Source organism: Clavelina lepadiformis, chromosome 1, assembly GCF_947623445.1.
Source record: "Clavelina lepadiformis chromosome 1, kaClaLepa1.1, whole genome shotgun sequence".
Lineage (NCBI taxonomy): Eukaryota > Metazoa > Chordata > Ascidiacea > Aplousobranchia > Clavelinidae > Clavelina > Clavelina lepadiformis.
In genome coordinates this window covers 4,900,385-5,040,201 of record NC_135240.1, presented here as the reverse complement: position 1 = coordinate 5,040,201, position 139,817 = coordinate 4,900,385, and the positions used below count along the sequence as shown (strand labels likewise).

The following is a 139,817-nucleotide window of genomic DNA, read 5'->3' as shown; positions in this document are numbered from 1 at the left end:
CTTTTCAGTTTACTGCAACAAAAACCGCTTCTGGTGATGATTTGCAAGCGAATACGTTATATGATGTCTATTTATTTGCGGTTAATCCAACAAACTCTTCAGACTACGCATATACAACGCTTGAAGGCGTTGTCACAGGTTCGCATAACACATAACTTTGATACCAGTTTTGTGGAATGAACTTTTTAACCGTTTTTGTTGGAGCCGAATACAATATTTCAATCAACAGATCACAATTAGTTTACCTTTACTTTTCTTTTAGCAGGGGTTAAAGATTGTAAAGAGTTTCTCAAAAACGAAAAAAACGTTGAAACGAAAAAAACGAAAAAAATACTCGCAAACGTTGCAGCATTTTGAGTCCGAATTTTTCTTTAGGACCACCTCCACCAACCGATGTGCAAATAAGCAATGTTGAATCAAGCAGCATCGAAGTCACGTGGCAACATTCGACATCGGGCACGGCTCAGCAAACAACTAATTATGAAGTCACATACGCAACAAATGGTGAAACAATGAGTACTATGCAAACAAACAGCGCAATTGTCAACCATCTCACAATAAGTGGATTGTCGCCGAACAGCTTCTACTCGATAAATGTTGTGGCTTTGACGGATACCGACAACATCCTCAGCGACAAAAGTCCTTCGGTTTCAACCACAACTGGTAGGATAGCGTGTTGTTCTATCAAAGTCATAAATTTGATGACGTACAACGTGATTAAAGCGATCTTGTTGTTCCATCTATCAAGGTGATGACATGAGCGTTTGTCGCATAAATCTTGTCAGTTCATCTGATGGCGCGCAAAATATGTCATTAGGTGTACAACTGTTGGACAGAAATTTTAAATTGATAAGTTCAATGCTAATATCATTTCTGAATCATTTGAAGACCTCTTACTGTCTTTTGTCTTTGGTTCTTGTCTAACTCAAACACAATTTCAGCTCCATCGCAACTGGACCCACCAACGTGCTCTGACGTCACATCGAATTCGATATCTCTAGAATGGGAGGATTCGACCGAGAGTGCGGTGACGTATACTTTGAGCTGGAGTCCTTCGTCCGAGGATGGAAGCAATAAAAAGCCCGGCATCACCACAACGTCGACCACTGTATACGGTCTCAACACAAACACGCAATACTCTTTCATCCTCGCCGTTTTGAATAATGCAGGGGTCGGGATGCCTTCCAATGAAGCTGTGTTTGTTACAAGTAATATAAGATTATTAACTTTAGTGGTTTTGTCCCGATAATTATAGGCGTGCTACTTGATAGTCAAGTTGTCTGGAAGTTTTCTGGAACATAAATGCACAGTTAATAGCAGTTTTTATACCTTTTGTCTCATTCTTTGACTTGTAAAGTAGGCTATACGTGTACAAGCTCTTAGTCAAATTAATTGTTATGTTTATGGTGTTCTCCTAAACCTTGGCCAACAACCTGACGAAACACATTTACATTTTTAGTACCAGGGTCTCCAAACTCACCACGTTTGAGCTTGCCAGGAGCAATGACCACTCAGATTCAAGTGAAGTGGAGTCCACCAATCGGTGGTGACGCTGTCAGTAGTTACGTAATCGATTGGTGGCCGACGTCTGACGTCACTAATGCCGTATCTGCAGCTACAGTTTCGCACGTCAACGGGACTATGTCATACGTGTACGTCATCGAAAATTTAACGCCAGGAAAAAGTTATGACGTCAGCGTGACAGCAGCAAACGCAGCAGGTTTTGGTGAACCTTCCTCCACGTCACGCTTAAGAACTGGTGAGCATCGAGCTTTGAATGATGCTTTGTTGTTCTTATTACAGTTACAAGATCTGAGATAGTGTGTAAGTGCTAGTGATAGCGTAGAAGAGATAGGATACACCATAGATAATTTTTTGGGCTACAAGTACCAATCTGACACCGTAACAAACTTTGGTCTATTTACATCCGGGATTTTTAACTATTTTCTTTCTAGTTCCTGCTCAACCATCAAATGTGATCATGACCCAACAAGAAGCCGAAAAGACGACGAGCTTGCTGGTAACTTGGACAAGGCCCCAAGGAGAAGTTGATAGCTACCTGGTCAAGGTGTATCGTAACAACTCACTGACTCTTTCCACAATAACAAATATGACGTCATTCATCGCGAAGGGTCTTGAACCCGGAGCAGCTTATTCGGCGTCGGTCACTGGCATAAGCGACCAGGTCTCGAGTGAGGAATCGTCGAGATCAAATGAACAAAGAACAAGTAAGATTAAATGAAGCGTCATTGATGTGTTAAATTTTAAGGGGTAACGGTTAATCTATATCCCAAACAACAACAATGACCACAAGCAATATCTTGACTCTTAACAATGCAAAGAATACTTTTGCTGGAGATTCTTACGATCTGACCACCTTGTTTATTTTTTGCAGACCCTCCAAAACCAATTGACGTAAAACTTCAACCAACCAATGAAAATAAAACAAGTCATCTGAACGTCATGTGGAGCATGACAAATTACTCCTACCTCGTATCTTCTTACGAGATTACTCTTTCCTCCTCTTCCCAAATCCTTACCGTCCAACATCCAGCCGGAGAAGGCTCATTTAGCAATTATTTATTTAATGATTTGATTCCTGGTGAAAATTACGTAGCAAGCGTACAAGCTGTTAGTCCTTCCTCTGTACAAGCTCCTGGGACACAAAGTGAAGCAGTAACATCCAACTCGCAGAGAACCGGTCAGATTCTTTTGTTTGTTTTAGCGTTTCTTTAATTCATCCAATGAAAGATGTGAAAAAAATGTTCTTATTTCAACAGTTCCCAAACCTCCAAAGCCTGATGTGGAGGCTACCACCTCCAATACCGTCACGTTATCCTGGACGCAACCTGAGGGCGTTTTTACTCATTATAACATTTTCTACGCTAAAGCTGGTGGGAATATGGCTGGCAGTTCTTTCGTCCAAATCATTGACGGGTATTCAAAATCTTATGTTGTGTCTGGTCTATCATCGAGTTCCGAATACTTCTTCCAGATGAGCTCAGTGTCCGGGAACGATTCAAAGTCAACGGAATCCGAAAAGTCGGATCCTGTGACCGCTGTTACAGGTATGTTGTGACAGCTTTCAACTGTGCTCCATCTACTGCAGTTGTAACTTCTGCAAACTTCTTTTAAGCCTCTATTTAATTTATTAATTCACCGAATATAAACTTACATTTTTCATCTTTTCATTTTTCATTTTTCATTTTTCATTTTTCATTTTTCATTTTTCATTTTTCATTTTTCATTTTTCATTTTTCATTTTTCATTTTTCATTTTTCATTTTTCATTTTTCATTTTTCATTTTTCATTTTTCATTTTTCATTTTTCATTTTTCATTTTTCATTTTTCATTTTTCATTTTTCATTTTTCATTTGTCATTTGTCATCTAAATATTGTCCTAACACACTTTTAGTGTCTAAACATTAACATTCTTATTCAGCTGAGATCATTGGTCAGCCTCAATCGGTCCAGATCACCAGCACAACGTCCACCACTATATCGGTCAGCTGGTCCCAACCAGTCGACTACAATGTCGTCATTTCCGGCTACCGTGTGTCATGCACTTCCTCGGACGACGAACAGACTTCCGTTACCGTTTCTAGTTCCGCCAGATCTGCCACGATAAGTGGTCTCACTTCTAACACTGTTTATTGCATCACAATCGCTGGAACATCCTCACAAGGAGACGGCGCTTATTCAGATTGCGTGAAAGCGATAACAAGTAAGTTGAATAAAGTGTCTGCAGCTTCATGCAAAAATAGGCTTTGTCCTTATGATGTACCTGAATTTTCATCTACTAAAATACTTTTGTCTGTCTTTGTTTATTCAATTAACTATAAAGCACTTGGCAAACCAAAAACCATTACAATGACGAGTGACACCATCTCGACCGCTGATCTTAGTTGGACTTCATCAGAAGGTGGCGGTAGAGCGGCTAATGTGACAAGATATGTTGTATCATGGTCTCCGCCCGATAACGGAGGTTTTGTTGACGTCATACCTTTACCTGGATCTAACACGATGTTTACAAAGCTCAAGGGCCTAAAATCTAGCAGCAATTATTACATCAGCGTTGCGTCACAGAATCACGTTGGAAATGGGGAAACGTCTGAATTTGTAAACATAACCACACGTGAGTTATTTTGTAATTCAAGCTGAAATTGAGCAGTTTATTTATTCAATTTAAAAAATGCAATGAGTTTTGAAGGCTGTATGTAGCGTATCGTTTGACAAATACAAATGATGCTATTATGATAAAAATAACAATTGGCTATTGAATTACCGGTTGAAATAAAATAACCGTGAAGCCCAACAAAGTATTAATTTTTTTATTATAACGTTTATTGACTTCTATAACGTTTAAATAAATAAATATCTTTGTGCGTATCAGTTCCAGGGACGCCGTATGTAACAAGCGTATCAACATCATCATCTTATTCTACCTACATTTATTGGAACAAACCGGACGGCGGTGACGTAATCGATGATTTTCTTGTTGAATATTGGAGAGAAGGCAGCAGTAGCACTTACAGATACACGAAGACTGCAAACCCGGGTACCACGTCTTACAGCTTCTCCTTTTCAACATCATACGGATACGGTTACACTGTGCGGGTTTCTGCGCGCAACAGCGAAGGGACTGGATTCCCATCGCAAAATGTGTCTTTCACTGCAGGTAATTCTAATGCGCGTGTTTGCCCACGAACACGTTTCTAAAAACACTTTGATATCGAGACCCATCTTATGTATCATGACTCGCTTTCCTGATCAAAAACCGAGCTTTCTTTGCTCTTCAGGTTATAGTTTCTTCAGTGAAGTGGCTGCGACTCAAAACTTTGAAAGACCTTCGAAGAAATTAGATATTAATTGGGAAAGTCCTCAGCAAAATCGTGACCAGTTGTTGGTGCGTGTCGACTGATATTTCGTTTCATGGATCATACTTAGCTTAATTTTTCATGCCATATCGCATATAGCACTTTCCTCTTAATCAAGCAAGGATCAATTCAATAACAGAAATGCAATGTTTCCCTTAGGTGCAATACGAAAGCATGCCACGCATGTCAAAGAAGTTTAAAGTTGTCAAGTTCAAGGACAACAGCACCTCGCTTGATGTTGAACCTGGCAACAACTACACCATATCTCTCACCGTGCTGGGAGGAGATTCGCTGAAACTAGAGAAAACGATTCACGTTTCAACAAGTAATCAAGTTGTTAAGTTGAATTAATAATTTCGATATTTTATTTTTTTAAATTGTTTTGCTCATTTTTAAAATTTAGTAATATATCTTTCCGAGCTAATGAACACTGAAAACTGAGTGGTTCTGACACAAACCATTCAGTAAACGTTTTGCAAACCGATTTGTTGTGGTCGAAAACGTAAACATTAAGTTACACATCAATAGTCCGAAAAACAACCAGATGGTCGACATTTCATCTGCCAAAGAGGCATAAAATAGCTACTATATGGTATATCTAGTCGTTGCGGTAATGTTGGTAACGCTTTAAAGTCAAAATGATCTGTTGCAGAAAACATTCAAAGTATGGTTGATTATTTCTCATAGAACCATCTGAGCCTGATTATTCTTTGGAATGTTCTGTGAATGCAATCAAGTTGACGTGGAGTCATCCTGAAGGATTCGTCGAAAACTATTTGGTTCAATATATTTCGGCGGAAAGCATTGAGGTACGTGGTTGTGAAATCATGTTTATTCGATTGCTGTTTTAATCTTGGTTATTGTTGGAGTACTGTTACCTCTTTAACTGGAAAACGTAACACCAGGGTCAGTATAAAAAAGCGGGTTTATTAAAAGCTAAAAACACTAAACAAAAGTGGAGGCAAGCTTGACTGAACTATGTGTACATCGATATACATTAAGTAAAGCAACAAAATGAACTGTTAATGCAACGTAGTCTAAAAAATGAACTGAATAAATAGAAATATTGCCAAATAGAAGGTGTTTGATCATTATCATATCTTCTGCTTACTCTTTTCTTGGGACTTTGTGAAGACATTTTGATACAATTTGCACTTTTCAGTTTCAATTTTTACTTTTATTTGTACGTTTATATACAATTTGTACTTTTCAGACCAAACGTTTGCATAGCACAATGACGTCATTCATCATTAATGACGTTCAAGAAAACACGGATTACGTCATCATGTTGTATTCTATTATTCATGACGTAAATGGAAACGTCGAACGCAGCACAGCTGCCCCGAAGTCATGTAGAACTGTGCAGAACGTCAACAGTGAGTGTGTCGCAAGATTTACTGGACTTTTTTGATAAATGCATGAGCAAGATGTCTATTTTATGCGATATGCTTCGATTCAGCTGCGTTGATGAAGCGTGTCAAATTGTTTACAGAAGCTGCTTCAAGAAAGAGCAGATCTGCCGAAAATTTACAAGGTTAAAATGAAAGTTTGTTATCAAACGTTTCAGATTATTACCGTTTGAATATTATTATTTTGGTTGTTAATCTTTGCTGGTACAAAAACATTATAAAACTAATTAAACATGAATTCAGGACCCAGCTTTGATTCTGCTGAAGACAATCACCCCGCAACCTCTGCCGGTGAGTTTTTAATTAACTGTTTCTTATGCTAATCCCGCATACGTCACAACACTACAATGTTAAAAATATTTTGCATACAAAGTTGTGACAGGAAGGTAAATTTTAAAAATTTGTGGTTAAAAGTTAAGAAATTAAAAGCAGAAGTAACTTTTATAATTAACGACTCACCATGAATACACGACATTGTAGTCTATAGTCATCGATCTTTGCTTTAACATTCAGCACCAAACTCAGTGATGACAGCTTCATTGGTGGTTGGTTCCCTGCTGCTTGTTCTGGCTTTGCTTGGAGGTGCTCTGGTCTATAAGAGAAAGCAAAGGTAGAAAACGTTAAAGATGTTCATTGCCGTAAACTTATTCACAGAATATCATGAAATTATGTTATTTCAGATTCCCGCTTCTTGAAGATTTTCCAGAGTAAACACACGTCATAATTCATGTGCGTTTTTACTTTTCTCTTTAAATTCAGTGTTGATTGACGGCGAGAATTTTAACTTATCGACGTGTTAAATCTTTTCTGATCGTGATGTGCAATAAAGAAGTATTGACATAAAACTTTGTGCTTTCACTAACAGCTACGACCGAGCAAGGATTAATGAGTAAGTGCAATGGCTGTAACTTTGATTTATATTAGCATTTGTACTGGCTTCTTGCACTTCAACAAGCTCACACAGGTTTCTTGACGTAACGCAAACTTATCGCCGGGTCCTTGGTCACTTATTCAGTAACTTATCGGCAGTTGTTATAACGGAAGATTCCGAATCTTTGTTGTACCAGATTTTTTCTTATTCGCGGTGAACCGTGGCACCAGTTTAGCAAAAGAGATCAATTTTATTCCCTTGCCAGCGACTAAACCCTGCTGGACTCCTCAAAGCTTTCAACAATGGCTTTTACATACAGAAGGTGTAAAACTGCTGATAAGGAAACGAAAAGTGCGAATTGTGAGGAAAGCGGTGATGACCAACTAAAACCAAACACACAATAAAAACAATCAGCAATCAATCAATTATTACGTTATCAAATGGATAAATGAGAAATAAATAAATAACATGTGACGTAATAATGTTTTCCCACATGTTGATCACCAATTTGTTTTAAAAGCTATGACTTAAATAAATCCATAAAAATTAAACAAAAGAAAAGAAATAAAGTTGATAAAAAGATTTACAGAAACTCAAATAAATAAAGTACCCGGAAGATAATAATTAATCGGTCATTGCTATTGTGATATCCATGTTTTGTCCGCTATCGTTGCACCAGAATCACGTCACTATTGCTACAGAGTAAAAAATGCGATAGTGGCGTAAAACGTAACATTGATAACGTACAGTTGTTATAATCTATCTACGGGTCATCATGAAATAGGGCAACTCTCCTGGTGCCACCTGACTAAGGTCCAACTGTTTTTATTTCACTTAATTTAGTTATTTTAATTGTCTACCTGTCACTGGTGTCTTTGTCTTGTTGTGTCTTGTTCTATAACTTTTTCAGTGCAGGAGAGCTAACCGACACAGGTGCCTAAGTGTTACACACAACAGCCCACATATAAGCATTTTAAGATGGAGAGCCAATTAACTATACAATGTACAGTTGGCATTCTACATATAACCCTTAAAGTATTGTTTTATACTACGCCTATAACAACTCAATAACGAAACAAATCACCGTGGTGTTTAAGGTATAATAAATGATTTCTTGACTGACGTCGAGATAAAGAAAATACGTTTGTTATAATCTGCGGATCCCGAAAAACGTTTAAGTTAATCAAAAATTCGAGTTAAAGAAAATTTTGGAATTTCATGGGAACTGTGTGGTAAAGTTATCTCAAATTGTTCAGAGTTTTACCACAGGCAAAGTCGAGCTGGCAAACTTTCAAAGTATAATGGTCCTTTGTTATCGGAATGATCTTCCCGTTCATCTACACCGAAATGATTCTTGTTCAAAACAACATTTCTGCGCTTTTTTCTTGATTTGTGTTTAGTACACGTCCATTTTTCAATCGCAATGAATAAAGTGATTTTACCAAACGAAGTAAAATCTGCAAAAACTTTCCTAGTCAGGGGCAATTATAAAAAGGATAAATATAGTCAAGCAATTTCATAAATCTTATAAAGTGCTTAATTGCCATCGATAACTTGCCGAGGTTTGAAGAGGAAAATCTTAAAATAATCTTTTGTTTTACCCCCCTCAAAGATCGTTTCAAGCCTTGATAAACATTTGCTTATGATAAACCTTTTGCGTCTCCGCCTAAAATCCGTCCTTCAACTGTCCTAGTGTTTGTCTTTTCTGTTTGCTTTCGTCCAATCAACGATACAGACTTCACGGTGAAACTCAACTTTCGTCTAATTAAGGATTGGTTGTGTATAAAATTTGCAAACTTTGGAAAAACGTTAGACATTTCAGGGCGATACGCGTAAGGGTTAAAACGGATAGTTTGGAGAAGAAACCGACATTTTCCAAGCGTAAGCGCAGAGAAGTTGCAATATACGTACTTCTATTTTAAACTAACGGCATGCATTTACATTTAGACCGTTTACTTTACACAATACTGTAGAAAACTAAGCATAGTATTTATCAGGAATCTCCAAAGCCGAATGAATAAATGGCAGCTAAAGTTTTGCCAAGTTTGATTTTTCTGTTTCTAACAGAAGTTGTCTTACTTCACGTAAGTTACGTTCATTAATTGCACTGGCAAGGTATTGTTATTGTTGTTCTTTAACCTTTACCTTGTTCATTTCGAACAGTTTGAGCTTCATAATTTCAACTTTTCTGGATAATTGTTTTCCCCAGCAAAGATGTACCTTTGCCAAATTTTGTTTTTTTGCCTGTTTTCAATATCACTTAAAAATTGTTCATCAACTATATGTTTAGTTTTCTTGTAAAGTAAGAAATTACTGATTACTTATAATTTAATTTATAATGATAATAATTGTTAGAATGGTTAATATTACCAGGTTCCGGCTTGAGACAAACAAAAAACTGTTGCCTTGACAAAAATCCGTGATTTTGTTTTAAATCAACATTTTTGAGTTTCATTGCATTAAGTTACATTTGTCGCCATCTTGCAGGCGAAAGTTTATCCTCCCTCTGATCTGGTTCGGACCTCATCGCGATCAACGAGCTTCACTCTTCAATGGACTGAAACGAAAAACACAAATTACAAGATTGTCATTCAGAAGGATTTTGTCCCACCCCCAAAGAGTCCCGGGAAAACCGATGACGTCAAACCTCCGGTTATTATAAAACGTTTTTGTAAACAACGTTGCAAACGTTTAATTTTCAAATGAGTAGTTGTTTAAATACCTGCACATTTGAAATATATGAACTACCTGTATATTTGAAATATATGAACTACTTTTACATTTGAAATATATGTACTACTTGGATTGAACATGTTTGTAACGCTTCAGTTCACAGCAACAAAGAGTGCTTCCGGTGGTGATTTGCAAGCGAACACGATGTACAATATCTATCTGTTTGCCGTAAATCCAAACGATTCTTCAGACTTTACTTATGTGTCTCTTGAGGGTGTGGCAACAGGTATTATTTAGTTTTTAGCACACAAGTTTGTTGTCGGTAATTTTTTCCCAGCAGATTGAACTGAATGAAACAGCTCAACAACATTTTTGAATAAAAGTTGTCAAAATATCCCAAAATTCGTCAAACTCTTATTTACTGTAATGCTGAACATTTGCAAATGCTACGGCTCAAAAATAAATTCTTCGGTTTAGGACCATCTCCACCAACCGATGTGGAAATAAGCTACGTAGGTTCAAGCAGCATTGACGTCATATGGGATCACGCAACGTCCGGCGTGATTGAACAAACAACTGATTATGAGGTCACATACACGTCAAGTGACGAAACAATAACTTCTAAGCAAACGAACACCGCTGCAGTCAAGCATCTCACAATAAGTGGATTGTCGCCGAACAGCTTCTACTCGATAAATGTCGTGGCTTTGACCGATACCGACAATATCTTCAGCGACGAAAGTCCTTCGGTTTCAACTACAACTGGTAAATTAGCGTGTTGTTCTATCAAAGTCATAAATTTGATGACGTACAACGTGATTAAAGCGATCTTGTTTGTTGAACGATTGGTGAAATATATTGCTGTGTTTACCCAATTCTTAGAGACTTAGACAAACCCATATATAATCGATTAGAAAACAATATGTCAGGGTGATGCTAATTAAAATCAATTTATTTCTTTCATGTACTTGGCATGTTTGACTTTGGCCTGTTTTCTTCTTTACGTTCTTTATTTGTTTTATTTTCCTGTTATTTCAGTCGTTTATATTCTTTCTTTATCTATAACTTTATACTTTTTTCAGCTCCGACACAAATCGGCGCCCCAACATGTTCTGACGTCACATCAAATTCGATATCTCTAGAATGGGAGGATTCAAACGAGAGTGCAGTCACGTACACTTTGAGCTGGAGTCCTTCGTCCGAGGATGGAAGCAGCACAAAGACCGGCATCACCACAACGTCGACCACTGTATACGGTCTCAACACGAACACGCAATACTCTTTTATCCTCGTCGTTTTGAATAACGCAGGGATCGGGATGCCTTCCAATGAGGCTGTGTTTGTTACAAGTAAGTGAATAAACCGCAGCATTCTTCTCCTGGACCTAGTATTACGTTACAAAATAGTATTAGATATAGTGTTAAGTCATATCTCTTGTCATCATATTGCCAAAATATCTGGGGCTTTAAGGCACAATTACCAATACCTATAATTACTAATACTTACTTATAAGCTTTTATCGCATTCATAAACCTATTTAAATTAAGAAAATTAAGTGAGTTTTTGTTACGGAGGTAACAAACTTCCAAAACTAATTGGAATCCTCACACTGTCAAAATTTTCTAACCTTGTAGTACCAGGATCCTCCGGTGCTCCAGCCCTGACCCTGTCAGGGGAACCGACCACTCAGATTCAAGCAAGATGGAACACACCAAATGGTGGTGACGCTGTTACCAGTTATCTCGTTGAATGGTGGCCGACGTCTGACGTCACCGACACGACATCAGCTACAGTTTCACACATCAGCGGAAATGCATCATATATTTACGTCATCAAAAATCTGACGCCAGGAAAAAGTTATGACGTCAGCGTGACAGCTAGAAACACAGCTGGAGTTGGAGAACCATCCCCGTCTTCTAGTCTAAGGACTGGTAAGCCGAAAGCCAGTAATAATTAATGTTTCATGGTTTAGTTTTGATTTAAGATTTTTGCTGATGCAATGCGAGGTATATTTCAATTTCACTGAAAAATATATTTATATTTTGACCAACCAACAAATGCTATATTTTTAATCAAGTTCTGAATTTTTTATAGTCTTTCAATTACCGCTTTCTTTCTAGTTCCTGCTCAACCATCAAATGTGATCATGACCCAACAAAATAACGACAAGACCACGAGCTTGGTGGTAACTTGGACCAAACCCCAAGGAGAAGTTGATAGCTACCTGGTCAAGGTTTATCGTAACAACTCACTGACTCTTTCCGCAATAACAAATATGACGTCATTCATCGCGAATGGTCTCGAACCCGGAGCAGCTTATTCGGCGTCGGTCACTGGCATAAGCGACCAGGTGTCGAGTGAGGAATCGTCGAGATCAAACGAACAAAGAACAAGTAAGCTTGAATGAAGCGTCGACATACAGCCTACCTACGTTGTTTATGACGCTGGTTTTTGTACTACATTTAGTTTATCGGCAAATAGCAAACAACTCATCATTGAAGTGCCTAAGATAACAAACACCAGACTTGATGAATACACTTAATGTAGGCTTTTTGTAACTTTACCGCTTTCGTTTTTACAGATCCTCCAAATCCAACTGACGTCAAGCTTCAACCAACCAATGAAAATAAAACAAGTCATCTGAACGTCATTTGGAGCATGCCAAGTTACTCCTACCTTGTATCTTCCTACGAGATTACGGTTTCCTCCTCTTCCCAAAATCTTACCGTCCAACATCCAGCCGGGGAAGCTTCTTCAACCACTTACTTGTTCGAGAATCTTGTTTCCGGAGAAAATTACATAGCGAGCGTGCAAGCTGCTAGTCCCTCGTCCATTCAAGCTCCAGAGACTCGAAGTGACGTCGTGACATCCAATTCACAACGAACGTGTAAGATTTATTTATCTATGTAAGAGATTTTACTTGGTGATGTGAAGTCACTCATATGTAGCATTGAGAATGGATTGTGACTGGAGATAAACAATGAAAAGATTGAAACTGCGTTTTGTATTTTCGACAGTTCCCAAACCTCCAAAGCTTAATGTGGAGGCCACTACCTCTAACACCGTAACGTTATCCTGGACTCCACCAGAGGGCGTTTATACTAGTTACAACATCTTCTACGCTAAAGCTGGTGAAGACATGCCCAGCAATCCATCGCTACAAGTCACAAGCTATTTGGCAACGTCTTATGTTGTGTACGATTTGTCATCGAGTTCTGAATACTTCTTCCAGATGAGCTCAGTGTCCGGGAACGATTCAAAGTCAACTGAATCTGTAAAGTCGGATCCTGTGACCACTGTTACAGGTACAAATTATAATTACACACTGTTTATGTATGACACTGTACAAAATACATTTTCAGGGCTGCTTTAAATTTGAATTAAAAAAGTTGATTTTGCGAAGTGTTTACATTGTTTTACTGTATACAGTAGTTTGATTGATCAATTATCCAATCTAACTTCATTGTCAAAGCAACAGTTTATTCTTATTCAGCTGAGATCATTGGCCAGCCTCAATCGGTCCAGATCACCAGCACAACGTCCACCACCATATCGGTCAGCTGGTCACTACCAACCGACTACAATGTCGTCATTTCCGGCTACCGTGTGTCATGCACTTCTGATGACGAACAAAAGATCGTCACCGTTTCTAGTTCCGCCAGATCTGCCACGATAAGTGGTCTCACTTCTAACACTGTTTATTGCATCACAATCGCTGGAACATCGTCACAAGGAGACGGCGCTTATTCGGATTGCGTAAAAGCGATAACAAGTAAATTGAATCAAGTTATAAACTTTGTTACGGAGAAAACTTCCATGACTTAATTTTTTTATTTTTTATTGAGTATTCCGCTTCATTCTTTCTTTCAATTAATGTGTTTATTTAACTTTTCGTGTTGTTACAACAAAGCGCTTGGCAAACCAAAGACCATCACGATGACGAGCGACACCTTGTCTACTGCTGATCTGAGTTGGACGTCACCGGAAGATGGTGGTAAAGCAGCCAACGTGACAAGATACGTCGTGACGTGGTACCCACCCGATAATGGAGGATTTGTTGACGTCATACCTTTGCCTGGATCTCGCACAGTGTTCACAAAGGTCAAGGGTTTGATGCCAAGCAGTGATTATTACATCAGCGTTGCGTCACAGAATCGTGTTGGAAATGGGGACACGTCTGACTTTGTATACTTAACCACACGTAAGTTTTTACCGACGACTTCGGTAAACATTTACGGTAGTTCTGCTTGCATTGTGCATACACTGCAGTAAGCATGAAGCTTGATATGTTTTAATGGTTACAATATTATTACTGTTAGTTATTAATAGTGATAATGATAAGTAATGATAATAGCAAAAATTATAATAATAATTTGTATATTTGTGTTGTGTCTGGTATTGCCTTTGAAGTTCTTTAATAAAGTTCACTCTTTGGCGTGTTTAGCGGCTGAAAAGAAAATTGTTGTATCAGTGACTCAATTTCATCTGTATTGTATCTAATGATAATAATAATAAGTTATCACGTTTCGAATTTAATACTTGAGATATGGACTTGACTTGAAATGCCCATGAGCTTGGAGCAAATGTTATGCCTGCACAAAACATATAGTTGCCTGCACAAAACATATAGTTGCCTGCACAAAACATATAGTTGCCTGCACAAAACATATAGTTGCCTGCACAAAACATATAGTTGCCTGCACAAAAAAGCAAAACATTACACTTGTAACTATTTTCTACTCTGCTAAATATTAAATTTTAAATGTTTTTGTTGTTTCTGTTTTTGTGTTATAGTTCCCGGTGCCCCACATATAACAAGGATATCAACATCATCATCATCGTATACCTACATTTATTGGAACAAACCAGAGGGCGGTGACGTAATCGATGACTTCCTTATTGAGTTATGGCGAGAAGGCTACAGTAGCACATACAAGTACACGAAAGCGGCAAGTATCGGTACTACCTCGTACAGCTACACCTTCTCAACATATTATGGATATGATTACACTGCGCGAGTTTCTGCGCGGAACAGCAAAGGGACTGGATTCCCATCGCAAAATGTTTCCTTCACTGCAGGTAACTATGAATTGCGCGTCCGACTTATTGAACAACCTGCATCACAATGGAGTAATAAAAATTAATCTTTAAAGTTTTTAAGGCAAGGGATCGTAGGGTAAAAAGATGTTTCTCAAAGTTTCTCAAAGTTTTAAAAGAAGAAGTTTCTCAAAGTTTTTTGTTCTTTTTTGTTCTCTAGGTTACTCTACTTTCAGTGAAACAACAGCAACTCCAAACTTTAAAAATCCTTCAACAAAACTGGATTTAACTTGGAAAATTCCAAATCGCCATGGAGATTTGTTGGTAGGCATTGTTACAATTATACTTTAGCTTGGTAAATTGTAAAGCTGCTTATTTTGCAGGTTTTTTTGTGCAGCTTTTTACAAGTGGATAAAACAAGCATGAAATAATGCAAATACATAAAAAAAAGTTTTTAACATTGTTTCGAAGCGTTCATTATATTTTTAGCAAACGATCTTGCTTGGTATAAAATCTAAGTACTTCAAGGCCAATTTTGGAAATAATATGTCTACCATTTTCTTCTTTGGAAAGTTTCATTGTTGTTTCCGTCAGGTACAATACGAAGGAAAACCAAGCAGCTTGAAAAACCTTAAAGTTGTCAAGTTCACGGACAAGAACACCTCGCTTGATGTTAAACCTGGCAACAACTACACCATCTTTCTCACCGTGCTTGAAGGAGATTCGCCGGAACCGGAGAAAACAATTCACGTTTCAACAAGTAATAAAATAATTTTTGAATTGTATTATTTTGAAAGAGTATTCGTTTAAAAAATATTTCTAAACTTTTTATTTTAACATATGAAATTTATTTTGCAATTTAACGATCACAAAGTTGTTATTTGACACTTTGACATTCAGTGCATGTGGCGCATGTAATTACCCAAAAATAACTTGTTTAAAAACTTGGACTACAATTGAGTTCATCGTCAGATAAACCTCTGGATAAGGCAAAACTTTTTATAAGCTTATTGGTGACGTGGACAAGCTGTAATTCTAAACTATCTACAGTTGTTGTAGTAAAACGTTCAAAAAATGGTTGATTATTTCTCATAGAACCATCTGAGCCTGTTTATTCATTGGAATGTTCCGTGAATGCAATCAAGTTGACGTGGAGTCATCCTGAAGGATTCGTCGAAAATTATTTGGTCCAGTATATTTCGGCGCAAAGCATTGAGGTACACGTGTAAGCTGGTCCTTGTTATCTTTCCATTCTTATGACTTATATCGACAAATTTAAATTGTTTATTCATATTTATTTCTACCATACTGTATATTGCAGTTGCTTGATTTTTAGATTTCTTTGGTAAAAACACCATTTTATGACATTAGACCAAAAAGTTGGATAAGTCAATGACATCATACACTATCGATGACGTTGTTGCGGATACAGATCACGTCATTATGCTGTATGCTATTATTTATGACGTAAACGGAATCGTCGAGCGCAGCACGTCTACTGCGCGGTCCTGCACTACGCTGAAGAATGCCAATGGTGGGTACAATGACGCAATTTACAAGATGTTTGAGTAATAATGAACAATTTGCGGTGTTTTGTTTGTGAAGTTAAAGGCTAAATGTCATTTTAAAACTTATTTCAGTAGATTTAGTTTATTTATTCAAATTGTTTTTGATACGGTTTATGGTAAGATTTTGATCCATTGGTTTTTATAAATAAAGATAATTCTGTTTCCTGCTAAAGATTGATTGTTTCCATGTGTAACTGAAGCACGTTGGTTGTATACTTGCCTGAATTGGTTTGTTGTTATTACTTTTAGAAACTGTATCAAGAAAGAGGAGATCCGCTGAAAGTATTCAATCAGGTATGAATCTTAGTTTGTTTATTTGTTACTTTGCCACCTATTTTTTCATAACTGCAGGAAATTAACAGTAAGTTTTGTTCGCTCCTTGTCATTTCGGGTTATCAGCTGTAATAAACAATGATTTTAAAACTAAAAAAAAACTTTTTAGGGCTCAGCTTAGATTTTGGTGGAAATGATGCACCTGCAAAATCTGCCGGTCAGTTTTTAACCTACTACTCTTTACAAAAGCTCGATCATGCCGATGACGTGGCCTGGTCGTCATAAGAAAATCATCAAATAAATAATTTATAAAATCCATTTGAAATAATAAAAACAAATTTAATTCAGTAGCATAACGGCTTAATATTTATGATGCAAGAAATTGGAAAATACGATCACAGACAAGGTTAAATCTTAGAAATAATTCTAAGTACAAAGACACCGCACTATAGGTGATGATCTTCGCTTTTGTTTTAGCGCCAGGCTCAATCATGATAGCTGGTCTGTTGGTTGGTTCTCTGCTACTCGTCCTAGCTCTACTTGGAAGTACTCTGCTCTACAAGAGAAAACAAGGGTAAGAAAAAGCCGATGCTTGTGAATAAGCGTTAATGGGCAAACCCTTGAACACCGTCGGTTGTAATAAAACTAGCGCAGTAAACGACAACATAACTCAAACATGAAAACGTTGATATATTGTACGATTCGCATAGGTATAGATTATAACTGATTTTATCAAGTCCATGTTTTATCTAATACTTGGTTTTTTGGTCTTCAGAAAGACTTTTTTGACGATAACAACTAGAATTACTCTCTGAGACTTATTATATTTTGAGTAAATCATTACGTCATTCTGTCATTTTTTCAGGTTTTTACATCATGAAGATTTCCCGAATTGAGAACACGTCATAAGTGTATAATCGTCCTTGTTTCACGCTTCAATTTTTTGAATTGATTTTAGCTTTTAATTTAGTTTGGTGATTTAGTTTGGCAATTTTTTGACTTAGCAGACAAATAGTAAAGTTTTGCCCGCAGTATGTACGCATGCTGACCACATATCTTTAACGTGGACGACAATAAATGTTTGCATTTATTTGCAATTGTACTAGATTTTTGCAGTACGTTCGCGCATTGCGTTTACATGTGTTTTCTTATAGGCCATAGCCCAGTGTTTCTCAAACCTTTTTTGCCCAAAGCCTCAGCTTTTCTTTTAAAAAAATTGTTCATCTCACCATCAGTGGCGTATTTAGTATTGCGTTTAAGCCAAATGGCGAACGAACCTTTCTAAAGGCTGAGTCTAACCTTCCAGCATTTGCCCACCTCGCCAAAAAGCACTAAACGCAAATATGGGTTTTATGCCTCAAAAACGACTTTAGAAATCTTCCAAGTTTATTGTAAATCTCACGTTTATTCGCAGAAAAACTAGCTATTTTAATATCATCGTCATTCTAACAAAATACTAGCAAGATCATAGAACCCAAACTAACAAGAATTACGAGCAGTGAGGTTCATTTAACGATGCGATATACACTTCACCACACACACAATGCATGATAAAACAAAGCCTAGAGTATTCAGATTTAAATCAACTGTTTATGTTTGTATGACGTAATAGCAGATAACAAGAGAAGCAAAGAGATCTGAGTTGATCTTAACAACAATCGAGAGCTTTTGTTTGTCCTGCCACAGTTTGTTTTGTGCACACACACGCTATGATGCAGCTGACGCAGTCGATTGTCACGAAGTTGTCGCGCGAAGTTGTGACATTTAACTGAATCAAGCAGCCATAAAAATGTTCGCTGATTTAAGGTTCATCGTTGCATTGTTGGCGACAAACTTGTTTAGTTCAGCTGCTGGTTTTGCTGGGATTGTTCTTACTACAACAGGTAGGTAAGGTGGAAATATGAAACAGAAACCTATTTCCTAAGCGTTTATTCTTGGCATACTAACTGCAGGTGATAGAACAGTTAAACAACTTAAGTTATTATAGCTGGAGCAAGACTTTGATTTATTTTTATACATTTTTATAGCCTGATTTTTTTTTCAGCTCTTCCTTCGCCCTCAGAGTTTAAAGCTTCTTCACCAACCGTAAATACGATCAACTTGTCATGGAATCCACCCAAAGGAAATTTCACGGGATATTACTTCTATTACACCTATGGGAGCAATTCCATGCCAGAAAAACCCTCAATGACTTTCTACGACCCGTCGGCCAGCTCTTTTCTCATGACTGGTCTGAAAGAAAACTGTGAATATATTTTCCAAATCTCCGCGTTTGCCGGATTCCCACCAAAATCTGTCGCTTCCGAGAGATCGAATTTCGCTTTTGAAACGACCGGTAAGTTTCACTGACAAGCACAGACAAAACCAGTTCAAGTGTCAACAAACAAAGGTCGAGCCGCGTTTAGAAACTCGACGATTAGAATAAACATTTGCTGCTGCACTGATGGCAAAATAGCAACGTTGTGTTAAATTTAACGTATCGAGGAATAACTTTGCAGCTCCTGGCCGGTCCTACCCTCTCAACATCATCCAAGCAACCTCGACATCAATTTCATTAGAGTGGCAACCTGTAGATGGAAGCGTGCTATCGGTTACTTACAACCTCTCCTGGACATCAGCATCAACTCAAAGAAGTGGATCTAAATCCGGTATCACTACAACCTCCACCACAGCATACGGTTTAACTCCTGGAACTGAGTATAGCTTTACGATCGCGGCAGCAAACGCCGTAGGTTCTGGAATGTTCTCTGAACAAACAAAATCGATCACGTGTGAGTAAAGACAGAAAGCTTTTACTGATGTTTGATTACTTGAGTTGTTAAACAACAATGTTGCATTCTTATATTGCAGTTCCCAGGCCTCCATTCAACTTGACAGTCACCTCAACTACAGAAAATGCGGTTACTTTGTCTTGGCTTCTTCCAGAAAGCAACTATACCGGATATAACGTCTATTCAACTTTACGCGGTCATCCCATGCCATTGACGGCACGTTTCAAGTCGACCAATACCTCGGCCAAAATCATCCAAGTAACCGGTCTCAAACCAAACTCTGATTACATTTTTCAAATAAGCTCCTTTGCTGGATTACAACCGTCTTTTACAGCTGAATCTGAAAGATCTAATTTTGCGCAAGCCACAACAGGTACCAGAATTATTAGGTGTGCTTGAAATTGATAATTAATATATGTTTATTTCTCCAATTTTCTTTTCCCTTTGCAACGTTTAGTTCCTGAAAAACTGAGCCCACCGCGAGTTATCAACACAACTAAGACGTCGGCTTTCTTGGAGTGGATTGAGGCAGACGGCGAAGTGGTTGCAGTGACGTACTCGCTCTCATGGACATCTAATAATATTAGTAACTCTTCCACGAGAATTACATCACTTTTATACAACGTTGAACATCTCACTGCAGGAACTGAGTATAAATTCACGGTCAGAGCCGAAAATTCTGCAGGTTTAGGAGAAATATCAGAAACAACGATGGCAGTTACAGGTAAAAAATGGTTAAATCTAAATAGGTTGATAATAGTGAGGTAGGGAAGAATAACAAAATACTTTTTTCAGTTCCCGACATTCCATGCAACTTTACAACCCACACAACCACTGAGACAAGCGTCAAACTGTCGTGGTCTTTACCTGATGGACCAGCAAGTGGCTACAACATTTACTACGCCCTCAGCAACCAATCTCTACCAACTAATAAATTGATCAGGATCAACAAAGAGTCTGCTGTCTCGTTCTTGTTGACCGGCCTCGCATCAAATTCAAAATATTTGTTCCAGTTGACTTCGTTTCGTGAAGTTGATTCCGTGTTTGTGGAATCGGAAAGATCCGGTTTTCTTTCTGCCATCACGAGTTAGTATTGAATTTTTCACTTACAACCCGCACAAACTTAAACACTTTAGCGTAAGGTTCTTTTTCACAGTCCCATCAACATTAAAGGAGCCAACAATAACAACCTTGACCACTACATCGATTTCCCTAAAATGGAAGAAAGCGGAAGGGACAGCGATCATTGTGACGTATGAACTAGCATGGAATTCCTCAACGGAGGAAGGGGCCGACAGAAAAAGCGACATTACTTCAACATCGAGCAACGTTACTAACCTTACTCCGGGAACAAGATACTCATTTACGGTGAAAACAAAAAACAGAGCCGGGGTGGGATCTCCTTCCTCTTCAACAGTTTCTTACACATGTAGGTCGAGATATGCATTTAAATTTCTACAAAGTATTTGCTAGATTTCAAGCTAAATTCGATAACATTACCTTTCCGATCGTGCTGGTGTAGACCCCGCACAGCCTTCCAAGCCGCTTCTTTCTCGAGCACTTCACGGAACGATCACCACTTTGTTGGTGAACTGGACCAAGCCCGAAGGAAATGTGGAGAGGTATCGAGTCAAAGTTTATCTCGGTCATATTGTGGCATTTGACGGCGAGACAAATGACGTTTTTATAGTTGCCACTGGCCTGGAGCCAGGTGCAGCTTACGTCGCAACAGTCGCTGCCATCAGTGGAGATGTTCAAAGCTTGGAATCAGAAAAGTCTTCAGCAAATAGAACAAGTAAATACTTGATCTATCTGTTTCAAAATAGAAATAAAAACATGAAACATCTTTATGACATACATGTTTCTATTCCAGGCCCTCCTACACCCACAAACGTTGTATTGAAACTACCACTGACCGGGGACGCCACCACTCATCTCAACGTTACCTGGAAGATGCCAAATATCCCATTTCTCATCAAATCTTACAACGTTACCTTGACATCTTCTCAAGGGTTCCAAGTCACCAAGAAATATTTCGCTAGTTCCAAGTCCCCCACAACATGTTTGGTTGGAAATCTAAAGCCGGGGGAAGTTTACGAAGCAACAATTCAAGCTTTAACTCCCTCAAGCAAAGCTCCTGTAGCGTCAAGCGATCCATCTCTGCCGTCAAACTCTCAAAGCACTGGTTATAGCTCATCACGTTTGCACTATTCATGGCAACTCAGTGTAGTTAAAAAATTAAAAACTTCCAAAGATTTTACAAGTTCGGAGAACACCAGCTGGGAATTGTTGCAAGACTTTGAGTTTAAGTAAATGTCTACTTTTTCCCTTCCCCCTTCCCTTCCCAATTTTAAATAATATTTAATAATAATAATAATAATGAAGCAATTATCAACTCCCATTGTAAATTTGTTTGGTGGTATATTTGCTAAATATTTAAAAAAATTAAAAATTAAAAATTTTGGTTCGTTTAAAAATTTGTTCAGATTTGCAGAAATCAGACCAGCAATGACCGAGAGAAATTTTACTGAAACATTCATCAGATGTCAGGAATCTCATAGAAAATTCTGAAAACAAAGTCCAGAAAAAAATTGACTGAAGCGATTTATCACTGAACTGAGCTCTACAAAATGCTACTAGTTTGTACAGAAATGAAGATCAATGCATAGGCAGAACAAAATCAGATAAATTTACAAATAACCTAAAAAATGTCAAAAAGCCAAAACAAAAAGTCACCAACAATACTAGAAATGCCGAAGCGCAGAAATGCAGCAACAATAGAGATTCAACACAGAAGCGAGCACAGAAAGCTTAAAGACTTCGACCACAAAACAAGTCAAAACATTCAAAGACACATAAACCTGCAAAAGACGGCAACAACGACCATGATATAACAAACACAACAGCAAGCTCCAAAGCTCCAAAGCCAGATGCCTGAATAACATTTTAACTATAACATAGCATCGTTCACAGTCCTGATAAAATCCTTACTCAGGGTTAACAAATCAGGTGAACTTGTCAGCATAGACAACGTTAGATCAGTCTCTATTCTACACAGTTTTTTCTCAAGTCCAATAGATTTCAACCAATGAGCAAACTTATCCCTTACAAAGACACCTATAAATTGATACAAAAAACTGTTTAATACTGCATAGTAATGTAGCTAGTTTATATAAAAATGCAAATTTTACTTTAAATTAACCATAATTTTAAGTGGATATGTCAGAAAAGCGTTAGCATCTTGAAGCATTAGCGTTAGGGATGTGCCACGAGGAAGATTATTCTGGTTCGTGCGAACCCGAATATCCTGAAGGTCGATACGAACGAATCCCGAATCTATTCGTATTAGAAACAAACAATAAAATTTCATCCAAAAGTTGTCAAGTCTTGCTTGTAACATGACGTAATCGATAAACAAGTCGCTTTCTTTCAAAAAAAAAAACAGTGTCTAAAAAACGATTGAAAAAGCAAAATCGTTAGAAAAATGACCTTCATTGTAAGTATTGCTGATTCAGTTTTAGCTTCGTCTGGAAACTAGGTCATCATTTTTTAACAAAGTCATCAAATTTATAAGTAATATTGTATTCGGGTTCGGCATTGTTGGTATTCGTGTTCTCCCGAATCTTCTACAAAGACGATATTCGGCGAACCTATTCGGGTTTGGGTTGGTATCGGCCCATCCCTAGTATATACAATAGTATACACGTGAGTAGCCACCACCACTGACGTGAAACCAAGGTTCAAGAAATCGCGTGCGACTTCCACCGCTGATATGAGAAGCGCGCACTCGCTTCAAGGCGAATTCCTTGAAACAAAATCCGAGCAAAATCTTGCAAACGTCAACATCGTTCTCGAAAACCTGCGGAATGTTCATTCATTGCTACAACCATATTCCTAAATCCTTCGCAATGAAGCGATGAAAATGTTTAAAAATAGTTTAATGGTTGGTTGTGGTTGGTTAAAAAGCCTAACTACAAGCATAACTGCGTTCAAGCATTCACCATGCGATGGACTGATGACATATTTTAATGACGATTTTTAAAATATACATTCTACAACACACGTACTGTGCATGTATTATGTGCGTGGTAGTTAAACGTGGATGAAATTTTAATGAAGATGATACAAATGCACGATAAAGAAATATAAAGTCAGTCTGCATCAAGACCTTTCTTCAGGCAATAATGAGCGCCTTGTGTTTGTTTAAAGTGAAGATGTGCAGCTTTCATTGTAAGTTGTTAAAATATATTTTTATCTTATTGGCGGTGTCGCATTTGGGCAGGTATCAGGGATGCTGTGAGATACTTTGCCATTTGTGACAGATTTTCCCAAAGACAGATCAATGACGTAATCTTTGGGACAGTGACATTGCCAAGCGATGTCGCCAATCTCGTCTTGTGAAAGAATCCGAGGCCAGATGAAGAAATTGGACAAATTTCCGCTGAAATAAAATATGTAGAGATTGGTTAACTTTCCCTAACATTTGTAGGTGAGCCTTTACATAAAAAATGCTTTTAATCATTTAAGATATATAACAAATCTTTTAAAGAGTTTGCAATTTTTGAGATTAAGTTGCTTTGTTCTGTTGTTAATGATTGCTTGTCAATATCGCAACGTTCATTCAATCGGACACATCAAGAGAACTTATTCTACCTTCCGACCAACCGTACTTACTTGAACGCCTGATCCGCATCTAAACCACCTCCGAGAGAATCCTGGTCCTGGCCGAGAAAAAGTCTTCCTCCTGAGCGAGTTGGATTGTGAGCCAATGTGATATTTTCTCTCATGATTCCATCCACTGCCAGTCCTACTGTGTTAGTGTCAGTGGATGCCAAGACACAGATATGACTCTACACCCACACGAACACAAAACCATGTATAAGTTTACAAATCCTGTAAATCGATAAGGTCATAAGGGTTCACCCGTCAAGGTCGCAATTATCACTCCGTTAATTTCCTAAATCACAAACTTGTAGTGAAAACTGATGATATGGTTATTTTAGGATTACTTTTATTTATGGAAATTTGTTCGGTAGGAGCACACTACATCTAATGTTCTGCACAACAAGTAACTCACCTTTAATGGCGATGGTGGTGGCGACCAATAGAAATCTTCCGAATCATCGGAAAGAATTAAGCGTAAGACTCTATTGTGAACCAGAAGAAACACTTCATTGTCCTCCCCAGATACGGCGTAACTGACGATAGCAGTAACCGAAGCGTCAATGTCTGTTTGAGGAATCTCGAACCACATGCACATGGTGAACTCGCGCATGCGCGGAACGTGAAATTGATAATCGACGTAATCTTGAACACTCGGACTTGGAGGAAACTCAAAGGACGATGCTGGACAAAGATCTGGGTAAAAATGAGAATTTGGTAGAAGTATTAATTGTTACAATACTACATAAGTTTCTTTAAATATTTCTTGTATTACTTGTCATATTGAGCATAACACAATCCTTGGAGTACTCAAATTAAGGCATTTTTCAAATAATTATCATTTTAGGGCCAGAAATGCAGAAGACATGGCTGGTCAATGATAAAGGTAAAAAGTTATGATCAATATATAGCACAACAAAAAAGTTTGGAATTAAATATTTTAAGCACTTAAGCTTATTTGTATTCTTCAAATAAACACAATTATATAAAATCAAAACTCCCACCTTCTTCCTGTAACTTAGCATCAATTATTTTCAGCCTGGTCTGCAAAGTCACCGCAAGACCTGAAACACAAAACCGAGCACATTGCTCCATTACAAATCAAAGGTTGATGTTGTCGGCTTTAATAACTGTTTCTTTTTAAGAGTAAATAAAGTAAGCTAAAGTTGCTCAAAAACTTTTATAATTAATATTGTTTATCGGCGTAAAAGCAAATCAGCTGACTTTCTAGAAAGTTATATTACCTTTCAGGTCAAATACTTCCTGCTGAAGATTTGCAATTTGTGCATCCTCATCACACGTGCATTCACCATCTGCGCCGTTTATGCCTGGAGCACCATCAACACCATCTATCCCTGGAGGACCAATTTCACCTTGCGGTCCAGAAACTCCCTGAGGACCTGGAGGACCTTGGATCCCTGGAAGTCCATCGTCACCTGGTAGTCCAGGAGCTGCTGGAAGACCTGGTTGGCCCTGAATTCCAGGTGGGCCAGGAGGACCGATTTTTGATTGGTTGCTAACTCCTCCAGCGCGGATACAGAAGCAGACTTCATCGGTGTGAGCAGAAACCAAACTCACGAGGATAAAAACAATTAAGACCTTAAGCATTTTGAAGCAGAAGAGCTATTTCTAAAAATGCATTGAAAATATTTTACTTTAAAAATTATTTTCTGAAACAATGTTAATTTGAAGCGAATAACTTCGATTTTAGATTATCGTGGAAAGCGTCCGGTTCTTAGACAAGCGGCTTCGATAAGCTTTCGCGTTTTTTTGAAGCAGAAGACCAACCACAGTATATTCCCACAGTCTTTTGCTAACATGAGAGTGTCGTGCGACAACTTTGTACAATGGCAAGTGTTGCGCTGAAGAAATATTCCGCGCTGAAAATACCTGTCCTGCCTTTTGTGTAACTTTTTTAAAGTGAAGATCTGTCTACAACCATGCAAGGTACACAAGTTCCTATTGTAATGCAGAGTTTTTTAGGGGGAAACGAAAAATAAAACTGTTGACATCGCATGAAAAAAAGAACGAGGTTGTCAAATCACCGCAAAGTTAAATGACGTAATGCGTTTGCTAATGTTAAGCTATTCAGCATATGCGACTCATATGCAGTTGTTGGATGGATTGCGCTTTTTGCGTAAAATGAGATTTAACAAAACCGGAATCACCGCAATTGTGGTAAATACTTAGAGGGAAAATGTAAACCGGACAAAGTTTAAACTCTGCGCTGGCTTCATGATGCCAAGACGTAACAAACGCCTTGAAAAAAGCAAGTTACCGTTAAAGCGTTATTATTATTAAAGCAAGTTATTAGTTATCAAGCTTCAAATGAATGGACGAGAATTTATTCGTGTTTAGACAAGTCAATAGAAATCTAAAGTGATGTAATTAATAAATGACCTGATTAACCTTGTACTTTTTTGTCATATAAACCCCATTTAACGAGAACAACAGTTTACTTTTTTCTTACGCTGTAATGTAACTTAATAGCTATTTGGGCGTAAAACATTCTTAAACTGAAGGCATGAATCATTATCATTGTATACTTCGAATACTTGATCGATCCTGTCTTAACCGGTTTAGAAATAGTTGCTTGCCATCTGAAGCTACCTGAGGATCTGCGCTTTTCTACCAATCTTGATTGAATTTAAAGACGTCCCACCTTTTTCGAAAACTTATGACAAGATCGTCAAATTGTGGGACAACTGAAGAAAGGAAATGTTTAATGGCTGCAAATTTCTAAAAGAATAACGGTGCCCATTATAATTATGTGATTATGAGAAATCTTTTGATAACATAACGCGATTTAATAGAGTCTTTTTGAGTTTTCAATGCAAGTTGTTTGATGACCGAATAGTGACTGTCTTATTCTCATAACATGGGATGTAAAACCCGCCGGAGTTCTATCTTATTTCCAGATTTCATAAAACTTAACCCTTTTAACACAAACCACTTCGAAAAAAGTTCCTGGTACATCTTATAGAACAAGTGATTATTAAGTTTGCCATTTCGTGACAACGCATATGTCCGGTCGCATAATCGGGGAAAAAGTGAGTTTTTTATTATCAAGTCTTTTAATTTTTCCTGCTTTTCTTCGAAAGGTAACAAAGTAAATTTAATGCTGGTCGCCTCTCTGTTGTCGATTGGTTTCATTCAATGAAATAGCTTATCGCAGTAAATGTTGTTTATAGTGATACAATAAATATAAACAAACTTACAGATTTTTTAAGATTTGCCGAACAATCAAATGTTAGGCAGCGTTTTTTCTATTCATTGCGAAATGAACGAGTATGAGGTACTTTCCCGACAAGTCAATGCTTCCAACAGTTTTACAATTTCGTCGAATCATTTTTGTATCAACACAAAGTCTTAAATTGAAGAGTAATTGAACCTAAACCCGTGTTCAGTGTAAAAGCAGAACTGCGAGGAATGTTAATTTCATACTTTTCGGTGAAATTCACCTACCGTTTTGATGCATGAATTAAAATAACTCCTTTTGCTAAATAAAGGTATTGCGCAAACAGAAAAAAGAAAGAGTAATTTTTCCTCCAATGCTTTGTCACAGGAAAATCTCAGACAGAATTAAAGATAAATTATTTCGTTTTGACTGAAATGAGCTCTGCGACCTGTCAATTATTTTAAGCTGCTGAATGTGGACCTACTCACGTGACAAGTTTGTTGCTTGCGACTCTTTGTTCGAGTTACGCGTAAAATGGCCGTGACTTAGTCTTGGATCTACGGAAATCTGTCGTCATGCATGGAACATATCCCTTTAAAGTTTATGTCATTTACGAATGGTTTGAAATAACTTCTGTCACTTTAAACTGCTGCAACGAAATTAAAGAAAACCAAATTAATGAAGTTTTTCTTTTGTACAAAACTGACTTTTTTCAAAATGTCGAAGAACAAATTTTAACTACATTATATATTTTAAAACTACTACTGCTACTACTAAAATACTTTAAAATAACGAAAAATGAATTTTAAGCACATTTCTGTAAAACCAAGGTTGAGAAGGTCGCTACTTTTTATGACGTCGATGCGCATAACAAAAGTATTGGAAGAAGTATTCCTTTGTCAACTATATACCTGTTTTCGCCAGAATATTGCTTACCTATAATTGGAATAAAAATGTATGGGTACACATGGAATGCGGCAGAATAAATTATATATTTTGCTCGTAGTTTTCACTCAAACCGCCATCGACAGACGCCAGATATTCTTCATTGCCATTGCCACTTCTTTTAAAATTATGTGTTGACGCCGACTGACCCTTTTTTTAACTGGAAATCCCCGAAAAATTAGTGTTCATTGTTGGCCACAAATACACCATCATTCTGGCAAATACCTGGCAATATCATAGAACTCAAAATATGGAAAGTGTCTCCCGCGTAACCGTGTTATTAAGTATGAGTCGTACGGTTCACTGCACATAAATCAAAGGTAAGCCGTCCAATTATTTACGCCATTGTGCGACGGGGTATTCAGTAAAACTCAAAGTACTGTATCCAAATTCTAATCATTTAGAAGAAAATCATTGACTTTATCTTGAACCACTCAAAACGCGACGCCATACACTTACAATTCTCCTGACAATGATCTGATTTACTGCAAACGATTCTGCTGGAAAATCCAACCCAATGTCTCTGTACTTTTTTATTTATTCATATTAACAAAATAATTCTTTTTATGATAAGTTTATCATCCAACCCTTAAAGCGTTCGCTTTGAGATCGTGCATCATTTCCGGAGAACAATTACGACTGTTGGTAGAGGAAAAAGTTTTTTTGCGTTGCCTGCAAACATATCTACTGTATACTTTCTTCTTTAACTTATATTGCCAAGTCGCCAAGTACAGTTATATTCATAATTATATACAACAGATAAATTCTTCACGCAATGACCCGATGATATATTTTATTGAAGGTTATATGCAATGGGTGATGAGTAAATAAAGCGTCAACTTAAATTTAAGATTTCTGTTCTTGCTACAACATGTACCACGTGCGCGATAGTAAAGTGCACAAGCATTTTGTAATGAATACGATGCAAAACACAATAAAGTAATCAAAGGTTGGGCTAATCCAAGCATATTTATTAATTCTACACAATAACATGGCCTATATATGCGTGTACATGTATATAGCGCAGATATATAGTTCTGCTTTCGAGCTTTTCTCAGCGGCTTTCTCATGGCCGTTTATTTTACCAGCTATGGTGCAGTTGGGCAGATATCAGGCATGCTGTGAGACACTTCGCCATTTGTGACAGATTTTCCCAAAGACAGATCAATGACGTAATCTCTGGGACAGTGACATTGCCACGCGATGTCGCCAATCTCGTCTTGTGAAAGAATCCGAGGCCAGATAAAGAAATTGGTCAAATTTCCGCTGAAATATAAAAGGAAAAAAGCGTTTAAAGATTTTAAATAACCTCCATTAAAGCGACACGTTAAAAATTTAAAGCACTAAACGGTAACAAATCAATCCGACTTAATAGCTTATAGCCTTAGTGATTGATGGTTGCTTGTCGGTTTCCAAACACAAAAGTTCCAAACACACAAACACAAAAGTTCTCATTTGGACAAACAAAAAGAAATTATTTTACTTTCAAAATAAGTGCACTTACTTGAACGCCTGATTCGCATCTAAACCACCTCCGAGAGAATCCTGGTCCTGGCCGAGGAAAAGTCTTCCTCCAGAGCGAGTTGGATTGTGAGCCAATGTGATATTCTCTCTCATGATTCCATCCACTGCCAGCCCTACTACGTTAGTATCACTCGACGCCCAGACACAGATATGACTCTACCGAACAAAGATGTTGTGTTGTACAAATTGTTTTAGTTGACAGCGATATACAGAGGTTAGTAGAGCACGCAACTGAGTGTCTAAATCAAACATTTACGGTGAAAGCCGATAGTGTTGATATTTGCTTTACTTTTCATCTGTGAAAGTCTGCTCCCCATTGCTGCTCCCCATTGCTGCTCCCTCTACTCCATTTAATGTTTTACAGAATAAGCGTCATGTGACTTAACTCACCTTTGCTGGGGATGGCGGTGGGGACCAATAAAAGTCGTCCGAATCATCGGATAGAATTAAGCGTAAGACTCCATTGCGGACCAGAAGAAACACTTCATTGTCCTCCCCAGATACGGCGTAACTGACGATAGCAGTAACTGAAACGTCAAGATCTGCTTGAGGAATCTCGAGCCACATGCACATGGTGAACTCGCGCATGCCCGGAACGTGAAATTGATAATCGACGTAATCTTGAACACTCGGACTTGGAGGAAATTCAAAGGAAGATGCTGGACAGTGATCTGTATGGAAATATGAAGTTGGTAGAAGTATTAGTTGTTACATTACTACAATAAATTCTTTAAATATTTCTCCCCAGTCTAATTGCATTCTTTAAATAAGTTTCATTTTGTTGCCACAAAACTCACCTTCTTCATGTAACCTTGCATCAACTTCATCAAGCCTGCCTTGCAAATCCGACACAATTGCTGAAACATAATACCAAGGATTTATTTTCTCATTAAAATACTAATTGCTCAAAACACAACTCATAGAAACCATTATAAATTACTGTATATCGGTGTAAAAGCAAAATTTGCTGGAAACCTAATTACCTTCCTGGTCAAATATTTGTTGCTGAAGATTTGCAATTTGTGCATCCGCATCGCACGTGCATTCGCCATCTGCACCGCTTATGCCTGGAGCACCATCAACACCATCTATCCCTGGAGGACCAACTTCACCTTGCGGTCCAGAAACTCCCTGAGGACCAGGAGGACCTTGGATCCCTGGAAGTCCATCGTCACCTGGTAGTCCGGGAGCTGCTGGAGGACCTGGAGGGCCTTGGATCCCTGGTGTGCCAGGAGGACCGATTTCTGATTGGTTGCTAACTCCTCCAGCGCGGAGACAGAAGCAGACTTCATCGGTGTGAGCAGAAACCGAACTCACGACGATAAAAACAATTAAGACCTTAAGCATTTTGAAGCAGAAGAGCTATTTTGTGACAAAATAAAGAAAAAACTTTTAATTTGAAGCTTATTGTCTTAATCTTATCTAAATCTTAAATTGAAAAACTTAATTTGAAATCAAAAATGTGTTTGCGTGGGTGTTTTTCGTCGACACCTGGTTGGGGGAAAGAGGCTTATTCAAGTGATTCCATGTAGTCCATAAGACAACCATTTTCAGAATATGTGCAGATTGAGTTAGGGTGACTCATTATAGTTAATAACGGTAACTGCGAAGTCTTGAAAAAATTTATACTTTTCCTCCATATATAGATTTGGTCAACACCACCTTAACTATACTACTGACGTTTTGCAAAATAAACACGTCGGTAAACGACGAATATCTCAAGTTTTTGGACGTGCTCCATCACTCTTTAACACAAGTCACATGTGGTTTATAACTAAAGATTACCTCAAATCGACTATCGAAGGTCAGTGGCCGAACCACTGGAACCCTGGGGCAAATTTAAATTGTTTTGCCCCATTTTCACCACGTAATGTCTATTCTCGCTGAAACAGTGTTTTTACCTGACTTTTGGCTGACATGCGTAGAAGCAAAAATGCCGCCTCATTTCCAACGCTGTGGTTTGAATTACAATTCATAACGGGCCAAGCGTTTTTAAAACTACGTCATAAGTTGGGCTACGCCGCCCAAAATGCGCAAAGCGAACAAATTGTTGGTCTTTACCACGGAAAAACGCTTAAATACCTCAAAATGAGAAAAATTATTCCCATGATTACATGTGAAAAAGCTGCGGCAATTCATAAAGCAGGTTATGCTCTCGCTTATCACAGGTTTTCGAAGGTAACTGATTTATATATTTCATATTGAACATTTTATAGCATTCAAATAGTATGACAGTTCAAAATAGTGAATAATCTCCGGTAACTTAATCGTAGTAGTGGTTATACGTGGCTCAGTAAAACATCATATTTATTTATTTTTCTTTATTTTTGATAAGTGTTGACTTAATAGTCTGTCTTTTCCACGTTCCAAAATTTTATAGTTTTCGCGTTTTTTAATTCGTGTGCCCTCAGAATAGCTTTCTCATCAAAAAAAAACGGACACAGCAGAATGCTACAAGGTGACGTCCTTATAAAAAGTTCAAAGAAGGCGATTGGACATTGCAGAGTCTGATTAGGTGAGCTCTTCACACACCGCGACATACTGAGCCTGGCACGAGCGCGCTCGATTGCTGTGTTCTGCCAAAACTGTTCGCCCTGTTGTGACTTTGCATTTTAACATTTTAGATCGAAACACCGAAATTAACGTTTTTAGTTTTACAGTATTTATACATTTTCCTCGAAATATCTAAATCATACATATCTAAACATATCTAAATCAAAAGTAAAATGTTTGACTCGTTCATGAACTATCTCTGCTGTTTTTACGTATATTCTATCATTTATGTCGGATCGTCAACAGTAAGAGAAGCCCCTGATTTAGGCGATTTTAGTCATTTTAAACAATAATTTGCCAGATTTTATAGCTTATTATGACGCTACCTCTTTTCAACTCAGGTCATGAGTGGTCGTGATCACCGCATACAGTAGCCTCCACTTGTAAGCCTTGATCGGTCATATCTGTAATAACCAGCTTGGTAACAATTGTTAGACCGCTAAAGCTATGGCTGACAGTCTGCCTTTTTGTGCCGAACTTCGCCGCATTTAAAGGCTTCCCGCCTTCTTCAGCAAGCGTCGAAATGCGGATCGAGCGAAAAAAGTTTTATGGTTGCAGATTTTTGGAAACAAATTTACTCGTTCTATTTTTGAAACGACGATAATAAGTAAAGTATCAAACAACAACTAATATGGGCTTAATAAAGAACCATCTTTTAATAAAATGACTGGTGGAACAAAAAGCAAAAGTTTAGGTCTGACCTGGGAAAAATTTGAGCTGATACCTGTACGTAATAACCTTTACGTGATAACTTGTACGTGATAACCTGTATGGAATGGAGCAGTAGAGTAAACATATTTTACATCAAGTTTTCAGCTATTTTTAAGCTCTGGGCTTGTAACTGTTTTTTTATTTTGCAATATTTCCTACATCATTTGAGCTACAGTGTAACGACAGGATAAACTTAAACCAGATTGATTGATTGACTTTTCGAAAAAGTTTAATTATTTGCAGTGTTTTTCTCCGAACGGTTAAGTATTTTGTTGTCATTGTTTGTTTTTCTCCAAAACAAAGTCTCATTTTTTAAGTTATTTCCGAAGATTTGGCATATTCCTCAAAACATACTACTGTATCTTTAGAATAGAACAGAGTCTTGTTGGTACAAATATTGAACTTTACCAGCCTTTAAATCTAATCTAAAAGAAAAAATTTGAGGAAGTTGGGTTTGAAACCTCAACAATTTTGATTTAACCTTTTTGTCTGAGAAATTTCCGCAACTTTCTTCATGCATGGCTTTAAAATAAACCGAATTGGTCATAATGACTGACAAGGCAAAAATACAACAACCAAAAATAAGATACTGTTAAAATAGTTCAAGACCAATGTCGGACAAAATGAAAGGCAAGCGCAATTATAGGCTTACCAGGCATTGAGCGCAACCATGAACTCATTGATCTGCAAACAACAATAAGCGGCCGAGTATTACGTCACATTCTTCACATAATGCTTGAGATTATTTGCAGCGATTTTACATGAAATTGTCTCAACGTAGCCTATTTCTGCATCTACAGAGACCTGCTTTTGGTGTGCGGCATAACTTGAAGTTTGAGTCATTTGTAAATACTTTGGGATAACTTTAGTCAGTTTTGCCTTTTTACTCTTCATCTGGTCGCCAGAAACGTCCGTTGTTCCATGGCTCTACCAGATTGTCATACTCTCAATGGTAGCAGTGCTCTGTATACTAATGTACTCTTCCAACTGGTGAATAGGCTACTCTGCATTTAATTACTAACTTACTATGGTTACTTTACTACTGACTTATTATAATTACTAATTATTTTTACTTGTACACTTCCAGCAAATAATAAACGCTAAACGTATATCTAATACAGTGGAAACAACATAAAATCACATTATAATGTAAAAATATAAACATAATAATAAACCATAAAATACTATGGACCAGACCATCAATTCACGTGACCAGCCTGCAGTCCTTACGGTGACGGCAAACTTAAACTATTTTTGGAGAAAGGTAAGATCAAGTTACAAAGAAATTTTTCTACTTAGGTGTATAAGCGATCGTGCTTTCTGAATCAGAAAGCAAATAGTGCAACCATCCGTTATGAATAACCAACCATTAACATGTATGTCCGTAAAAATTTTTGGAAGCAAAAAAGTTATTTGCAAAATGTACAGTAATGGATTTAATGAAAATTTTTGGATGTTTGACAAAGCTCAAGTTTTAGTCTAGAGTTATGTATGGCCATGAACAAAACCTTCGGCTTATCGTATAAGTTACGCTGATGATCATAGCGTTCATAGAGATTTAACGTGAAGATGAAAGATTTAAAGCTAGCGTGCCATGTACGTAAACTTGAAGTAGACCCAAAATCGGTCAAATATTTTGGCCATAAAAGGAAAGTTGACAAGCAGCAAGATTTAGAAGCAAGCAAGCAGCAAAGCTCACAGGTTGAAGTAACATAAAACTAAAATGTAATCGCACAAGCCTGTTAACCATACCCACTTGTTTATCTGCTTTGTTAAAACCGATTTCAACAGCAAAAGCTATTGATCTGGTATCTAGCAGTGCGTGAGTGCTGCAATAATCAGACCAGAGTTTGCTGAACCGAAGAAACAAAGCTATTTACGCTCTACTGGAAAAGATAAGCACCTTCTATGTTATGAGACCTTACCTTTCAATAGTTTACTTTTTACAAACGTCGTAAGCTATAAAGTAGCCTACATGTAAAATAAAAGCACCACAAATCGAACATAATTGATTATATTCCGTAACAAAAAGTATGTTGAGCTGTTACTGATTCACGACTGATGGTAATTTGCAAGTATTTTATTGGTAAATAACGTGTTTCGAAGCACGGGCATTACTTGACGCGGAGAGACGTCTCAACAGAAAGTCTGTGTGCTTTCCTTTTAAAATTTTTAAATTTCGTTTGACTCGAAATGCGAACAGAGAATAAAGAGAACAAACACAATAATTCTTTAGGCAAATAAACCTATTGCCCTACCACCACCTAGTGGACAGGATGATGAACGCTTCAATGTAATTCAATGCTTCAGCGCAGAATCAAAAATGCTGAAACTTTTCTCTACTTAAACTTCACAAAGTACTCCCGTTAACTCCGATGCTACAAACAATAGGTTTGCCGTTACTTATGTTTGCGTTTTATATATGACGTCATAAGTCGGCTATCACCCCGCTTGTCATATTAAACCGACGTTACATCAATTTTCGCCGATGATTAAGCATAGTTACAGAATATTTTAAAGATTTTTATAGACGTGTTGATAACATAATAACGGTCTTTCATTTCAATTAAGTTTGTATTTCCACTATTTAGGTATCTAAGCATATGGAATTTTATAATTTGGGGTACGCTAGAAATTTTTTAGAAGTAAAGTTGACATAGTAAAATAAGGTTAGAGAAACACTGGTATAAAAGATCAATTAAATTTTGTGCGCTTAAACTCTAAACATTTCTGGAAATTTGAAGTTTAAAAATCTTTGGTCATTATTTTTGTTATTACTGTTTGATGAATATCAAATAATAGCTTCCGAAAACCACATGGTAACATTTCACATCGTTTCTTTTTTGTCCAAAACTGTACAAAGCGGAAGTTAGTACGCTAACATTTGTTCCGCTGTTACTAAACGTTGCCGACATTACTAACGTAAGCATTCATATTGCTTGCTGTTACCTCATGGTATTTGCAAAAGTAAACGAAAAAAACCAAGTTGGTTTGTTTGAATTTGGAGTTTGCCATGAGCTGAAGCAGACGTACAGATTTTCTTTGGACAAATTTAATTTGGTTTTTACGTGCTTAAATATAGGATGTCAATAGAAATAATATAGAATGATAAAGGGTACTTCCCCAATATAACACCATGCCGCTCCTTGCGTGAATGCTGTGGTTTCATCAAAGATTTCTAGAATTTGGCCTACTAAGTTTTTCTTAGTATTCTTTAGTATCATAATTTGTATTCTCGGACTGAGGAATGTCTTTGCACGACTTAAAAACAGCGATGATTCCTCATCGCTTGAGCCCACAGAATTTGTCTTTACGCAACTTATGACGATAGAAGTGTGGGAATGGGGGGGGGGGGGGGGGGGGTAATTGTTTTAGGTTGGCCAAGAGCCGAAGGCTTTAGTCGTTTAAAACTCATTTTCTATTCTATTTTTGACTCCGTTGTTTCTTTAAGTCAGCACAACATTCATAAAGTCTAAATTCTAATATTCCAAAATATTGTCGTAATTATATCAGAAGCAATTTCATATCCATTTTAAAATTCGAATAGAGCTAATCACTTGAATTGAATGATGAATAAAATAGAACGATTAGAACCAAGACTCCGTTTTTATATCGTTATGTTCAGCCAATCTGAGAGAAACATCGTTATTTACATCATGATATATTATGACAAAGAATTAATTAGTTCGTTGTGATATTACCTGTGTGAAGTATTACACAACAACCTTATTCGCCATAAAGACCGCATATACTGGCGGCTAATGTTAGAATATGAGCGAGGACGATTGATGGTTGTGTGATAAATATATCAATTAATGTAATATAAAATTGTGTACGACATAGAATTCTCGTCTATCGAATCAGCGAAGCATAACACTTTGTGACGTAATCGATGCTTCCCCTGTGCGTGCATTTTGATTTATTCAGTCTTTTTGGTTTCTACGTTCAACGCCGCAACATGTCTTTGTGCTGTTGCTGTCACAATGTTCTATCTTGATTTATTCGTTCAATGAAACTTCAATATAGCCAGTTTATACAGTTGTCGAGGTGTACAATTAATTCTAAGATTAAGAGAAGCGAAACAACGACCTGAGACTCATTTATCATCGAGGACAGACAACAATTCTACAGACAAACTTTGTAATTGAAGTGGTCGTCCTTACAGGCTAAGGAACGATAAACAATCATTTCATTACAGTTGATAACTTGTTTTGCTTCTGCTTCCATGATATGAGTTCTCATTTCTTAAACGGCGTCACTATGCTATTAGTTGCTTAATTCTGTCTATGCATATTATTAAATGATAAAGTTCCCATTTTATTTATTATCATACACAAAGGCTTTCACCTTTGGGCAAAGTTTATTTAATGTTACATTGCGCAGTAGTAACAAGTGACAGAGAAAACGTAAAAGATTACATTACAACAGTATATACAGTATTTATATGGCACACCAGTTCAAGCGTGGTAATTCATCTGAATGTCATTAAGGAGAATTTAAGCTTGGTCAGCAATTGAACCGCAAGATCCCCAAAGTAAAAGTCAGCATTTCCAAAACAACCCATGACTTGTGACGTAACGGTCACAACGTATTCCTCACAATATTGCCATCGACGGTTGATCACCTGACCTTAAGTTGTTTTTAAATTGAGCAAAATTCGTAACAAGTAACAAGTGAGAACGAAAAGGGTAAAGGGAAAATTGCAAACATTACAACAATATTTATATGTGACACACCAGTTCAAGCGAGGTAATTTATCTTAACGTCATTAAGGAGAATTTAAGTTTGGTCAACAACTGGATTGTAAAATCCCAAAATAAAATTTCAGCATTTCGAAAACAACTGGTGACGTAACCGTCACAATGTGTCCAAAAGTATTTCATAGTAAGGACTAAAATCTAACATATTCTTCGTCATCGTGATTCTTTACCACAAGTACTATCTAACTTCGAACACCATGGATATATATAACACTCTAAATTTATGACGCTTACAACACTAGAATATTGGGTTAAGTATGTCGGTTTAGGAAATAAATGTTTGAATGACATGACTAACCAAAGACAATATTACTTTCTTAATAATACATTTTATCTAGCTGAAGAACACAATCGTTCACTACAACACCAATTTATCTAAATGATTTCACTTTACATGATTATGATGGATAGGCACACATTTATTAAGCTCTGTCAGACATTAACTGTAAGTCAGGATCATTTTCTAATCGTTGACTCCCATTGACGATTGATCTTCAAAAAAAAGAAAATATAATTCCCTGTGTAGAAAATTTATGAGGGCTCACCGGTGAAATGTGCACAAGATTTTCTAGTATTTTCGGTTTATTTCTAGGACATAGTTTGTATTTTCATAAAGAAAGAAAGTTCTCTCTATGTTTTTTGATAAAAATGGCAAGAAACTTTGTATTTTGAAACTTTGTACTTTGTAACTTTTTATTTTGTGTTGAACAACAACTTTGGTGAGTTCATCTTACATGGGAGCTAGGAGGTGTAATTTTTAACCACAGAGCTATCCATTGATATTTTGATTCAGCATTTTATGATGACTCAGCATCTTTCTATTGTTTTGAAGAAGTTTTAATATTCAGCTCAATGATGATGCGTCAGAAATGTGATTTATTTTAAACAGAGTCTTGTCTTCTGCATGGGATCTACATTTGCATCAAACCAATCAGACAAGAATATTGAAAATCCGATAAGACCTTCTTTGATAGCTGCTAGAACAGAACTTGATGAAACTACAGTCTCTGGTCTGTGGTACATAGATAAGATAAGACGGAGAAATCACAAACATGTTCTAGTCTGAATCCAAACAGTCAGTACACGGTTGACGTTAACTCGTGGATAACTGATATCAATGGAACCGAAGAAACAAGCCTTGTAAAGAAAACTTCGCACGCAACACCAACAGGATGTGGGCAGGCAATGGGCCACTTGTAGTTCATTGCAGGTAAATTTCACAGAAACTAAATTTACCAAATAACTTTTCAAATGGTTTTTCTAACAATCGTTATGTTGATGTGATTGTTTAATATACGTTGTTATGGTTGTTATTGCTCCATTGCAGGAATGGTTGTGGGGAGACTGGAACTTTTATTGCCCTGGATCAAATATCGCAGCACATTCAAAATAAATCTCTGACCAGTGTTTTGGAAATTGTTCGTCAATTAAGGCAAGACCGACCATGTATGGTGGAAAACTATGTAAGTGGATAAACGTTATGTACGGATAATGCATTAATACAATGTTTATTAAATAAATTCTTGTTTTAGAAACAATATCTGCTGTTGTACAAGTCAGTGAAGCATGTTTCAGACAATCCATATGATATCGTCATAAACGACAACAGAGATGAAAATGAAGGCGAGTCTATTACAAGTTTGGTTTTAGACTTAAGCATTCTACTGTGTCTGTGTGAAATCGTCTTATCAATTTCTTGCATTTGTCTGTCTTTTGAATGAAATATTGAGCACGATTCTAGGTTTTTTCACACCAAAGCTTATTTTAAGTCTAATTGTCTTTCAGGTCAAGCTGTGTCAGAATGAGCACATTTCGGAATATGAGAATATGACGTTTGACCGAACTCGAGTGTTCCAATGATATAACAGAATAATATGAATTAGTGAAAACATATGCCTTATATCGATGACCTATTGTTGGTCTGCAATTGTTACTTTTTCTTTAGTTGCACTAATTTAGGCAAATATGCATGTTATTGTAAATACTTGCTTTATGTTTAAGTTATTTGATGAAGTGAGTGACATTTTTCCATATTTGTACAGTGATATAACTTATGTTTCATTTTTGGTTGTATAGAAAATTGCTGTATATATTGTCTGTGAAATCGTTGAATTTTTGTTTACTTTCAACTCATTAACTGGGCAACATAGGCTCCAGAGCCAGGATGTGATCCGAGCAACAATTTCATGTGGCCTGTGCAAACGTGTCAGCGCTAAACTTAGAGTTTTATTAATGCAGTAATGTTGCTGTTTTGGCGCGGTTTAGCATCACCACAGTATATTACTCGGCTAATTTTTGGGCTCTGGTAAGGTGCGTTTATAAAAGACAGAAAGACGTAGTTACTCATACTGACAGTTGTGAACTACTCGATGCGTGCGTACTACCTTGCTACTTGATTGTGGTGATCTCTCAGTAATTTGATCAAGTAACCTTTTTTGCACTTTTTGTGTCTATGTATTCAGATTATTAATAAACTTTCTTTTGCATTTGAGTGTAATGTTCTGGATACTTACGCCACTAGTTAAACGATGCTGCCTTAAGGTGAATACACGTTGAGACGAGACACAAATACTGATCGAGCTTACTAGTCCAATTCATCGATGTACGCAGTGAAACCGTTCAGCCATAAAACTCTTTCTCTGCTGTTCAGTTAAGTAAAACATAGTTGACTTGATGTTCGTTTATATCAATTATAAATGTGGGTTAAAATGTTAAAAATTTTCCTTTCGAAATAGAATGTCCTTTGTCTGTTCCTGCAGCAACATCTGTAGTTTTTTCTGGGGAAAATGTGTACGGAGAAAACTCGCCGTCATTAGGTGAGGGAGTGTCGTAATGCAAGTAATGCAATGATTTTTCCGTTTTGCCACGCTCAGTGCCATATAGTTGGTGTAAAGTTAACGGTTACGGTGAAAGGCAAACTGATTTTAACTGCTTGCATGAAAACTTTTTTCCGTCAAATGGACTTGCTCTTTTAGTTTCTTTTACGGGAAGTCCCCTTAACGAGAACGTGGTCTTCAACAACCTTTCCGATTTTTTTCTTGTTCAGAGCTCCTATTGCACCATTCATCGTAAGCTGGTCATGGGGTCACGCAACCAATAGGTGAAGAAAGGCGGTTGTACTGGGAGAATGGGTATACAAAAGTCGATTTAAGCTATTTATGGTTTAATTGAAGTTAGATTTAAGTTACAATATTACAATGTTAAAGTTAGATTTGCATAAAAACCAGGAAAGTACGATCTGAACTTACAATTTTTCTGGTGGAATAGTGAAAGCCTAGAAACTTGGCTTTTGCGCCAATTTACTGGTCAAAAATTGTCGTTAAGCCACATCTTCAATACTTTAAGTAGCGAGTAACGACTGGCATGGCACAATTTTTGGATTAGATTTGTTGATGTATTTATCCGGGTAATGAAAGCAAAATTTTCAACTGTCCTGTAAGTGTCCTTGATGGTACTTTTTCTTTAATTTCTTATGATGTAATAAACGTGATGCGTACATGCCTATATAATCATTATGTAGTTGCCGCTTATCAGTTCAGCTTATGAGATACAGACGACTATGAACTTGAACTATGCCTCATTGAAAGACATGGCGTTTTCTGATAATGTGATTCATGTGTAGGGAGGCACAAATTTTAGCCTGATTCTGTCAACAGAAGCTTTTTATATGTTTATTATAAAATGATGTGATATAAAAGAGTTCGGTGAGCGCTTTGATAACTCGTGTCTTTTGCACTTTTACCCTCCCAAATGAAGGACCAATGGAAAGGAGTTTCCTCATTGCTCCATTTCCTTAATATTCGATCCCGATTTGAAAGCGCAAAAGAAAATGAGACCCAATAAGTCTTGGGTACCCTGCAACATGGACTCGATAAGTCTCGTACACCCTGCAACATAGACTCGAAAAGTCTCGTACACTCTGCAACATAGCAACCATCCTACTGTGCATTAGATACAGAGTCACATTTACACTTTGTCGGACCCAGTTTACTTCATTCTCGTCTGCTTAGTTCTAATTTTTTTCAACTTATAGTTTTATGGATTTAACTAATTCTGCGTTTAATGACCGTGCTATTTGCAGACTAGTATTAACGTAATCACTTTTGAACAGGTTTTAAGCCATTTCTGCTTTGCCACTTTTTCCTGTTCATTGGCATGTGTTAGTAATAATTGGCTTGATTTTTCGTCCCCAAACAAAAAATGACAATATAAAATCATTGATTAATTGATTCCTTTTGAGTAATGAATAAGAGGTTCTTTAAATGCATCAATAAGCAAAGAATAGCTTTGTGTCTAAGGTCCATTGCAAAATAAAATTGAATTAGAATTTTTAGGGAAAGTTATATTCTGGTCATATCGCATACTCGTATAAACTGCAAGGGTACACATGGTCATGTCTTGGCTGTAGTCTTTGAGAATGAGGCATCTACTGCGAACACATGGCTGCAGTCTTTGTTTTATGTTGCTAGATACTGAGTGTTGTTTGCTGCATTCCCTTATAATATCATTCCTGGTTTGATGATAATGGGACAAAGCGGTGCCAGTTGTTTATGAAAGGCTTCATTGTGGCAAGTTGCAATCAGAACACATTTTTGGTTTGCTTTATGCAATATAACATATGTTTAAATACCAACATTCATGATTCTAAAATCTGGGAAGGAGACACCTAATTTTCATCGTTGGATTGATTTTTGTGTTTTAATATTTTGCAATTAGGTTGAAATTGTTAAGGTTCATGAGAGTAAAATGTCAGGAATATAAATTTTCATAAGAGATTCATGTTTTTGATGACTTCAAGCATGAAAAAGTTTTTATCTGAACCAAACTTGTAAATGAATGTGAGAAACAATATTGATCAAACACAATTTTGAAACTCACAAAAGTGAATGAAGAGTTTAAAATGTTTAAAAGAACAAAATTTCGCAGCATGTATTTTTTAAATCTGTAACTTTTTGTATTTCCTCAGACTTATACAAACTTAGGTAGCTTCTGATGCCGTTTGGGCAAAGTATGTGTCTTAGATCCAAGTGAAATAAATCAGTTGGCAGATCTGTGATACACTTTTGCTCATATTGGATAATTTAACTAATATTAGTTATATGCCATTCAATCTGTTATAGATTTATCTTAAAAGGATAACTACTGTAGAAAATGTCGTTTAAATTACTGGTTAGTGCTGTCATTGCAGTGGTTGTTGGATATTACTGGTTGAATTATGTGAAGCGAGGACCAGTTTATGAAAGTGACAAGAAGTTGAATGGAAAGACCGTTCTTATCACTGGTTGGTACTTAACACTGCTCGATAACTTAGTAGCCAGTTGTCATTATCAAAGTTAAAATGCTCAGGTGGAAACGCTGGGATTGGAAAAGCGACGGCTTTGGAAGTTGCCAGAAGAGGAGCTCGTGTTGTCATCGCATCGAGAAATTTAGAGAAATCAAACAAAGTTAAAGATGAAATTATTAAAGAAAGCGGCAACCGTGATGTATGTGATGTCTGTTATTATCACGGTGGAGTTGAGAATAAATTTTAAGCTTGGCTTGTATTTAGGTTCGAGCCATGCAGCTCGATCTTGGTGACTTTGACTCTGTAAGAAAGTTTGTGAAACAATTTGATGAAAGCGAAAAATATCTCGACTACCTCATCAACAATGCAGGTTCGTAGAGTTAGTTTATTTTGAACTATTTTATTTTTAAATGAATTTACATCATAGGAATATTAACTGTTTCTGGATTTGCCAAGTGTGGAGTGAATAAGATTTTTGCAATCAACCATTTCGGACCGTTCCTCCTCACTGATCTTTTACTCAACAAAATGAAAAGTCAGTCCAAATCTCGCCCAGTTAGGATCATTAACCTGTCTTCAGATATCTATAAGTAAGTTCAACAACATGTTGTTTGGTTCTTGCCTGGAACTTATAAAAAATAAAACAGATGGTTTCTTGATCAGAATGGGTCAACCAACCATGGAGAAAATGTATCAGAATGTCTCTTCAACTTTTGACATGTTCGCTGTTTACGGCGAAAGCAAACTGGCAAACATATTCTTCACTCAACAACTTCAGGAGGATCTGAAAGATTTCCAGATTACCACATACGCTGTACATCCAGGTAATTGAATGGAGTTTGTTTATTTTTCAAAATTATATCTAATAATGCTGGTATAGGCCGCATTGGTGTACCATCGTTCGGAGAGCAGTTATGACGTAAAACATCAGTTTATTGTGTCACTTTCATCCGCTTTTTTGCGTTATCACGTGGTATATTTTCATTGTGTCTCGTGTTTTATTTTTTTGCATCAGAACAAAACACAAAAGCTTAAAGTAACGCGATACGTTATAACGGATCATGACGACGATGTTACTCAGTGTCACGTGAACCATCGCGTCACTTGAGTTACTTGAACCAACTTGGAATCTGACCACGCGTTCAACACGTGATTAGCGAGTGATACTTTGCAGCAACGTGGCTTTGTAGCTCGAGACCACAATGAGAGAAATATTAGCCCAAGAATTTATTAACCCTGTTTGGCTTCTCTGCCTTCACATCTACACACGTTGCCAAAATCAATGAGAGCAAATTGAGGTCAATTTGCAGTAAACGAGAATTGAGGTTATCGTAACAAGAAATGTTTATCAACTGATATTGTCTTGTTTTCTCCCGCGACGTGGTCTTTGTGTGCACTGACACTCATTGTATGACGAACACGATGCCAGAGACGTCGACACTAGGTCAGGTGTCATAAGTTCAATCAATCATTTTATTTTTTCGCCATTGGTACGTTAAGGACGAAAGATTACTGCTGTAATTGAATGGCATGCGCTAATGCACGGGAAAATAAGCGACAAAGCCTAAACCGCTTAAGACGTGCAAGAAAATACTGATGGTATTAATTTTCTAATGGCATCTAGCATGGCCACTAAACCTAAAAACAAGCATGGAAAATTTGATAGTTCCATGTTTAAAACCACTTAATTCAAATTTAAAATAAAGTTCGCCTAATTAGTTTAAGTGTACAACCAACGCTCGATTGTTTGACGGCAAGCTCTCGGACAAGAATGTCGTCAAGAATCCTATAAATTCGGTCTTATTTTAAGCATTTATATTTTAAAACCAACGCAAACTTGATCTTACTTCAAAGGTATGATTGAGAGTGAGCTCGGTGATGGTCTTTCGCCAGCCTTGAAGACTTTCTTTTCGATCGTGGTTCGGCCATTTGTGAGGTACGTAGATTGGGAGTCACATAATTTCTACGTCCTTGCTTGTACGTTCTGGTGTGAATCACCTGATGTATCAGTTACATGCTATCATAGATGGTCTTTCATAATGACACGAAAAGGCCGATAGTTTAGCAAAGAATGATTTTTATCTGTTACCAGAAATGCATTTTATGGGGCGCAAACAACTCTGTATTGCGTGTTGGACGATGATGTGGTGAAATATAGTGGAGACTATTTCACAAATTGCCAACACACAGAACTACAATCTCACGCCGTCAACAAAACTGCCAGACAAGAACTTTGGAACTTCAGTCTAAAGTTGACCGGACAATCCACGAAATAAATCACGGGCCTTGTAGCTATGATTGAGATTTGTCTTTCATTATGCTGAAGGAAGCATCCCATAATATGTGGTAGATAATTGAAGTTGTGTTCTTGTTCTTGTACATCCTTCTATGTGACAACGTTGTTACTTAACATCACAATATGCGTGATGTATTATCTTTGTTGAAGGTATTAATTTCATTCAGGTTTCAACACAAAATTGCACAACATGTGATTTTCAAATTTGTAGTTTAACTAATTTCAATTTATATGCAATTCTAGATTTATCTTAATAAATTAATTGATGTAGAGAATGTTGTTCAAATTATCATTTGGTGTCGACACTGCAGTGGTCGTTTTGTATTCCCAGTTGAACCATGTGAAGCGACAAGTAGTGGAAGGGGAAGACCCTTCCGAGTTCCGATGCCATATAGCTGCCAGCAAAGTTAAAATATTTAGGTGGAAACTCTGTGATTAGAAAAGCGACAACGATAAATGTCGCCAGCAGAGGAGCAGTTGTCATGGCATCAAAAAATCAAACAAATTTAGAAGTTTTGTTCCGTTTCGGTTTTCTAAAAATTTCCGCTCAAGCCAAAGTTAAAAGGTTCAGGTTTAACCCCGGGCCGACATTGTGGGCTGCAGAGTGAGCACTGTTTTGACGTTTTTGTTTTTTAAGCAACACTGGGGGGTGTAAGAGATTTAAGTAAAACAACGAAATAGCTGTTTTGGCTACAAAATGAACTATAGGTCTAAAGATAATTGGGGTGTGAGACACAGTTGCAATAGGTTTAAAGACGTCAAGATAATACGAAGTTAATGACAGAAAACGAGTAGAAAGTGAATTTTGAATATATTTTTGTCTTATTTTTATTATTAAAATCAGGGAGTTTTGCTGTCGAGATCACGTTTGCACGATTTTAGTATTTTAAATTTATCGATATAATTTTATAAATTATCTTACGTCATGAATGACCATCGTTGTCTCATCCTATTTGGGGCAGTTTTCAACAAAGCTCACGCGATTGGAAAAAACAACAATTTGAAACACCAACAAATTTGGTTTTGCGATGGCGTCCATTTTATTGGTTTTTGTTTTCCTGTGTTTGCTGTAATTATCTCTTTTCCGCGATTTACCTGAGGCCTTTTATGACGACATAATCACGCGACGTTCCGCATGACAGAAATTGTTTTGCTATGTCGTTTGGTCTTAAGACTGATTTTACCGCGATGTTGAAATTCATTTTGGACTCGAAGTTAAAACGTTTCTTGGTCGTTCGTATTTTGCTACTCCTACTTCATCACTGCAAGTGCATACGAGGTACTAGGATCACTAGATGCTGGTATTATATCAACATTAAAAGAGCTAGCAGGCCACATGAGACAGGCAGGCTTGCAGTGGGAACTCGCCGTTAGGGGGGTGGGGGGAGGGGGGTTAAGGTAGTCATGTGACTTGCTTGAGAGGTCGTAGCTAAAACACGTGACGTCAGCCACTTTTTCACAAACTTCATGACATGGTCGTATTTTTTGCGCCATTCTTACGTCGTGTTGCAGCTTGTTTAGCGCGAGTCAGGTCTCGGTTGCACGTGACACGCTTCCTGTTTATGTATTGTCACGCACGAGCTATGTTACGTCATAGACAAATTTAAAAACCGTTCGTTTTTACAGTGTGTGGTGTGACCAGTGTTTTTGAAGACCGAAAAAGTCTCTTAAATTTCTCCGACAGTCTCTCAAAGTTTATGCTTCTGCAACTACGTCAGAGAATTAGCAGATATAGTCATCAAAAGTCGTGGTCCATTAAAATTTCTGAGCAGTCGTCAAAGTCAAGTCTAACAAAAACGTTTGGTCTGACTGCTGCTTCAGGCGATATATGTAAGCATTCAGTCTTAGTACACCTGAAGAAGCAAGCTTATGCTTGCGAAAGCTCGTGTAGAAAAATCAAAAACAAAGTTGACCTTCAGAGTGCCAAAGTATACATCTTATTTTTATTTTACTGTAAAGTTTTGGTTAACTCGGTTCAGCCGCCATCAACTTTTCAGCCTGAGTCTAAGACAGATAAACGCATAGCAATGACGACAAAAAGAACTCTTTGTTGCATCACTGTCGCTGTGTTAGGCTACCTTTGGATCAAGTTCGTTAAACAAGGTCCAGTTTACGAGGTCACGAAATCTCTCAACGGCAAAACAGTTCTAATAACAGGTAACTGAATGACGTCATATATGGCGAAGAGCCCACCTTAGATTTTCACGGCAATGTTGAGTAAAAAGAAGATTATTTTGTGATTTAATGGTCAGGGGGAAACACCGGAATAGGGAAAGCAACCGCCATCGAACTCGCCAGAGCCGGGGCCAGGGTTGTGATTGCTTCGAGGAACTTGCCGAGATCGGAGGAAGCGAGGAGAGAAATCATTGAACTGACAGGAAATGACGAAGTGAATATCAGGGAAAACACCCCGTCATCTCTCTTGCTTACGTAGTGTGGGGACGTCATTATACTTTCAGATGTTGATTTACTTTTAGGTCAGGTGCATGTATATTGACTTGGAAGATCTCGATTCTGTTCGTGATTTCGCGAAAGAATTTGACGAAACCGAACAATACCTTGATTATTTGATCAACAATGCGGGTAAGTTAAAGTTCTAATTGTTAATATCGCTACTCTCGTGATATTATTTGTTGATCTAAGTCGATAATACGTTCGGCAGAATCTCTTGTATTTTAGACAGTCTTGAACATGAACGTTATTACTCCACATACGAATCACAATGCATACCAAGAAAGCACATGGCGGTAGCATGGCCAACATAGAAATCTTAACAAGTACTTTATACCTATCAACACTAATGAAGATCATAATAAGCATTGTGACGTGTCGTTGTTTCAGGTGTAATGTCCGTATTTGGCAAAGCGAAATCTGGAATAAACCGGATTTTCGCGATCAACCACCTCGGTCATTTTCTCCTCACCAACCTGCTGCTTGGCAAGATGAAGAAGCAATCCACGGTGCGGCCTGTGCGGATAATAAATCTCACCGCACACTCCTACAAGTTAGTGGAGAAAAACGCGGTTGTGATTTTTTGCCAATACATACCATTAGCTTTTATTACGTCACAGGGTGGGCAATGTTACCAAAGAAACGATGTACAATGACGTCACGAGTTTAGGGGAAATGTTCCAAACAGCAAGTGACAGCAAACTCGCCAATGTCATGTTCAATGTCGCCCTCGACGAAGAATTGAAGAAATTTGACGTCACAACATACGCCGTCCATCCGGGTTTGACTGTGTGCAAATAATTCGTAGTGTTGAGTCATAATAAGTTAATTGTGACGATAAATTAGTATGGTTATGTTTGAAAGATGCATTTTAGTCAGAGTTGTGTAGTTCGCGAGTTTAAGTGACGCCGCTTGTCGTAGTGTAGCAATAAATTAATCTTTATTACGTCAGGAATGATCGACTCTGGGCAAGCGATGGGGCTTCCCCTCTACATTCGAGCTCTCATCAGGTTGCCAGTTTTGCTCTTTACAAGGTAAGCTGCTTTACGCTTCTATGACGTAATTAAAGCAAAATAACCAAATAATTGTTTCGTAGGACTCCTTATTATGGATGTCAGACCACTTTGTATTGTGCCTTGGATGATGACGTCACGAAATATAGCGGGGAATATTTTAGTGATTGCCAGCATGAAGAACTAGAACCACTCGCCCGTGACCAAGATGCTATAAGATTTCTATGGAATGAAAGCTTAAAACTTAGTGGGCTTGTTACGTCATAATAATGTCATTGTATGGAAATAGATCGTGCAATTTCGTATTTTTTCACGTCAAGTTTTCTAAGGTGGATTTTGTTCTGGAAAATGGCTTCCAATTATTGTGATTGGGAATTTATTGGGAATTCTGATATTTGTCAAATCTGTTCTTGCCATTGTCACAACTAATGCGCCGCAATAACCTGGAGGGGAAACAGAACGCATGAACGATAATTATAATTAATTCCTATAACTGCATGTTGTTTAGCATTTATTTCTGCACGTAATCACTTGTTCATGAGCAGTTACTGCAAGTAACTAGGATTTGATGCATTACATGCTATTGGTATTCAATAAAATATATGCACAAATTTATGCAGGACTTTTCTGCCGCTCTGCGTTCCATTTATGTTCCGCCCAATACGTCACACTGATGCCTGGATTTTAAAATTGTTTTAATGGCTGCAGTAGCCCACAGACGGGAAAAATGGGTGTCTTTACCTTTAGAGGTCATTGAAGCGCCGCAGAGCAGATAAAATTGTCGAGGATCGAGAACTTCGAATTCATATCACACATTAAAAAGGATTTTAGACACTATTACGAAAGTATTCTCTTACAACGAACTGTATCAACAATCAGTTCCTGGCAGCTGTCTTTTTCCTCCAAACTTAATAATGAATATTCATCTAAGATTCTAAGTAAACAAGTTGTCGTAGGCTGAATCTGTATTACAAAGAGTGTTTTTTTAAGGTTTGACTTTGGCGACCGTTGACAAATTTTAAGAGACTTCGACTTTTAAAGACTAACTGCTCATTTCCGGCTGTAGTTGAACAAGCATAAATTTGAGAGACCGTTTCGATTTCCAAAAACACTGAATGCAAAAATTTCTTTTGCAATGGAACTGAATTGCAAATTTTTGATCATCATGTTGTTATTTATACGTGACAGTGACAGATACTACAGCATTGCTTTTGCAGAATTCATGAACAATGCTCAGGTAAATCGCCTCATCTTATTTGCAAAGATAAGTATTAGCTGAGTCAATAGATTCAATTTGGAACTGCAATTTTCAATTTCATTTCATTAATTTATTAAGTAGAAGATGTTTAGAAGATGGAATTATTTTGATACGAAGTAGGGTGCTTCCCTAACTCGGCACCCATGTATTTTCTTTTGACTTTCCTGGAAGATTCAGGGTCGTACTGCAAATTTATATCAAGTATTAAAGTGACAACGAACATTTTATGTGGACTTCTCTCAGCGTATTTATCTATTTCGCACAAAGCAAGCTTTGCAACAAGGTATTTTTTTTGTTATATTGCAACAACTTACGGGAAAAATTGTTTTTGCAAAACAATTTTGTCTTTATTTACAAAAATTGTTTTGTACTGTTTTTCTAGCAACTGTTTGAAATTTGTTACCCTTTTCTTTTCATTTGACCTATGCATAGACATCTTTCCATATCAAGGACGGAATAATAATATCATCAAATGATCATTAGAAGAAGTTTTCAAAAGGCTTAAACAATTCCATCATAGCAATAATTCTGTATCATTATACAAACATTATATCATTTCTATACCCCCTCAATATATTATTTTTAAAAGTTCCTGACTTCGTGAAAGTCTTCATTGTAAGCCAGAATGTGGACTCATCATACTTATCATACTTACCTGGACTTAATGTGGACCAGCCCATTAGGGTATGGAGATAAAATAGAGGTTTTCAACGTATTGTAAATATTAAAGTGCCTTTGACTGCACTGTACAGAGCGATTCCCCAGTTGTATTTCATTGCAGGTGAATGTTACTCGATTTTATTTTCCATCATAAATTTATATTTCAACTGGTTAATGCTCTAAAAATCTCAGAGTTGTTTATTTGGCTTGTTTTTGTTTCAGAGTATTTGTTTATTTTGTTATTTATTATACTTATATAACAAAGGTGAGCAAACCGCGGGTCGGATGCTGCGACATGTTTTTTATGGCTCTTCTAGCTGAATAGTAATATCCATTACTGCTCATTATCCATGCATTGTTTACCGTATATTTGTATTGATGCTACTGATTTTGCGGCTCGTTGGTGTTTGCAGTTTTCCACAATTGACTCATTGTACAAGTTTGCCCACCCCTTAACTCACAACAGAGCAATATTGTCTAACCATTACAAATACATTGTCGGACGGGGACGAAATATGTTGATATAAGACTCAACTATTGCTACACAAATATCTGTGTCTGAAAATTGCCCTCACAGCTAGTATAGCCAGTAACACATCACTTGATGTTGCCAGAGCGCAATTGACATAGCATTCTACGCCACACTTGGCCATATAAAAGTTTTTCTTTGCAGGAATGGTTGTGGAGAAACTGGTATATTTATAGCTCTTGATCAAATATTGCAACAAATTGAAAACAGTTCTTTTATCGGTATTTCTGAAGTTGTCCATCATCTCAGACATGACAGAACATGTTTGGTGGAAAACTATGTGAGTGAATAAATAGTTTTTCAGGCAGTTTCTTTTCAAGTTGTGTAGAATCAGTCCTCACTAGTTTTTATAAATTAATCGATTAACTACAATTACTACTTCGAGAATTACTAGAACTAAGTGCTATACTAATAATAACTTAATTACGTTTTAGAAACAATATTTGCTGCTGTATAAGGCTGTTGAATTCTATTTCAACCACCTATATGTTGACGTATTACCCAGAAGTAACCATGAGAGGGTAGTCCTGATGAGTGACGATTAAGTTACAACATCAAAACCATTATGTCATGTTTTTGTCTGCGTTCTATGGTCACGTCGTTAATCACGATGTTTTAAGATTTATTTGAGGGGTTTCGATTTAACAATGCAAAGATGAGTTTACTTTATTAAACTGCGAAGATCTTTGCATTCTTGTTTAGAACAAGCGATCTGTCACTCAATACCAGAATACGGACATTATGAGAATGCCGCAGTTGGTAACTTTGGTGATGACTGCTTAGCTTACTAAAGCGGCGTTTAAAAATGAATTCACGTCATAATAATTTACTATTTAGACAACATTTGCTTTGATTAAGAACATTTGTTTTTGTTCCTTCCTCGTTGGAATTTCCCAAAGTTTGTTCCAAATAAAGAAGTTGTGTCAGTTGTGTACATTGCGTGTTTTAAGATTTCTTAAACTATAGTGGTCAATGAGACAACCATTGAGTGAAAATAACTAGTGATACGAGAAGAGCGAATCATTCCTTGCTAACACTTACAACCTGCAAAATATTAGTTTTATAAATCTCCAACAAAATTTCCTTTTATTCCAAGCGATTCAATTCAACATGCATATTCCCATTGGATATTCAAATTTCAAAACAGTAAAAAAGAACAGAACTGCATTGTAGTGGTGCTTGCTTCGAATGAGCTTTCTTTAGCCGAGCGGTATGAAATTTCATCTGATGACGTCTGAATTTAGCTCTTTGACTATATAGCATGTATTTATGTCGCAAAATGTAGGAAAACCAAGCTAAGAGATAGGCAACATATAACATATAACAACATATAACTTATAGATAACATATATATCATGTTACAATCTCCCCCCCCCCCCCAAAAAAAACGGTCTCGGAGATTTGAAGCAAGTGTGCAAATTAGATGAATTTGGGAACCATGTGAAAAGGGCAATTAAAGTAAAAAATAACCACTTGGTGTGCGAAGATGTTAATGTTATATAGTAATGTATATATTTCTATAGTAATGTGCTATCTACATGACAAATCATTACTTTGTAAAGAAACTTCATTAAATACGAGTATGTTGGGTTCAAGGTTTTGCTAAAAATAGCTGTAAATTCAGTTTTGCGTTTTTTAATAATCAAGTATTTATTTATTTTACAATCTCAGAAAATTTGTTTTGTAAACGAGTCCTGTTTTCTTTATCAAGCGGTAAAAGGTTTGCGCGAGCGACATGACTTCGTGCGCGAGAAAAACTACATCGTCAGATCCGTTGCTTCTTGCTACAATGAAATTTTATTTCAAGTTACTTAAATAAATGACGTTGTATGAAGTCACAAATCATTCTAAGATAAGCCAATAACTTGCTATGCGATTAAGAATAAAATATGGAACCGCAGGTAAAGCAGTTTACCTTCTGACAACAAACCACGATCAATCATTAACTCCTACCCTGGGCAAATGCTCATCTCCCAGCATTTGTTTCTAAATTTATTGTCATTCACAAACAGCAATATATTTAGTATGAAGCAGCGGTTGTAGGTTGACACACTGTAGGAAATATGAAAAGTACTAAATTTTGAAAACAGAAGACAGTTTAAGTGAAGTTAGTTTAGCAAAGTTACACCATGCAGTTGCAGAAATTATGACATATAGCTGTTCCAACAGATATGATGCTTGATTGTTAAAACGTATTTCTCTTGTGTATCTGTTGCGTGATAGTTTGAATAAATTTATCACAATTTGGTAATCATGCTCAAAAGATTTTTCGGCCTGTTAATGCTGTGTATGATGTATTCGGTAAGTTTGTTTTACGTCATATGCAAATATAAAGTTATATGATTCATTCAAACGTTATATTTATTCAGATTTATATTTATAAATATAAAGTTATATGATCAATTGAAATCGCATTTCAACAATTTCAAAGAAACTTGAATCCTTTGTTTTTCTAAAATTCATCTGAAGCTGTATGCTCTGATTGCTTCATAACTTTATTTGATTTCCAATTAACAAAGTCTTACTTTCTCTGCTAAGCTTGCCATGCCTGGTGGTAGTAGTGGATCCACAAATAATCCAGCAACAGAAACAACGACTACAGATGCTGTGACAGACCTTGGAGTGACTACAGCTGCTTCAACAACAAACACAACAATTCCTGGTAAAGTAAATTGAGCTTCAATAGCACGAAAAATGTTACAGTTTTAGCTTGTCGACTTATGAACGAAATTAGCAATTGCGCTCTGATAAATAGATAAATCGCACAGATCCTTGTAATTTCTGATAACAAGAAAATTGCCCGAATTATTATATATTTACTTTGTTCTTAAAATGTTACAATTTTTTCGTTGCTTTATGGCAATGGCAGGGCTGTATTAATATTTTGGGATGACCTAAAGCCAAAGGCTGTAATCGTTCTTTTTAGAATTCTTTTGTCTATTTTACTTTTGACTCCATTGTTTATGCTGTCTCTTATTGTTTCTTTACGTCAGCACAACCTTCATGAGGTATAAATTGTATTTCTAATGTACTTGCCTTTAAATTACATTAGAAGCAATTTCATATACCATTTAGAATCGGAATAGAGCTAATGACTTGAATTGAATGATGAATCCGATTTGAACCAAGACTCAGTTTTTATATCGGTTATATTCAGCCACTCAGAGAAAGACACCGCTATAGGTCACAAGATACATGTCCCAAAGTGTTTCATTGTAACGATTAAAAATCTAACATATTATACTTCATCGAGATTCTTTACCACAAGTAGGCCTACCATCTAAATTCGTAACACTTTAAATATATGACGCTTACAACACTAGAATACTTTGTCAAGTATGTCGGTTTCGGAATTAAATGTTTGAATGACCTGACTAACCAAAGACAGTAATAGCCTACTTTCTTAATAATATGCACAATTTTACCTAGCTAGAGCACACACAATCGCTTACTAAAACGCCAATTATCTAAATTATTACAATGCACTATTACAATCGCCATAGCCTTAACTCGGGATAAAACCTGTTTTTTTAAGGTTTACCCTGCAGTGAAGTACAAAAAATATTTAATTTAGAACCGGAATGGCTTTTGGCTTATTTGATAACGCTAATTTAGAAATAATGGCCGCTACCTCCGTCGTATACAAGCGCTGAATGTAGGAGTTTTCTTTTAAACACATTGCGATACGATTAACTCACTTAATTCAAAGACCAACCACCAAGATGATTTATATGATGATGATTTTACATTGTGAAGGCAGAACTATTGCAATCGCCATAATTAGTTAGTAATCATTAACAATCGCAAATTCACTACACAATTTTCGGTAATAACTGCTTAAACATTAAATATTAATTATCAATAAATTTATTATCTGGTTGTATGTTTCAACGTTCAAATGATACGATGACGCGATTTATGTCATTTCTATGTCAAGTGTTCATTACGAAAAAATCTTTGCGCTGGCTTTTTTGTCTGTTTCACAGTCGAACTAAATACTAAGGAAAGGAAAAGATCATGTTTGTGGTTGAAACCCAAATAAAGTAATAAACCACATTGTTGACTCAAATTCTTTTGAGCTAGTGGTGAAAAATCGTAGCTCAGATACCACAATCGCATCTTTTGTTTTGCGCAGCAGTATAAGCTACATGGTATGTGTATGCAGTAGCTTAGACTTAGAAGCAATATGCCAAGAGAGATGTGTTGTGATAGGCTATATGTGCTATGGATATGTGATATGAGAGATATGTATCGTGTAACTAAATAACACTGCATAGTGTAACACGGGATCATCATGCTCGGCTCAAAATTTTTTAAGCCGGTTGCCCCAAATCGTGGCTCAGAGACTGCAACCACTGATGTCATGATGTGACATCCAGATTCTAGTACTGCAGTGCACAATCACGTACATAATGCAATAGTATGATAGACTCCGGGTACCTAATGTGTGATGCCATTTGGTCATGCACTTTGCACTAAACCCATATTTTACCGCGGTGCATTCCGTGCAATGCCATAGATCAGTTTTGTGTGCATTACGAATATGCCAAATACGTTAACGCCAACGACCATTTCTAAACAACGCATTTTCTTCTAAACAAGACAAATACAGAAGAGCATAGTTGCCATGGTTACGCCAAGATGTGGATTCACTCACGTAAAATGTACCCTGAATTTGTTGGTATATTTTATATGTATGAGGGAACCAGTATGTGAAAAATATATTGTTGTTACATCTAATTCTAATTGTTTAGCTCCTAGTGCACCAAGTGACTTATCAGTTCAAACAACTTCAACAACCGCAAACTTGACATGGATAGCCCCTGATGGTGATGTCACTGGTTATTTTATTTATTATGGACTTGTCTCTGATGATGAGTTGGTTAAAGTCAATGAAGTTCCCAGCCCTTCAACAAACTACAAAGTGGATTGCTTGGTATCAAATTCAGCTTACAAATTTGCTGTCTCATCTCAATTTGCTGATGCTGAATCAGAACGATCTGATGTGATAAAAGCAAATACAAGTATGGCAGAGTTTTATCAATATTATTTCAGTTTTTTATAGTTTTTACTTTTATGTTGAATTATTTTCACAGCATTGACGAAACCGACTGAAATAGACGTAGAAATCAAATCTTTATCTAATGTTGAAATACAATGGACTCCGATAGATGTTGGTGGGGGTGTCATGAAAGTGGAAAATTATATCATATTTTGGTCATCGATATTTGGCAAAGAAAATACTTCTGTAAATACTACGTATTGCTCAGTTTATACTTGCACATTCTACATCACTGCTGATTGGCAACCAAACACAGAATATGAAGTACAAGTTGCAGCAGAAAGCTCAGCTTCAGTGCTTGGAGATGTTTCTGATGCTGTTTATAGGACTACAGGTATTGTATTTTATCATTTACTTTCTGCCGTTTATACTCCTATCACACTAGTCACTAATCAAGTCTTTGTAACATTTTTAAAACTTTAATTGGTTTTCCTCAAATCATCTGCCAGTGAAGGAACATAATAAAAACTCTCGTTTGTCCAATTTTTTACAAAAGTTTAATTTTGATTTAGTAAATTAATTGACGCAATAGTTTTTTGCTTATCAGTTAGCAGACCAAGTTACAAGGTCGCTCAAACCTGAATTGGAACTGACTTAGGCAGATTGTAAAAAGGAAAAATCATTTACGAAACTAGCCAGGTATATCTTAGCACTGCCAAGATCCTTCCAATTTGATGTTTTGAGGGGCTGTTTGAACATATTGTAAATAACTTTACTTTCCACATGATTTGCCAGATCACAAAATTTTCTTTTATTTGTATAACCTTTATCGTTTTTTAAGAACTAGTATAGTGTGAAAAAATCATTATTGTTTATTCCATGCGTATTAAAATTTCTATAGATATATCATTACATATATAGATATTATCATTACATATATAGATATATTCATTATAGATATATCATTACAATGTGTTCTATCTAAAATTGTTCAGTCATTAGACTTACACTTTAAAAGCTTGACTAAAAGCTGCTCATTTGTCGTATGACAGCATATTTAGCACAGATATGTTCAAAATTTTATATCATTTTTTATCTTTAGCTTTTGGTCCACCATCTAATGTCACAGTTGCCAGTAGCACTTTATCAACAATGAATATAATTTGGAATTCACCTGACATTGGTGGAGGTGCCAGAGTAATAGAATACTATCAAATTGTGTTGGATCCTGTTGATGAAAATGGACAAAAGTCTTTCTCAACCAGTGATGATACAACTCATATCGAAATTTCAAATTTATCTCCAAACACTCAGTATAGTTCCACTGTATCAGCTTCAGTAGTTATTGATGACAAAGTAGGTGCTGGTGCTCCATCTGAAAAGGCTTTTGGTTGGACAGGTAATTTAAATACTACACCTGTGGGTTCAGATACATAATCAGTTGGTTTGTGCACATCGGTTATTAAAATTTTAAAGTGTAGCAAACCAAAAGCTGCTAGGTCTTGCACCCTATTGCTTTGCAAGTAAAGCAACTACTTTTTTGGTGAATCAAATAAATTGTGGAAGTTGCAAAATCCTATTTGTATATTCGCAACATGTCATGTATTCAACATGACAAATGTGTCATGCGGCTGTTATAAATATTATTTAACTGTTAAGGATGTCCAATAAAATATGTAGTGAGTAAAGAAAACAGTAGTGTACTGAGTAATTTATAACTTAATAATGCAATATAACTTCCCTAAGCTGCTTTCGGCGAAGTCACCAGTTTACCTAAGTTTTCGCGTATTGCTTATTCCTGGCTGGGATCCTATTGACTCTTATTATCAAGTTGATTTTACCATTTGTCTATTTTTGTTGCTATAATGAACAAAATAATTTGTTTAAGTCAGACGTCTTAACATTTTGCCAGCGCAGAGTGCAAAGTTTGAATTTACTATAATTTTACAATTGTTTTACCTAGCTGTCTATGTTGCTTGCTGATGTAACATAACTCTTATCTACATCACAGTGTGCAATTATATACCCACTATTTTGTCACTTTAATATTTCTACATAACAGACAACTCTTTTTGCAAAGGCAAAAAATCAAAGATCCCAAACTTTTTAATGTTGCATTTGAAAAAATGAACACTGCATTATTTGGCAACAATCCAAAAATACTTCCTGTTTGCGTAAACTCTTTATCAGACGTTTAGATTTCACACAAATAAGGAGACTTTCACAAAAACATTTAGCTTTCACAAAAATATTCTATTATGTGTAGACCTATGTGTATTAACATGTTATAGACTGCAACATGTATGCACTAATTGTACTTCATACTGTAGGTCTGTGCTTATTTTTTTTTGTAAGAAAGAATGTATTTTATAAAAGTGTAAAAAGAAATTAAAAAGTATAAACGCTTGTTCAACACCAAAAAAATGTCATGGTAGACATAAAATGCTTTTCCCTTGGCAAATTCTTTGATGACTGAATTGATGAATGAATTTTGCGCTAAAATATTCCGTCTGTTTATCTTTATTGCATATAGAATAGTTAAATGATTTGAATCCCACCACTGTTTGGTGCTATATTAGACGCCATCATTATAATGCCACATGTTATTTCATACAACGATGGTTGTATATCTGCTGTTATTGTTGCTTTGTTATGTGCTCTTTATTATATATGTTTGTTTAAAAATTTGCAAAGTCTTGTTGTAGTAAAAGTTAAACAGTTTTTGTTAAAATATACTCCACTAAATTATTTTTATGTTGGAATACGGTTTATTTTGATTTGTCAAAACATCTTTGGTATCATATTTTTTTAGTTCCTGGAAGTCCAGGTAATGTCAGCATTGAGTATGGAGAAGTTAACACAACTGAGGTTAATAATAATTAAATGCAATTGTTTATTACTAATTTAGGCTAAAGGCTTTGCTTGTTTATGCTAATATTTCCCATAATAGTTTATGGTTTTTTCAGTGCACCTTTAATTTGCACAACATCGACTGTATAATGTTCTCTTATGTTATTTCCACATTTATTAAGCATGTGCTTAACATGCAAACTGGAAGAAATTCATTAATGTTATTTACACTTGTAGTAACTTTTTAAGGCAAACTGGGCACTGACTTACAAATAGGTGTCATGCGACCAAGGACTAATGGTTTGTTTGAACTAAATACAATTAAAGTATTTGAAACAGGTGGAAGTTAAATTTGTTAAGCCTCAGAATGGTGCAACACAATATGAATCCAGATTTATAGCAGCTAGTGGAGTTGAGAAAAGATTTTCATCGACAAATTCTCCAATCGAAGCTTTTAACTTAAAACCAGGAGAGACATACGATGTCTATGTGAGAGCTAACAACTCAGCAGGATATGGATTGGATTCTGAATCAAAAAAAATCACTATGGGTAACATTTTTTGATGTAATTTTTGCTTTTAAAATGCTACTACCTAATAACCTACTATTGTGGTTAGTTCATCGATAACATTAACTTGAAGTTTGTGGCATCAGATAAACACATTTGTTCTTTGTTTACATGTTTCACTTTTCACTTTTTTTGGCTTGTAATCTAATATTGTTATTGAGGTGTTTTGCTATGCTTACAACATGGTCAATAAGACTTTTATAATCTAAATAACAATGTCAATGTTGTTATTTTTTCAGTGCCGTTACCGGTTGTTGATTTAAAAGTTGAAAATGTCACAGATAATTTTGTTTCCATTTCGTGGAATATTTCTCAAGATGACTTTAAATTTGATAGTCAGGTAAATGTTATATACCCACTGGTACATATGTTTAACACTATTTATATATGTTTAACACTATTTTATGCAACTGAATAGTCATTAGTGACTTGAATTGTTTGGTAAGTAGTTTTGTATGCATTCACAGATCATCAAGACCTTTTGTAAATGGTATTTGAGTGTATTTAAGGTAGATATAACATCTAAAACAAGCTGGCCTGTATATATGTAAAACAAACGTACAGTTAAAGTGAGCAGCAACTGCTACAAAAAGTTAAACTTAAATCAAAGAATAGTTGTTAGTAAGTATATTGGAGAAAGAACTCATCAATACTATGTAGTTGCAAATTTGCCACAATTTTTGACAGTAAATGTGGCAATTATGCAGTAGTTTCACAAAGTCCATAATTGTGCTCAATGGCTGGTGTTGGAGCCAAGTATGGAAACGTGTAGTAGTGAGTGATAGGTTAGTGGTAGTACTATAGTAACAAGTTTGGATGGAGTATGAGTTCGAAAGTAGGTTGCAAGTGGTGTTTATTTTTAACATAAAGACAGGTGACAGTACATTTGCTATTGAAATATTCATGTCTGTGGCAATTACTATTACTATCTGTCTTCCTCAGTATAAATGCACCAACTGTAAATTGCGATAAGTTTAAAACAAGGTATTCCTGTTACACCCGAATAAACTGTAGTGGCATTTGAGCCACTACCAATACCAATATATCATTCGTGGGAAAGTATTCGCCAGTTGTTTATTGAAATGTTGTTTGTTGATGAAACTGCAATTGTCGCTTAATATTTGGAAACTTTCTCTAAATAACTTTATGTGAAAGCGCCGTTTAGTACGTTGCCAGGTGATTTCATAGCATCCGAGTTTTAACTGTAAATAATCCCCTTGCCCAAACGCTTATTTTATCGTTCGCGCATTCTGAAATATTTGTGTATATTGTGTTTCCGTTCACATCGCTTCGCTTTATAAACTCGAGCTAATATGCGAGTAACCGCGCAGACAGAGATATTGAATCGTACGAACGTATTACGTTAGTCGTGTTAAATATAATCTGTTAGACTTGTGTTAAATGGTAAATGCTAAGTTTGTGATTGTGTAATATTAATCGGAACCTGTACAGTTCCTACAATAAAGGATTGCTTCTGATAAACTGTATCTGTTAATCGTAAGAGCTTGCGGTTAGTAGACATAAGGTTAGAGAATTCTAACCGCACGCAACCACGGAGTCAGATCATTGATTCGGCAGGTAAATTAAGACCGAATAGTATAAGTTAAGACTGATAAACAATGCAATCCTCTGCAAAACTATACTTATTTTTTATTGTCTACGAGAGACATCCGCACTTGAACCAAACTCCACTGTCATGCATGTAAGATTTCACATTGTCCTGTCATAATTGCCAGGTGTCATGTTTAGCAGAAATATGCATTATTTTGCCACATATTTTTTGACAAAAATTGCTTTACCACAAAGCATTATTGAAAAGGTTTTTGTTTACCGACAAATTCTTAAGTTTCAGGTTAACTTGGTTGAACACTTACTTGGCTATTTGTTGAAATTGCTTAAACACTCTAGGTTGTCCAGTACACCTTCAGAAACAATTCCAAACAAGATGTCATTGATAACAACACATTTTCACACAAGATTGAAAATTTAGCATCTGGTGCAGAATATCTTATAGAGGTGTTCACTAAAAGCAACAATGTCAGAAGTGAGCCAAGAGTTGTCGTCGAAGTCACAGGTAGTTTGCTTCTTGTACCAACATATTTTTTATAAAGAAGATTGCATTTTAATAGTTACTGGCATACTTTGTGTTATTGTGTTAAGATATTCTCAGATCAATCCATTGTTTTTGCAAAAAAGATACTACAAATAGAAAAAACAATAATTAAGCCTCGCTAATAGTGCATTGTGTAATAATGGTAATAGTGCTCAAAATACGTTTAGATGTAGTTTTGTGAAGTGAATCCTTTAACACTTCTAACATAACTGGTTCTTTATTTCTTTGAATAACATTTGCAAATTTTTTATGATGCTCTTATTATTATTTTACTGCATAGCCAATATTTTTTTTAATTTTAAACTTGCTTGGTGTCGTTGGGCTTAAAGCATTATCACAGTGCAGCCATTTTTATGCGTGACGCGACACCTGATCGAAAGACACTTTATCGAACGACACTTAATCGAACGACAGTTTATCGAAAGATACTTAATCGAACGACAGCTGATCGAAACGACACCTGATCGAAACGACAGTTGATCGAACGACACTTTATCGAACCGACAGTTGATCAAACGACACTTTATCGAACCGACAGCTGATCAAAGCGACAGTTGATCGAATCGACTGTTGCTTCTCCCGCACACAGTCATAGCAAAACGTGGCGTACCGTTGCAATGTTTGCTGTAGAAAATTAAAATTTGGTGACTTTTCATAAAAAATGTTCAGCTATCTGTCCATGTTTGTTTGATAAAGTTGGATTTTGTAATTTTTGAGATATTGTGATATTTATATAATTTTGCTCTCTTTCCGCATTGAAGCGTATTACTCATTTACGCACCAATAACTTGACTAACTATTCTCTTTCGTTCTCTTCTCACAGCGGGGGCGCGGCGTAACAAGAAGAGTTTCTAGAAATGTGTCACTTTTAGAAATACCTAATTTACACTAAATTCACTTTCTTTAGTTTTACAATTATGATGTATACAGGAAGCCAGATGATGTTTCTACTAACCTGTAAAAATCTCATCAGTCTACGACGCATAGTTTTCTAGTAATTAATGATTGCAAATGTGTGTGCGGGGTTGGCCACACCTAGTTTTTTTAGTAAACTCGCGAGCCTGGTTAGGATAGGGTTAAAAGATCCACAATTTATCGAAACAACTGACGATATTCACTGTTAAAAGAACGACAATTTATTAAAAGAACCACAATTTATCGAAACAACTGACGATGTGCACTGTTAAAAGAACGACAACTGACGAAGTGCACATTTCAATCGCATTCATTTAATTACAAGTTGTGTGCAATTGCTCGAAGATAACTTTTTATGTCAATATTCGTTGAGTCATAATTTTCGACTATGCTCTTCAGCCGTTGGTTGACAGCGTCGTAGCGCTTCTTCCGAGGTGGGCCAGCAATTCCAGCACTCCATTGCTCAATAAACATTTCGTTGGAACCTTGTTCCTGATTAATTTTTTTGACGAGTCTGCGAAGCGTCGGATGGGATATTGAGACACGCTTGCTGAACGCATTGTGCCATCCTTCAATGCTATTATTCGTTCGTGGAAGGTCATCTTGAACCCGGTGGAAGACATTCCAACACCGGATAGGAAATAGAGGTTGACGACGATTCCTGCGACACAAACGTCCAATCCAAGTAGTTTCGAAATATTCAATGTATTCAGACAAGTGCTGCTCATCGTCGTCACTGAACGTGGCCAGGAAGTCCTCGAACCGTTGTACAACAAGAATTGAAAAAGCTGGGATAAAGACCACTTTCAAGAAGCTACTTTGTGTAAAAGTCAGGCAGCGATATGCCCCTTGCTATGAAATTTTGCCTTCAATTCCTTACTCTTTGTATCTATAACGACTAGTCTAGTCTACTGTACAGACAATCTCGTACTTAGTACGAGATACTGGTCTACCGCCTTCGCACCAGTTTTATGGCGTAACAATAGACTACTACGACGTACTTATGGCGTAACAATACCACAATGTTTTCAAACAGAGCTAACACTGCAGTTTAAAACTCAATAAGAAACGGCGGGCCGTATTCTTGTGATAACTTATTAATATGTTTCGGGCTGGCCGCCATGCGAAATCGTCAACTTTATGATACAAATATAAAATATAGATAAAAAATATAAATCGTCAACTTTATGATACAAATCTAAAATATAGATATAAAATATAAATCGTCAACTTTATGATATATACATCACAATTCATTAATGCCCACCATTACAAAAACTGCACATCACAATGGCTTATTGTTTCAATGTTTGAGAAACACGCAAAAATCTTGCTTGAACTGTCGGTTCGATAAAGTGTCGTTCGATCAACTGTCGGTTTGATCAAATGTCGGTTCGATAAAGTGTCGTTCGATCAGCTGTCGGTTCGATTAAGTGTCGTTCGATCAACTGTCGGCTCGATTAACTGTCGTTCGATAAAGTGTCTTTCGATCATCTGTCGTTTCGATCAGCTGTCGTTCGATAAAGTGTCTTTCGATAAGGTGTCATAGTACCATTTTTATGTGCAGTGAATTTTTTGACACTTTTAACATAACTGTTGAATGTTAGCTTGAATGAGATTTGCATTTTAATTTTAGAACTACTTGGTGTTTTGGGACTCAGAGCAGAGACACAGACCACAACCAGCATTGAAATTGCATGGGAAGCACCACCAGCAAGATTAAACTTTGATAACTACTCCATCACATATGATCCCTCCGACACAGACTTCACAGCAATTATGTGAGTGAGGATAAAAACAAAGCATAGCGTAACCAAAATTACAGTTTATTTTGCTTTCATATTATTGACTGCTAGAATATATATAAAATAGAGCAAGCTACTATTTTTGTAACAAAAGCCTTGGAATAATTTAATGTTGTAGTTTGTTAACAAGTGTTATTCATGCAGTGTTCCCGCTCCAGCAAGTTCTACCAATATCACTGGACTAAATCCTGGAACCCTTTATAAAGTATCTATCACATGCATTGGAATTGTGGAGAGTGACACAGTGGTTAAATATTTACCTACAAGTGAGATGACAAGAAATGGTTTTTGTTTGCAGATATATCTCACATTTTGAACTTTACTGCTTTCTAAATATGCACTTTACTCTGTGAACCAGATGTAAATGTGGCACCAAGAACACTTAGACATTTGGTTTATAAAATTTTAGCATAATATCTTGGTCAAACACAAGATATGTCCAATCTCTTCGACATTAATACCACAAGCTTTGTTATCGATAGGTCCTTACCCAGTTGAACAACTCGAAGCTTCTGCCACATCATCAAACTCTGTTACTGTCACGTGGGAAGAACCGGCACAGGGAGGTTTTTATGGCTTTGAAGTTTATGCTGTGAATGGTTCCAATCTCATTCAAAACATAACAGTCGATACAAACACCACAATGACAACAGAACTTGATAATCTATCACCTGGCACCAAGTACGATGTGTGCAGTGAAGTTGTTTTCTATGGAGTGAGAAGCCGTCCTGTTTGCCAAGAAGATACTCCTACAAGTACTTTTAGTTTTGAATTTGTTTTTTGCTTTAACATTTGTGTGAAAAGTTTGTCAGTGATTAAGATATGAATTATAGTTTTGCTGATTACTGATTCAGTTAATTCAATGGCAATAGAATATTAATCATAAGCATTTCTCATACCAACACTACGATAGTAGTACAGAAATATCTTAATGTCGTCTGTTTAATTAGTTACATAAATATGGTAACATGTTTTCAGATCCAGCTCCAGTAACCAACCTAACTGTTCCTCATGTGGCTGAAGAAAATGTTGTTGATATCAGCTGGAGTAAACCATCAATTGGTTCGATTGACTACTACGCAGTTTCATTTGAGAACAGCAAAGGAGACATTGAGGAGGCAGCTACGTCTAAGTTGTCATATTCATTCAATGCTGAATATGGTGAAAAGTACGATGTCCGAGTCCTTTCTGTTTTTGCAAATCTTAACAGCACAGAAGAGCCGGCAACAACTGTTATAAGTATGAAAGTGTTTTTATGATGGTTTTGTAAGCTTATGATCTTAATACAGCCTAGACAAAATATGAAAATACATGTATCAGACTATCAGTATATCACAACAGATAATTCAATCTGTCATTGCAGCATATTGTTTACTTATCACTAATGCTTGTTCAATTTCAAACTTGAAATATCAACGTCAGTGTACTGGTGATAGAAGTATTTTGATATAAAGTACTTGTATAATATAACGACTAATTTGTCTAACCCCATCCCATATCTGATTGTTATAGTTTGTATATAGTTATAGTTTATGCTCCTAGTTGCGTTGGTATTCACATAACACTTCTGCCCATGCAGTTTATTACCAACACAACCAACGTTAATTTGTTTTAGGTCCCCTGGCAGCTGATAATGTAAATTCCTATCCTAGCAGCACTACAGTGTTGACAGTGAGTTGGACACATCCATCAGGGACTGTTGGTGAATATGAAGTTTATGCTGAACTAAACGGTACCCTCATTGGGGACAACACAACTGTTGCTGGCGATGCTCAAACTGCGGCCATACCAGGCTTACATCCTGGAACATATTACAATGTTTTTGTAAAGTCGTTTTCATTTAATGTGGAAGGACCAGCTGCAAACATCACTCAGGTTCCAACAGGTGATGAGCCAAATTTTAACTGAATGTAATTGCTTATGTGGATAAATGGAGGTGTTGTATAAAAAATATTATTTTATGTTTTCATTTTTAATCTTAATTTTTTGCTAAAACGTTGTTTTGACTCCTTTTGAGCTGTAAATTAAAAACTTGCTTTACTGATCCCAGCAGGTGATGAAGATATTTTAAACTGAAAATAAACATTGTCATGTGAAGTAGTGTCTGTAATGATGTTTAAAAGTTACTGATTTAATATTTTTATGCTCCAGTTCCCAACCCACCGATGTCACTCGATGTTAATGATACTTTCCCTGGAAATGTTACATCAATATCTTGGTCTCCTCCTAATACTGGTTCAGCAGAATATTACATCATAACTTACTCAGACGTTCAAACCTCAAATGTCTTCGAAAACGAAACAAGTGTCAAAACGTCCTATGAATTAACTGTTGAGTATGGAAGCAAGTACACAATAGAAGTGTTCTCTGTCTTTGGTGGATATAAGAATGCTGAAGCAGTTAATGGTGTCACAACCACTTGTAAGTTTTATCACTAACTAACAATATGGGCCAACCAGTTTAACCACAATTGTGCATCAGTGACCTCAAAGCATCTGTAGACTTTGTAGTCATTTTGTTATTGGTAGATCCTGACTCTGTCAAAGAACTCAAGATCAATCAAAATAAGAATTCACCGTCTACTACATTAGACTTAGCATGGATAAAACCATCAGGAAATGGAGATGTAATACAAGTAAGTTGGTTTCTTGCTGATTTTCACTATCAGTGAATTAGTAATTGAAGGTAGTTTTCATATTGCTTCTATATCTAGAAGAAGACATAATAAAAGAATTGTTAAAATATTTTACTGCTCAAGTACTGGCAGCTACTATGATTCAGCATTTTTGTCAAAGATTGAATATTCCGACTACCGGTCAAGTGCGACAGAAACAGCAAACTTTAATGACACTGGTTCCACAGTTTCCGTAGAACCCGGCTACAATTACACAGCAAATGTTAAAGTGATCAGTAATAACTTGCAAAGTGAGACTCAGTCTGTGCAAGTAAATTCAAGTGAGTGCGATATATTTCTGAAGTATTTACTTAGAAAACATTGGCCAGTATAATTGTCCCCATGTTTTAGGTTTCCGTGCCACGTTTTGTGATATGGCTTTGTATTTTCTCATTAATTTTTAGAACCTAATCAGCCACAATATGTTGTCATTGTTGGAGTAAACAACCTCATACTCTCATGGGAGTTCCCCAACGGCAATTATGAAGGTTTCATCGCTACATGTGAAGGCCAAAGGTTCTACGTAGATAAGACAGAGAAATCACACACATGTTCTGGACTGAACCCAAACAGTCAGTACACGGTTGACGTTAACTCGTGGATAACTGATATCAATGGAGCTGAAGAAACAAGCCTTGTAAAGGAAACTTCGCACGCAACTGGCTCTGCTTGTAAGTTAATTCATGCTTAATGGCAGATTTAGCAAGCATTAGGAAGTAGCTCTAATCTGCTCGTATCATTTCAAATGCTCGCCACATTTAAATCGTATTTGCTTGCTGCTTATGCTTGAGCATGGGGGTTGAAGTTTGTGTAATAATTAAAATTTTTGCGCGATTTTGTTTTCCGTATAAATAAACAGGTTGCTATAAAAATTTCTATTGAAATCTTTCGACACATTTAGCTCCAGCGCCTGCAAATTCATCGGTGGAACTGTCAACCAATGGAAAGCAGACACCTAATGCCATCACATTCTTGTTGCCTGAAGGCACATTTACTGATAAGAATGGACCGATTGAGTATTACGCTGTCTATATCACCTTAGCAGACAATACAGGTAATGTTTTCTTTGTTTAAGGTTTATGTTTGTTTTCTGTCAATGTATGATGCTTCTGTTTGTGTTTGCATGTTCTATATCAGTGCATGCTATAGTTCATTGCTGCTTTTAGGAAGATTTATCATCTATCTTTAACCGCTTTAAAAATCTTATACCCTCCTACTACTACTTGTAGATAAAACAACATCAGGACCAGATCTTACCAGAAGAGATTCTTGTCAGAATCTTGGCGGAGAAACAAAGGAATGTGTTTCGCTCTGGTATGACGTGCGTGAGCTGGATACAAATTCTAGAAGGAAAAGAAGCTTTGATGATCCTGCCCCAAACCCTCCAATATCGGTTAGAATTAAGCAACAAACACAAAATCGCCAGCAACATGTAAAGTACATTGGCGCCAGATAAGTTACATGACAGCCTTTCAACTGATCATATATTTTAGTTTATAATCGGAAATGGAAGTGAAAGTACCTCGCCATGGAACGAATCTTTCATCAATTATAAACTTCAACCAAATACAGACTATCAAGTGTCTGTGGCTGCAAAGACCAGCAATGACGAAATGACTGCCATGAACTGGTCTGTTGTAATTCCAACAAGTAAGTAAATAGGGAAAGCATTTAACTCGGTTTGTTTGTTAAAAACATGTTTTGCTCTGTAGGTCAACGTTTTTTATTTTTTTAAATATTCCTGTTTCAACAGTAACTGTATGCTTTGTTTTTTTTTCATGACATTTAATCGACCCTGAATTCAGCTTCAAACGGTGAGTGATCGACTGATCGTTTGAGTTGCTTTCTAAGCAGAGATGTTACGAACCCTACTAATTTTTCTGCACCTTCCACATTATACAGGTATATCTGGCGGTGCTATTGCCGGGATAGTTATCGGCGCCATAGTCGCTGCTGCCCTAGTTATTGGTGGAGTTTATTTCTATATGAGACGGAAAAAGACGTAAGCTTATTACTGGCAATTGGTTTTATGTGTTATTATTTTTAAATTTTAATTGGTACTTTGAGTAAAGAGTCGAAGTTGCTATATTTAATTCTGGTTTGTCTTTTTAAACCTTTTTCCATCACTTTTATGTTCATCGCTTTTTTCCAGATCAAAAGAACCCAGTCACCCTGGACACACCTTCACCTTGGACAATCCAAAGTAAGTTCAGCTCCTTTATATTCATGTTGCAAACGTTTAAGACAGCAACGCTAACAACCCTCCTAAATCTTTGTTTCTTTTGTTAGGACAATCAAGACGTAAGTAAACCCGGCTTGAGAATGTTTATGTTTTGACGCATCTGATGTTATCGATGTCACTGACACTTGCAGTAGCATCAAGTGTAAAGATTTTGTCGAATTCATGGACAACAACCCCAACTCCAAACTGCGGGCGCAGTATCAGGTACAGAAGTCATCGTTCGTACTTTTAACTCTGGTAACTCCTTAAATAAACGACTGTTATTATTCAGGATGATTTGGTCGACGTCGGACGCGAGCAACGAACTGAAGCGGCAAGTTTGGGCGATAATAAGCCGAAGAATCGCTACAAGAATATTCTGCCATGTAAGCAAGTATTTTGAAACTGTTATTTAACCAGAACTTGAAGTCATGGCTATAACTGGTGGTGTCTGAACGCACGTTCGGACTTCGGACAGTCATTCTCAGTTTTTTAGGCAGACATTGACGCTAGACGCTAGACGCTAGACATTGCGATCACGTTTAAAAATTTTAAAACGTTGTTTCTCGTTTGTGTGTGGTTGACGAATTTGACAATACTTCTCATGCATGCGCTAAACTTCTAAAGAAAGTAAACACGTCTTTGCCTTCGCTGTTGTTTGCGTTACATTATAGCATAAGTGTTATGAATATTATTGTATGATTAATATTTCACTGTATAACGTGCTGTCGTCCTTTGCACAGTGTAAATTTTGTTTGCAGATGACAACACCATTGTGAAGCTTTCTGGCAGCAACCTTCCAAACAGTGATTACATCAACGCAAACTACATGCCGGTTGGTGCAAAGCTAAAGTGACATACATGTCTAAACTTTCTTATATTGAATGTATGTTAGAGATGTCGATAGGACATTGCACGTCGTACTTAACCTTCCATCTCCTCTGTCATTTCCAGGGGTACAGAGGCAAGAAAGAATTCATAGCAACCCAAGGACCCCTACCAAATACAGCGAATGACTTCTGGAGAATGATTTGGGAACAAAATTCCCGGATAATCGTCATGATCACGCAGACTACAGAGGGAGGTGAGATTCGGCGTAAAATGTCAACATGAAGCGCAGCCTGTGTTTGTCTCTATCGGTTATTTAATTCTCCTCTGTGGTCATTATTTTATCATTTTTGCAATTTGATTACGATATTATGACATCATTATTTGCGATTTATTATTTGCATTTTCTTGTGTTTGCTTTAACCCGACTTTATTACGAATGTGTTTATGGATGACGTAGGCAAAGTTAAGTGCCATCCATACTGGCCATTTGACAACCAACCCATGAAGGCGGGACTTGTGACGGTCCAGATGAAATCTGAGTTTGAGTTGGCTGACTGGACAATCAGGGACTTTCAACTTAGCGTGGTCAGTAACCGATGAATGATGTCATGATGACATCGTTTAAAAGCTGAACCATTTAATGAACCATTTAATTTAATAACCGAGATGCTGTTGCTCACACGAAATATTTGCATCGAAATTCGACAATGACCTCACGTTAATATTGTCTTGTAACACAGTTTCACACGTGCACTGGGTTCTGTTCGATACACACAATGCTGTACAGCTCGTATTTTGTATCAGTACTTGAGTCCTGACAGCGGAGTTCGAATTCGAACGTTATTTAAACAATCGTGTCAATATTTATTGTCTAACAACGCAGCGTAAAGAGACGCGAGATATAACTCACTACCAATATACAGCCTGGCCCGACCACGGTGTGCCCGACACAGCGGAAAATCTTGTTAATTTCGTTCGTAAAGTCCGGGAAGCGATCGACAAGGAAGACGACAAATTTGGACCGACCACCGTACACTGCAGGTGGGCTCGGATTTATATATTGAGGCCCAATTTTGCTCGGAAAATAACAAAATTTTGAAAACTATGAAACTGGCAAACTTTATCCCGAAGTTGAAACGAAACAAATTAAATGACCGCCATGTTTCATAATTGTTGACGATTTAAGTTGATTCAAATTTTTCCAGTGCTGGTGTGGGACGTACAGGAACCTTCATAGCACTGGATCGTTTGCTTCAACACATGAAAGATCACGACTATGTCGATATATTCTCAATAGTTCGTGAGATGCGGGAAAGCAGAATGTACATGGTACAAACAGAGGTGGGGCTTCCTGTATATTTTGACGTCATTGACTTGGTTGCCTTCATCTCTCGGATGTCGTTTTATTCTGGATCTTGATTTATGCCTCTAAGCAGATACATAAAATTATTTGGCAAAAGTTTTCGATTTCACGGCGATCTGGGACGCACTCCCAAGAATTTGATTAAAAGAGTTTCCACTTATCACATCTCGGCTCTTGTCAAACAGGGTCAGTACATTCTAATCCACCAAATGGTGAGGAACCTGATCAAGCGAGCAAGCAACGACAATGAACATGTCTACGAGAATACCAGGGCAGCAACGTCGGAATCGGTTTCTCAAAACATGACGCTCCATGGAGCAAACAACTCATCATTCAGGTTATAGAGGTGAGGTAGTTACGAGCTTCAGCTAATCTTTAACATCTTACTTTAGCCTGGTGTTGGGTCGAAAACTGATTTTGTGAAACTTGTTTTAGACATGAAAGTTTGCCAGACTCGAAGGCTATTTTCTTCACACCCAGTAACACGGATGAATAAGGTTTAGTGTAGATTATGCAAACATCTGAGTTCGGGTTTTATCGCTTGTGGGTGTTCATTTTGAATTCTTTTTCATTTTTGCTGGAATTCTGTTTCTTTTTGTCTCCTGCAAACGTAGATCGTCAATATAAAATGTCGTCATTGCACCCACAGTAATTTTCAGAATGTCTTTATCTACTGCCCTTTAAATTATCATGAAAATTTATCAACTTCAAACATTGTTTGTTCTTGAATCAATCAATGATCGTAGCTTGGCCGTTAATTTTTTTATCCGACATCGCCATGGCAAGTTTTTGATGTGCTTTATTGGTCGTCATCGCTTGTACGTGGTATCATAAACATTCCGGAATGCTTTATTCTTGTGACATAGTTGCTTGGAGCCAGATGTGTTGACATACGTCGTTAAAAATTATCACATTACCGGGAATAACTGACATCACAAGCCCCTTTGGCAAACAGTAAGTAATTTGATCGTTCACTACTTTCATTTTGGACATACCGCAGTGTTTGCCCATCGTGTCGTCAGCAGTACAAGTTTGAGCTGTTTTTCGTGCATTTTCCTTGTATTGCATTTATCATTTGTTACTTTCAGCTTTAATTGTAACGAGTCTGCAAGTGGATTATGTAATTTTTTTTATCAAAATTTCAAGCATTTTATTTGTTAAAAAATGGATTTCTTATTTCAACTGAGCCAACGTTTGTAAATGCTCTGAATAATGGAGAATGTAAAGAAAAAAATATCACAGTGTAGTTGCTGCTTTGATTTGATTTGTTGAAATCAAATTACTGTTTTTGGGTATCTTCACTGATCAAACTTAATAGCGCCACCTGACATTTATGATCGTATCGTGCGACTATCGCTTGTAGGCGCTGATAGGATAAATACCGAAAACACACGTGTTTGCATACGTTCTCTTTGATTCTGATAGAATTGTGTACATTTGAGAAGTTATCGTTTTACTTCCGCCACGTTTTTACAAGGTTGTTGGTCAAATGTCATTGAGCACATAAGCAACGATGCTTCCCTGAGAGCTGTATATCTCACCATCAGTCTCCTTTATTCCATCATCACGGTGGATTGTGACGTAAAACACTTCGTCACATGACGACGTGGTTCCGCATCCGGAGTGATTGCATTCATCTCATGAATTGGTGTCGCGCAGAAGATTCGACAATTGTTTGACAAACAATTCAATACTTCACTTTCTGATTGTAAAGTTCTCAATTAATGCAAAAGATTTGTGTCGGAAGGTGCTTTTATGGACAGATAACGAAGAGCGTTGTTTTTATTCTACCCGTGCTCGAGTGAATGTTTTTAAAATTTAGAAGAGCAGAGATTGGTTACGTGACTATAAGTGGGGAGAGTTTATCTATTTATCCTCAAATTTTGTAATCGTTATGATTAATTGTCAGGTGTCATTTACGGCTTTAATTAACGTATCGTTTTAACAATTAGTTAGTTATCATAACGGCTTCTATATTCAACTAAATCTACCTGTGGTTTTATTCAATTGTGGGATCGTCTTATTTGTTCGCGTTTATTTCTTTGATACATTAATGTGGTCACTCATATAAACTGCAAAAGCTCTTTAGTGCTACCTAACGACTATGTGTGATTTATGAAGCAATCGCTTCGTGACGCTAAAGGAGATAATGCCGGAAACATTGGTGATTTAACGAAAGCGGTCGAATCATTTTGTTCTTTAGTGCCAACACAACATCTGAGTTCAAACTAACGCTTCCATCATAGCGAAAACCTACAAATAATTAAATTATTTGCACGAAAGCACTTGTCAAAAATAATTGACTTCGAAGAAGTGAACATGCTTCGCGAATCTCATCATTTTCCTCGCCATACCAATAATCACGATGTCTTGTAATGTTGTCATAAAATATAACGTAATACCAGGGCGCTATCTTACTTCCAGCATTGCAACTTTTTGTTCGTGAATTGGCCGTTGTATAATCAGCTTTGTCACTACGACTAAAAATAATCTACTATTTCCGCTTTACAACGTTTTTGACTAATGGAAAGAATTTCGTGCAAAGGACACAACTTAAAAGCATTGAAATGTCGATATATCGTCAACGCAGTAGGAGTAGTTTTCTTGATAGGTCACGGAAAATGACTAAGACAAATCACGTAGCAACTCTTTTGTCTCTCTCGTGACTTATTTCCTAAATATGGAACTAAAACTGGCAACATTTGCAAGAAAATGTCTTTAACCAAAATATGGTTTAAAATATTTTACAAACTGGGGAAAACATCCATTGATAAAAGTTTTTTATCGACTTTGCCATACCACGGAAAAATGAGCTGCAAAATGTTTTGGTGAAGCGCGTTTAAATGTTCACGTCATAGCTTTTTACAATTTAACTACCGATTATTTTTATCACTGTTTGTGCTCCGATTCTTGACACGTGGCCCAGCTCAAGTTCATGATTTGAAACGATCCCTTTACAGGGCGGCGGACTTCCAAACCCTGACTCCTCCAAAGTAAGATCTTCACTTCAGATTGGTTTGTTCATGTCTTGTTGTTTCCGTCTTATCAGTCACATCTTGTGTTGTTTTATTATTCATCTTCCATGTTTGACAAAATAATTTGGCTGAAACAAGAAAAATATCCTTCTAGTTATGAATGTGGCGTCCATAGTTTTTTACCGGTATTAATTTTCCCTATTGCTGCCATTGTATTTAGCAACGTTGTTGTGTTGGAACCAAACTAGCTTCAATAGTATAAAGAAGGGTGGCAGAATAGGCTAAGTACTTCAAGGGTTAACTTCAAATTATTAACACGAGTTTTCGCAAGTTTGAGCTTGCTTCGTCACATGCGGTTATAAGATATCTATCTATGAGTGATCCCTTTGTTTAAAGCAACTGTGGTTTAAGCTGACAACCGGGACTTACAAGTGGTCGTTTTGCATCTTTTTCTTTCTTCTGTAAAGATATACCACCCCTGCAAGCAAGCCAATCAGAACGCAGCAAACTAACACGACGGTTATTGGCACAACTGGATTGCTGCCTGAAATAGAACGAACGTGACGTCACAAGAAGTAAATTGCATTGCATTAATATGACTAAGGCATTTTTCTCCTATTTTGGAAATTAAATTAACAAGCGTATCCTTCATTTGGCGTTATTGGAGTCAATATTAACTACAGCCCATGTTTTGTTTTTTTTCTGACTTGGTTTTGCTAATATTCTTTCTCTCGCTCCATTAGGCGATGGAGTTGATTTCAGAGAATTGCTTAAAGTGTTCTGAGGAGGATTTGTCTGTTTGATCGATGAAGTTGAAGCCTCTGTTCGACACTGGATGGCTGGGATACTCGTTTCCATGATTTCGTCGATTGACTCTAGAAATGAGAATGTAATGATTTTTACCTAAAACAAAAAGTCCTATTTTGCGTTATGTCCACTTTTTAATCCTATAGTTTTTCAAAATTGTTTATCTGGTACCTACTTGTAGTGACCACTATCGGGTCCGACGAATCTCCGTCACCGGCTGAGCTCCGTGCGGCCAGAGTTACGGAATATGACGTGTTTGGCGACAAACCGCCAATCGTTGCAGCGTTGGCGTCGAATATCACTTTTAAGCCTTTGTGATGTTCATGGTCCCAGGATATGACGTATGCGATTATGTTTGTGGCGCCGCCACCTGCGTCTGGTGCCGACCATCTGACAGCAATATTTGAAGACGTAACGCTGGTTAAAATGGGGCTTGGTGGCTTGCCAAAGACTGAAAAGCAAATCAACGTCGTAAATTCTCAATAGTTTTCTTTCTGCTGCGAATTTGTATGGGTTTCCATTCACTTCACTGCCTGCATCAAACTGGACAATTGACATTTAAATTTTGCCAAAGTTTGTTATTGTTTTGCGTCAAAATTTGTCTTATAACGACATTACCGTAGAAAAGTTAAACAGAGCTTGATTTTGTCAATTCAATGTTTAATTCGAAAGGTCGCCCAAGTTATTTGTGCTGAATGTTCGTTATAAAATCGAAAAATCTCCTGGCTCAAAAGCAACGTGAAGAAAAGTTGAAAGTAATTGGTTGAAGAGCGACCATAATCCTGTGAAAAGGTTTGCACGAAAACCTTGTTGGGTTTCAATTATTTCCGCTGAGTGAAAGTTCCTTTGAAATTCGTTTCTATAAATGTTGACGATTCGTCAACTCGCTGTGGGTTGTTTTGCGGAAACTGCTCGGTTGGTTGCAGTCGCGTTTTCTGTTTGTCACGTTTTTAACATTTATGCGCAAAATATTCAACCTTACCTAAGAGAAATCGTTTTCAACTTTTTACTCCATTGCTATCCACAGACATGAAACTTAAATGAGCATTCATGAATACAGGGGAAACAAGCGGTCCAAATTCGATTAAGAAAACCGCGTGATTGATTGATGATTGATTTTACGTCATTACCTGTTGTGACTGTGATCGAGGAACTGTCGTCTGTGCGAACTCCACGTCTTATCTGACCGTACACTTTGACGCTGTAGTTTGTATTCGCCGTCACATTCCTCACGTCAAGGTAACTAACGCGATTTGCGGTTGATTTGCGCCGGGTTTGGCCGTCACTTGCGCCGTAGATGACAGAATATCTTCTGACGTTATGATACCCAGGCCCCAGGTTTCGATGGCGCCAGGAGACCCTGAACTGCGTTGACTTCGTCCTTGTTACTCGAACATCAACTGGTGCTGATGGAGCTGAAAATAAAACTTCTCATCAAATTTGTAAAGTTGCAAGAACTTTGTACACCCAGTTGGCCATATGACGCACATGATTACCATCGTGAGAGTAATTTATGAGCAAAAAACTTTATGAACACGCGTTTAAACAAAGCAATATCACCTGTTGTGAGTCTGTTGAAGACGGTTCTGTTGAAGTCACTAGAGTTGGTTGGATTGATCGCAAAAAGGAAAATGTTGTGATTTGTGTTTGGTCTGATCGCGCCTCCAACCGTTGTTTGATTAACCCGGAACTGCACGGAAGCGGGTTTATTATGATGTCATAAGTTTGTTTACTATTTTTTATTACATGCTGTATTATATTACCAAATGTGTGTTTACTAACATATAAAGTCGTAATTAACTAGAAATCGATTCACAGGAATTAGCTAATAGTTAAAAGTTAAATTATTATCACAGATAAGATGCAGCACTCACCGGTGGCAGCACATCAGTTGTGTTCGGAGGCCTGTTGATGTTTCTGCTTGTTGTCGACAGGTATTCAACGACGGCTATTTTGTAGTTGACGTCATCAACTACGTCCCAAACCATCGTGAATTCTGTGGAAAGAATCCCGGACCTTGTTAACCCGGTGGGTGGTCGCACTATTGCCACCTGTGAAAGATTTGAACGAGTTTAATTTGAACTTAGTTGGTGATAACTTTGTGTCAAATTAGTCATGGAATTGTTGCCTAAGCTATTCAGCCCATTGAATTCTCTTAGTATAAAACAATTATTTTATTATAGTCCAGCCACCATGTTGTAGTCTACTATAAAATTTTGTTTCTGTTAAATATTTCGCTTACAGCAAAATTTGTATAAAGTAGGAAGTAAAGAACAGCTTGTTGCGTCATAATCTCCTGTGATTTAATCCGACAAAATAAAGTTCAGGTTGAGACAACTCTGATCTCCGCTTTCTCCTCACATTTGTCTTCTTCAACTTTAATATTAAGATGTTTTTTCGAAACAGCGATAACTTAACTCACTTACAACCAAATGACTTCAAAGAGCTCGACACGTTTAACGCTTTTCTTGTCTCTCCTGATTGATTGACTTTTTGCTCAAACACTCTCACCCAGTGACGTATGTTCAAAACAAAACCTGTCACGTCATCACGTGATTGTAGTGGTCCACAGGAAAGTTGTAATTGCGATTCAAAGAAGGTTTCGAGTAACCTATGATCACTGCAACCAACGTATAATCATCATTATGAAACAACCGATTTTCATGTAGTTATATAATTTTTTGTGACCGCCCTCAAATTACATAAAAAGCATTTACATCGATATGACATTTTCTAGGACATCTTATATCGCACAATACGATGGCATTAATTGCAAATTATGAAAAGTTTAATGCTGTTTGATACAGAACTCAAATACGAGTTAATGTAAAATTGATGCATTTCCAAATTGATGATGTTTCACGATCTATTGTATTCAGCTGTGAAGTGAGTGAACGGACGAACAAAAAGCTGCTTTTTCAAACTGATTGTTCAAGCAACAGATCCGTTTTTGAACAGGTTTGTAGTGATTGAAGTCTTAATCTATTTAATGATTGTGATGACTTTTACCGGTACTTACTTTCACCAGCTTTTTGTTAACTCCTTCTTGTAGAATTCAAAGTTTGAAGAAGCGTTAAACTGGTATAGGTGTTACAAGCCTAATAATTGTGTTAATAGTCAACTAATTCAGGTGATACTTGATTTACGTAATAATTTTTTTTGTGCAGAATGGAAGCGATGGATGATCGAATGTGTTCGCTTGGGATATTTTTATATTTGATATGTTCTCAATATTTATAATTTCTTACTCTTTCTTAACAAGCACTTGTGTCACGGGATTATTTTATGCACTCGTTTTATAGCCACCATATCGTTTGTTCGCACCACTCCTATATTTTAATCTAGTTAAATGTGTGGGTCAGCTCTTATTTTTATTCGCGTTGTGTCTTTTGTATGCATGCTTGTCCGGTTTTAGGTTTGCTCACGTGATGCTGTGTTTTACTTATTTATTTGTACACGTGTTTTTAGTCGATCTTTTGTGACGTCTCACATCGCGACCCCTAGGGCCTAATTGGTGTTTAGCGTCCCACGTTGATTCTCTGATTGCGTGGAATTTGTTTTGGTGTGGTGTTGCGCTCGGGTGGAGAGTGGTGGTTAGTTACGTTTGGGTTTTATAGCAAGAAGATGATTGTTTTTTACCTAAGAAAATGCTATTAAAAGTTATTAAAGCAAACAGAGCTAATTGACTAGCTGTCGAGCGGGAAGGTTCCTGGTAGAGAAAAAGTTTGGTTACAATTGGCGAGCGCGCCAGGATCCCGCAGTCAATGAAAATAATCGACTAAACTTGTGGAAGTTTCGCGATGTCCAGCATCTATTTCGCTATTCCTCCACCAAAATATGAGCCCAACGAAGATTTCCGAAGCTTTTTCAAACGCTTCGACGTTTATTGTACGACTATTGAAGCGAATCCTGCTTTAAAGAAACATCTTCTGATTAACAGCTTCGATGAAGATTTAATCTGGGACGTACGAGGCAGGGACTTGTCGCTTTTCGACTTAGAGTACGATGAATTGGTGAGAAGAGGTACAAAAGCGAGGCAACCCATTTGTTCTACTGAAAATGGCGATTATCGAGTATCGAATGGGACTCAATTCTCGGCCGAAACAGCAAAACCTTCGTTTGCTTCCGCTGTACAAAAGCGTTGTTGTGCGAAAGAAGCTGAAAGTCTGAGAGAAACAGCGAGAGAGGCCCGGTGTTGTGTGTTAGCATGCGATTTGCAACATGAAGAAACTACGGGAGAATTTTTGACCAACCGCATTTATGGTCAAGATGACTGCAAGTCGCGCACTGATGAGACAGCAGCTGATCAAGTGGTGCCGGTACCGATTTGTGATGTTCCCGTTGCGGTCGGTAAGAGGAATGCTGATGCCGGCAAAGATGGATTGGTGGTCGCCAAAGAAAAGGCGTCTGTTTGCCGCACCGATAACTTGTCTAGCAGGAGAGATCTGGTACGATTGGTCACAAGTTTAAATACTGTGATGTCAGAGCCATTAATGAATGAAACGATGAAGGGCCCTCAGTTCAATCAAAACAGAGTGACAAATGGCATTTCTCCAGCCAGCAAGCAGCTCCTTTGGGGTGTAATTTTGTCCTGGTACAATCACGAAGGAAACCTTTCAAGTGATTTAGGTGCAGTGAAATCATCAGCGACACCAAGGAAGAAATATTCACCAAGCAAGACAATCGATTTTGGTTATATTGTGCTCATCAACAACGGAGCGCCAGACGATTGACAAACAGCTTACGAACGATGGTCATTTACCGTCTAACTTTCCGGGACGGAAAGAATGCGCGATGGGGGAGATGTCACGAGAATATCCTTACGCACTTGTTTTAAGAAACACTGCATTTTAATGTTATATAATCCCATTGTTAAGACACTAGTTTGGGTTGTAGTTTGTTGTTGTGTAGTAATATTTTACCGTTGTGGCACTTGTGACCGTTATCGTTTTTAGGAAATTGTAGTTCTATATACACGTGCACGTTTTTCTTTGTTCCCTACAACTCTTCCCCGAAGCATGTCACGCTACCCGCAAATCCTTTTTCCTCGTTGATTGATGATGGTGAATGATACGATAGTTTGGTGACCAATAGTTGGGTCAGTTACGTTTGGGTTTTATAGCGGTAAGATGGATGTTTTTACCTAAGAGATACGCCATTAAATGTTAATAAAGAAAACAGAGCTAATTGACTAGCTGTAAAGCGGGAAGTTCCTGGCTGAGAAAAAGTTTGGTTACACTTGCACAAATGAATGTTTATTTTTTATTTATTGCTTGGACGACTCAATTGTATAATTTGTTTTCATGAGTAATTGTGGGTAAAACTTTTAGTTTTGTATTTACTGTAAATTAACGACTACGCTAAATATCTTCAAAAATTAAAATAAAAGTCCTTTCAGTTGCAATAGTAAGTAGATCACAAGTAATAACTTATCTATGCTCATTCTTAATGCCAGGTAAAACTTATTTTTAAGGCTGCGATTATTTACTACATTCGCTGAGATAAAGCGAGATAATAAAGCACAAAACGCGCAGTCTTATGATTTATTACGATACGTATAATTATGTTAATTACGTTACGTATGTTACGTTAATAATTTATTTTACAAGCCTAATTTAAAATTCACAAAACATGCTTTTAAACTACGTGATTAAATTAGTACTAATTAGTATTATAACAACTCACTCTATGATGAAGCAAGGAATTGAAGGATTATTAACCCTTGGATATTTGATTGTTAATTAAATTTGTGTATTAAATATTTGCTTTGAGTCAGCTGCCGACAAACTAAGCCAACATGACTGTTTCACTGCAATTACATTTGCGCTGCACTTAAATTATATAATTATATATATAATTAAGTATTTTCTTGATTGTGATTTACGTAAAGCAGTTTTAGACGGGTTTTTAATCGCGTGCGTAGCCTACTGATTACAACATGCATTTGCAACTAAATAGGCAAAATAGTAAGTGTTTATTGTGAAATGTTTTCTGATTTGTTTTAAGCTTCGCCTAACATGTTCTGTAGCCAAGCGAAATTGTGCGTTGAATTGTTACCGGCTCACAACGACAATCCAGCTGGGAATAATTGGTGCGGGCGTGATCAGTGCAATGTGTCCGCAGTCAACTTTCAAGCAAAGCCTAAACTCCAGGCTCAGTCTGATTGAACAGATCTACAAGTGTTCGCGTTTTCGTGTTCCAATTAACTCGTTGGCAACACTAGTTTGGCATCTGCAGTTAATTTTGCCAACATTTGACTATCTAGGTGCAGTTAACTTCGCAACATAGAACTTGCTGAGCCCATTGCTGTGTGTTTGATCACTGCATTTCGATTATTCACCGTGAGCGTACGAGATGATTTTTAATGAGAAAAAACAACTTTATTGCTGAATACCGCCTTAAAAGCAAACACTGTAAATCACTATAAGTTCATTTCACAATCAGCATTCTCTTTTCTGCTTGCTTTTATAAACGTTATTTTCATTGGCACTTACCATTGTGTTCCATATCATGTTATAGTCTGCTGTGTATCGTAGAAATCAAAAGTAATCATTGCACTTTAGATAATCATAAACTGTGACGCATGTTATTATGATAAAGCACTTACATCTTATACTGATGTTTCCTACTCGCCAAGTTTTCTATTCGCTTTATGTAATTGGTAGTTGGTTTAAATTTTAATCATCACTCGCTGTATTTCTTTTAATTTAAATGGAATTTATCGTGTCATTGTGTTTTTTTGTTGACAATATTTAAATTATGTTAAAGGCGTTGGAAAGTAATGCAAAATTTTCTGATAATGGTATCGCAACAACTCTTGAACAGTTCACCAATCATCAGTTGGTAAACGGAAGCAAGGGTCGCTCACGGCTGACCAAAGGTTTTCCTTTTCGCTCGAATCATTTAATTGCGGGTCTTATGATATGTATTTCCACACAACAGAGCATCCCTTATACAGTAAAAGTAAAGTCACATTTGCAGTAGTTATGCGTGATTCTTCCAACTGAGTTGTGAAATGCTACTCCGGTACCCTTGCGCTTTTTATAATATTTCTGTGGCTAATAGCAAATGCTGGAAATTTTAAATAGCGTATACACTCGGGGTTCGGGTATTTTTGACTTTTTCGTGACCCTTGTAAGATGCATATACACAAGAAACCTACACTTCGCCATATCAAAGCTTTCCGCAGCAACAGTCGTTCAGGTCGTTGCATGTGATTCGGTAGTTGAGGTTATTCAAAGTCATCAAACATAGGCTACTTATATTTAAGTAATATTAATTCTACTTTAATATGTAGCAACGTTGTACTGTCACGGACTTTGTTCCCACATGTTGTTACTTATCATCGTATTTTCGTTTGAAGCGAGCGTTTTTACCAATCAGCACCGTGTACGCGTTTGTTGAACTATTTTAATCACGTGTTTTGGCACCTTGGTTGTATATAAAGATTGTGCGATTTTAGTAGAGGTGAGTCTGAGTCGGCGTCTGGCTGAGACCAATAAATTGTGGCTTTTCGAGGATCGTCGGTTTGGTTTATTAGCGTTATAACGCTACTCAGTTTCACAGTGGAAAGTGACTCACAGTTATTGGTGTCGCGGTTCACCGTAAGCGTGAAATTAAAACCTGGCTAACTGAGCGAGAAAAAAAATCGTTACAATTGGCGAGCGCGCCAGGATTTCACAACCGCCAAAAGGGTTAGCAGTCGTGTGAATGTTATGGATCCAATCTTCGTCCTTCCACGGCCGTTCTATAAAGCGGGAGACGACTTACGACGATTTCTGTATTTGTTCCACTCCTATTGTCGTCTAACCAAGCTTTCCGACGAAGCGAAGAAACCGTTCTTCTTGGCTTCGATTCAAGAAATGTTTCTCCAAAGGTTAAGCTACTTACCTGTTGCTGAGATGTCTTTAGAAGACGTTGTTTATCAGTTCGAGCTGATTGTCGACTATCCAGAAGCTCTGTATAGAATGCGGAAATCGTTTTTCAACAGACGACAACTACGAGACGAGTCCGCATGTGACTATGTAAAGAAAGTAAACACTCTGGGTAGAAGGGCCTACCCAACAGACGAACGTCTTCGAAAGGACTTAATGTTTCTGTGTGTGATGAAGGGCTTAAGGGATCCACAAATGGTCACGTCTCTTCCAGAAACCGTCTTCGAAGAGAAACATTTTGACTATCTTTATTGCTTCATCACTAACCCCCAGAAAGCTGTAGAAGCTGAAGAAGTTTTATCACTGGGGGTGGGCCAGGAAGATGACAGCGGTACCGATGGAGAGTGCAGTCGCACAGATGTTTCCGATGATGGACAGAATGAAGCCGATGAGAGCTTGCCTACTTCAGTTCTCAACAATCAAGCGACCGACCTGTCGGAAGGGGCCCTCAAAAAGTCGATGCCGACGCCTGTTACCGATGAAGCGCATACATATTCCGCTTTACTAGTGTTTTGGGGAGCACGAACACGTGTTAGAGTTCTCGGATTTTTAGGTAATAGAGCACTTTTTGTCGTTTTTATGTTTTTAGCTTGCATCGTATACACAAGTCACCGTGATTTAATTCACATACCTTGGGACAGGGGAAAAGTTTCGCCCGGGTGGTCTCAAGTGTAGGATGGGGGGTGTGTCACGGACTTTGTTCCCACATGTTGTTACTTATCATCGTATTTTCGTTTGAAGCGAGCGTTTTTACCAATCAGCACCGTGTACGCGTTTGTTGAACTATTTTAATCACGTGTTTTGGCACCTTGGTTGTATATAAAGATTGTGCGATTTTAGTAGAGGTGAGTCTGAGTCGGCGTCTGGCTGAGACCAATAAAATGTGGCTTTTCGAGGATCGTCGGTTTGGTTTATTAGCGTTATAACGCTACTCAGTTTCACAGTGGAAAGTGACTCACAGTTATTGGTGTCGCGGTTCACCGTAAGCGTGAAATTAAAACCTGGCTAACTGAGCGAGAAAAAAAATCGTTACAGTACAACGGCTTACAATTGGGTACGAGCTTATTATATGATATTTCATAATATAATAAAAAAAGATACGTTATGTAGATACAGCATCCTGTTGTGCTATTCCCAGTGATGGAAACAAGTCTTAATGTTAGTGACACAAGTTAAGTCATTAACATGGAAAGGTCAAGTCGAGTTATTTTACTAACATTCCCAAATCAAGTCAATAAATTTTATCAAGTCCAAGTCTTGACACATGCCAAGTTACAAACAAGTCACTACTTACGATTTAGTTTTCGTTTTAGGTCGATCATAAACGGTTTTCTGGCCACTCGTAACGTAAGTATTAGCATAAAAGCTGACTTCAACCATTTACGACGCTTTCGCATATTGAATAGAAAGTATTGCGTAGTGATGGTTGAGTAAAAGCTTTCACAAGATAAAAACCGAATCCATTATGATTTGAAATAATTCGTTTTGTGACTCGAGTCAAGTCAACTGAAGTTTCCACGTTGACACGTCGAGTGACGTCGAGTGACGTCGAGTGACGTCGAGTGACGTCGAGTGACGTCGAGTCAAGTCGAGTCAAGTCGAGTCAAGTCGAGTCAAGTCGAGTCAAGTCGAGTCAAGTCGAGTCAAGTCGAGTCAAGTCGAGTCAAGTCGAGTCAAGTCGAGTCAAGTCGAGTCAAGTCGAGTCAAGTCGAGTCAAGTCGAGTCAAGTCGAGTCAAGTCGAGTCAAGTCGAGTCAAGTCGAGTCAAGTCGAGTCAAGTCGAGTCAAGTCGAGTCAAGTCGAGTCAAGTCGAGTCAAGTCGAGTCAAGTCGAGTCAAGTCGAGTCAAGTCGAGTCAAGTCGAGTCAAGTCGAGTCAAGTCGAGTCAAGTCGAGTCAAGTCGAGTCAAGTCGAGTCAAGTCGAGTCAAGTCGAGTCAAGTCGAGTCAAGTCGAGTCAAGTCGAGTCAAGTCGAGTCAAGTCGAGTCAAGTCGAGTCAAGTCGAGTCAAGTCGAGTCAAGTCGAGTCAAGTCGAGTCAAGTCGAGTCAAGTCGAGTCAAGTCGAGTCAAGTCGAGTCAAGTCGAGTCAAGTCGAGTCAAGTCGAGTCAAGTCGAGTCAAGTCGAGTCAAGTCGAGTCAAGTCGAGTCAAGTCGAGTCAAGTCGAGTCAAGTCGAGTCAAGTCGAGTCAAGTCGAGTCAAGTCGAGTCAAGTCGAGTCAAGTCGAGTCAAGTCGAGTCAAGTCGAGTCAAGTCGAGTCAAGTCGAGTCAAGTCGAGTCAAGTCGAGTCAAGTCGAGTCAAGTCGAGTCAAGTCGAGTCAAGTCGAGTCAAGTCGAGTCAAGTCGAGTCAAGTCGAGTCAAGTCGAGTCAAGTCGAGTCAAGTCGAGTCAAGTCGAGTCAAGTCGAGTCAAGTCGAGTCAAGTCGAGTCAAGTCGAGTCAAGTCGAGTCAAGTCGAGTCAAGTCGAGTCAAGTCGTGTCAAGTCGAGTCAAGTCGAGTCAAGTCGAGTCTTTGTAGCACTGAAACACAAGTCAAGTGTTTCCAAAAACCCGATTTGAGTCAGACTCAAGTGAAATTATTGACTCGAGATTTTCCATCCCTGGCTCTACCGGGTCCACAACTGAGACTAACTTGAATGTATGTTATTGGCCGACAACGCTATGCTCCAAAGCAGAAGAGGCGTTTGTATGACTTCTAAAAAAGACAACTGTTACTACGAAATAGGCCTACGAGCTGTGAAAAATAAAAAAATGATAACGTTTTTTGAAAAATAAACATGGTGACCTTGTGGACTAGACAGCGAAGAATGCAACTGATTTATAAGAGGAGAAAGTGCCCGGGGGAAGGCAAAATTCGGAATTCACACGACATTCATCTATGGGGAATTGTGGTGGATGGATTGCTTTTAGGTTGGTCTAAGCCAAGGCTAATAGTCTTTCTGTTTGACTCCGAGATAATTGTCTTTGACTCCGTTGTTTACTGTCTCTATAATGTTTCTTCAAATCAACACTAACTTCACAAAGTCTAATTGTTATATTGTCCGAATAGGTTGTATCGAATTAGAAACATTTACACCATGTTTCCATATTTAAACAAAGCTATAACTCGAATTCATTAATAATTCCAATTCCGAATAATTCAGCAATACTTCGATTCAACAGAACAGAAAATAGCCAACATTCGAGAGTTTAGAAGAGTTTTCTAAGAGAGCGATTTAAACGAAACATTAGCTTTTATATTCGCCGTATTGACCAATGAGCGAATGCCAAGCTAGTTTCTACTATCACACGTATACATGTGTCCATGTTACATTCTAAGCTTTTATCACAAAGAATTAAAATCGATTTACATCGGGTACAGAAAACCACTTGACACACTTAACTACGTCACATGTCGATTTGGAACTACGATTGAATAAAAATTACTAGGAACAATACATTTGAATATTTTATAGAACTTGTTATACTGTGTTATCACGATCGCCACACATCCAACAACATCCAGAATGTGGCCGACTTTGCTTAAATTTTGGATATTCAATGCTAGAATAAAGATTAATGATTAATAGTGAATCATTTTTTGAAGCGAGATTCATATCTGCAGGCCAGACCTATCATCATGTTTATCTAACCAGAAGTGATTTAAGGAATTGTTTAATTTAATTGTTTTACTTAAACGTACTTTCTGTCGTGTGCTGAAAACGTTTTTATTATATATTATTACTATAGAAATAAACCTTACAAAGTTTGAAAACAGCGTTTTAAATATGTCTGTTTTTTAAATATAAGAAGATTATTCATGTTTCTGTTTTTGATGGAAAGTAGGAACACCTTGATACACTAAACCAGTTTCAACCCTAACTAAAACCTAATAAATATTTTATTGTTTACGTATTGGGGAATCTCCCAGCTTTGAGATACATAAAACATTCGAAGTCTTCCAAAGATTCTTCAGTAGAGCTTAGCCTAGGACTAGTTGGTTGCGTTGTTTGCCGTGGCGAGAATTTTCCTTTGCGGCCACGGTGTATTAGGGCCATAGATTTTTGTAATGGTGAAAATTTATTTTTGATAATAGGACATTTTTAAACAAATAACAACTTTGTAGTTAGACTCAGTGATAAAGTTCCATAAGAAAAATAACTTGCAAACTTACAAACTAGAAAGTAGGTCTATAGTAAATTGGCTGTTTTACGTCGCAACACCTCAAAAATTCTCAGCTCAGTAGCACCCAGTCATGTATCTCATTCAGGTGAAAACCATGTTTGATCTTTGATGGTCAAAGTGTTTTGCCCAACAAAAAATGTAGAAAATGCTAGTTTAAGAATTGTTAATAAAACTGGTAGGCCTATATCCATCAATATGTCAAAATGAAGTGCAGAGAGGAAAATGTTTATGAAGTCTTACTATTTTCGGTGTATTATTATGCAAACCTGAGCAGGTCTTGTCAGTTTGCAACATTTTTTGAATGGTTGCACATTTTACAACACTAGTTTCAATTTCTGCTTTTTTTAAGACTTTTATCCCTTGTTTTTTTTGTCATTTTTGCCAGGTCTAGGGAATTGGAAGTTTTCTGTTCTTCCCTAAGTTGAAAATAAAATACCTTACAAAGCATTGAAGCTGTGGCTACTATTAACATACCACATGCTGTCTAGTGTCTATGTTTTATGTTTACCGGTAAATGGAATTTGTTTCTGAGAATTATTTGTTTTCCTGCCGATTTGTCCATAAACTACGAAGAACCATGTTTTTCCAGTTAGCTGTTTGCCTGTTGTATGTGACCATGGTTGTAAGTAATTTTTCGTAACATTAGTACGTTTTCTGTATAAACTGCTATTTACAAGAAAAGATAATAGCTTTATATGAGGCAATCATAGTAAAAAACAGAACAACACAAAACATCACATACTGGTTGTTTAATTGGAGACGCTGAAAGTAGTTGTAATGACAATGCTGTTTACCGTCACCATTTTCTAGTGCACCTTAACTCCTTTTGTTAATATTCTACAGTGTGAAGTCCACATTTTTTGAGGCTTAAAAGAAATTTTGGAGGCTGCCACACTTGCAACTGTATTGTTGTATTTCATTTAAAACCTTTCCACCTTGCTTTCATTCAATTAGGGATGTGTTATGAGGAAAATTGTGCACTTTTGTACAAACTGGAACATCATACTGACATGAGCAAATCTTGAGTCTATTCGCAACACACTTCAGAATATGATAATAAAAAATCTATTTACATAACTACAAAATGATAAAACAAATTGCCTTGAAGACAAACTGCCAAACAACAAATTCCCTTGATTACTAAAACAAATTTCTTTGATGCGATTGCAATTAAATTTTTAAAAATGTTGATATGTTTTGTTTGAGAACTTATTTGGTATTCTTTATTTTGGGGAATGCTGTCTTGGGCCAACAAATTCAAAAGTCATATTTAACCAAAGTCAAGAAATCTATATGTGACATCGGTTTAAGGTTTGCTGGAGTTGGTAATAATATTTACTTGAATCTTTATTGCCAATAATATTTTTAAATATTCTATTTTAGTTTGAGTTCATATTGGCTCATTCCGTTCAGTTTTCATTATTTCGTATTTTTTCATAAACACGTTTATACAATGCTGTTTGTAGAATTAATATCAGTGTGTTTTGTTTGTATGAACAATTATTTGCAAGGTATATAATAAACTAGCATACCATGTAAATTACAATGTAAATATTAAAATAGCACTGAATGCCATATATACTGAAGTGTTAATTCCTTGTGTTAATATAAAGACCATTTTTCTTGTAGTTTAAAGATGGTTTAAAAGTTTAAAAGACTTCTAACTTCACTTTTGCATTTTATTTTAAATTTATGACTGCTTGCTTGTCTTTCAATAATTCTGTGTTGTATTTCCAACATGGCTATGTTTACAGAATGCTGCAGTTAATGCACCAACAGGATTTGACAGAACTTCGATTCGCTCAACTTCTTTCACTCTCACATGGACAGAGGAAGCTGACTTGGATTATCAAGTCACCGTACAACTTAGTGGTCGTTCATATCCTGCCTCACCATCCGGTGCCACAGTATCACCTGGAGTGAGTGATTTCTGATTATGATCACGATTTTTTTGTCGTTTTTGATGTTATGTCGATTCAACAAATATTTTCTAAATAACAATAGGTACTCAGCTGGTGTTTATTTTTTCAGGTCACTGTAACTCAGACCACATCTGGTGATGCGATTCAACCAGATACCAACTATGATGTTTTTCTGTTTGCTGTTAGTCATAGCGCTTCTTCAGATTTTGCATTTTTGAAGAGCCTTACAACAGGTTTGACTCTTAACGCAATACAAAAAAACAAACAAGGAAAACTGGGATCACGTCAATTGACCGTGAACAAATTCACCGGCGACAATTGGTCGTGGTCAACTGACCGGCAACAAATTGGCCGGCGACACAAATCAACCGCTACGCATTTTATTTTTATTTTTTACGCAAATTAGCATTGTTGTTTATTCAAATTATATGATTTAAGTGATAATATGATTTAAGGTCAGTTGGTTCTAGGTAAATTTACGTCACGGTCAGTTGTTCTCCGGTCAGTTGTCCCCGGTGAGTTTGTTCGCGGTCAATTTCCCACGATTAATTGTCGTGGAACCAGGAAAACTACATGCTGTTCATTTTCGGAAAATATTGGCCTACTTTATAAGGTTTATGTTTAAATGAATGAGCACTATATAAAACCATTTGTTTTGTAAACGTTGAAATCATAAGATAATAAGCTGTTTCTGGTAACAACCTTATTCATCTCTGAATCTTTGAAGTTCTACTATTTTTGCTTTATATTTTTTGTTAAACGCAAGAGAATTTTGATATTTTTGTTGAAGTTATAAAAATGATATAAGACATTGTTCAGTCTTTTATTTTGTTATTTTGCAGCAGTGTATGATCTGGAACCCAGACATGTATTTGTTTAGCAAATTTTTTGTTTTTTACTTACATGTCTGTTTTCCTTTTGTGCATTGCCTAATGCATTTCCTTTCTAACGATCTTTCAATTTTTTGATCTTCCAATCAAACTAAAACAAGGCTTATTTTGAAAAATTTTAGTTAAAGTAGAGTTTTTTGTCAAGTTCAAGGGCATACTTTTTGCTCATTATCTTGAAATTAGTGAGTGGTAGATTAACTAACAGGTTTTGGATAGACAGTTATCCCACAGGTAGGTGATTAATCACAGTTGATGTTTATTTTCAGCATAGAAATGTCACAGATGATGACATGGTACATGTGGCTGTGAAGCATTTTTTTTCTTTATGGAAATTACCATTTATGAAGTAGGCTAGCGACAACAGCCAAGACTAAACTCAAGAAGCTGTAGCATAGTGTAGTCTGATACAAGAAATTGTCATAAATACATGAATGCTTCACTAGAATATATACAGTACTCTTACCTGTGACAGTTTTATGCTGAAAATAAACGTCACCTGCAATTAATTAGTTATCTAATGAGTTGTGTTCAATCCAAAAGATTTAACCATCTTATTATTACTGTCATATTTGATTCAAATGCCAACTAAAGATAAAGTTGTAATCACTGTCACCCGTATCATACTTTTAGCAATGATTTACCATACATTTTCAACAATAACTGCGTAAATTTCCTTGAAAGGTTAACTTAATTTTATTTGGACTTGACTCCTTACTCTCAGTAAAGTTTCTGTTTAATGCAACTTTCTTACAGCATCAGCGGCACCAACCATCTCAGGCTTTATAGATGTGGGAACCAACCAATTTACTTTTCGTTGGGATTACACAAATCCTGCTGCTGACTTCCAACAAGCCACACAGTATCGAGTAACTTACTCTGGTGGTGGATCAAAGCAAACTGAATCTGTTGCAAACATCAACACAAAAATGTTGCGAATCACTGAATTGACATCTAACACTGATTACTCCGTCACTGTCCTGGCTTGGAAGAATGATGTGATATCCACTGATGATAGCGCATCATCACCTGTAGCAAGTAAGTATTAACGTTATTATTAACTTAGTTATAACAACTAATGGCCAGCACCTGATGAAAGTGTGTATTATATTATTTCTGTTTAAGTTGTTTGAAATGTAAACATAGTTTTTCATTAGCTTCATTCAAGTTAAAAGTTTCAATCAACTTTTAAATTAGTTTTTTTAGTTATTAAAGATGTGATTCACACAGTGATAACGTTATTTTAAGTTTTGGTCATACAGAAAGGACAGTTTTTGCTGTAAAATCATTTTTGCAAAATTAATAACATGTTTGTGTCATATTTGATATCATCACATTTTCATGATCATAAATTTGTTATATACGATATAGCAAATTTACTATGTATAATATACGAGTATATGTAGTTATTTACATCATCGGTCACCGCAGTGTCGGTATTTTCAAAATAGCTAGAATAATTTAATCAAAATCACTTGTTTATGCATCTGTGTATGACTGGGTATATACATAACTTATACATTCTCATATAACTTTTGTTTATTTAAGTAATATTCTCTTGGTTTTGGTTTCAGCTTTTGACAAACCTACTGGATTATCTGCTACAACCGTAACAACGACATCGATTGAGATAAGTTGGAGTGCTCCCGATACAACTGATGGTGGCTCTGCATCCATTGCTGGTTATGTTGTTTCATGGACACCTACCGGCAGTGGTGGTTCTAGTACAATGGATGTTACGGGCACATCTGCCACTATTGACAACTTGCAAGCAAACACTGATTACAGCATAACTGTTGCTGCCAAGAGTGCAAATAATGGAGTTGGAGAGTTATCTGATGCTCTGCCTGCAACAAGTAAGCTGTAGTAGAATATTGAAAAGGTAGCTGTGCAGCAAAACAGTGATTTATAAAAAATTAAGCAATCTTACAACCTTTTTGCTTTACTTTGTTTTTTTAATTCATCTCAATGATCAAAACACTGATCAGTATAAAACATCTTTTGTTTTATTTCTTCATGTATCTTCATTATTTCTTCATGTTATCACATTCTTAAACGATAACATTCATTGCCACATTTTACTCAGTCACGCTAAAACAGATAAAATTAAAGCTACTACGTAGTTTGCTATTTTATATTTGCACAATATTGTTTAAATAGCTCTTGACAAGCCTACTCGATTATCTGCTACAACCGTGACATCGACATCGATTGAGATAAGTTGGAGTGCTCCTGATACAACTGGTGGTGGTTCTGCATCTATTGCTGCTTATGTTGTTTCATGGACACCTGCCAGCAGTGGTGGTTCTAGTACAATGGATGTTACTGGCACATCTGCCACTATTGACAACTTGCAAGCAAACACTGATTACAGCATAACTGTTACTGCTAAGAGTACAAATGGTGGAGTTGGAACATTATCTGATGCTTTATCTGCAACAACAGGTAAATGATAATGCACTAATAATTATGCATAAGACTGCACTCGATTCATAGAATATACTATTTTACTTCAACTTGATTTGATTAACAGCTGTCAAGCATTGTTTTTCAAATATCTCGTATTCTTTTCGAGCTATTTGTTGTTACTAGTAATTTTCAAAATTACGCATAAATTAAAACTAATATTTTGGGAGAGATGCAGTTTAGTACGGTGGCAATTTAATACAACAAGACCAAAACTAGGATTGCTTGCTTGATTATTTACATGGCTTTATCAATTTAAAGAACTTTGCATGCTTATACAGTAGACTTTGCTTATTATGACCACCTTAAGACTAGACCATTTTGGTCAAAATATCTAAATGATCACAATACCGAAACTGTTACAGTACTGTTTAATCACACCAGGATCGATATAGTTGACGCAAAATGACAAAAAACACAGGATTCATCATTAATTTAATTAACATTAAATAGCAACGATAAAGTGAGCGTCAGTAGGTGAATAGGTGAGAATACATGCTGCACAATTGTCACTGTCAAATTGCATAATTGACATGAAAAATTGATACAAAATCTGAAAAAGACAGAAAAAGTGGTCGTTATATCCAAAGACTGGTCGTAGTAAACCAGAATTTTATACGGCAAAATTCAAGACCAGAATTGTCATATAAAACAGATGATCATATTATCCATGGCAATAATAAGTGGATTCTACTGTAATATCAAAACTTGTTTTTGTAAAACTATTAATTGCTTAACAACATATGTTAAATACCACGAGGTTGCTAAAAGCAGAAAAAGTGCAGGTAAATACATAATTTTATTTAGGCTTACTAGTTTCGAACTTATGTCTTTGGAATTATGCCTTTGGACTTATATCTTCAGACTTTGCTTATGTCCTTCATCAGAGTGAATGTTTGAAGGAAGGCATAAAATAAATTATAACAGTGTACAAAGGTTTTGTCCGGAAGTAAATGAGTTAAGAGTAAACCAACCGAGAAGTTCACTAACTTCAACCTCTTACTATTTGTCACACTAAAAAATACCTTTTTAACTTGCAGTTCCCTCAAAAGTAAACCAGCCAAGCAACAGCTCAGATGCCACAACAAGCAAAATATATTTGATGTGGGATGCAGTGAGTGGGACTTCCCCTTCACTCACTTATGTTTTGAGTTGGACCTCGTCAGGACCGTCTGGGTCTACGACTAATCTAACAACAACTTCTGCAACCATCAGTGGTTTAACTGCGAGCACAAGATACAGTTTCACAGTGACAGCAGTGAATGATGGGGGAAGCGCAGATCCATCCGAATCATCCATGTTCTCTACTCGTGAGTTTGTAGAAGCTTGTTTGGACTTGTTTATTGACTTAATTATTGGGAACTGTTTTGACGTTGAGTAAATTTTTTGAATATTAATAATAATGAAAATACAGTCAGACTGTGTTTATCCGAATCCCGAAACACCGGAATCCTCGCCATTCGACAAAAAACTGCTACAAACAGATATTTTCCCTTTAATTCGGAAAGCTTGCTGTTTGATTCTGATGTTATCTATTGATGAATATATTTTATATATTGCATTTTCGCAATTGCAATTTCTGCTTTTTTTTCCATTAAACCTGAAGAAGCAAGCTTATGTTTGCGAAAGCTCACATAGAAAAATCAAAAGCAAAGTTAACCTTCAGAATGCCAATCTATATCTTGCTTTTTTTACTGTATGTTATATAATCATACCTCATTTTTCCTTCTAGTCACTTCATGTTTTGTTTTAGTCATTGACCAATTTTTTAACTTTTTTACTTGAATTATTCAGTTTGCACGCATTTAGATCTTACAGTTCTTTTGAATATAGATTTTTTTCATGTCTTAATGTAGGTGCACTCTAAATGTGTGGTTTCACAACATAGATACGTTGTTGGCCGTTACTCAGTGTTAGACTGTTAATTTATTTTTCCAGTTCCCAATCAACCTGATTCACCAACCTTATCTCGACCTTTTACAAATTCCACAACTCAACTAAATGTTGAATGGAATAAACCATCTGGTGGTTATGATATTGTGGATTATGTGGTGGATTGGTGGCTTTCATCTTCCGATGGTTCCATGACATCATCAGGTATAGTGACTGGTGCAACCATATCATCATACACAATTGAAGGATTGACACCAGGAGAGACTTATGATGTCACTGTGAAAGCTCGTAACTCTGCTAGTGCTGGTCAATCATCATCAAGCGCACATTACACAACAAGTGGGTTATGTATTGAGTGTTTTAATATTTTTGGTCGCCTGGATGTGTAAATACATTTAAGATTATTCATAGAAGCGCAGGAGTAACGAATATTTGACTTGTCATTTTCTGACAATTGCTTTAGACAATTATGTAAACCTCTTGCCATTTTACTCTTATCATGTTGTTCATGCATGAATGGTATCTGTTGACAGTTTATTAATTGTGTTATTGCCTATGGCTGCTACTTTACCCAACTCAAATTTAGATCTTTTGCTGAACCATGAGATGAGATATGGTAGTATTTGTATTTATAGGCCATGGGAGACCATTAATGATACAAAAGACAATCCATTGTGGTTGTACATACGTAAAACGTTTCCAAGCAAATATTTGTTTTGTGAAATGCTTTGCTTTGTGTAGTTTCTGAGCAAACTTTCACTTCATTTGCAAACTTACTAGTTTTTTGTATCAACCAATAAAGATCAGTGTTCTGTTCATCCAGCTTTGCTATTAGTAATATTAATTTTGCTATACTTGCAATCCTTCAATCTTTGTCATTACATGAATCACAGAATATATACTGCTGACACATACTGTTATTCTGCCTTGCATTTTTTGTACATAATATTATATACATTAAGACACTTACCTTTTGCTTTACCGAATGGTATTTAGCTTTGTGTAATGTATATTTTACATGATTAGTTACTATTGTTTTGCCATATCTAAGTGAAGTTAAAACTTTATCAGTAAGACAAAGTTTAGTAGAACAGACTTTTTAGGTTTCAGGTATTTCTGCACTTTTTATTTTACTTCAGATCCAAATCCAGTGAGTTATATTGCCATTGAACAAAGTGCAAATGAACCAGACAAAATACTTGTCCTGACATGGGAGACTCCAAGTGGAAATGGAGATAATATAACGGTATTAATGTTGAATAGGATGTTATTTTGGATAAAATACGTGCTAATGCAATGTTATAAATAATAAATTACTTGGTTTTCATCTTTTATTTCAAATACAAAATTAGGAAATATAAATTGATGCAGTGTATTTATATGCTGGTATACTTTCAGTTATTCGTCCGCATTTATAGATTCAATACCAGAGTCTCACAGAGCACACAATGAATACAAAATCTGTTGAGTTTGAAATTTCACAATCTTCCTTATCTGTTGTTCCTGGCAACAACTACACGGTGACTGTGACTGTCCATAGCAAAGGATATGAAAGTACACCTGAGAGCATTGATACTAATTCAAGTTGGTGATTTTATTTATTTTAAAATAGAAATTTTGTTTAAGCTCTTCCCAAAAGGAAATTTGCTACGGAGTGTTAAAGATTGTTTAATTTTAACTTTTGTATTTGACAACGCATAAAACACTTGGTTGCAAATTTTGAGTTTTAATTTTGCTAAAACGTTTTTGCTAGAGCAAGTTTAAAACCATTTTCATCAAACAATTCTGTTAATATTTATTGGTTTTGTATTAAGAACCTGCTGAGCCTACTTTTAATGTAAAAGCATTCACCAATGAACTGCATATCAACTGGGCTGTTCCTGAGGGTTATTATGAAGGATTAACTGTATATTTTAACAACAGTGTAAGCATACTGTGTTTATATTACTTACTTTAAAAGATGTTCTGTACATAACTTTGCAGTCTTTCATAACTTTATTTATATTTGCTACTTGCTAAGCAACATTTGCGTCACAGAATGTAATTTACTATCAACTAAAACATTTATTAAGTAAAGCTGCCTTAACTGTATCAGACCACAACAACATTATCATTCACAAAGAATGATCATAGAAATAAAAGTTATATATTTTCGATAGTGCTGGTTTGTTGATTTCGTCACTTTTAAATAGCTTAGGTGGTTCCTCATTTGTTTTGCAGGAAATTAAGGTTGACAATAGTGGCCCATATATACTTACTGGCTTGAAGCCTTACACAGATTATGAGGTTGAGATGTATGCATGGATAACAAACTCCACTGGACAACTGGAAAGAAGCACATCATCTCCAGGAACATATAAAACTTTACCAGGGTGTATGTAGTTACAATTCTGTTTTAATGTGCTAATGAGAAGCAGTTTATTGCATAAGTTCGTAAGAGTTCGGAATTAATTAAACTTTATTAAAAATTTTACATTAAGCTTCATGTTTTCAGCTCCTCCTTCTCCTGTTTTCAACTCATCACTTAGTGACAACGCTGAGTCATCAGTGAACACCATCATATTTGTGTTACCTCCAAAAACTTTCAGTGAAGATAATGGACCTATTCAATACTATGCAGTCTATCTTGCTTTTGGTGGTAAACATTTCCTTGGGGTGTTTTTGTGAAGTATTTCTAATTTGTTAATTTTGAAGTTGTTTTGTACTTTCTAGTTTTCCTCATTTATACTTAACTGGTCCTTGGTATTTTATGCTAAACATAGTGAATTGTTAACAATATTTATGCAAAGATCCCTCAAATCCAACTCCAAATGTTACAAATATGAGAACTTGTGAAAGTCTTACATCAGGTGATGAATGTGTCACACTTTGGACTGATGGTCAAGGCAACCTTGTCCAGGGAAATGCCCGGCAAAAGACAAAAAGAAGTGTTTTGACTCGTCAAACTGGATCAATTGAGGTTCTCTGCTGGTTGAAGTCAAAAAAGTGAAATCATTTGTTATAAATGTTAAAGCTGTAAAATTTTTTTGACAGTAACCTCAAGTTTTCTTCTATTCAGTTTACTATTGGAGATGGTTCAGTTACTTTATCACCATGGAATGTAGAATACCTAAACTATCCTCTTCAACCTGATACTGGTTATCGTGTAGCTGTGGCTGCTAAGACTGGATATGAACAAATGACTGCAACAGAATTTTATCCAACGATCATGACAGGTGAATCTTTGATAATTTATATAGTCATTCAATCTTTATTACAACTAATTACTAATTTAACACTCTGCCTTACTTTTGCTATTTAATAATTTATATTTTGTTTATTTTACTATTCACTTTGCTTCATGTACTTATTGGACAGATTCAACAGGTATGTTAATTTGAAATTGTTCAATAGGTTTTGTGGTAACTGATATTGTATTGCAATTTTAATTTGTTTACATAGTAGTATTAGTTATGAAATATATTAACAAAGTATTGATTAAATATTAACCAGCAGAAGTAAAGTAAATTCAACATGCAAATTAACAATATTCTAGAATAAATGTTTAGAGCCTAAAACGTTTTGGATTCATATTTTGTGCAAATTAATTTTTTATCAGGTACTGGTTCAGATTCATACATTATAAATATATTGTATGTTGTATTAGTGTATTATATATTTACAACATTGTAAATAGAATTTTATTAATATTCACCAATTGAACTAAAAACATATTCAATGTGCAACCCAACGACGTTTTAGAAAAACCGGCTGAATCCTGAAATGTGTTTAGGTTGTTTGTTTGCGACTTATGTTTTGTTTTTTAGGTGGTGGTTCTGGTCCTAATACTGGTTTAATCGTGGGACTGGTTTTTGCTGCTCTTATTGCTGTTATTGCCATAGTAGGTGGAATATACTACTACAGGAGGCGTACTTTTCATAAAAAAGGAAGATCGTAAGTGTATTGGCAATTTTTTGACACAGCTCTTTGTGTCTGGTAACTTAATATTGTAGATCAATTTTAATTTAAATTGTTTTAAAGACTTTATATTGTTGCAGTAGTGTAATGAGTTGATATTTATGTGCTTTTGCCCTAAATTTAAAATGAGGTTACTCTTTTCACAGATATGGCTCAAACAACAACAGCATAGAAATTTCCCACAATGCCTCTCCAGCAAGGAGCTCCAGGACTTATAACACCAACACCAGCATAACGTAAGATTGTTTTCTGGAAAATAAACTTATTTGAGATTAAAATCGTTTTTGTGTGTTTGTTAAACATTGTAATATCCAGTAAATTAATTAATTATTTATAATAAGTTTACTTCAATTCCATTTATTAGTTAGTTTAAATCATTTAACATCATAACTTATTCTTTGTAACTTACCATTTTCATGTTATTTTGCAGGAAAAGTGATTGCTCAAGGTTTGCAAGTTTACATTAATTGTTTATAATAAGATTTTATTTGCCAAGGAACACATGCTACGGTCTCCTTTGTCTTAATAATATACAATTTTGTAATTGTGTTAGTGTTCAACTGTTTTCTTTACATAAAATGTTGATAATTTTTAAGAACACTCTTAACATATAGATTGTTTATGCAGGTCGATTCCAACATCACAGTTTGATGACTACATGATAAAGACGAGAGAAAATTCTTACAATCGCCTCACAGAAGAATATGAGGTAGATGGTGACATACATTGGACAGATTTTATGTTCTCATGAATTATGATTGTTTTATCAGTTTGCTTGTAGTTCTGGTTTATATGACATCATAAAAGTTGCTTTAAATAGAGTTTTAATACTTTCATTTCTCTACTTCATTACTTTCAACCTCATGTCTTTTATGTTTCTATCTCTTACCTCACATCATGGCTCTTATGATTGAACTTTGATGTCAAGCTTTACACAAGCTTGCAAAAATATTTCGAATTTTACATTTCTATGATTTTTATTGCTTTTTGCAGGAACTAAAGGACGTTGGTGTTGATCAATCAACATCTGAAGCCATTAAATCTGAAAATTACACAAAGAACCGATACAAGAAGAACATATTACCATGTTAGTATGAACATAATTGTATAGATGTGGTGTTATTTGAATTGTGGCTAAAAATGTTTTGTTTGTAAAAATCACTAAAAAAATTTTGCTTACCGCATCAAATCATGTTATCTGTTTGATGATTTTTATGTAAACGAGGTTTTTCTTCATTCTACGTATCACACACAATATCACACAAGAAAGCACAGAATAAAATAGTTGCCCTAATGTAATTAGTTTTACGCTTTTTTGACGTTATGTAACTAGTTTTGTAAATTGCAGATGACGTCACTCGAGTTAAACTTGATATGGTTGGAGATGAACCAGGAACAGATTTCATCCACGCCAACTATATTCCAGTGAGTAAAATTTGCTTCACATTAATAATTAATAAATTGAAAGCAAATAAATGATTATTTTAAACATGGGCAGGGCTACAACAAGGAAAAAGAGTTCATTGCAAGCCAAGGTCCACTTCCAACAACTAAAGAAGATTTCTGGAGAATGATCTGGGAACAAAACTCAAGAACTATCGTCATGTTAACTCAGATTGTTGAAGGAGGTCTGTGGTTTAAAATGTAAATGTGTATGCCACAAAATGATGGTAAAATAAATTGATGTTTGAACAGTTTTTCACGTCATTGGTCTTGTTTTTGCAGAAAGAGTAAAATGCGACCATTACTGGCCATACAATAACGAGCCTGTTGTGATGGCTGGAATTGCAGTGAAGCTTGTTGTGGAATCAACCTCTAAAGACTGGGTTTACAGAGAATTTATGTTGTCAAGGGTATTGTAAATTATTTTATTTGCAAATTAGAATGGTGTTTTCTATCAAGTGTAACTACCGATTGTAACTTATATATACAAGTGGTTGCAGGAAAATAATTTACAGATTATGGCATCATCACTGAAACAATGATGTTTATAGATCGATCAGTAATTGAAAACTCGCAAGGTTAACATAAATACCAACTAAGCTGATGACGATTTTATAGTATGGATGCATTAATGGCGTGGATAGCACAACATGATTGAATGAATGACACAGTTTATTAAGTTTAGTGTTTAGTGCATTAAGTTTAGTGTTAACAAGGAGCTTATTAAAATTTATGTCAACACCTTAAACCATGTCAAACGTCAAAATTGTTTTAACTGGAAACTTCAGTGAGAATGTTGTTGGCTCATAGGCATCAACGGTCTTTGTTATTTTGAAATCATGTTAAACAATGATTCATTATGACATCATAGCAAACTGTAGACAGCCGTCGTCTTTGTGCATCTACAATAGCTTTAAAATTTAATTGCTGCAATGGCTTGAAGAAAACGTCAGGGCTGTGCCAGTGTATTCACGGATGTTTTTCGCCGATATAGCTCCAATCAGTTACAAGAGATTGAATAATGATTAACCAAAATATGACCCTAGTGACCTAGTCTATACTATTGCTACTTGGTTCGTTTCTCTTAGTCATCATCTTAACCGGTCCTTGCGCAGTGCCTTTTTTATAACTTTTATAGACGTTATATACTTTATGTACTTTATTTATACTTATATTATACTTTATATACTTATACTTTATGGATGCATTTTTTGTGCATTTTCTATTTTAGTTTTTTTTTCAACTGTTTCACCAAATAGTCACGATCACCGTTATTGCCTTGCCCAAGGGCTTTACATTGATAGCGCAGTGCTGCCGAGAGTTGAACACAGTTTGCGTTATTTCAATTGAGTCCACTTTACACACTAAAGTGTAGAAATATTTTGATGGTTTATATTGTTTATATAAGATCTTGTATCTTTCATTTCAAAGGACACCGAGCAGAGACTTGTCACTCAGTTCCATTACACAGCTTGGCCTGACCACGGTGTTCCAGAAACAGCTGAGAACCTTGTCAAGTTTGTGAGATATTTCCAGAGACAAGTTTCCCGCGAAACAAGAGATTGTGGACCAATGACAGTTCACTGCAGGTTAATATGACGTCATGCACGTCTTATCCTTTTGCGTATGTTAATACGTATTCGTAATAAGTGTTTTCCAACTAATGTTGTCGATATCTTTCCAGTGCTGGTGTGGGACGTACAGGGACCTTCATAGCAATGGATCGTTTGCTTCAACACATGAAAGATCATGACTATGTTGATATATTTGGCATCGTTCATGAGATGAGAAGACATAGGATGTCTATGGTGCAGACCGATGTAAGACTATTAAACTAGCTCAGTGCTCTTCAACCTTTTTGTCAACGCGGAACCCCTCTTGTACTTTCGCGTTTGTCACGGAACCCCACTAACAAAAGTTTAGAAATTACGAATTGCTTGGTCAGAAAATAAAATATTTCGTTATTACACTGTTACACTTCAAAAAATAATTAGACATTTCAAAACATAAACAGTTATTACAAAAGTTATAAAGTCAGACATTTAATGACTCTGTTGTTGTTGCTTTTCTTTTACAATCTTCTTAAATCGAGGCTCGACGTTGCTTAATGCAATTCTCATACAACGGCAACATCCTATGACAGTGATGCAACAATAACGTTCTTGTTAACAGCAAGTGACGTAACAATTATATCAATGTTTTATTCGGTTGTTGACTGCACTCAACTTCTTGTTTAACAAACTGGCCTACTTGGAGTATGAATGCGGTGCAGTGATCTAAAAAAAATCGGAATGACGCATCACAATGCTGAAGCAAGAAATCAATTTCCCTAAATAAACGAGGAACCCTTAAAACTCACGGAACCCCTGTTGAAGAGCACTGAACTAGCTGTATCACCACGTACTATTTTAAGTGATTCGGTAGTTGTTTTAAATTTGTGTTTTGCAATGTTGTATTGCTGGTTAGCATTTGTACAATTTTAGCGTGCTTCGTCTTTGATATCGTGTTTTGTATTACTTTGTTGAATTTTGTACCGACGGTTGTGTACTAGTTAAAGCCATTCGCCACAACTATGTTGACGACAAAATGGTGTTGTTATTTTTTTACTTCTTTCGCAGAAACAATACATCCTGCTTCATGAGATGGTGCAAGACGTCATCAATGAAGTTTATGACACAACAGATGAAGTTCCAGTTTATGAGAACACAGTGCAATCACCAATCTATGAAAATGCAACATTTAGTGGCCTCCATGGATAAATTCATTCATCCAGATGTTTTATTAAGTCTTTGACGTAATTGCTTGTCATTTCACTTGTTATATCATCATATTAAGTGTTATACGTGCTTGTATTCATTATAGATAGACTGTATCTATATGTGCTGCATATTTTGCACATGCAGATACAATGCAGGTAGATTTAACTTCGCAACATAGAATTTACTGAGCCCAGTGCTTTGTGGTTGATCACTGCATTTAGTTTAATGATCTAGAGTTTACGAGATGAATTTCATTTCTGAATACCGCCTTATAAGTACACACAGTAAATCGCCATAAATTTATTTTACAGCTCACATTCTCTTTTCTTCTCGCTTTTGTAAAAGTTATTTTCATTGGCACTTACCATTGTGTTCCATATCATGTTGTAGTTTGCTGTGTATCGTAGAAATCAAAAACTAATCATTGCACTTTATATCGATAAACTGTGACGCATGTTGTTATAATAAAGCACTTGCATAGAAAAATACTAATGTTTTCTGCTCGTAATGTTTTGTATTCGCTTTATGTAATTGGTAATTGCTTTAACTTTTGATCCTCACTCGCTGTATTTCTTTTAATTTAAATGGAATTTATCGTGTCATTGTGTTTTTGTTAACAACAAATATGTTAATGTTGTTGGAAAGTTATGCAAAATTTTCGGATAACGGTATCGTAACAACTCTGGAACAGTTCACCAATCATCAGTATCAATAAATGGAAGCAATGGTCGCTCATGGCTGACCAAAAGTTTTCCTTTTAGCACAAATCATTTAATTGCGAGTCTTATGGAATCTATCTCCACAGCAGAGAACATATAGTACAGTCAAATTTGCAGTAGTTATGCGTAATTTTTCCAACTGCTGGTTGGATATAATTTTCTTTATATTTTAAACAGGCGCTGTGAAATGCTTCTCCGGTACCCTTGCACTTGTGCCCTGACTACTCCGGTACCCTTGCATTTATGTGGCGGATAGCAAATAGCGGTAAATTTTAAATAGCGTATACACTCAGGCCTCTAGGTTCGGGTATTTTTGACCTTTTCGTGACTCTTATATCCTTGCATATACACAAGAAACCTACACTTTGCCATATCAAAGCTTTCCGCTACAACAGTTGCTCAGTTTGTTGCATGTAATTTGGTAGTTTCTTAATTAAATCAACAATTAGGTAAATAAATTTCTCACTTTCATAAGAATTCTTCCATGTGAGTACTTTGCAAGACGTTGTCGTGGTTTATTCGTACAGCTATGTAGTGCTGAAATATAAGAAAATCAATGCATTTTATGATGAAATTTGGCAGCCGTTGTTGTGGCAAAGTTATGTCATTGAATCATGGAACTTGAAAATAAGATGTTTTGTGCGCGCAGTGTTATCAATTTCAATTGCTTTTTGGGCGACTAAATATTGTGTTTTTAGTTTAACTTTTAGCTAATATGCCATTCACTTAAGTCTTAAATTTGATTGAGGTTTGAGATTTATGGCTTCCAGTATTTATGAATTTTATTCAGTATGTTCTCAAACCGTACTGTCAAAATTATCAAATAATTTTATAATAGTTGAGTAATTTTAACGTATCACAGTTTTTATTGCATCTGTAAGTTCCTATATAGCTGAGGGTATAAGTTGAAAACGGTTGTTATGATCTATTATAATCTTAATCTTCGGACTGAGGTCTTCGCACGATACAAACTCAGCGACAAATTTTGTTTTTCATTTCAAATTAAATTTAGATTAGAAAATTTAGTGTTTGAACAGGGTTTTTCCCTCCTCCGATATCGGATATAAAACCGCTGTTACAGCATTTTGTGACTTTTGTCTTTGGTTAGAACACTGGAACAGGATGGTTATCATTTTGTTCACAAACGGTTGGATGTTTAAGTTGTAATGACGCAAAAGTTGTGAATATTACGTCAGTTGTGATAGTTGTTTAATCTATGGGGAGATCTTTCAGTTTGTTGCTTGTAAACGTTTTTCTCAAATTAACAGGGGTGGATAGTCATAGCAGGCTATAGCCTAGTGATCTTATTCTTAGATTAATTACTGTTCCGAATTGGTGTAGTAAACACTGCAGTTCTCTTTTAGCTTTAGTTGAAGTCAATATTGTTAGGCTAATTACCAGTTCTGTACGTCTGTGACGTCACCATTTTATTGGTGCATAATTCTCAACATTCTTCACTTAACGGTTTAGTGAATACAAATGAATTTTAATTCATTCTTTTTTGAAACCATTTTTCTTGTATCTTCTAAATAAACGGGCGGGGCAGTGCCAGAGTTCATTTCGTGCATTTGGTTAATTTCGCTGTCGAAAATAGTGAAAATAGAAAAAGAGCACAGTGTCTCCTTTTTTGTTTTTTAGAAATCATATTTGGCACAGTATGTTATTGGCGTATTCGAATTGTACACCAAGCTGAATTTCAGCATTGCACAAGCACACATTGCACAAATTACGCATTGGGGGCGCTTTTCTGTCAATTCTGCAGTGAACAAAAAGTACACAAAGTAATTTTAAGTTTTACGATTCCCAGCAATAAAAGATAAAAATTAAATTAAAGAAATTAATTTTATTTAAAATTAAATAAAAGATTCCCAGTGATAAAAGATAAATAAAAGATAAATCCTGCGAAGAAGAAGTAAAAGCGTTGAAGCGTACAAGGTATTTTTGGTCTCTGAATAGAAGCGTGGGTTGAAATTTTACTTCTGACTCCATGTAGTGTTTCACCGGTACTATGCTTTATTCAAAACCCCGTAAATTGTTCATAACGCCAGTTATAAGAGATCTTGATTGAAAGCAGCGCCCTAAGTCCCTGGGTCACACACTTAAAACAACTCAAGCTTAACGTAAATAGAAATCAAAGAAACACAATAAACACACAAAACACATATCCAACACAATATACTATAGATGAGAATTTAAATTGAAATACTTACAAAACAAACAAGCTGAGTTAAGTGGCTAAAACAAAGGATTTCTTGATTGTTATTACATAAAACAGCGTCTGTCATCAAGGAATACTAGTCATGTCAGGTCATAATATTTTACTGCTATTACACTTGCATCATGTTTTTACAAATTAGCCAAAGAGTTTTGTCAAACTCTAGGCCTCAAAAAAATTTGTAGTTTTGCAAAGATGTTAACAAAGTGATGAGTGTTGTTAGTTTAAAAAATAATTACTTCCAAAGATGAAGCTCACCCCATTATTATTGTATGTCTTTGTCGTGTTGAGAAATGTGGTAAGTATGCTTCTGGATTAAAAGCTATGCATTAGTATTATTTCTAGCAATTACAATACAGTAAGCTTTAATAAAGAATGCCCTGTTAATAAAAAGTAAACACGTAAATGTTTGATCTAAATTGAGGGTCAGTCAGTTTGTGAAATGAGATATTTGATAAACTGTTAAACATCAATTAACCTATTGATTTAATTGTATTTATTTCTAATTTTGATTAAGTTAACTTTTTATGGTAAATAATGTTTAATGTCTCAACTTATTACATTGTATGTTTGTTGCTTGAAATATGTAGAATGCATTGGATCCACCAGCAAATGTAACTTGGACTGAAGCTCGTTCAACTTTCTTTGTGGTTACATGGGCAGTTGTTGAGGATGTATCATACAAATTTTTTGTGAAGCTTAACGATGAGAGTGGACCTCCTTCAACTCCACCAGATAATGCTGTAGATACAACGTCACCGGTAATATTCTATAAAATAATAACATTTATATAGCACTTTTATTCGATGAGAAAATACAAATTTTTAAGGGGCTTAACTATCAACAAAAACATTTAAAACAACATAGACAGAGCAATGTGTAAATAGATGTAGGCTTAGTGTGAGTTATAAAAGTTTACAAATAATAAAAATAGCAGGTTGGAATATAGAATTAGAATTATTTAGAACTATTTCAGAATATACTTAAAGGCAACAATAAAACATGAACAACTAAGGAAAGTTTGGAGCAGATAATGGAAAATTACCGTAAAAAATGTGTTTGCTTCATGAGTTTTAATTGTACATTATTTAACGTCAACGCAGAAGCTTTTTAATCAATACAACTGTAATAACCCAGCTGTGTAATGTAATTTTGTGATAATCAACTTTTGTGAAGTTTTCCTGTAATTTGATTTTGAGGCAATCTAATCTCTCAGCTAATGAAGGTACCGGTAGTAAGTAAAATGTACTGTTGATCATGATTATGTCAACTTTTGTGAATTGTTGTTTGCAGTACAACGTTACTCACACCTCATCCGGTGACAGCATAAGACCTTACACATTATACAGCTTTCATGTCTATGCCCTAAAAGGGGGCCAAAATTTTCATGCAGATTTTAATGGACTATCTACAGGTACATTTTCAAATACACTTGAACAACTATTTTATTGCCCATTTTTACAAGCTTCAAGATCAAAGATTCTAATTCTCATGCAAATTTTAATAGATCATAATTATCTACAGATATATCATTAAATACACTTGAACAACTATTTCACTATTTCCCATTTTTACAAGACGAACAAGATCCAAAATTCTTCTTTATCATCATTTCTTAGCCAGAGTCCAGAAGAAGAACTGTGTTTACCTGTTAAACTAGTTAATTGTTTTGATACCATTTCCTTAATAGTAGATGTATTTTTCGTTTTTCTAAATGCTACAAATTATGTAGTTCAAACCACTTTAAATATACTGTATTACTGAAAACCATGTTGAGATGTAAAACAACTGGTTTGCTGGCACATAAACCAGCAAAAATAAAATTTTTCTCTGAGACTTTTATGGGCACTATACTTTAGGCCAGGGTTTCTCAAACTTTTTTGCTCTGCGATCCCATTTCACAAATGAAATTTCTATGTGACCACTTGATGGGTAGCCTACACGTTAATGATACATGTTAATCCAAACAATAAACATCCCACCACAAATATCAAGTGGTATTTGTTATGGCGAAATCATACAAATGCACACAATCCATGAAATTAACTGTACAGTAATGAAAGAAGTGCATGATGGGAACAGTAAAGCTAATAAAAAATTTACAAAAAACATAATTTAAGTTATATAAGTTGAGTTTGTTTCACGACCCCAAAATTACATTTTGCTACTACAATTGGGGCTGTGGCTCGCAGTTTGAGAAGCTCAGCTTCAAGCTGTACCATTGCTTTTGAATTTGTATATGTGTGAGTAGTATTTATTTTGATTTGTGAATTATGTGATTTGACTTTACTTTGTTTTATTTCTAATCTACTTTACAGCTCCACCAGCTCCCACTGACATCACAATAACATCTGATAGCTCAAGTCAGTTGACTGTTTCATGGGTTCACGACACTTCAACTCCTAATGAGTGTATAGGTGACAGATGTCATATTGTGAATCGGTATCAAGTAACTTACTCTGATGGAGCAACATCCAATGATGCATTTGCTGACTTAAGAACTGGCACTAAACACACACTTCCTATAACTGGCCTGACTTCTAATACAGCATATAGTGTCAATGTATTTGCTATGACATCGAGGGAAGGAAAGTACAGTGATGCGAGTGAGACAGAAAATGCAGACACAGGTTTGTTCCATGATCGATTGTTATTATCAATTACTTAAAGGTATGTGCATTATTTGTCACCCATGGTCCCATCTACTTGGTGTTACCACAACCTTGTGGTGTATTTTCCTTTTACTGATGTACTTTTTGTAAGTTATATTTGTTTAATTGACAAACTTTGTTTTCTATGTTACCTTATATTATTGAATTGTTTTTTACATGAATTCAATTAATGTTTTAGTCCCTTTGCAAGTTTCTCAAACAAGAAATAGTTCAAATCCAGCTGTCAGCTCCATCACACTACAATGGACAGCTGTTAGTGGGCATTCCCCTTCTTTAAGATACAATGTGGAGTGGAATCCATCTGGAGCTACAGGATCTAACATCAGTGTTGCGGAAACTGCTGCAACCATTGATGGTTTAACTGCGAGCACAAGATACAGTTTCACAGTGACAGCAGTGAATGATGGAGGAAGTGCAGATCCATCCGAATCATCCATGTTCTCTACCCGTGAGTTTGTAGAAGCTTGTTTGGACATGTTTATTGAATTATTTATTGTGAACTCTTTTGACTTTGAGTAATTATTTGATTATTAATAGCATTGCAAATACAGTCAGACTTTCTTTATTCGAACCCCGAAACACCATCTGACATAAAACTGCTATAAACAGATTTTTTCCTTTTTATTCGGAAAGCTTGCTGTTTGACTCCGATGCAGCAATTTAGAAACAAATATGCTAAATTAACAGAAAAAACACTCACTAATCTAAACTACAACATGTATTGCATTTTCGCAGTACACCTGAAGCTTATGTTTGCAAAAGCTTGTGTAGAAAAATCAAAAAAAAAGTTTTTGAAGTCAGCAAGCGGTGTATTAAGAATGTATCTTATCTATGTACCTTTCAATGTATCATCAGACTGAAGCTCAATTATTTCATGTTGAAACTTACTAGGAACAACAGTTGCAGTCATATTGAAAGAATTTGCTAAAATATCCAACTCTATTTGCAAAATGACATTTACAAGCTAGTTAGGTCCATGCAGCTTCAGATGGAGCTCGGAATAATGCTTACTGATGTCAACCATCATAAATCATATAGTATATATATTTAATATAATAACGTTATATATTACCATAAATCGAACTTTACATTAAACGTTATCCTTCAGTGTTTTTTCAATATCATCTCCCATTTCCCAAATCCGATCTGAGACAGTTCTTCTTGACAGACTAACTTTTTGATACAATGTAACTTTGCCTGGCGCTAACAACTTCGCAGCTTTAACAAGACATTCTCCGAATTCTCCTGGCTTCAGGTTCTTTGCAATTAAGTTGTTAGTTATTTCATAACTCGATTGAATGACATGGTTATCGGTTGCGCAGTACTTACTTTTGCAAAGTAGTTTGCCGTGCTTTTAACTCTCTTTTAAGAACATTAATCTTATCCTGCTGAGCCTGCTTTGTTAAATTTTTCCTATTTCCATGGCAGGAGTCATAATGACGCTCCAGATTTTATTTTTCTTTGCTGCTACATGTTTGCCACAAACATACAGGTTTGTCAATTATTTCAACAAAGATGCAGATACAAAGCTAATAGAAATAACGAAAATACAGAAGTTTTGTCCGTTCTTTTTCGAAAACTCTACCCTCATCACCAATATTTCCCAGAGCATATTTTCCAATAATAAATTTTAAGATAAATAAATAAAAAAATAATAAAATAATAAATAACTAATAATTTTCCAATAAATTTTAAATATAAACAATATAAGGATCTAACAATGTGCTCTGTAAAAGAATCAAATTTGTACTGTAAACTAATAGCCTTAAAATCACTTTACAACTAACACCACATGGTAAATGATTTGTTACTGCAAGCAGAGACTATTGAACGGCTGTTAGGTCACAAATATAGCGTCGTCATATGTGACGTAACAGCCATATTTGACGTCATTATAAAGTTTAATGGGGGAAGGTTGAATACAAAAGGCCAATAATGTCAAAGTAATCTCAAAGGAATATTTGTACATAAACATTTAATATTTTTGATGCTATGTTGTTACTTTAACAAAATTCTGACGCGGACTACACTAAATAGGCGAGCGGGCCGCTGGTCCCCCACCCCTGTTATAGTCACTTCACGGTTTGTTTTAGGTCCAGTCATTGACTAAATTTTTTAATTTCTATGACTTTTTAACTTGAACTATTCAGTTTTCATGCATTTGGATCTTACAGTTATCTAGAAAACTGATTTTTTTGTATCTTAATCTAGTTGCTTTCTAAATGTGTGTGTTCACACCGAACATACGTTGTTGGTTGTTACTCAGTGTTAGACTGTTAATTTATTTTCCAGTTCCCAATCAAACTAATTTACCAAGCTTAACTCGATCTTCTACAAATTCCACAACTCAAATAAATGTTGAATGGAATAAACCACCTGGTGGTGATGATATTGTGGATTATGTGGTGGACTGGTGGCTTTCATCTTTCGATGGTTCCATGACATCATCAGGTATAGTGACTGGTGCAACCACCTCATCATACACAATTGAAGGATTGACACCAGGAGAGACTTATGATGTCACAGTGAAAGCTCGTAACTCTGCTGGTGCTGGTCAACCATCATCAAGCGCAAGGCACACAACAAGTAAGTTTGCCAATAAAATAAACATATTTGTTATAGTTCTGTAGTGTCTTTGTATCTTTGGTTGCTTGGAAATATGAAGTATTGGTGAAAAACACTTCAAGTTTCAACACTTTAAATGGTCGATTAAAGTTAAAAAACAAATATACGATGTTCATTTTTCTATATTTATTTTTTTGAAATTACTAACAGCAATCATTAGGAAAAATGTCATTTTACTGTAATCATTTATTCATGTATTTATCATTTTCATGGCATAAGGTGGATTATTGCTTAATGTATTTTAACGATATGTGACGTCTAATATTTTCTGATTGATTTTAATGCTTTGAATGTCGGCATGCTCACTTCTTTTAGCAAACAAAACACTTTGTCTTGTGCTTAACCCCATTTATGGAGCATGTTTGCTTTAGTCAGGAAGGGTAAACAAATGATGAAAGCACTGGTCCATGATATTTCTATGAATTCAAGAACCCTTTTGTGATTTGTTATCGTCTTGGCAAATACTTGTTTATTTTAGATTTGTTGGGCAAACTTTCACTTCTTTTCTACAAATTGTGTTTGTTCCCAGTTTATATTTAGCATGGTAGTGGAGCAATTACTTCTTTTTTATTTTTGATGATTATGTGTTAACTCAGAAGCTTTGATGTGTTTTCAGCAAAGAGTTTGTTTAAAAATTTTCCTCAATTGTTTATCCTAATCCATCTTTACTCAATTACATTAATTTGCCACACTTATTACCATTGTCTTTGAAACAAGAATCGCATAATTTGTATTGGTAGATCCCGATTTCATAAAAAACCTCTCAGTTAAACGAAACTCAACTCAACCAGATAAACTACTTGTCCTGTCATGGGAGACTCCAAGTGGCACTGGAGATAATATAACGGTAATAATGCCAAATCACTCGTTACCATGTCATTATGAATCATGCATTGTCATAAATTATTGTAGTTGTTTTTAAGTGTAACATCGATACGGTATATATTTGTTTGTTACAATTTTTGTAGTTATTTAGCTTAAGTAAAAGGCTTACTTTCATACTAAATTTAATTTACAGATTAAATACCAGAGTCTCACAGAGCACACAATGAATACAACATCTGTTGAGTTTGAAATTTCCCAAACTTCATTATCTGTTGTTCCTGGCAACAACTACACAGTGACTGTGACTGTACGTAGCAAAGGATATGAAAGCACACCTGAGAGCATTGATACTAATTCAAGTCGGTGAACCTTTAATTTTAATCTTAAGTAAAGCATCTAAATATAAATTCAAATAACATTCAAAGTAAAAATATTGTAAAATAATATTGTAAAATATTCAAGTCGATGATTTTTATTTTGACATAAACTAATAAATATCTTTTAGAAGCATTTTAGGATATGAGTTGTGTGCTACAATAACTTTGTTCTTTTATGTATAACTTTTGCTTAACGTATTGAAAAAAGTTACACGCAAACTGGCTAGTCGATAACATATAGGGTTATTAAAAGTTTTTCTTAGATTTTAGCATAAGCTACTGCAATTCAACCAGAGTTGGGCAGTCGGTACTTTGAAAGTACCGTCGGTAATGGTACCGGTACTTGGCAAAAAATTTACCGACGTTTCCGGTATTCGGTTTGATTTAAAAAAAGTAGTTCGGTACTTTGTTGGTACTCAGTACCGGTACTTTTTTAGTAAAAGAAGCTGCTGCAAATGCAATGTTTGCCGCAATTATGCTCCCGGTAAAGGTTACTCCAGGTCAAAACATATGTGGCGTTAATCACTTGACTTAATTTTACTTGACATTTCTAGATTGAAAAAGATCAACAAATGCTAAAATTAGTATTAAGGATTAATTAACATGTATTTTTAAAATATACTTATTAAAATTTTGAAATGATCACGTGAAAACTATCGAGTACCGGGATCGACTGAAATTTTTTGAAAAAAGTAATTTGGTGTAAAATTTGGTATTTTTTTCAAAAGTACCGACGATACCGGTATTGTACCGAAAAAGTATCGCGTATCGCGCAGTAATTTAGTACTATAGTACCACGGTAATGCCCACCTATGAATTTAACATTAATTTCATCCCAATTGGCTTACCTAATTATTTTGTGTAATATTACGCTTGCATGGATACCTTCCATGCTTTCGTTATCTATCTCTTTAGTTGTACAGAATATTGCAGTTTATGAATTTTATTTGTTAATTTTTTAAACAATGTGTAAGCTTGTACTACTTACATCAATAATGTTGTAAACAATGTCTTGTTGGTTATGGAATGACGCAATATATTTTCTGGCATTTGTATGAAGAACCTTCAGAACCAAGTTTTGTTGTGGATGTTTTCACCAATGAACTACAGGTCAATTGGACTTCACCTGATGGTCATTATGAAGGATTAGCCATATACTTTAACAACACTGTAAGCATATTTTATTTATATACAGTTCATACAAATAACTATACAAACTGAAATATATTTCAACAACACTGTAAGCATACTTTATTTATACACCGTTCAATAAATGTTTTAAATGTAGTTTTGGAGACTTTCATAACTTAATTCAGATTTGCTGCAAAATTGGCTGTTGCCACTAATCGTTACAAAGATTGTTGGCAGATACGTTTGAAAGACAGAAAGCAATTTACAATTGAAAAAGAATCAAGTTTTAGTTAATCAAAACCAAACAGCATCACTGTTTAAAGCAGTGGTTCTCAACCTGTGGTACATGTACCACTAGCGGTCCGCGAGAGCTTTTTAAGTGGTACCGCGTACCGCTGAACATGATTTTCGATGTTCTGTGAGTAATGTGTTGCCCCGGATAGACAAGCTTGTGCAGAAGAAACAGTTGCATCTATCAAGTTAAATTGTGTTTTCTTGCTATTCATTGGTGTTATGGTATAGTAATAACGGTAATAACTATAAATACCGGTACATTTGAGTAAAATAAGTCATTCAGGAGCCAGGTGGTACGCAGTGTAGTAAAAAAACGAATGAGTGGTATGCGATCCCAAAAAGTTTGAGAAACACTGGTTTAAAGGAAAAAATAATCATAGCAATACGAAGTTTAAGGTTTTCAACAATTCCAGTTTGCTTCGCTGCCTTCACTTTTAAATGATTTCTTTTTTTCACTTTTGTAGGAAATTGCAGTGAGAGATAGTGGCTCATACACTTTGAAAGATCTCAAGCCCTACACAGATTATGGCGTAGAGATGTATTCATGGATAACAAATGTGACCGGAAGCGTCGAAAGAAGTAGATTATCTTCAGCAACATATAAAACTTTGCCGGGAGGTGTGTTGTGTTGTATTTGATCAACATAACAGACAGAGAGCATTTTTGTGCATTACTTTGTAAACGATTCGAATTATGTGGAGTTTAAGTCAAATTCATCTTGCTTTCTTCCATGTCATGTTTTCAGCTCCACCCCAGCCTATTTTCAACTCATCACTTAGTGATAATGCTGAGTCATCAACCAATACTATTACATTTGTGTTACCTCCAAACACTTTCAGTGAAGAAAATGGACCTATTCAATACTATGCAGTCTATCTTGCTTTTGGTGGTAAGCATAGAAAGTTTTGACAAAAGTGTTTATTTGTCTCCTAGTATGTTTACAGTATTTTTGCATGCTGTCATCTGTTATTTTTGACAATTTAAGATATATGTCTTGTTTTATGCTGCTTAACGTTTTAACCTACAACTACTAAATATAACAACTTTTTCTGCAAAGATTCGCCAAATCCAACTCCAAATGTTACAAATATGAGAACTTGTGAAAGCCTTGCAACAGGAGATGAATGTGTCACACTTTGGACTGATGATCAAGGCAACCTTGTCCAGGGAAATGTTCCTCAAAAGACAAAAAGAAGTGTTTTGACTCGTCAAACTGGATCAATTCAGGTTTTTATGATGGTTGAAAATAAAATCGTTTGTTATAAGATAAAAAAGAACTGTCACAAAGTTGTCAAGAAACTAAATATTAAATTAAACTAAATCATTAACGATTATTTAATATTTTAATTATTAAATTTTTTTGTCTAGTTTATCATTGGAGATGGTTCAGTTACACTGTCTCCATGGAACCACACCTATTTCAACTATCCTCTCCAACCTAATACTGGCTATCGTGTAGCTGTGGCTGCTAACACTGGAAATGAAGAAATGACTGCAACCGAATTTTATCCAACAATCACAACAGGTGATTCTGGGACAATTTATGTATTCATTAGATGATACTTATTAAGTTTTCACTATCAGTATGTGACCATAAAGCTCATTGTTGAGTAAGTATTTTAGAGATGTCAAAATAATGGAGCTGTATTGCACTTTATTTAGGCTCTTTCTTGAAAATTTCATACTTTTATATCATATTGTCCACAGCTGTATGTTAAAGCTTTAATTTACTTTATGCTAATTTATAATTTGTTTATGTTTTGACTTACTTTGAAACGTCAAACATCCGTTTGACAAATTCCACAGGTATGTTACCAGGAATTTTGTTTAATAGGTTTTGTGGTTATTGACATCGCATTGCATTTTAGTTTATCAACATGTAATTTATCGATAGATATTTATTAATATTATTATGAAAAATTTCAGGACTTTTAAATAACTATTGCAAAATAAACTGAACGTTTGGTAATGCATGAATTCACTTGCAAGCTGACAAAAGATCAGAATAAAATCCTACAGTCAGAAAAAAATAATACTTGTCGTACATTGTGCAAGTTGACTTTTCATTTACTAGGTCTTGTTTCTGATCAAACTGGCTTGATTGTTGGACTAGTATTTGCTGCTATTATCCTTGTAGCTGCCATATTTGGTGGATTGTGCTACTACAGGAGACAGACTTTTAATAAGAAAGAAAGATTGTAAGCGCTTGGAAGTTTTTTTGAAGTGTTGCTTATAAATTACTATGGATCGTATATAATGTTTTTTTCTTCACAGATATGTCAGTTCAAACACCAACACAACTGAAACTCCCCAAAGTGTCTCTACAGTAAGGAGCTCCAGCATTTATAACACAAATATAATGTAAGTTAGTTACTGGTAAAAATTTACTTGGGTTTGTAATGTTTGTAGCTGGTTTTGTGCTTACTGGACATCTTTACTTTGTTATCGTAACCATTTTTATGTTATTTTGCAGGGAAAGTGATGGTTCAAGGTTTGCTCATTTAGTTTAATGACAATATTAATGATATAATTGATTTTGATTATTGTTGTTTTTTGTTCCATGAAACATTTCATTGAGTTTGATTTGCTTTTAAAAGTTTGTATTCTTGTATTTGTATCATTATTTAACAGTTTCTGTTTCATAACAGTTCGGTAATTTTAAAGACAACCAAATGTAAAAAATTGTTTTTAGGTCGATTCCAATATCAAATTTCGATGATTACATGACAAAAATGAGAGAAAATTTTTATACTCGACTCGCAAAAGATTATGAGGTAGAAGATCATCTTTGCTGCAATTGATGCAAGCTTTTAAGTTTTTTACCATATAAAACAACGATTCTTTGTCGATTTGTTTGCTATTTTAAATTATTTAATTAATTAATTAACTTTATTGCTTACATGTTACAGGAACTAAAGGACGTTGGTGTTGATCAATCAACATCTGAAGCCATCAAGCCAGAAAATTATACAAAGAACCGATACAAGAAGAACATATTGCCATGTTAGTATATAATAAGTTGAACAAGATGTGTTAATACATTTCTGCTGTTTGTGGAATGTTGGCATTTGGGGGGAATGTTTGAATGTGTCGATGGATCTCTCATGAGTTTTTACCTTAATATCTCAAGTTATGACCTTATGATGATGATGAGATTGCCTTGTTTACATGGCCACTTTTCTTAGCATTTTGTCTTTCCTATCTTCGTGCACGAGATCTTCTCTGCCAAAACAGCAACATGGTTTCTAGATAACAACAAAAACAATTCCGAATAAAACATTGCAAGAAACAATTACCCTTAATTACTTCTTTATAAGCTGTATGGACCATTTAAAGCTAATTTTTTAAATATTAGATGACATCACTCGAGTTAAACTTGAGATGATTGGAGATGAACCAGGAACAGATTTCATCCACGCCAACTATATTCCAGTGAGTAAAATGTGCTTAAAATTGATGATAATTTAAAAGCGAATATATGCTTATGTTAATCTATTTTAGGGCTACAACGAAGAAAAAGAGTTCATTGCAACCCAAGGTCCACTTCCAACAACTAAAGAAGATTTCTGGAGAATGATCTGGGAACAAAACTCAAGAACTATCGTCATGTTAACTCAGATTGTTGAAGGAGGTCTGTGGTTTAAAATGTAAATGTGTATGTCACAAAATGATGATAAAATAAGTTGATGTTTGAACAGTTTTTCACGTCATTCATCTTGTTTTTGCAGAAAGAGTAAAATGCGACCATTACTGGCCATACAATAACGAGCCTGTTGTGATGGCTGGAATTGCAGTGAAAATTGTTGTGGAATCAACCTCCAAAGACTGGGTTTGCAGAGAAATTATGTTGTCAAAGGTAATCTAAGTTAGCAATTTAGTTTATGAAAAATTCTGTTTATAAATAAATTAATTATCCACTACCAGCTTTACCTAGTTGGCTGCAGACTCACTGACGCTGTACTTAAATTATCACAAGTTGACAACATGAAGTTACCAAGCTGATGGTGACGTCACGATTTTAAAAACACTTTTACGACAACGATCAAACATTAAAAAACTTGCATGTTTACCACCAACACCAACTGGGTTAACCTAAAATGCATATGAGTGCATATACTGAATAGATGTTACGACTAGATGTTACATTTAAATACCATTTAGTTTTATCCCAGGTTAATGTTTATTAAAATGCTTCTACAAATTATAATTTAAATAATGTAGATGTAAATAATGTAGATTGAATAATTATTTAATCAAATTAATTCATATAATCGACCTTTGCTGTTTTTTTCTTGTTTGTCTTGAACTTGTTTTGTTACTACCAACAAATTGTATTTTCTTCAGCATATCATCAAATAATAGATGAGGTGGATGATGAGCATAAATACGCCATTCTTGTTGTTGCATTTGCTGACTAGTGCTGTACTTCATAGTTTAATAAAACAAATGATACTTATTGTATTTTTCCATTTCAAAGGACTCCGAGCAGAGACTTGTCACGCAGTTCCATTACACAGCTTGGCCTGACCATGGTGTTCCAGATACAGCAGAGAATCTTGTCAAGTTCGTGAGATATTTCCAGAGACAAGTTTCCCGCGAAACAAGAGATTGTGGACCAATCACAGTTCATTGCAGGTGAATATGACGTCACACATCTCGTATTCTATTGCGTCATGTTTAATAAGTCTGTTAGGAATTATTTTTCATACATTCTATTGTGTGTTTGCCGAGTTTCAATTAATAAAATCCATTACTTAATTTACTCTTTTGTAACATGTTTTTGTCTCACATCGATTTTATTGATTTCTTCCAGTGCTGGTGTGGGACGTACAGGAACCTTCATAGCAATGGATCGTTTGCTTCAACACATGAAAGATCACGACTATGTCGATATATTCAGCATCGTGCATGAGATGAGAATGTGCAGGGTGGCCATGGTCCAGACTGATGTAAGATTCTTAAACTAGAAATAACTAGTCCGTATTTAGTGATTTTACAAGTATTTCAACCTGTTTGATGCATGTTTTCAGAAAACGTTTGAATCTGTAAAATGCATGTGCGATGCTTGTCATCATTGTTTTGCAGATTATTATACTCCCAATAAAGCGTTTTGGTTAAAACCATTTACCATATTTTTGTTATCTTGTCGTTACCTTTTCCATGTTTCCTCAGAAACAATATATCTTGCTTCATGAGATGGTGCAGGAAGTTGTCAATGAAGTTTATGACGTAACAGATGAAGCTGCAGTTTATGAGAACATAATGCAATCACCAATTTATGAAAATGCAGCATTTAGTGGCCTTCATGGATAATTTTGTATTCATTTTCATTTAATAAACATATTGTATGTACTTGTTCTGCGTGCACTTGTTCTGCACATAGTAGATATACACGTTACCTAGATGTATCGGTAAATGGCACACATACATTTCTTGTAGTATATTTGTTTGTATATGCATATATGTGCTTGCGTTATCATATATTTGTAGTTTGTAACACTGGATTTACTGAGCTCATTGATGTATGTTTATTATTACAGTTGGTTTGATAATGTGAGCTTTTTGCCGGTATTTGTAGTTAAAAACAGTTTTGTCGCTGAACTTTGCTTGGTAATCCATAATTAATTTTACCGCATAGAGACAAACAATGATCCGAAACGTCATGAATTTTGGTTAACTATTGTTTTTGTTTCTTTTGTAACAATTTTTTTTCTCATCACTTAGCATTATGTTACAGTCCACTGTGTGTTGTAGAAACAAAAACTTAGTCATTGCACTTTATAACAATGATGATTTATGATGCATATTGCTATATTAGTACCAATTGCTTTAAAGCACTTATTGTTTAAAAATACCATCGCTTTTTCTCGTAATGTTCTATACAATCTATCACTGTCTACATTTGCTACCTGATGTTTCTACCTGAACTCTATGATGGTTCAGTTTTTTTAATTTTTGTTTGAACTGGTCAGGACGAATATGTCATAGCTCGTTGGGTGTTTCGAGTTGCATGTGTTGCCATTTAACACTAGCTTAGATATGAACGGGCACCTACCACATGTATGTCAGAATTTATTGTTTTTACGAAAAGCGCTTTTCTGGCTGTGTTCAAAGGTTCAATAAATCTCTGTGAAAACGGTTTAATATCGTGATGTATATCCTAGGACCGAGGAAAGTATTTGCACGGCTCCAACTTCTCCCTTGTTTTCGCGGGATTTTCTATCTCACAGTCCTATCCATTCCCTAAAGGAGTCCCCGCCGCCTTAACGGAAAAGCGACTGTGAGATGAGTAAGCTGCATAGTTTTTTTAGCTCATAATCCTTGATCGTTTAAAAGCTTTTGATGCAAAAAATCATAAGATTAACTAAAAATTGTTACGTCTCTTATGAACCTTAGAGTGTGCGTTTGCATTCGTCTACAGCTCACACAATGTTAAATGATTGCTTAATGTTAAAAATGGTAGCGATTAACCGTTGTTAAAAATGCACGTTTTAGTTCTTGGTAGGAAACGTTAGAGCCCTAAGAAGCCACTGGAGGTTTTAAAAATAAAACCTGTGTTAATATACATTTAACCAGTTTCATTCACTTCACTGCGCAGATATCACGATTATATTCATAAAAGCCATTTTACATCGCTGTCAAAACAGATGATGCCACAAACTTTACGGAAATAAACGATAAAACACGTATTAAGTAGATTAACGTTAATCGACATCGTAATAGTTATCACTTAATATTTTGATCATTGAACCTGACAAAGTTTTAACATAAACTCAACTGCGGAAAATCAAGACTTTTGGTTGAGAATCTGAAGAGGTTCAAGCTTGCTGTGAAACTTTCAGTAAAAGATGATATCAAGCCAAATTAATGATGACGTCACAAAATGCGTAACAGCGCCGGAAATTCTCCAAGCTCACAACAGCAATACAACACGTAATTTGTCCATATACATATACAAATCCATATACACATACAGTGTGGAAAGCTGCACATTTCTTTCTGATCACTACCGCGCATTCTATCATTAGAGCATACTACAGAACTCAACGGTTGCTTTGTTAAGCTGACTCCATTGGGAGTTGGCGTCTTTTTTTCACAATGTACTTATGCAAAAATTAAATACTTATACACTCAAATAAAAAACGTTTTATTTTAATTACACAAACACATGATAAATTAATAAGTTTAACTAAATCTGAAATAAAAGTTTCGTAGTAGGGTACTACCCTACTATGGTTCTTTAAAATGGGGCACAAAAAATTGTTTGCTTACTCTATGGGTGCAGCGTAGAGCCTAATAACTTAGTAGGGGTTGGTGAATGGTAAAATGGGATTTCAAAGATTAGCTATTGTTCTACGGCTGTCAACCGAGCAACGGATAAATTAGCAATCGTTGACAGGCTTATTAAATATTTGAAAATATTTCTCTGCTGTAAAAGCACTGACCTATAATATTTCTTGAGTCTGTATTGGTTCGCTATTTTTCATCAAAGAGGACCTTGTTAGTTATGTTTAAATAAAGAGTTGACTGAGGAGAATGAGCATCTTTGACATGTTTTTTAAAGTATAGGCCTAGTATAGTTATGATATCTTGTTGCAAAGTTGTCATTGTAACCCCCACGCAAATTAAAGGTTCTTTTGTAGTACTTGTTGAGCCTATTTACCGTTTTAATTTAGGTTCACTAAAAATACTTTAAAGAGAAGTTTTTGCGGTTACGGATATTGATATTAATTGGGATTGGGTTAATTTTGCTTACAGCGATCCAGTACAATTCTAGGCTGACACTCGTAGCTATAGGTTTATCAACTGATTTATCTGTGGGCCAGATAAATTTTTGTCTGTTCTTATCAAACTTCGGTCTATAGTTACGGCAGAATGGATGAAGTCAGCCTTGATCTCTAGTCGCGCTTCGACAATTGTAAGCATATTTCACAGAATTGCCTTTGACATTTTCTCTGCTATGATAATGTCCTTACCATTTCACTCAGCTTAATTTGGTTTCAGATGCTTTTATTCTTGTAGCATTGTTTAATTGTTTACCTTTCATAACAGTTCGGTAATTTTAAAGACAATCAAATGTAGGGATTTGTTTTTAGGTCGATTCCAATAACAAAGTTCGACGATTACATGAGAAAGATCAGCGAAAATTTTTATACTTACCTTGCAGAAGATTATGAGGTAGAAGATCATCTTTGATATAATCACTGAAAGCTTTTATGACCATATAAAACAACGACTATCTGTCCATTTGTTTGCTATTTCGGTTGGTATCGTTAATTAACTTTATTGCTTACTTGTTCCAGGAGCTAAAGGACGTGGATGTAGAACAATCAACAACTGCAGCCATCAAGCCAGAAAATTATACCAAGAACCGATACAAAAAGAACATATTGCCGTGTTAATAAGCTGAACAAGATGTGTTAATGCATTTCAGCTGCTCGTGGAATGTTGGCATTTGGCTGAAAATTGAAATGTGTTGATGTGTCTCTCATGATTTTTCAGCTTGGTATCTCGCCTTTTGACTATCTTTACAGCAGGAACGTCACACATACATGACCACTTACCATACCATTTGCCTTTACTAGAGAAGCAATAAGGTGGCAAGAAAGTGACAATCAATGAACAGTACGAAACAACTTCTGATCTCGAAGCATCAAGAACAAATTACAAAATATAGTTTAGTAAAAGCTACAAAATGTCACCCATTAGATTAACTTGGCCGTCGGTGCAGTCCCAATGTAGGCGAACGGTGCTTTTTTAATCGAAAAAACTTGCCCTATGCCTGTTGGTAACGAGAACAGAAAAAAATAGAGATCTTTTGTCAAGATTCTCCGGATTATTATTGAGACTTTATAATGCGTTGAAGATTCAACCAAGAAAATGAAAACGGCATTTAAAAAGGACATTGTAGCTGCATTGTATAGAGACTGGCACACACATGGATATTGCGAACTGTTATGATTGTTACTTTGCCAACAAATAATGTGTTTTGTTGCTTTATGAAGTGTGTTTCGCTTGTGTGAGTTCAAGTAATCAGCGTGCGTAATAACATGGTTAATTGTTTGATGATCGTTTTTTATTGTAACGTGTTTTACAGAGATGCTCTACAATTATTAAGTTGATAGTACAGAGTTTGTGCTATAACAGTTTTGTGTCATAATTAACTGCTTATGTTTTTAATAAATAACATAATCAACTTTCATATGAAACTCAAATATAAACTGGTTTGTGATACGTTCACAACACAACATACACTGTAGCTAACCTTGATAAAGCAGTAGCTAATTAACCTTGGTATCAAAAAATACGCAATAATCAAAAAGGTTTTGGATGTTAGCGCAAGGGAACTAAGTAGCTTTAATTCGACGTTGATGATTATCTCTGAGACGGTGCTACACGAAAGCTGCCACAATAAGGAATGTTGTTACGTTATATGGATGTTATTTTTGGCAGTTATTACGCTAATAGGTATTTCACTAATAGATATTTCTTCGTGTTAATTCTCTCAAAAACGTTAGGTGTGTCCAAGGACCTTGCTTTTCAGAGGAAAAAAAACCAGCGAACAGTAAAATATAGAGCGGCAGCCAGTTAATATGTGACACGTAATAATGACTGTAAGTGATGGTGTAAGTGAACCGTGTTCAGGTTTCTAACTGCCACACACCTGTGTAAACGGGTAGGTTATACAACGAACGACATTATATACAGGATGTTTCCAGAACTTACAAAAACTTGCAAAATTATGTTAGTCAATCAATTCAAATATTACAAAATAACATTTTATGTCCAACGCTTTTTTATATTTAGCTGGAAAATGAGTCGGTCGGGACCAATTGGTCGCGGTCTATCACAGAATGACGTGAGCAAATATTTGCCACCATTAATATTTAAGATGCCGCTTAAAGATGAAAGGTTTAAAAAAGGTTAAACGCGGCAATCATTAAACCTTCGGCTTCCTTCAACGTACAAGTTTCAAACGTTAGAACAGTTCATCTTGTTAAAGGTTGGACTTCAACCGCAAGGAAGCAAACTATGTATGTTACGACCGTCGCTATTTGTTTAAAGCGACGGCTGACGTTTAACAATTTATTACAATGAAATCGCATTCACCAATTACTTGATACAATATTTGAAGCTCAAACACAATATTTGATGCTCACAAAGAATTCATTGTGAGCTTTCAAAAAAAATTAAAGTTTATCTTATTATCGAAAAAGAATTTTTTGGGCGGCCAGGAAAGTTTCATTGTTGTTGTTCGTCTTAAAAGTGTCAGTATTGATGTTTTGCGAATTAGTGGTGTGTCGAGTTTCCTGGAAGTGTCATGACCGAAAAGATGATTTTTAGTTATTATGGATTTTTTCTCTTGAACCTATGGGCATTGACAGGGTTGGCGGTATGTATGGCATTGTACTTCAGATCTAGGTTGCTCTTGGTTGAATTTGTTGTAAATTTTAAGCACTAAATAACTTTCTTTCATTACAAAAGTCGCGCGGCTATATTGTAAAGCATTAGATAAGTCATTAACATGTTGGTTCAAATTTGTGTGTTTAGTCTCCATACAAGCATAACATTTGTGGATGATATTATACAAGTTTGCATTAAGGCTCAAACTTTTTTCGTAGCCTGGTACCAGTATTAATGTAACACGTATTGAATTTTTAATTTCATTTCAGAATGCCGTTCCAGCTCCGACTGGTTTGGATAGAATTGAGATTCGTTGCACTTCATTTACGATGATTTGGAATGAAGCGGACAACACTAATTACAAAATTGAAGTTAGAGATACTCCTCATGATATAGATGACAGAGTCCCCCCTACTTCTCCACCGGCTACTGGTTACGTTTCAACTCCTGTGAGTTATGTAATAAAGATTACGCTATACTTTATTTGTATTCCTCTATAATGCTGATATCAGAAGACGTTGATGTTGAATCTTTGCTAAATGTCGCAGAATTTTATATTATGAAGCAATAAAAAAGCTTAAAGTGGCGTCGACGTCAATATATATCTCTTGTTGCAGTGTAACACGAACTCAACCACAGCGGGAATTTCAGTTCAGTCTGATTCGGTTTACGATATTTACTTGTTTGCGATAAATCCTTCAAATCCATCAGATTACAACACAGCGTCATTCCTTGAACTAACGACGAGTAAAACATTATTTTTCATGTTTTCCAATTTTATTATTTTATTTATTTTTTAGTAAGTAATTTTTTATTTTTGTTTACTTTCATTCATACAGCTTTATATATTTCAACTTTATATTGTATTTTATAACACGCTGGGAAAAATTAAAGTATAGTCAAGAAAAATACTTAGTTGGTTTGTTTCTTGTTTATTGTTTACTTGACTAGTTATTTTATGCATTTTGGTTAACAAATTACAGTGCCTCCGGCCCCTTCCAACGTACAAGTCTCAGATATTGAAACAAACCAGTTTGTCGTAAGTTGGACACATTCCAACCCTAACCCTAACCCTGAGGGGGAGTGCTTTTGCCATCTTGCTGTTGCATACCAAGTTACTTACACATCAAACATTGGGACTAGCTCCATGAAGCAAACTCCTGGACTTCAGCAAACTTTAATTGTTGACGACGTAACAACAAATACTGATTACGTAATCACGGTTGTTTCCTGGAAAGATGACGCAAGATTCAGTGACAACAGTAGTGTTGCCACAACAACTACGAGTAAGTATTTTCTAAAAGATGAGACGAGTTTTATTGACGAGACATTCTTTGTACAGCTGAAGTTTAAACAGTTTTCGTGCATTTTATCATAAAACTAATATTTTCAAAAAAAATTATTTATTTCTCTTCGTTAAATATACTTTCAAAGCAGCGAATTAGTTACCATTGAACTCTATTGATGTTTTCAATCAGTTCCATCAAAGCCAACTGCCCCCACCAACAGTTCAAGCGCAACAACGACCTCCATTTCACTTCAGTGGGATCCAGTGCCGGGAACATCGACTTCACTCACTTACACAGTAGCTTGGCTTCCGGCAGATTCAGCCGAATCTAAAACAGGAATAACCGACAGAACTACAACTATATATGAGCTCACACCTTCAACTGAGTATGTGTTTACTGTGACGGCTGTCAATGATGGCGGGATTGGGGTGACATCAGACTCAGCTACATATAGTACAGGTAAACTTTCTATCTAAATTTAAAAAGTTCACAAAAACACGGCTTAAAATCATATTTTGCTGAATGCTGTGTGTAGGTTGTCAAAATGTTTTGTTTACTTGAACAAAGCTATAAGACAGTTTAAGCTTTTTTTGTAATTGAGCGGCTGCAAATCATAAAGCTGCCATTTAAGCACATACCAGTTACTTGTAAATCATACTCTTTTTAACTGTAATAAAGTTATTTAGTTGGCTCATAAACCTGTCATTGTTTCATCTCTCGCACATTGCTCTTTACACTTTTAACAGTCCCAGACATGGTACCAGCTCCCATACTTAACTCATCAACAAACCTCGCTACAATGATCGATGTTTCCTGGAATAAACCGGTTGGCGGTGATGATGTCACAGACTACTTGCTCGAATGGTGGCTTTCAAATAGCGAAGACGTCAATTCTGATACAGAGATTCACTTGCATGAAATCGATTCCTACAATTACGTCATAGACAGATTGACTCCCGGAAAAAGATATGATGTAAAAATATCGGCTCGCAACTCAGCTGGTACTGGTCAATCATCTCCGGTGACATCATATACGACAGGCCAGTTCTTATGTTTTGTTCAAGCTCTGACAAAGTTTACCTTGTTTAGTGTTGTCAATAACTAGGTGCTAACCAGACTAAGCTAAGTTGCAGGACAGAAATTGAGGGTAGGTATAGCTTACCTATGCCAAAGTGTAGTTGCATAGCAAACCGTAACATAGGCTTAGCATGAGCTAAACGAAGTTGTGACCATAACATCTTAAGATGAATCTCGAATTATCTTAATGAAATTCTCCAAATTCAGCTCCTGGAAAGTCCAATCCTCCCACAAATACATCTTCCTCCACGACAACATCCATCAGTATTGCTTGGGATCCTGTAGATGGAGCTACATCTTATACCGTGGCTTGGTCTCCGCATTCAGACGACGGATCATTTCACAAGGCTGATGTTAGAGACCTTGATACTACAGTGGATGGCTTGACACCAAACACGTTGTACGTCATCACATTGTCTGCCGTTAACAGTGGTGGCTCTGGTGCATCATCTAACGGTGCAACCTTTTCTACAGGTACAGCGAATTTGAAGTTAAGTTAGACACCATTAGAAACCTAATGTTTTTGGTGTTGTTTTTTAACGATTCCACCTATTATGGTACACTTGCAACATTCAAAACAAAGCAAATGAAACCAACTACTTGAGTAGTTATTTAAATACTTTAAATTGCTTGCTCAGTGCCTCAATACGTCGGACTTCCAAGTGTCAGCGCACCAAGTGAAGACTCAGGAAGCAGATCAACAACGATGACTGTTCATTGGAGTAAACCGAACGGCGGTGATGATGTCATTGATTACGTAGTAGAATGGTGGCTTTCATCAGAAAACAATTCGATTTCAACGTATCATGTCGAGCCGCATTTGAGCGGAGTCGAGCAGTACAACTCTTCGATTGAGAGTTTGACACCAGGAGAGAGATATGATGTAAGAGTTAGAGCTCGTAATTCAGCTGGGACCGGTCAGACTTTATCAAATGCTTATCATAGAACAGGTTTGTTTGAAATGAGTATATAGTTAAAAATTTATCTTCGTTGTATTGACAAAATATTCTCATAAATTTACTTTTAGATCCTGCAACTCCCTTTCATCCCATTTTAACGCAACCAGTAGACGATGATAGAACAACAAGACTGCTTATAAGTTGGTCTGTACCTGAAGGAAAGTTGGATTCGTATGAAGTGAATTTATACGTTGAAGACGTTCCAGTCTTTACCCACACAACGAGCTACAAATCAGTGCTTGCTGACAGTCTTATACCCGGAGAAATGTACCGAGCAAGTGTGACTGCCATCAGCGAAGGGTTGTTTGGTGCTGCATCTGATATGTCTAATGTGCAAAGGACAGGTGGAGTATATTTAATAATATAGGTATATTTTGCTGTTCCCATACAGCTACATGAATGCTTGAATTGAAATAGGTTAAAACGTTATAAAAACGCTTATGGTGTAATTATCTCTGTATACTCGATTCCAACGTTGGAGTAAAAGGCAAAAGTAGAAAAAGCAATTCAAAAATTCAAAGTGCTGTGTTGGAAAGTTACAGATGTGTTGCGTTGTTAAAAAACAACTTTTAATTTTTTAGACCCTCCAACTCCAATGAAAGTTTCTTTAATTCAGCCTTCCAGTGGTGATATTACCAAGCAACTTGAGGTGACATGGGGAATGCCAGTCACACCATTCCAAGTTACTTATTACATTATAACTTTGAAACCGTTCGCTGGATTGGATGTTACAATCCAGTATTCATCAGATGATGCAACCCCAGTCAGTTATTTAGTCGATAATCTAATTCCTGGTGAGAGTTACTCAGCCACAGTGCAAGCGGTCAGTCCTTCAGATGGTGCATCAGCCACTTTTAGCGAGACATCAGCAACGTCGTTTAACCAAAGAACAGGTATAACGCTTATTCTATTTCTATCTTGCGATCATAGCAGTTCTTGAAATAATATAAAAGTGTTTTTTTGATAGTTATACTTAGTCTTTTCGCTTTCTATGATCATATCAACTTACACTATGCATATTATATTTTATCGTTAACAATTGCTTAACTCTTCGGAAAACTTTGAAACCTTATCAATAGCTCCTGCTCCTGTAACCAACTTGGCCGTTTCTCAGAATATAAATAAACCAGAGTACCAGCTGGAACTGAATTGGTTATCACCAGCCGGTGTTGGAAACGTTGTCATGGTATGGTTGTAATGATCTGACCAAGAATTCCAAAATGTTTCATTAAAATTAACCTTACTTGTGGTGTTTGTTTCAGATTCAGTACCATGGAACACCAAATACAATGAATAAAAGCGCAGATGTAAACTTTTTTGACACTTTTCTGTCAGTCAACGTTATACCTGGCAATAACTATACATTTACTGTTATTGTTCAAAGTGGAGAGATGTTGAGTGAACCTGTAATGGAGACAATAAATTCAAGTATGTTCCGAATTGTTGTGTATAGTTTTTCCAGAAAATGATCTTTGCAAAATAAGAACCGTTACAATTATTCTAAAACGTTATGGATAAATAGGCATTGTACATGCGAGCCTTAAATGCATGTTAGTTATAATTTGTTACAGAACCAGCTTGGCCTAAAATGGCCGCAGAATCAGAAATATATGAACTTACTCTTAATTGGGATTTACCAGATGGCAACATTGAAGAATATCTTTTGGAAATTTTGTCAGGAAACTTTATGGTATTTTTTTCATTTGCAAATTAATTGGTTTTTTGTTTTACCCTTAATAATATTTTTATCTGTTGGTGAGCTTATTCAAATTTATAAATTTAAATTTTGTTTACATTTCATTTACGAACAATAAGAAATGTTGTGAATATGAAGTATGTAGCAAAATGACGAAAAATTATAAATACACATATCGTCATGTAACTGCAGCATATATATATATATATATGTAATAACATAAAGCTCATTTATGGTCATACGCGTATAACAATAAAACTATAATGTACAGTAGTTATAGAATTATGAATTTTCATTGTTACAACATATTGTCTAAAGTTATAATAAAAATAACAAAATATACGACAGAAATAAAATGCATGTAAATATATTATTTAGAATGTTGAACTGCCAGTCCATTCAACGTCATATAAGATGAAAAAACTTTCACCAGAAACAAACTACACAATGATCTTGTATTCCTGGATAACTAATATAAATGGTGACATTGAGAAAAGTGCTTCAATGCCAACAACTTACCAAACTTTGCGTAAGTTGGCGATATCTACCTAACCATGATTATAACCCAGTCTATCTTTAGCATTACGTTATAATAGCTGCCCTTACACTTATTCATCTTTCTTATTGGCAGCTTCTGACAAACCAACTTCTATAATGGTTACCAGCACAACGTCTGCAACTATATCAGTAAGTTGGTCACCTCCAGCACCTGGTAGCATTCGTGCTGCCATTGTTGGTTATTTGGTGTCATGGTCACCACCCCATGGTTGTGGTTCAAACATGGTGGATTCCACTTCAACTCAAATTACAGGGTTAATGTCAAATACTGTGTACAAGGTAACTATTTCTACTCAGTATGAGGAAAAGGTGGGAGATTTTGAGAAAACAGCGACTATCACTTGTGAGTATGCACCTAAATTATTGTCAAATCTTTATTAAAAAAGCTTTTTCGCAGAAGATAAATACCTTACAATAGATTTCAACATTCTATTTTGGCTTACAAGGTTTTGCTCCACCTACCACTGTTACAACAACTGACAGTACTGCTTCTACCATTGATGTAAGTTGGACCACTCCAGACGTTGGAGGTGGCGCCACCAAATGTGAGGGATATTTTGTGTCTTGGTCGCCCGCGCATAATGCTGGATACAAAGAAGTTGCGATGAATAGCACCTTGTATACGAAGATAGCCGGGTTGCAATCAAACATGAGATACAACATCTTAGTATCAGCGCAAAGCAGAGCTGGGAATGGTATGCCATCTAGCCCGACCCTCGGAATAACAGGTAATATATCTACGTTTATCTGATTTTATTAAGAGTAAATTAACAAAAATAATGACTTAAACTAACATTGCTAAACAAAGACGATGTATAAATGTATTTAAGTTTGAAATTGTCTTGCTCCTTTCAATTATTTTCAAGCGCTTTTATTCAGCTCCAGGATCTCCCAGGAAACTAAAAGTAAAGAAAGCTGATGAAGTTTACGATCCCGCCTCAACCATTCAAGTTGAATGGAACAAACCAGATGGTGGAGATGACATCGACAACTATCTAGTTGAATGGTGGCCGTCGTTCAATCAATCTTTTGTTTCTTTTGCATCAGTAATACATTCCAATGACGATAATGTACACAAGTGCATAATCATTGACCTGACAGGCGAAACAACATACAAGGTTCAAATCAAAGCTCAAAACTCAGCTGGCACTGGATTACCGTCCGTTATTTTGTCTTATAAAACAGGCAAGATGTTTGTTGTAATTTCTAAATTTTTAATTCTGAATTAAATATTATTTGTTATCTGTATTTCTTGGATTTTTTTCAATTTTTCACTGTTTTTCAGAGGGAAATGCCACTTTCATTACAAAATCAAGAATTTGTAAGTTATAAAAATATAACTCGTTGTATAAACTACTTTCGAAAATTCTTGCAGAATTTCCTGTAATTCGTCAGCATTGTTTGGTATTAATAAAAATATTTTTGCTTTTAAAGCTCGAAGTGCTTCACAATTTGTCCCATTTGAAGATAAATCCCAACATGGTTCGTATTTTTGTTGGATTTTGTGCATTTTTTCATCTAATATGCAATATATATATTCTGTTTATTATTATCTGAATTAGGCTACTATGTAAATAAGAAATGTACGATAATCTCATTATATCCATGAAATTGCTGCTTTTAGGAGATATTTTGCACGCAAGTAGCGAACAACAAAAACATCTTATTGGTTAGTGAGTTTGTTAGTAATGGACTTATAAAAAGTAGAGCTAGGCTACTGACTAAAATCTTTGTTAGAAAATTTGTTTTAAAATGTTTCATTTATAATCAGTTTCCTTTTGGTCTCTAATATTTTCCAAAATTGTAACTTTTCTGCAGGGTTCGCAATGATCGGAGTCATAATATGTGCTGCGATTGTGATAATTTTTGTCGGTGCTCACTATCGCCAACAGCAGAAGGAGGCAAGAATTCTTTCTTTTGATTCATTTTATTTATTTTGTAAAAGAAATCAAAGAAGCATTAAAGTGGCTTACTTCTAACTTTACTTCTTTTTTGCAGAAATAAATAAAATGCAAAAATGTGGGATATTTCCATCTCGAAACTTATAACTTTTAATCTGTAATAATAAAAAGTTGCAGAAATAATTGTAAATGTTTTTAATTTTTGTTTGTTTCCATGCACGAATTAAATAAGCTAAATTGTTTTTCTGTGTTGTTGTTAAATTGTTTCTACAATTCTGTACAAAAGTTTTAATTTTTTGCTTTGTGGTATGGAAATGAATTCAGGTAATTACTAATTAATTCTGAAAATGACAATTACATTTGATTTTTTAACCAGCTATGAATAAAAGATATTTTTGAATCGTCTTTAATCACATTTTTTAGAAGTTTATCATTTTATTTTAAGCAACTTGTTTGATGTTTGTTAGGGTTCATATGCCAATAGTTTAGGCAGTTTGCGCCTATTTATGTGTTGTGATTAATTACTATTGATATCACATTAATCAAATACTTGTAAAAGTTAGTCCAACATATTCAGTTGTTGTCACTCGGACGATAAAGAATTCAAACTAAAAGCTTTGATTTATTTAACCGGCAAAATTGGTTCAGAATTTACTATTTATTTCAAGTTGCACTTAGGATATGCATGACCTGACCTGACCTGATCTGATCATTTCCAGCCACATATTTTCAATAGACCAGATGTTAAACAACAACCACCTTTAAGATACAGTAGCTATCTTCTAACCAAGCAGTGATTGAGGTCGTACCACCAGCTGGTTAGTTCCATTCAACCAACCAACTTCTCTTGTTGTTCCAGTTTTAGCCGCTCGCACCAATTACAGCAAATGGAGTCAGGAACCATTGTATCATATGATTTATTTTTCGCTATTGATGGGGGTGGGAAATTAATATTAATAAACCAAATTTTAACAAACTGATACCAGCATAGTACAATTTGGGTAAAATTGCTTTCCAATTTTGGCAAACGTTGAGAACCGGAAAAAATTTCTATAAGTTAAACTGTAATTAACTTCAACTTCAACTTTTAAGCAATGTTTTCGCCTTTGAAATGAATTTATTTTTCATAACCAATCAAGAACGTAGATTTCCTCTAATTCTCAACATCAAAATAGAAAACAGTGCAGCCTACATTGCGTTAATATATCTGTAATAAAATGAAACACAGGCCGAGCAGCAACATAAACTATGTACTATGTTTCTATAATAACATTGCTACCTTCATCAGAACTCAGACTCGTAAAGCATCAACTGGTGAGCTTTGCCTCGTGGCAATACCAGCGATTATCCACCATACGTTTGGTTAATTCGATTCGCATTGTAAGTATTCGCTTTGACTCTCAAAGCCTGTATCAGTGCCGATGTTAGTAGCCTATGTCTTTCATTACCCATATAGACGTACATACTGTATACATAATGTCAACCCATTACAAGGTCGGCGTGACGTGTTGGCAGAAGCCAGATTTCGTAGGCTAGTATTAGCGCGTGATCATTTCATCTTGGATGTTGTACCAACAAGAGACTGAGCGATGAGCAATCAGCTTAAGGTGAGTTGTATGAGGTAAGCTCCTGGCATGTTGTTGGCGCACTCTCTTGGAGTAATTACATTCTGTTCTTGGCCACAGTCGCACCCCATTGACCCCATTGACCAATTTCTTTACCTTTGTAGATGTGCAGACTTAATTTGCCTGCTGAATTAATGATCTGACTCCGTGGTTGCGTGCGGTTAGAATTCTCTAACCTCTTGTCAGCCGAAAGCTCTAACGTTATTACAGATACAGTTTATCAGAAACGGTCCTTTTATTGTAGGAACTGTACAGGTTCCGAATATTACACACAAACTTAGTAATCACCGTTTAAAACAGATCTAAAGAATTACAATCAACACGACTAACGTAATACGTTCGTACGACTCTGTATCTCTCGTCTGCGCTTATACTCGCGTCGAAGTTCGGGCTTATATCAGCGTGGAGCGGTGTGAGCGGAAATATCTGGCGTAAAATACACGAACATTTCAGAACGTGCGAACGATAAAAATAAGCGTTGGCGATGGGGATTACATTCAGTTAAAACTAGCGCGTTATGAAATCACCTGGTAACGTACTAAACGGCTTTTTCACATGAAGTTATTTAGAGCAAGTTTCCAAATATCAAACGACAATTGCAGTGGTATCAATAAACAAAACTTCAATCAATAACTGGCAAACACTTTCCCAAGAATGATATAATGGTATTATAAAAAGGCCATCCGGCCGCTACACCTTCTTGTCAGTTAAGTCACATTGATTACTTTGCATCATAATTCATTGATATTTCATTCATTTAGGCCTACTCATTCTTTTTACATCACATATATATATATGCAGTGTATATATGTGGATATATATATATGTATGTTCTTGATCCACCACTGCGGCTAACTGGGACCCTGAAAATGACGGTAATGAACATTAGAGGTAAACAGTGTTTCCATTTAAAAATACATACTTTAATAAGATAGAAATATAGTCTGGAATTCATCAATTTTTTCTTGTTGATTGATCTCGGTTGATCAGATTTAAAAACGTGTGCTTAAATGTTATCTTCCATTGGTTTATTTCCTGTTTAATAAATTGCATGTTTCTACTTCCTTGGTTTATTTCTGCACGTTTTGTTTCCTGTTTATTCACTTTTAAATTACATCATTATTTCAAATCTGTTTTGGTAGTAGCCTACTGTGCAGTATATTATGTATTTGTTTCTGCTTATAATGCAAATGCATTTATGTACTAGTAACGATAGTTGTTAAATAAATATGAGTTAAACGAGCCTTATGCAACAATTAACCGCACAGCAGTTTAGTCCGACCGATAAAATTACTTTCACATAGCGCATAAAGTTTAATATTGACAATGTTTGTTTTGGATTTTAAGTTTGGTTATCTGCGATAACAAATTTGTATCCTAAAGTCAATCCAAAATAAATTATGTATTTTTTTAAGGAAACAATGTTTACCGCCATTGTCATTACCATTACCATTGTCATTTTCTAGCGCACCGACCAACTTGGTATTATTTTATTGGCAAATAACATGTGCCGAAGTACAGGTATAACTTGACACCGAGAGACGTCTTAAAAGAGCGTCTGTTTGCCTTCTTGTCAAAAAGACGACTGACTCAAAATGCGAACAGAGAATAAAGAGAAAAAACACTAAATATTTGGGCAAAAATATGTGGTGTCCTGCCGCTTCCTAGCGGACATGATTGTGAACGTTACACTTTCGATTGTGAACGTTACACTTTTGTAACGTAGACGCCGATCTCTTTCTGCGGAATTGCAACTAGGAATAGCGCAAGATTTCAAAAAGAGTTAGGTAGGTTTCTTTTCGGAGTCAAACTGGGTCGCTTTTGCTTCTGACAACAAGCAAAAAACTCGTTCTAGCCGTCTTTCACGATAAAAAGACAATTTTTCAGAGACGGCCACAAGAACTAGGTAAAACTTTGATCGCTTACGTTGTATTACATTATACACCAAGTGCATGGGACGTCAACTTTTTAAAATATTATATCAATGTTTTAAAAGAAAAAGAAAATATTTTGACGCCCTTGATAAAAAAGTTAAGCTCTTTCGAGATTTACGCATTGTTTAAACACTAGCGAATTATTATGTCGGTGAAGCAAACATGACACTATCTTTAATTTTAGTAGACCCAACTTAGATTATTATTAATTACCGATTTGCTCATTTACTTGTTAGTTGTTAATGTAAAATCTTTGTTAGTTATCATTTTCTTACAAGGGGGTTACCCTACTCCGATGTTCAATAAAACGATAGCAGAAACAGAAGAAGTTTTGTTGCCGCATTTGACAGTTGAGATAACGCCATAAATTGATTTGCTGACATTTATCTTCGGGCTGAGGGACGTCTAAAAGCGCGACTGAAACTCAGCACTGATTTCTCATTGCTCGAGCCAGTCTAGCTGCGTTTTGAAATTGATGTATTTTTAAAAGTTTTTCTTGTTGTTCTAGTTCTGAAAACTGCTCGTTCTGTTGTAGATTTTCACATCTAACTCGAAGAACTGTGTTATATCAATTTTTACTTATTTGCTTGTTATACATGAGCTTTGCCGTAAGTGAATTTTCGTAACAGTGGTTAGTACTGTATGTTTTTCTTCTTATGAACTGTTGTTCGCAAGGCAGTAGACTAGCTTAGCATGCATAGAAAAAAGCAAAAAGCTTACGAGATGAACTTCATTGCTGAATACCGCCTTATAAGCAAACACAGTGAATCACCATAAATTCATTTTACAGTTCACCTTCTTTTTTCTTCTTGCTTTTATAAACGTTATTTTCATTGGCACTTACCATTGTGTTCCATATCATGTTGTAGTCTGCTGTGTATCGTAGAAATCAAAAGTAATCATTGCACTTTATAATCATAAACTGTGACGCATGTTGTTATAATAAAGCACTTGCATCGAAAAATTTTAAGTACTAAACTTTTTTATATGCAAAGTTCTCTTCAAGTAATTGGAGATTGTTCATATTTTGATCCTCACTCGCTGCAGGCCTATATCTTTTAGTTTAAACGTAATTTGTTGTCATTGTGTTTTTGTTGACAATAATTATGTTAACTGTGCGGGAAAGTTAAACAAAGTTGTCTGATAACGGTATCGTAATATTTATCTTTGATCGTTCTGCGAAAATTTGTTGTGCAACTTTAACTTGGCAACGATTTCTCATCGCTCGAGCCCAGGTTGCCGAAGTCATCAAACATACATATTTAAATCATGTTCCTTAAGCGTCGATATGTATGCCAACATTGTAAAATGGCTAGCAATGGATATGAGCTTATTTCATAACACTTAAATAATATTTCATGACAAAATATGTCAACGATACAATACGTAGAGAAAGATGTTACCTTATATCTGCACATTGTTACACAAATATGGTCTTTTGTTGTGTTGTTTTTGGTCAACAATTGAGGCTAACTTGAATTTATTTTATTCATGTAGAACCAAAGCGAAGAAATATGCTCGGTTAAAGCAGTGGCTTCCAAACTTTTTGTTCATCGGTACCCCTTGGTCCGCGTATACCCCTAACATTTTTGCATCAGTGCTTCAATAGTTTCATTTGTCGACAAATGCGCACTTTAGTAGAATAATTGTTACGGCATCAATGGTTGGTATTGTGTTCTGGAATCATAAATTTGCTGCTTGTTTGAAAACATTGAATCCTTGCCGCTTGCAACTGCAACTTTGAAAGGTGCCACAAACGCAAAGGATAGGCAGTTGAAAATTACCCTAATAGTTGAGTGCGTTGCCCTATGCCTACTTCACATTTCCAATATTCCAACCTTGGAAAGATATTGAAACTAAAATATGTAAAACTTATACCTCATTCAAATTTAGTCAATTACGCGCTCGCCAATAAAAAGTTAGATAAGAATATCTTAATGACATAAGACTTAATTTAGCCTACCTCTGGAAAATTACAAATTTAATTCAATTTCAATTACCAAATATATTTCTTTCAATACCAAATCAATTTTGACCCTTATTAAATTATAATAGAAGTTTAATTCTTGCGCACCAAATGTTTTTGCAATGGGGAATTACCCAGCTTTGAGATACATTAAATATTCCAAATTTTTCCAAGGTACAGAGGTACTTCAGTTGAGCTTAGCTTTATTGGTTGCGTTGCGTGATGTGGTGACAGAACTTTTGCGTTAGGGCTATATATTTTTGTAATGGTAATGCTTAAGTTTTTCATCTTATAACGTTTTTATCAAATGCTGACTTGGTAGTTAGGCTTTATGATAAATTTTAGTGGCCGTGCTGGTTGTTACCAGTCAATCACTGCATCAGCAATTATTACCTTAATTACTTGAAAGTGATTATTTCACTGTAAGTAGGTCACGCAGCCTGTTGTTCAAGATAGGCGGATTGGTCAAGTAAACAGGAATGCAAAAGTTTAATTTAGGTATTTTAGGTTTTATTTGAGTTAGATTTAGATTAGAAGGTTGCTATGTTATAACATTCAAAAAAAAACTTAGAAAATGGCACGATTTTTTCTGGTGATAGGCTATATTGGCAGTCCAAATTGTTTTTGAGTACGCTTTAAGCCTTTTCAGCTATGTCACTTTTTCTCATTTGTTAGAGCATACTACTAGCAAGTGGGTTGGTTTTTTCTCCCCACAGCACTTTTGACGAAAAATAAAATCAATGATAGATTGTACATACTTGCAGTGCTTAACTTTTTCGCCCTTGTGGTGTGCATTGTAAATTAATCTTTGTTTTTTTTATGAATATTCATTGAAGTAGACGAGGTTAGCACTATACTTTTCGTCATACTTATATTCCATAGGCCAGTATGAAATGAAAGTGTTTTGTGCACTCAACAGCGTAATTTTCAAAGACCGGGGTGCACCAGTAGGCAACAAAAGTGTGCACTGGAATGCTTGAGTGTGCACTCGATGTTGCTGTTTGGGAATTAGTTAGCTTGCAAAGTAACGTTTTAATCCATTTTGTGCACCTAATAGCTATGTTGTGCACCAGGCATGTGCAGTGCACAACGCTTTCTTTCCATACACGTCCACAGGCCACAGTCAATAGTGTGCTAATATGATACCATCATCATTATGGCATCATGATCTTTATCTTCATACTGAGAAAAATCTTTGCATAACTTAATCTTAATGATGATTTCTCATCACTCGAGCCCCGGCTATCAACTTATCCTTTGTGTAAGTTTCGACTGTCACCCATTTTTTGTTTCATTTTTTATGTTTTGTTTTTCAACTTTGAAACTGTTCATCAGGACTGGCGCAAGTGTCAAGTCAGGTGTTCATTATAAAGCAATGCTCTTGTATAGGTCAAATTTTAAAATTCGTTTTTGTTTCTATGTTGAAAGTGATGTGAAGTTAAGGTTATTTGCTAGCTTACATTTTTGAGGTAAGCAAAATGATTCTTTTTATTTATGACCGGCAGCCATTTTCCACTAAATGCCAATTTTGCTTTCTACAAACAGGATTTGTCGAAGTATTTTATAATTTTCTTAAAAGTTTTACAGAAACCCGAGGACTGTGGAAGACAATGCTGCTACAATTAGTTGTTATATATTTTTGGTTCACAACCTTAACCGTGAGTTGCTAAATTTACTGGTAGTCAATTTTTATGTTGTGTCAGTCTGTTATCTTTGTAGCTTTGGAAAAGGTGAACTGCGATATAAACACAATTTGGTTGCAACATAAGCACCACCACTTAAGAGCGCCACTTAAGAGCGCCACTTAAGCAGGTTTAAACGTTTTTTATAATTACTAAGTTGGCTTGTTCTGAACAACATTTGTTCTTTGTCAAAGCGAAAATGAATTAAAACTATTGATTTTTAATTTTTTTAAGTTTTACACCGTGTATACGTGTACCGTGTTTACACATTTACAAATTTACAATTTACACCACACAAAATCAAGTATAAAAAGAATAAATGTATTAATTATCAGGAATTTAATATTATTTGCAATATATAAAATGATTATCGGAAATAACGTAGCAATAAATCAACACCATTGTTGGACGTAAATTTATGAGATATTGAAAACAAGTAATTCATGTGGCAATGTGATGGACTGCTTAGTTACATAGATAATAGCCTAATGCATTCTGAAGTTTTAGTGAAATATTAGAATAAAAGTAGTGACACTTTTGAATATCTGTTTTTTTAGGTGCAAGTTAAATTGTGCAATTTATAATTCTTTTTTCAATATCACATTTGATTTTACATTTTAATTTGACAATTATACGTTTTTCTTGATAGGCTTCTTTATTTATTATTTGGTATTATGAGAAATAAATCTTTCAGACAGAATTCAATTTGAATCCATTTTTACAGAATGCACAGGTTTCTACTCCAAATGATTTTAAAAAAGATTCGATTCGATCGACATTTTTCACTTTGGACTGGACTGTTGATCCCAAAGCATATTATGAACTTTATGTGAAGAAAAGAAACTCCGGTCCAGCCCTGCCCACGTCACCTGGTGATGGTGGCACTGTCTCACCTGGTGTAAGTGTGACCTGCCTACATAAAAACTTACTTATCTTACTTACGATTTGTCTTAGTTTTTTTTTTAATCTCACAGGATAAAATTACACAAGTCTATTCTTCTGGTGATGATATTGTCCCAGAT

At 35.9% G+C, this 139,817-nt stretch overlaps 16 protein-coding genes across 20 annotated transcripts in view; 13 read left to right on the top strand and 3 right to left on the bottom strand.

Moving 5' to 3' along the window:
* Positions 1–17,798, top strand: part of LOC143449956 (fibronectin-like) — an 18,581-nt gene extending 783 nt beyond the window's left edge. Inside the window, exons 3-20 of one of the 3 annotated variants that reach the window (XM_076950314.1) lie at positions 9–138; positions 376–663; positions 942–1,208; positions 1,460–1,759; positions 1,956–2,228; positions 2,396–2,701; positions 2,781–3,068; positions 3,443–3,724; positions 3,845–4,135; positions 4,394–4,678; positions 15,088–15,191; positions 15,462–15,627; positions 15,963–16,084; positions 16,239–16,401; positions 16,685–16,729; positions 16,878–16,925; positions 17,186–17,282; positions 17,574–17,798. In XM_076950314.1, the coding sequence (XP_076806429.1) occupies positions 9–138; positions 376–663; positions 942–1,208; positions 1,460–1,759; positions 1,956–2,228; positions 2,396–2,701; positions 2,781–3,068; positions 3,443–3,724; positions 3,845–4,135; positions 4,394–4,678; positions 15,088–15,191; positions 15,462–15,627; positions 15,963–16,084; positions 16,239–16,401; positions 16,685–16,729; positions 16,878–16,925; positions 17,186–17,282; positions 17,574–17,604 (3,486 nt within the window). In that variant the 3' untranslated portion in view covers positions 17,605–17,798. Of the gene's footprint in view, positions 1–8; positions 139–375; positions 664–941; positions 1,209–1,459; positions 1,760–1,955; positions 2,229–2,395; positions 2,702–2,780; positions 3,069–3,442; positions 3,725–3,844; positions 4,136–4,393; positions 4,679–4,799; positions 4,907–5,036; positions 5,203–5,564; positions 5,687–6,090; positions 6,254–6,369; positions 6,412–6,529; positions 6,578–6,799; positions 6,897–6,966; positions 7,110–13,740; positions 14,032–14,624; positions 14,910–15,087; positions 15,192–15,461; positions 15,628–15,962; positions 16,085–16,238; positions 16,402–16,684; positions 16,730–16,877; positions 16,926–17,185; positions 17,283–17,573 lie in introns of those variants that run through there. The other 2 variants (XM_076950322.1, XM_076950329.1) reach the window with 2 other exon arrangements.
* Positions 8,980–13,655, top strand: LOC143444191 (fibronectin-like). The gene is made up of 11 exons (XM_076943339.1): positions 8,980–9,038; positions 9,155–9,241; positions 9,645–9,809; positions 9,987–10,116; positions 10,308–10,595; positions 10,913–11,179; positions 11,465–11,761; positions 11,951–12,223; positions 12,412–12,717; positions 12,848–13,135; positions 13,324–13,655. The coding sequence occupies exons 2-11, from the start codon at positions 9,179–9,181 to the stop codon at positions 13,653–13,655; spliced, it is 2,409 nt and encodes an 802-aa protein (XP_076799454.1). The 5' UTR covers positions 8,980–9,038; positions 9,155–9,178.
* Positions 17,799–18,397: 599 nt separating the features above from the next.
* LOC143450050 (tenascin-N-like) lies at positions 18,398–21,920 on the top strand. Its single transcript, XM_076950456.1, has 9 exons — positions 18,398–18,591; positions 18,753–19,043; positions 19,207–19,479; positions 19,559–19,852; positions 19,937–20,203; positions 20,275–20,565; positions 20,636–20,908; positions 21,002–21,274; positions 21,353–21,920. Exons 1-9 carry the CDS (start codon positions 18,498–18,500, stop codon positions 21,790–21,792), a joined length of 2,496 nt encoding a protein of 831 aa, XP_076806571.1. The 5' UTR covers positions 18,398–18,497; the 3' UTR covers positions 21,793–21,920.
* A 1,597-nt stretch (positions 21,921–23,517) lies between these two features.
* On the bottom strand, positions 23,518–25,749 carry LOC143448841 (C-reactive protein 1.4-like). Its single transcript, XM_076948756.1, has 5 exons — positions 25,386–25,749; positions 25,146–25,205; positions 24,557–24,837; positions 24,154–24,329; positions 23,518–23,920 (listed from the first exon to the last, which is right to left on the bottom strand). The coding sequence occupies exons 1-5, from the start codon at positions 25,747–25,749 to the stop codon at positions 23,731–23,733; spliced, it is 1,071 nt and encodes a 356-aa protein (XP_076804871.1). The 3' UTR covers positions 23,518–23,730.
* A 3,294-nt stretch (positions 25,750–29,043) lies between these two features.
* Positions 29,044–31,170, bottom strand: LOC143450104 (neuronal pentraxin-1-like). Its single transcript, XM_076950518.1, has 5 exons — positions 30,772–31,170; positions 30,586–30,645; positions 30,179–30,459; positions 29,769–29,944; positions 29,044–29,530 (listed from the first exon to the last, which is right to left on the bottom strand). Exons 1-5 carry the CDS (start codon positions 31,133–31,135, stop codon positions 29,353–29,355), a joined length of 1,059 nt encoding a protein of 352 aa, XP_076806633.1. The 5' UTR covers positions 31,136–31,170; the 3' UTR covers positions 29,044–29,352.
* A 7,550-nt stretch (positions 31,171–38,720) lies between these two features.
* LOC143448833 (receptor-type tyrosine-protein phosphatase epsilon-like) lies at positions 38,721–39,617 on the top strand. Its single transcript, XM_076948742.1, has 4 exons — positions 38,721–39,022; positions 39,140–39,275; positions 39,345–39,516; positions 39,598–39,617. The coding sequence occupies exons 1-4, from the start codon at positions 38,985–38,987 to the stop codon at positions 39,615–39,617; spliced, it is 366 nt and encodes a 121-aa protein (XP_076804857.1). The 5' UTR covers positions 38,721–38,984.
* Positions 39,618–42,913: 3,296 nt separating this feature from the next.
* LOC143450113 (retinol dehydrogenase 12-like) lies at positions 42,914–45,663 on the top strand. Of its 2 annotated transcripts, XM_076950530.1 has the most exons (7): positions 42,914–43,093; positions 43,159–43,295; positions 43,361–43,466; positions 43,524–43,686; positions 43,760–43,920; positions 44,951–45,032; positions 45,189–45,663. In XM_076950530.1, the coding sequence occupies exons 1-7, from the start codon at positions 42,964–42,966 to the stop codon at positions 45,370–45,372; spliced, it is 963 nt and encodes a 320-aa protein (XP_076806645.1). In that variant the 5' UTR covers positions 42,914–42,963; the 3' UTR covers positions 45,373–45,663. The 2 variants fall into 2 exon arrangements, with proteins under 2 accessions (XP_076806645.1, XP_076806654.1); XM_076950539.1 differs by lacking the exons at positions 44,951–45,032; positions 45,189–45,663 and adding an exon at positions 44,112–44,544.
* Positions 45,664–46,838: 1,175 nt separating this feature from the next.
* LOC143450076 (retinol dehydrogenase 12-like) lies at positions 46,839–49,443 on the top strand. The gene is made up of 7 exons (XM_076950486.1): positions 46,839–47,549; positions 47,645–47,781; positions 47,870–47,975; positions 48,234–48,396; positions 48,464–48,624; positions 48,796–48,877; positions 48,940–49,443. Exons 1-7 carry the CDS (start codon positions 47,090–47,092, stop codon positions 49,121–49,123), a joined length of 1,293 nt encoding a protein of 430 aa, XP_076806601.1. The 5' UTR covers positions 46,839–47,089; the 3' UTR covers positions 49,124–49,443.
* Positions 49,444–53,427: 3,984 nt separating this feature from the next.
* Positions 53,428–69,436, top strand: LOC143449934 (tenascin-N-like). Its single transcript, XM_076950281.1, has 23 exons — positions 53,428–53,604; positions 53,842–53,965; positions 56,058–56,327; positions 56,400–56,699; positions 57,408–57,704; positions 59,118–59,173; positions 59,495–59,705; positions 59,963–60,063; positions 61,632–61,797; positions 64,388–64,532; positions 64,701–64,822; positions 65,039–65,311; positions 65,535–65,795; positions 66,172–66,441; positions 66,708–66,977; positions 67,085–67,191; positions 67,352–67,511; positions 67,635–67,901; positions 68,132–68,284; positions 68,460–68,623; positions 68,724–69,044; positions 69,133–69,232; positions 69,383–69,436. The coding sequence occupies exons 1-21, from the start codon at positions 53,557–53,559 to the stop codon at positions 68,886–68,888; spliced, it is 3,930 nt and encodes a 1,309-aa protein (XP_076806396.1). The 5' UTR covers positions 53,428–53,556; the 3' UTR covers positions 68,889–69,044; positions 69,133–69,232; positions 69,383–69,436.
* An 89-nt stretch (positions 69,437–69,525) lies between these two features.
* On the top strand, positions 69,526–73,744 carry LOC143450134 (receptor-type tyrosine-protein phosphatase O-like). The gene is made up of 9 exons (XM_076950564.1): positions 69,526–69,676; positions 69,744–69,837; positions 70,213–70,286; positions 70,406–70,535; positions 70,740–70,867; positions 71,166–71,323; positions 71,488–71,623; positions 71,831–71,991; positions 72,081–73,744. The coding sequence occupies exons 1-8, from the start codon at positions 69,635–69,637 to the stop codon at positions 71,987–71,989; spliced, it is 921 nt and encodes a 306-aa protein (XP_076806679.1). The 5' UTR covers positions 69,526–69,634; the 3' UTR covers positions 71,990–71,991; positions 72,081–73,744.
* A 614-nt stretch (positions 73,745–74,358) lies between these two features.
* Positions 74,359–77,921, bottom strand: LOC143450094 (receptor-type tyrosine-protein phosphatase F-like). The gene is made up of 8 exons (XM_076950508.1): positions 77,670–77,921; positions 77,302–77,478; positions 76,988–77,117; positions 76,558–76,842; positions 75,603–75,878; positions 75,328–75,495; positions 75,050–75,164; positions 74,359–74,748 (listed from the first exon to the last, which is right to left on the bottom strand). Exons 1-8 carry the CDS (start codon positions 77,715–77,717, stop codon positions 74,715–74,717), a joined length of 1,233 nt encoding a protein of 410 aa, XP_076806623.1. The 5' UTR covers positions 77,718–77,921; the 3' UTR covers positions 74,359–74,714.
* Positions 77,922–87,912: 9,991 nt separating this feature from the next.
* On the top strand, positions 87,913–103,576 carry LOC143449924 (receptor-type tyrosine-protein phosphatase H-like). Its single transcript, XM_076950270.1, has 26 exons — positions 87,913–88,141; positions 89,274–89,438; positions 89,551–89,674; positions 91,085–91,366; positions 91,903–92,184; positions 92,489–92,773; positions 93,835–94,104; positions 94,733–95,026; positions 95,827–95,933; positions 96,106–96,271; positions 96,502–96,611; positions 96,908–97,061; positions 97,182–97,325; positions 97,477–97,646; positions 97,746–97,902; positions 98,494–98,620; positions 98,791–98,880; positions 99,075–99,092; positions 99,272–99,353; positions 99,638–99,731; positions 99,993–100,069; positions 100,143–100,272; positions 100,370–100,497; positions 101,519–101,676; positions 101,772–101,907; positions 102,706–103,576. Exons 1-26 carry the CDS (start codon positions 88,034–88,036, stop codon positions 102,844–102,846), a joined length of 3,999 nt encoding a protein of 1,332 aa, XP_076806385.1. The 5' UTR covers positions 87,913–88,033; the 3' UTR covers positions 102,847–103,576.
* Positions 103,577–105,930: 2,354 nt separating this feature from the next.
* Positions 105,931–107,399, top strand: LOC143448827 (uncharacterized). The gene is made up of 4 exons (XM_076948729.1): positions 105,931–106,078; positions 106,371–106,541; positions 107,074–107,194; positions 107,305–107,399. The coding sequence occupies exons 1-4, from the start codon at positions 106,028–106,030 to the stop codon at positions 107,397–107,399; spliced, it is 438 nt and encodes a 145-aa protein (XP_076804844.1). The 5' UTR covers positions 105,931–106,027.
* Positions 107,400–108,019: 620 nt separating this feature from the next.
* Positions 108,020–115,411, top strand: LOC143448821 (receptor-type tyrosine-protein phosphatase H-like). Its single transcript, XM_076948717.1, has 11 exons — positions 108,020–108,023; positions 108,099–108,410; positions 108,631–108,900; positions 110,745–111,038; positions 111,818–111,924; positions 112,096–112,261; positions 113,340–113,449; positions 114,169–114,322; positions 114,450–114,593; positions 114,762–114,931; positions 115,073–115,411. The coding sequence occupies exons 1-11, from the start codon at positions 108,020–108,022 to the stop codon at positions 115,262–115,264; spliced, it is 1,923 nt and encodes a 640-aa protein (XP_076804832.1). The 3' UTR covers positions 115,265–115,411.
* A 129-nt stretch (positions 115,412–115,540) lies between these two features.
* On the top strand, positions 115,541–119,701 carry LOC143450087 (receptor-type tyrosine-protein phosphatase O-like). The gene is made up of 11 exons (XM_076950496.1): positions 115,541–115,902; positions 115,979–116,065; positions 116,178–116,195; positions 116,397–116,478; positions 116,614–116,707; positions 117,060–117,136; positions 117,206–117,335; positions 117,433–117,560; positions 118,182–118,339; positions 118,518–118,653; positions 118,877–119,701. The coding sequence occupies exons 1-11, from the start codon at positions 115,673–115,675 to the stop codon at positions 119,015–119,017; spliced, it is 1,281 nt and encodes a 426-aa protein (XP_076806611.1). The 5' UTR covers positions 115,541–115,672; the 3' UTR covers positions 119,018–119,701.
* A 4,136-nt stretch (positions 119,702–123,837) lies between these two features.
* Positions 123,838–131,987, top strand: LOC143449911 (fibronectin-like). Of its 2 annotated transcripts, XM_076950251.1 has the most exons (22): positions 123,838–124,097; positions 124,378–124,557; positions 124,726–124,855; positions 125,092–125,394; positions 125,587–125,856; positions 126,144–126,437; positions 126,682–126,948; positions 127,113–127,424; positions 127,502–127,777; positions 128,015–128,326; positions 128,513–128,619; positions 128,696–128,861; positions 129,005–129,123; positions 129,508–129,658; positions 129,761–130,030; positions 130,134–130,415; positions 130,567–130,872; positions 130,973–131,008; positions 131,122–131,169; positions 131,312–131,356; positions 131,506–131,588; positions 131,686–131,987. In XM_076950251.1, exons 1-22 carry the CDS (start codon positions 124,026–124,028, stop codon positions 131,689–131,691), a joined length of 4,035 nt encoding a protein of 1,344 aa, XP_076806366.1. In that variant the 5' UTR covers positions 123,838–124,025; the 3' UTR covers positions 131,692–131,987. The 2 variants fall into 2 exon arrangements, with proteins under 2 accessions (XP_076806366.1, XP_076806372.1); XM_076950257.1 differs by lacking the exons at positions 123,838–124,097; positions 124,378–124,557 and having other exon boundaries at positions 124,768–124,907.
* The last annotated feature ends 7,830 nt before the right edge of the window (positions 131,988–139,817 follow it).

Excerpts from the sequence above, each read along its gene's own strand:
- LOC143444191 (XM_076943339.1), top strand. The coding sequence starts at position 9,179 with ATGGCAGCTAAAGTTTTGCCAAGTTTGATTTTTCTGTTTCTAACAGAA. Across the intron at positions 11,762-11,950 it reads GTCTTCTAGTCTAAGGACTG|TTCCTGCTCAACCATCAAAT; the intron begins GTAAGCCGAAAG and ends CTTTCTTTCTAG. Across the intron at positions 13,136-13,323 it reads TCCTGTGACCACTGTTACAG|CTGAGATCATTGGCCAGCCT; the intron begins GTACAAATTATA and ends ATTCTTATTCAG.
- LOC143450050 (XM_076950456.1), top strand. The coding sequence starts at position 18,498 with ATGTTCGCTGATTTAAGGTTCATCGTTGCATTGTTGGCGACAAACTTG. Across the intron at positions 18,592-18,752 it reads GATTGTTCTTACTACAACAG|CTCTTCCTTCGCCCTCAGAG; the intron begins GTAGGTAAGGTG and ends TTTTTTTTTCAG. Across the intron at positions 19,853-19,936 it reads TTTTGCGCAAGCCACAACAG|TTCCTGAAAAACTGAGCCCA; the intron begins GTACCAGAATTA and ends TGCAACGTTTAG.
- LOC143448841 (XM_076948756.1), bottom strand. The coding sequence starts at position 25,749 with ATGCTTAAGGTCTTAATTGTTTTTATCCTCGTGAGTTTGGTTTCTGCT. Across the intron at positions 24,838-25,145 it reads TGCTAAGTTACAGGAAGAAG|ATCTTTGTCCAGCATCGTCC; the intron begins GTGGGAGTTTTG and ends ATTTTTACCCAG. Across the intron at positions 23,921-24,153 it reads GATGCGGATCAGGCGTTCAA|CGGAAATTTGTCCAATTTCT; the intron begins GTAAGTACGGTT and ends ATTTTATTTCAG.
- LOC143450104 (XM_076950518.1), bottom strand. The coding sequence starts at position 31,135 with ATGCTTAAGGTCTTAATTGTTTTTATCGTCGTGAGTTCGGTTTCTGCT. Across the intron at positions 30,460-30,585 it reads TGCAAGGTTACATGAAGAAG|ATCACTGTCCAGCATCTTCC; the intron begins GTGAGTTTTGTG and ends ATTTCCATACAG. Across the intron at positions 29,945-30,178 it reads CACCGCCATCCCCAGCAAAG|AGTCATATCTGTGTCTGGGC; the intron begins GTGAGTTAAGTC and ends TTTGTTCGGTAG.
- LOC143448833 (XM_076948742.1), top strand. The coding sequence starts at position 38,985 with ATGTGGGCAGGCAATGGGCCACTTGTAGTTCATTGCAG. Across the intron at positions 39,023-39,139 it reads CCACTTGTAGTTCATTGCAG|GAATGGTTGTGGGGAGACTG; the intron begins GTAAATTTCACA and ends GCTCCATTGCAG. Across the intron at positions 39,276-39,344 it reads CATGTATGGTGGAAAACTAT|AAACAATATCTGCTGTTGTA; the intron begins GTAAGTGGATAA and ends TTCTTGTTTTAG.
- LOC143450113 (XM_076950530.1), top strand. The coding sequence starts at position 42,964 with ATGTCGTTTAAATTACTGGTTAGTGCTGTCATTGCAGTGGTTGTTGGA. Across the intron at positions 43,094-43,158 it reads AAAGACCGTTCTTATCACTG|GTGGAAACGCTGGGATTGGA; the intron begins GTTGGTACTTAA and ends TAAAATGCTCAG. Across the intron at positions 43,921-44,950 it reads CACATACGCTGTACATCCAG|GTATGATTGAGAGTGAGCTC; the intron begins GTAATTGAATGG and ends CTTACTTCAAAG.
- LOC143450076 (XM_076950486.1), top strand. The coding sequence starts at position 47,090 with ATGCTTCTGCAACTACGTCAGAGAATTAGCAGATATAGTCATCAAAAG. Across the intron at positions 47,976-48,233 it reads TTATTTGATCAACAATGCGG|GTGTAATGTCCGTATTTGGC; the intron begins GTAAGTTAAAGT and ends TCGTTGTTTCAG. Across the intron at positions 48,625-48,795 it reads AACATACGCCGTCCATCCGG|GAATGATCGACTCTGGGCAA; the intron begins GTTTGACTGTGT and ends TTATTACGTCAG.
- LOC143449934 (XM_076950281.1), top strand. The coding sequence starts at position 53,557 with ATGCTCAAAAGATTTTTCGGCCTGTTAATGCTGTGTATGATGTATTCG. Across the intron at positions 53,966-56,057 it reads AACAAACACAACAATTCCTG|CTCCTAGTGCACCAAGTGAC; the intron begins GTAAAGTAAATT and ends CTAATTGTTTAG. Across the intron at positions 67,192-67,351 it reads GAAATGGAGATGTAATACAA|ATTGAATATTCCGACTACCG; the intron begins GTAAGTTGGTTT and ends TTTTTGTCAAAG.
- LOC143450134 (XM_076950564.1), top strand. The coding sequence starts at position 69,635 with ATGGACAACAACCCCAACTCCAAACTGCGGGCGCAGTATCAG. Across the intron at positions 69,838-70,212 it reads CTACAAGAATATTCTGCCAT|ATGACAACACCATTGTGAAG; the intron begins GTAAGCAAGTAT and ends TTTTGTTTGCAG. Across the intron at positions 70,287-70,405 it reads TCAACGCAAACTACATGCCG|GGGTACAGAGGCAAGAAAGA; the intron begins GTTGGTGCAAAG and ends TGTCATTTCCAG.
- LOC143450094 (XM_076950508.1), bottom strand. The coding sequence starts at position 77,717 with ATGACGCAACAAGCTGTTCTTTACTTCCTACTTTATACAAATTTTGCT. Across the intron at positions 77,479-77,669 it reads TACTTTATACAAATTTTGCT|GTGGCAATAGTGCGACCACC; the intron begins GTAAGCGAAATA and ends AATCTTTCACAG. Across the intron at positions 75,879-76,557 it reads CTCGATCACAGTCACAACAG|TCTTTGGCAAGCCACCAAGC; the intron begins GTAATGACGTAA and ends TTTGCTTTTCAG.
- LOC143449924 (XM_076950270.1), top strand. The coding sequence starts at position 88,034 with ATGGAATTTGTTTCTGAGAATTATTTGTTTTCCTGCCGATTTGTCCAT. Across the intron at positions 95,934-96,105 it reads GAAATGGAGATAATATAACG|ATTCAATACCAGAGTCTCAC; the intron begins GTATTAATGTTG and ends CCGCATTTATAG. Across the intron at positions 100,273-100,369 it reads AACTCAGATTGTTGAAGGAG|AAAGAGTAAAATGCGACCAT; the intron begins GTCTGTGGTTTA and ends TTGTTTTTGCAG.
- LOC143448827 (XM_076948729.1), top strand. The coding sequence starts at position 106,028 with ATGAAGCTCACCCCATTATTATTGTATGTCTTTGTCGTGTTGAGAAAT. Across the intron at positions 106,542-107,073 it reads CTGTAGATACAACGTCACCG|TACAACGTTACTCACACCTC; the intron begins GTAATATTCTAT and ends TGTTGTTTGCAG. Across the intron at positions 107,195-107,304 it reads TTTTAATGGACTATCTACAG|ATATATCATTAAATACACTT; the intron begins GTACATTTTCAA and ends AATTATCTACAG.
- LOC143448821 (XM_076948717.1), top strand. Across the intron at positions 111,039-111,817 it reads AAGCGCAAGGCACACAACAA|ATCCCGATTTCATAAAAAAC; the intron begins GTAAGTTTGCCA and ends TTGTATTGGTAG. Across the intron at positions 111,925-112,095 it reads GCACTGGAGATAATATAACG|ATTAAATACCAGAGTCTCAC; the intron begins GTAATAATGCCA and ends TTTAATTTACAG.
- LOC143450087 (XM_076950496.1), top strand. The coding sequence starts at position 115,673 with ATGCATGAATTCACTTGCAAGCTGACAAAAGATCAGAATAAAATCCTA. Across the intron at positions 117,336-117,432 it reads AACTCAGATTGTTGAAGGAG|AAAGAGTAAAATGCGACCAT; the intron begins GTCTGTGGTTTA and ends TTGTTTTTGCAG. Across the intron at positions 118,340-118,517 it reads CCAATCACAGTTCATTGCAG|TGCTGGTGTGGGACGTACAG; the intron begins GTGAATATGACG and ends GATTTCTTCCAG.
- LOC143449911 (XM_076950251.1), top strand. The coding sequence starts at position 124,026 with ATGACCGAAAAGATGATTTTTAGTTATTATGGATTTTTTCTCTTGAAC. Across the intron at positions 127,778-128,014 it reads GTCTAATGTGCAAAGGACAG|ACCCTCCAACTCCAATGAAA; the intron begins GTGGAGTATATT and ends TTAATTTTTTAG. Across the intron at positions 128,327-128,512 it reads GTCGTTTAACCAAAGAACAG|CTCCTGCTCCTGTAACCAAC; the intron begins GTATAACGCTTA and ends CCTTATCAATAG.